This window comes from Thunnus maccoyii, chromosome 18 (assembly GCF_910596095.1).
Source record: "Thunnus maccoyii chromosome 18, fThuMac1.1, whole genome shotgun sequence".
Taxonomy (NCBI): domain Eukaryota; kingdom Metazoa; phylum Chordata; class Actinopteri; order Scombriformes; family Scombridae; genus Thunnus; species Thunnus maccoyii.
The window spans coordinates 17,849,328-17,993,506 of NC_056550.1; the positions used below are offsets into that span (position 1 = coordinate 17,849,328).

At 42.9% G+C, this 144,179-nt stretch overlaps 3 protein-coding genes across 6 annotated transcripts; 2 read left to right on the top strand and 1 right to left on the bottom strand.

Annotated features, from left to right (window-relative positions):
- Nucleotides 1–3,938: 3,938 nt before the first annotated feature.
- On the top strand, nucleotides 3,939–20,983 carry ppap2d (phosphatidic acid phosphatase type 2D). The gene is made up of 6 exons (XM_042391554.1): nucleotides 3,939–4,670; nucleotides 16,476–16,633; nucleotides 16,814–17,100; nucleotides 17,230–17,287; nucleotides 19,015–19,191; nucleotides 19,422–20,983. Exons 1-6 carry the CDS (start codon nucleotides 4,463–4,465, stop codon nucleotides 19,524–19,526), a joined length of 993 nt encoding a protein of 330 aa, XP_042247488.1. The 5' UTR covers nucleotides 3,939–4,462; the 3' UTR covers nucleotides 19,527–20,983.
- A 1,919-nt stretch (nucleotides 20,984–22,902) lies between these two features.
- Nucleotides 22,903–35,620, top strand: LOC121883430. 4 transcript variants are annotated; one of them, XM_042391686.1, is made up of 15 exons: nucleotides 22,903–24,316; nucleotides 26,507–26,676; nucleotides 27,237–27,286; nucleotides 31,885–32,000; nucleotides 32,183–32,311; nucleotides 32,733–32,775; nucleotides 32,882–32,929; nucleotides 33,050–33,116; nucleotides 33,226–33,336; nucleotides 33,951–34,037; nucleotides 34,163–34,219; nucleotides 34,324–34,380; nucleotides 34,949–35,014; nucleotides 35,314–35,407; nucleotides 35,513–35,620. In XM_042391686.1, exons 5-15 carry the CDS (start codon nucleotides 32,246–32,248, stop codon nucleotides 35,567–35,569), a joined length of 753 nt encoding a protein of 250 aa, XP_042247620.1. In that variant the 5' UTR covers nucleotides 22,903–24,316; nucleotides 26,507–26,676; nucleotides 27,237–27,286; nucleotides 31,885–32,000; nucleotides 32,183–32,245; the 3' UTR covers nucleotides 35,570–35,620. The 4 variants fall into 4 exon arrangements, with proteins under 4 accessions (XP_042247620.1, XP_042247619.1, XP_042247618.1 ...); XM_042391685.1 differs by lacking the exons at nucleotides 22,903–24,316; nucleotides 26,507–26,676; nucleotides 27,237–27,286 and adding an exon at nucleotides 31,518–31,688 and having other exon boundaries at nucleotides 33,265–33,336; XM_042391684.1 differs by lacking the exons at nucleotides 22,903–24,316; nucleotides 26,507–26,676; nucleotides 27,237–27,286 and adding an exon at nucleotides 31,519–31,688 and having other exon boundaries at nucleotides 32,885–32,929.
- A 7,120-nt stretch (nucleotides 35,621–42,740) lies between these two features.
- On the bottom strand, nucleotides 42,741–109,238 carry adgrl1a (adhesion G protein-coupled receptor L1a). The gene is made up of 25 exons (XM_042393497.1): nucleotides 109,109–109,238; nucleotides 93,888–94,072; nucleotides 81,925–82,138; nucleotides 80,696–80,805; nucleotides 65,881–66,088; nucleotides 65,394–65,658; nucleotides 63,892–64,219; nucleotides 62,083–62,376; nucleotides 60,556–60,659; nucleotides 59,336–59,521; nucleotides 59,094–59,132; nucleotides 57,152–57,332; nucleotides 56,919–57,041; nucleotides 55,808–56,019; nucleotides 55,532–55,705; nucleotides 54,717–54,926; nucleotides 53,882–54,102; nucleotides 53,517–53,583; nucleotides 53,245–53,336; nucleotides 52,935–53,103; nucleotides 52,519–52,674; nucleotides 51,263–51,359; nucleotides 46,836–46,958; nucleotides 45,416–45,433; nucleotides 42,741–45,250 (listed from the first exon to the last, which is right to left on the bottom strand). The coding sequence occupies exons 2-25, from the start codon at nucleotides 93,955–93,957 to the stop codon at nucleotides 44,334–44,336; spliced, it is 4,578 nt and encodes a 1,525-aa protein (XP_042249431.1). The 5' UTR covers nucleotides 93,958–94,072; nucleotides 109,109–109,238; the 3' UTR covers nucleotides 42,741–44,333.
- Nucleotides 109,239–144,179: the final 34,941 nt, after the last annotated feature.

A 144,179-nucleotide genomic window follows, 5' to 3' on the forward strand; every position in this document is an offset into this window, starting at 1 on the left:
AGGGTCTCTGTATCCTGCTGCAGACCACAAGTATGGGTATCATTCTCACCAGCTGTGTGACTACCAAAACCACAAAAAAGAACAGATGCACCGAGCAGGTGTTTCAACATACCGGTACTGACATTCACCTTCTATACTCCGTTAGTTCTTTCTGATGTGACAAAACTGTTGCACAATTTGACAATGTAAAGTTTGTATCTTATTACTATAAGATACTGTATCATTACACCCTGTAAACTCAATCTGATGATATCTTAAGATGTCTCACCGGCGCATGATGTCCACCTGTGAATAAGAGGACGATGAACACAATTTGGAAAATAGAAAGGATGGTGGTCCACAACAGCAGGACATGGATCAGGGTATGCTGGATAATCTGTGGCATCGTCAGTCCGACGGCAGAGCTCAGTGGAGCCTGAGCCTGGGGAACGCAGGAAGACAGATGACAAGTTTGTCTATGTTAAGAGCTGACGACAATACAGGTCCTGGGTTTCCTCTGCTGTTCACGAAATGCAGTGTGTGTCTATGTTCGCTTCCTGAGCTCAGCATGTGCATGTGATGAGGACGTTTTGATGTCTGACTGTACTCTGCCGTGCCCTGAGTATCTATAGAACAATGAGGAATCCAGATGGTACTTTCCCCTGCATATATGTTACAAAGCACACACAGAAGGCCGTGATCATATCTGTATCTTGGGGCTGGCCCTACTCTCCTACTCACCACAATGCACAGACAAAAAGGAGGAACAAGACTCACTGCCAGGGAGAGAAGGAAGAACTCTGACATAAATTCATTTCAAAATGAATTACTCGGTTCCGTATTTATAATAAGACTTTATGAAGGGTTGGGCGATGGTTATGGCGTATGTATCATCTTTTTTTTTTTTTTAGATTTAGTTCTTGTAAATTATGAAAGTCATTGCCTTGCTGTTTTTTTTGCCACTATTTCCTCTTTTTTCCCCCTGTATATGTATTTATATTCATCCCATATACGTCTTCATATTAAAACTGCTAGAAGCACTTCAGTAATGTACAGTGTGTGAGTGAAAGTTGATTAAAACAATTCAAGGAAAATCATTATTTCAGCAGTTATCAGGGGTTTCAAACTGGGATATAAGATTCCAACAGCATTTTTCTCAGCACAATTTCCTCTTTGAAAATCTTTGAACAAAGGCTAATAACTCCAGAAACTAAAGAGATAAAATGAAATTAATATATAATTGAAATATACAAAGCATGCACAAATACACATGGGTGATAGACGTGTTTTAATCCCAGGAGCAAATGCCCTTTCTTAAACCTAATCCCATCTAAATACTGTCCACATTGTTATCATTATCTTATCCTTCATCTGACATAGTAAAATAGTAGAGAAAAGCATCAGAGGAAATGTCACAAACACATAAATTGTGGAACTGTCAAAATGTCAAGATACGTTGTTTACCCGACTGTTTGCACTTCTTAAAAAAATACCACCCGCATCTAAATTTTGATTGAGGTCAGTGATTGTGGTTTCACTTTCTTTGGTACTTACTTTGCCTGGGGAAAGTTTCATGGCAGCAAAACAGGATGGGCTTTGGTACATGTATGTGTCATCAGATTGAGTCGGGTTGTAGTCTAAGACAAAATGATACCTATAGGCTACTTTTATGACTGTCAGAAAAAAGAAACGGCATGCACAGACTTTTCACTGACTTAAATCCACTGAGGAGTCAAAACAAGACAAAGTAATGGTGGAGATTTTCAAAGAAAATATTTCTACATTATACGTCAAAGTCCTTAACTTGACATCCTTTAATACACATTACAAAATCAATCATATCACATTGTATCAACAGAGAGGGAATCATTTTGACTCCAGCCATTTTAGATACACTCCTCATACTGTTGATGTACACTACAGTATGTTCACTTCCTCTGATATTCAAGTGACCAAATGATGATTTACAGCCATCTAGTGGATGTGAATCAATAATGCACAACACAGCGAGGCTTAAATAAGATAATATAAGTTATAAATCTAAATACAATATTATTTATGCTTTATCTACATACAGTAAATGTATAACTGTGACATTATATGTTCCTAATACACATGTGAAGCTGGTGCTTTGTTGTCTGACATTATATTAGGGACTGTCCAAAGACAAGCCACAGATAAAAGCACAGCATGTTTAAAAAGGTGATAATAAGTACAAGTAAATATAGAAATGATGCATTCTAATTAATATGTGGGCCACTGTGTCAACAGCACTGCCATAAAAGGCTTTGACTGTGAAGTAGCTGCAGGCGTGTAATGTATACAAAGCAAGTTTTGCCGGTAAGAGCTCACCAGCTTTTCTAAAAGTTTGTTTGAGTCTAGATTTTAACATTTTTGGTGATTTTTTTTTTTTACTGACAGATTACTTTAAGATATTACAGTATAAATTCTGCATGAAAAGAACAGACTTTTTGTAGTTTTAGAGAAAGAGAAAGTGAGGCTTCCGTTTAGAAACTCATTATCTAACAACATCAATGACTCTGTGGTTTCACGTTATGGGAGGCCCACACCCTCCTTCATTTGTACACAGATCATTAAATTCAAATGATTGGTGGAGATGGAAATTAGAAAATAGAAAACAGAATGAGAAAAAGAAAAAAGATATTTTATATTTAGGCTCTAAAGATATATGGTGTCATATGCTGTGTAGACTGTAAAGCTCCTTGAGGCAAATTTGTGATTTATGATATTAGGCTGCAGTATACAAATAAAATTGACTTGACTTGACCATATTTTCCAAGTTATTTGCAGTTTTCAATTTACTTAAATACAATTCTTTCTTTTCCATTTCCATTTTCAAACTATCCTTATACTTCCAGAGTATAAATGGTCTAATTACCCCCCCCCCCCCCCCCACCCTTCCTTTTTGGGTGAAATCAAGGACAACTTTATTATATAATAATATAATAATATAATAATAATAATAATTTATGCAAAAAGCATTATTGAATGTAACTCTGCAGTCGATTAATTGATTAATTGAAAGCAAATTAATGTGTAATACAATTATGATAATCGATGAATCATTCATCCTTTAAGCAACTTTTTAAGATAAAATTCACCTGTTCCAGCTTCTCAAATGTGAATTATTTGATGGTTTTTGTCATCTTTTATGGTTTGACTATCTTATATATCGCAACTAACAGACTAGAAAATTAATTAAGGAAATAATCTTCATTATAATAACTGAAATTGCAAATAATTGTTATTTGTATTCATGTGCTTTGACAAAAGCCAAAGTCTTGAAAGTCTCAAACGGGAGAGAAACGTTTGAGAAGAGATGAAGCAGCTGTGCCTCTGTCTTTACACCAGATGGCAGAAAACCTCCTACCCACAATTCACACACAGTGAGCAAAGCATAACTAACCAGGAGTTAATCACTGAGGGATCAAATGACCCGGCTAATTGATTGACTAGGGTAATGAGACTTGAGTATTTCATAAGCTGTTATAAACTTATAATAAGGCCTATTCCTCTGGAAGCTTGCATGATAAGTGTGTTCTGAATGTGTATTTATTGCCATCTATCTATCTATCTATCTATCTATCTATCTATCTATCTATCTATCTATCTATCTATCTATCTATCTATCTATCTATCTATCTATCTATCTGTAGGCCTCAGGAATAATTAAATGAAACGAAAACAGATTTCCTTTCAGAAAAAGATAAGTAAAAGTGATTATTGTAGTGCAGAGAAGAGCAGGATCTGTATACGGGACTGGGCAGGACACTTAATGGCACAGGAGACATGTGAGTGGAGAGGACCAGTCATTATCCAGCTGGTAGGTCAGGTGGATCCAACATGTTGTGAACTCCAGTCTTATCGTTTGACATTGATTTGGTTGCTTTTTTAACCGCGGAGGTTTTTTTTTTTTTTTAATAGTCAGAGCTGCGTCAATTTACACAGAAAACACCGGAAATAAGACGACTTTTCAACCAAAGTAAATGTCTCTCAGCTACCTGAGCAGCTGTGAAAAGTGGAACATTCCTCAAGGCCGACTTTACTTCGAAAGCTTCAACCAAAAGTTGTGTTTTCCATTCATGTGTGTTTTACACAGATGTGAAAGCTGCTCTGTTCAGAGATTACAACACGCTCCCGCTGAGAAGTTTAAGGATTAAGTGAGTGAAGTTTACTCGGATGTTTATGTTTTCTTCATTTTTCCCTCCAGATAGCTTCCACCCTTTTTTCCTCCGCACTCTCTCTTTTTGATGACAACGTGTGGCGTTAACTCGGGTCGGCTGACCAGGGTCTGCTGTCAAACTTTGGTTGACATGGATTTGTTGCACCGACGACGAACGGACTGAATACTTTGGGCATTTTCATCATTCACTTACAGCTGCGAAGAAAAATACTTATTGCACCTATTTTTTTTTTTTTTTTTTAAAAAAGCAAGTTGCCAGTAACTTATTAAACTGAAGCCATGCAAAAGTTCAATTCCAGCGGTAGCCACAGCAGCACGCTGCCCCGGGACGCGGAGCTCCAGCTGCGGTTAGCTGACAGTGGAGGAGCCGGGGAAGGGAAGGAGAACGGCGCCGGGAAGCATTTCCTCACCCAGCCTGAGGAGGAGAGCTCGGTTTGCACCAAGAGGAGGATGCTCGTCGGTTTGGATGTAATATGTCTTTGTGTCGGTAAGAATAAGTGTAGATTTTAAATGAATGGTTTTATGCAAATACTTTTCCCAATGTTATAATGCGAGAGAGAGTTCAGTTACACTCAAATGTCCTGTAATTCCTATTTAAATGCACTGAAGGCCTGTTTTTCATAACTTTTAAATTGTAATTATATTTTTTTAAAGGTCCCACTACCTCTATCAGATTTTGTCTTTGCACGCTTGTCAACAGCAGCTTTCGGGGGAGAGAGAGAGAGAAGGAGAGAGAGAGAGAGAGAGAGAGAGAGGGGAAAACACATTGGATGGGGATTTGTAAAAGTTAACGAAGCTGCAAAGCATTTTTCCAGAAGTCAAATGGAAACTGTTCAAAAGAAAACTTAAGCTCAGTCCCCTCTGTGCACGTGGGGGCAGGAGGGAGGGGAAGGTGGGAGGTTTGGTGGTGGTGGAGGGGGGGGGGGGCTCAGCTGGCAGGAGCAGCTGGAGTTGTCCCGGGAATTCATCTGTTCCTATGGTAACCCCCCCCTCAACCCCCCACAAAAAAGTTCTCGGGAGAAGGACGTGGGAATTGGGATAAAAACATTCCCGTGCTTGTGTTGTCGTGCCGAAAAATGAGCTCTGTTCATAGTCAGCCTCTGTCACTGCAGGATTACTGAGTGTCACTGTGCTCAGCTGGAGGACTGTGCATGGTTATAGTGCAATACAATGTACCAGCAGATTTCATAAGCAGAATTAGAAACACATGGACAACAACCTTCTGGCCACTAACAACCATAATAAAGGGGGTAAAAAGTTTCTGGATAAATAGATAGAAATTGCTGATTGATTCTGTTTGATAGGGGATTTAATAAGCTAATTGTGACAAATAATAATTGTTTTTGTTATTAATCTCATCAGTTATTATTATGTTTTTACATTCTAGTGTTTATGTTAAAATGTTGAAACTAAAGATTACTTTGTATCCCAAACCTAAAACCCAAACGTTTTTCACTTACAACGAAGAAAAGCAAGCAATTGTTTTGTATCTGTACAAGTCAAACAACGTATAGATAATAACATGTCATCGCTATTCACAATATTTGATCAGACACCTCCATGTGATAAGTTTCGATCAAATAGTGTTTTGGTGCTATATAAAACTGCATAACTGTGGTTATCCCAGGTTGGATAATCACAGTTGGATGAACTGATTCTTTCTTTAAGCCTCAAAAGTTCATGAATTATTAGCAAAACTGAATTTTTTTGTTGGCAAGTATTGTGTCAAAATCCTTAAATGTAGCAAGACAAAAATACACAATGTTAAAATCTTAAATAAAAACAGACTTTTAAAATAAAAATGAAGAATTATTGGCAGTACCATATTCTTAAGTGCCCAAAGTATTTAGGTACAGTGCTCTGACGACTTCCTGTTCGAGGGTTAGATTTTATTTATGCATCAACATTTATGAAGTATTTTCATGATGTAGTTTTGTCCACAAGGTGCTTGGAAGAACTTATACGTATACTTTTGGGTAGTTTAAACTACAGCATTGTTGGAGATTAGATTTTAGATTATTCTACATTGGCATTTGTTGTGTTAATCTGCCAAGAATTAAGTTTCTACAGCTGTCAAAGAAATGTAGGAAATGAAAATGTTTCTCTCTTAAATGGGAATACTCCAGCAAAGAACCAATACTTTAGAACTGTACTTGGACTAGAGTAAATACATACTTTCCACCTCTGGTCAGTCTTGTGAGTCTGCTGGAGGTACCCAGTTCCACTTTGGGACCTGCTGTACCAAGCTGATATATTTGCAGTTGAGTGACACAAAATGTAATTTCATGTTCAATTTCAAGTTTCGTGTCGTCATCTCGCATGATTGCCATAGGGAAGGGAACATCAGTGTTGTGTGATTGAGTGGTTATCTGGACCGGCTGCAAACACGAGAGAGGCGGAACCCGTCTAGGCAGATCGACAGGTCGGTTGGCGGTTAAAGCATAGGAAGAAGCCCCGCAGACAAAATGACATTGTCATTGCTGTGTTATTCTTCACCCCTGCAGGTATGCTATTAGCTGTTTACTCCGCACACTTGTCAGCAGCTTTGTTCTATGTTTATAAAGTGGCTAGTGGCCCAGCATTGTCAGCACGATGAAGGAAATGGTCTCATACACTGAGCACACCACTTGCTCTTTATCAAAACTAGGTTCCCTGACCCCTCTGACTTGATTACAAGACTTAGACTGAGTCACCTAGCCTCAAGCTGGACACAACTGATAGGATATAGTGATAGTAGTATAGTATAGTCATTCTCATGACTGAGGTCGATGTGAAATACAAGGTGCTGGGGATGGAGCAATTTGCAAAACTCATGTTTGATTTGATACAGTGACGTGTTTCTGATACCAGTAACGGAAAAAATGTCTAAGAACCTTTCACTGTTTATTCAATTCATTACAACCTTCAACATTATGAAAGTACAAGCTATGGTTTTAGAGTTTGTGATGAAGCAATGGAGTTTTTCCTGACTCATTTAGTCCAGTTTCTCCGCAGGAAAAAGTGATTTACAGTGTTATCAAACACAACCAGATGTGCTGACATCTGCAATCATGCAATCATCTCAGATCAACAACTCACCACTGCCTATTAAACAATACATGTTGTGGATTGCTTTTTATTGGATGACAGAGCACAATATAACATATTGTTATACCCATACTTGCCACCGGTAGAGCTTATTAACGTCTGCCTCTGTCCTGTTAATCGCCAGTCAGTTATCAGCCTAACCTTGACTCATCTGTGGGCAGTCAGTCATGAATACCCTGACTAATTAGAGATGAATTGGGTCCTTTATCTTGCAGAACCCTCTTATCTTGACTAACACAATTTTCCCTTAAAAATGCCATCGTCATACTCCCTCAGACGGTTGACCCGCCAGCGTAATTCATCCTGTGAAGGGGCTCATTGACTACTGTAACTGTGGAATTTTACCCTGAAGCATCCCATCCTCATTATGTTATCAGCTCAAGAGGGATTCCACAGTGTTCCTTGGTTTTCACGGCCTCTACACGTGTCTTAGTATTTACCTCACATTTAAAATTCTGACATATAGACATATAGTGTATGTTATGGCATTATGCAGGGGCTTCAATCTGTGGAATACTGTTATACTGATGACATTAAGTGAGGACTCACATTACCTGATCAGACTCTTTTCAGCACCAGGCTTGTCTAAAATCGTTGTACTTCGGTAATAAGGCAGTGTTGTTTGTGGGGCTGTTCTGACATGCACATGATAGATTCTTCACAGAGATGGATTGTTCTGGTTCAGCTCAGTGTCAGTAAGTTCCTTGTAAACAATAGAATGCAAATGCCTGAATCTGTTCAAGTGTTTGCTTGTGTGATAAAGTTTGTGCATGCATTCCTGGTGGGGCCGTAGGAGTTTGACTGGGAGAGAGCTGACAGAAACTTCGCCCTGTGGCTGCATCTAAGATCTAGTGTCCAGCCAGCCAGGGGTCAGGAGGTGTCGGGTGTTTGTCATATCTTCTGAGCATGCAGGGACAGGCCTCCCAGCCTGCACTGCTGCTCCCCTCCTGCACAGGTGGTCCTCACTCTGTCATCACCCCAATAAAAGCCAGTTATTGACTCTCTTAAGAGTAATTGGGAAATGACTGAAAGTGGCTCTTGAAAACCCACTATTAGCTTATACAGCCTAGAGGACCATTATCATTGCCACTAGGCTTGACCTTCTTCTAGATGTTAGTTGTGAAATAGCTTCATTTTCACACATACCTGATGTTAGCTTGAATCTAAATAATGTAAATTGTATAGGGATATCAATTTAACACAATAAAGTGAGTTCATTAAATAATAAATCTTAAAACAAAACTAGTTTTTGGATACTACAAAGAGAAAGCTGAAATCAGTTGATCACTGTTGTGTATAAGAGTGAGTTTTTGTTCTAGACGTGAAGCAGCATGCCAGGACAAGAGCCCTAGTATCTTCCTGAGTGATCACAGCACCCTCTTTCTAGTTTATTACTGCCTTTCCCCCTTCTCCTTTTCTCCTCTTTAGTGCAGACAAACTCTATTTTGGGAAGATGTCCCAGCAATGTAGTGAGGTGTGTGAGTGTGTGTGTTCTATGTCTGCATGTGATTTTTTTGGGCGGGTGACGGGTTTATGCTAGAGGATTCCTGTTTTGGCAGAGAAAGCTGCCTAGTGAGTGAGACAACAAGAAGCCAACACGTCACAGCATGTCAGTGTATGTAGGGCCAGGAATATTAAATTGTCTGCTATTTGTATGTATGTGTGCGTGTGTGCATGCTTCTACGTAAAAGTGTGGGTGTGAGTGTTTGTGTGTGTATGCGTCATTGTGGCTGCTAGCGCAGACACCCTACTACAGCTGCCATGTGCATGTTGTTTGTTGACAAATTAGCCGGTCCTGTTTTGCTTGCACGTCTTAGGCCCTGATCAAACACACTCTGAAGTTATGGAACACATTGGCGTCACTCTATAGCTGACAGATGGAGAGCCATTAAAAGTGGCTCAGACAAATCATTAGCTAGTGGAAGAAGTGATTTTGCTGACTCTCCCTCGTTAGTGTATTAATGCATCTACTTCCCATTTGACAGCACTGCAGAGGTTCAGGAATCCATTAGCTGCACCCTCCCTCAAACAGGCACCATAGACGCATTTGCTTTACTTTACTGTCAATACGTCTTCCCTCAACCATTAACACACCAGAGCCAGCTCAGGCCTTAGAAATGTCTCAGTTTCCTGTGGGCTGAGGGGCAAGTGATAGCCTGAATGAGGGAAGAGTCCCTGGGGGCGGCAGGAGTGGGGGAGTATAGTGGGCCGTGGAAAGAGAGGTGTCTGAAGAAGGGGTTGAGGATCTACAGTAGGGGTCAGAGGTCAGACCCAGGGGCGCCTGAGGGATCTTCTTCTCAGCTGTCTGTTTATGTCCTCCTGAGGAAGTAGTACTCAGAGAAGGATCGGAAAGGTTCAGACAGCAAATAGCTTCAAATGTACTTTTAATGAGGCAGCTGCAATCTTCTCCTCGATGAAGGTTCCATAAGTGCCAGGGTGGTCCATAGGTATTAACCGTAATGAGTGAATAAAGATGTGTGCAGCGCTCTAATCCCCAGTGCTCATTAGCTAGAATGGGTTTGGGAGGCTTACCATCAAAGTATCTACCTGAATCAGAATACAGCCTCTAGCTCCGCCTTTGCGTCTGTCAGAACTAATGACTCGTCCTCTTCTGTCTGTACCCACATATGGAGACTTAGACAGCCCCCCTATGGCGCCATGGTTTGGTTACCCATCATTGGGACCGTTTTATCATTGTGTCACATCTCACCTGCTGGAGCCTTTCCTTCCTTCACCCTCCCAAGCTCCACTCTGTAGTTGTTCCAACTGCACGTTCCCCTGCAAACCAAAACACACTGACTAAACAGCCCTGCAGCCCTCAAATCTTTCCATACATGCTCCCACAATCAAGCCGCTCTATGCCAAATACCTCCCCTGCAGTCTCAACCACAGCCTTGTTTCGATCTCACATTGCAGACTTTCAGACCTCACCTCACCGTACACACCCTTACCTTCACACCGCGAAACCCACCACAGGGCTCCTTTAAAGTTTCCAAGGTACTTACCACAGTGGCAGGTCCTTTATGTTCCTGCTGAATCAGACAGAAAGACAGACAGCCCACTTCAGGCCTCACCACTCATGCCCTGAACTCCAGAGCCGGGCTCCAGGAAGCAGGTCAGTGAAGTGTGGAGAGAACAGAAGCAGCTGTGGGAAGCATGTCTGCACTGGCCAGCGGTAACAGTAACAGTGGTAAGGGTAAGCAAGAGCTCTCCTGGTGTGCTGGTGAAAGGTGAAGCAACATAAAGAGAGTTGGAACTACCTTGCTCTCAAAAAACATTGTATTTGTGTTTACAGGCACTTAAATATTAGCATTTTTGCGAACAAGGTGCTTTCAGCTATTTCTCACTAGGCCTTTTTGGAAGCCACTGTATATGAGATACATGCACCATATGCCTTAAAAAATAGCATATTTTTTGTAGTGGGGTAGGAGGGGGTAATGATGAGCTTGTGGAAAGAGAAATGATGCAGTGGGTATCTACTTAAAGATATTGCATGGAGTCCAGCTGCAGCAAATGCTGATGATAGCAGATGGTTAGCACAGATCCAGGAGTGTTGTGGCTCCCCAGCCCCTCTTTGTTCTTTACTGATTAGTCTCTTTGTGCTACCATCAGGGCAGACAAAACAGATCAGTCTCTAGGAACAATCCAGCCAATTATAAGAAAAAGAACAGGCATCTGTCAGTGCAGGGGGTTGCCACTCACCCTTGTCCCACCTCTCCACTACCTGGCATGGCCCACCCAGGAAGAACAGGAGAAACCACCCTCTAGGACACTCACATACAGAACATGCCGCCCTTTAATTGAGTTTGTGACAGTTTGTGATTTACCAATCATAATCACAGCTTTGGTGCGAATGACCTCATCTCCTGTTACAGTGTTACCTGCCGTGCAGTACAACAGTCTGTGTGTATGTCTCTGTGCTCTTTTGTGTGCTTGAGCCAGTGTTGTGGTGCGTACAGTCTTTTCCCTGACTGCCTCTTTAAACAAAGACTTTTTTTATATCAGGTGAAACATAAAAGACTTGGCTTTGCCCCTAAAGTACCTGACTCGAACTGAATAGCGATTAGATGAAAGAACAGATCAAGGCTAGCTTACCGCACGGAGACAGCTTTGTGCAGTTAAAGTCGTTGTTGCACAAATAATTGTACAATCCCACCCAGCCCAACTGCATAACTGCTGTTTATGAGCATGTTAGACAGGCCATTACACTGCTTCTTGTAATGTCATTACCAGGGATTATCACGCTTGCAAAGATCCAAATTATGACACTTCACAAGTCAGTTCACCAGCTTATTATTTTTTTTGCAAGGTTGACTTGATGGTAAAAAAAAAGCAGCTTAAGATTTAGTTGGGAAACATTGGCACACTTAAGCTGGTGAGGGGCCCAGTGAGGGTGGACCACCCCTGAAGGGTGCTGCAGCAAGCTGGGCTACAGCCCACGCTCAGGCCAGTCCTAAACTGCAGGCCAGATGGACCTGTGTTGACAGGTCACTAATTGTCTGTCCTCCAGCTCTATCAAAGGGCAAATGTAGAGCAAAGCCTGTACAGTCGAATATTATTGGGTCTGATGAAACAGATGGCCATTGCTGTGGCTCTGACATAGCTTTAGGCTGAGTGTCATGCTAATCTATGAGGATGCTCGGCCTGTTGGTCCCATAGCAGTAGCATTCCTAGGAATTCATTTGGGTCTGTGATAGTGCATGTTTGCCTCAGTGCATGTCTTTAGGGTTGTTTGATTTTATGTGGTTTGCTGGGTCTAGCATGGTTTATTTGGTTATTATAGGTTGGTTTAGTGTTTTTTTCAGGCACTGGTGGGGTTTTTGTGGTTTGTTTGGTTGTCTGTTAGTCTATGCGGCTGTTGATTTGGTTTGTTTGCATCCAAGTGTGGTTCTTATGTGTATGTGAATGTGTTGAGTCTGTATGTGTGGTGGGGGTATTCTGCTGGTTGAGGCGGGGTCGTGTTTACAGAGCGGGTCCCAACAGAGCCCAGATCTCTGACCCTCGCATTCCAGAACCACCGCTAATCGCCTCCGTCTGCTGTTCTCCATGGAGAAACCCTTGCCGCATCTCTCTTGGCTTCATCTCTCCAGTTTTCTCTCACCCCAGTATTACTGCCCTTACCCCCATTTGTCAATTTCCTAGCCTCATGGCTATGCATTTTAGCCTAGTTTGTAGTTTGACGCTGTATTAATCAATAGATGTTTAGCAATATGACCTTAACTGCTACCACTACCATCTGCCCTCTTTTCTTTGCACTGTGCCTTTAATCACTTTCCCCATCGTTGTTTTTTTTATTTCTTGCTTTTGGTTGTTGTTGTTCTCCTCTCACAGTGAGCTCATTCTGGGCTGTGGTCATAGATGTGTAAATTAGAACCAGAACTGTTTCTCAGAGTGAGGCACATATCCCCTCTACTCTCATTCCTCCTCTTTCTCCTCTTCTCCTTCCTTCCTCCCTCCCTCTCTCTTTCTTTCTGTCCCTTTTGACTGTTTGAAAGCATTCCTGCTTTGAGTGTCAGGCCCAGCGAGCAGCACATTTTGCTCTCGCTGTGTAAGCCGACCCACTCCTCCGCCTCCTTTTGGGTCCCCTCACAGGCCTTCCTGGCATGGCTCTCTTTTGAACATGTCTTGGCCAGGTGCGGAGGTTTACTCACAGCTGCCTGACAGATGATGTGAGGGTCTCCGGAGTGTTTTTGTGTCTTGTTGTGAAAACTGTTTTAATGTAGTTGTAAAGCATAGAGGTTGACTGTGACACAGCAGCTTGTAGTTTGTATAGCACTGCGCAGATGCTGAATAACCTCACATGTGGTTTCTAGCACTGTCACTTTGCTTTTTATTTGTTGGTCAGCATTGAGACTTTGACAGAACTCAGGTTGAGGTCGATTTGGTGGATTTGTTTTATCTATTTAATTTAGAAGCTTTGCAGCTTCGCCACAGAGGAATGACCTTTGGTTCATGGCCATTAGTGCCGAGTCTGTTCATGGACTTCATGCAAAAAAGGGAAAACAACACAAACCATCAGTGTTGGCAGACCTGAGCTCATAAAATAAGCCGCTATCTGGCTCAGTACTTCATGGTTCCCATTAGACCTCCATATGTATTAAAATGATCCCTTAAGAAGTCAATGTTCCTACTGTTATCCTGAGTGTTTGTGCCTTAATGGAGAATCTGTCCATTACATCCCTGTCAGTGTAGCACAATATTGATTATTGAGAGAGCACTGACCATATTGTGAAATCTGATGAGAACAGATGAGGGGGTTGGTAATAGATGGGATGAAAAGCAAAAAGATCTTTACAGGATATGCCACAAAACTGACCTGATTTACATAAAAATCAGCTTATCTTATGGTAGAGTAAATGTTAAATGCTGTAGTTTATGTTGCAACAGTTGAGGACGCTATACATGTTTTCCTTGTCGTATAATGAGAACCTCCAGTGATTTTACAGCCAGTAAATTTAAACATCATCCTCCAATCATTGGTCAATATGTTACCATGAAGTATAACTTTGAATCTTAAAATTACTATGATGCTTTGATTACAATGCATACTACACACAAACTCTCTCTCTCACACATGCACACCAGGAGTTATGTCAAGTCAGCAGGCTGAGCCCGCTGGATGTCGGATGTTTTTTTTTCTTTCAGTTAAAATGTATTCAAAATGCAGCGTATTGCATTACAAGCCAGTGAAAAAAAATCACACCCACTGAATTTGAACCAGAGATGAACCAGACCATATCTCATCAGGATACTTTCCAGGTCTCCACCAAGGTATAATACACACAGATAAGGGGATTATGATTGGCAGATTAAGAGATGAGTGTTCATTTTATGCAGGTAGCAGGAAGGAACCATGCAGGAAACCCTTATACAGGATATTTCTTTTTAAAATAACAAGAAAAAAAATGTGTGACGAAGTTCTGAATCTGAACGAGTGAACTATTGAAGTATTGAGTCTAATATAGGGAGTTGTGAATGAGTGAATGAAGGACAGATTTTGGACCAAGTACAATTATCTGACTGTATAAACTGATGCAAACAAATCAGATTGATTTTAAGTCATCAGTTTTCTGTGGTATTTCTGTCCTTATAGACATTAAGACAATGTTTGAATGTAATGCAGGCCAACTCAACACCCACACCACTAACTATGGCTGCAACATAGTGTCCAGGAAATCATACAATATAAGATTCAGTAAAAGATTTAACTACACAATTAATATCAGAGCTATTTCATTGGATTACATTAGATGATACAGGTGTATCTAATAAACTGGTAACACATAGTAATAACTCAATAGTTTGAGTAGATTCAACTGCCAATTGTTGTAAAAGCAGTAATCCTAACCACGAGAACTCCAAACGAATGGGTCTCTTATCATAAATTCTTGCATGGTAGATAGCACCTGAATGTGTTTGGTACATCAGTGCGTGACAGTGTGTACACGCAGGCTGAAATTAGCATTATTTGCGTTGGTTGCACGTGAGACGAGGACCTGTATACGTGGCGACTGAATGACCTGAGTGAGAGATCAGGGTCAGATGAGAGGTGTTTCCTATCTCTCACTCTCTCTTTGTTGACGTCACACCCTCTGCTATCTGCCTGCAACGTGTTTCCCTTGTCTCTTTCCCCCTCCACTTCCTCACTCTGGCCTCTCTTGGAATATATGGAAGCGGGCCGACTTTTATCTGTATTTTGTCTTTCTGTTAGGGCAGCATGACTTTGACTACAGAGGTCACCAACACACAATTTTAACACACACTTCTAATCCAGTTTGGTTGACCACGCCTGGCTATATCTCAGCTATAGTCAGACACGAGTTATCTCGTCATGTGTTTTCTGTGCTGATAGCCTTAAACCTATAGATTATTACCCTGGTTTATCAGTTCAGTGATGCTGAATGAGCAGTATTTGTGTGTTAGAAGTAGACTGGATGTCTGTGATAGCTAACACACTGAATAATGGCTAAAAGTGAAACAATGCTAATGTGGAAAAATCTCATAGAGGTCATAGTTGCATACTTTTGGCCAGGTATTCACGTCCCACCCTTAGTCACTTATAAATTGATTTAGCATGCTTAAAGACTTGTTTGCGTGTCATTGTTTGTGGTTTTAAATGTGTATTTGGCCGGATTTTGAGAGTGTATCCTGTGTACTACTCAGTCACGTAGTCCAAGAGATTCCCTGGCAGGAACAGTGTTTTGGCCTGGGTGCGTGCCAGCTAACCAGCAAGCCTGGGATGACAGAGAGAGGCACAGAGGTTAATGATTAGTCCCATGTTCTTGCTGCATTCCATGGGGTGACAAGAGGACATGGGATAAGGGACAGAGAACTGAAGCAGGCCAGGCAGGCTTTTACCGGGCAATCGGCCATTAGTTTGAAGTACAACATAGAATAAAACTGTGCAGCTCAGCCTTCGTTTTGGGGGATAAAAACCCTCCATCTCCCTTTTTGGTATCGTTAAAATGTTGTGCAACTTTTCACCAATAAACTTTGACCGTCAGACTGTGAAGTTTGTTTGCTTAAGTGGGCTAGACCATGACCCCCTTTTCACCTGATACAGTAATCTTGCGATTAGTGACCAGCCAGGAAACGTAGTCAACACATAATATTAACAATTGTTAATGTAAGATTAGATGGATTCAATAAAAGTCCCTGCTATTCACCGGAACAAGCAGTCATTGTTAAACAATACCTTGTTCTTCTTACAGTGGGTTTATTGTCTTCTTTTGGCACATAAAAACTCTCTGTGTAACATGCTGTTTAATATCCTCTCCCTCCTTCCTCATCTTAATTCTTCACTATCATTCCCATCTCCCTGTCTGTCTATCATGCCTGTCTGTCTGTCTGTCTCTCTCTATCTCCTTGTCTCCCATCTCTCCTTCTCCCCACTCCTCCAGTGGAAGCAGCTATGAGTGGAATGCTTGATCCCCCGGGAATCTGGAATTCATGTCACCAAATAACTGAGACTCTTTAAAGCGGCCCCCCTCTTCATGTTGCATCCTATGCCATTCTCCTGTGTGACAGGAGAAGGCAATCTTTATATGAGCCGACTGTAACAATTATCTCTGTATGTTGCTCTCTCCGTCTCTCTCTCTCTCTGTCTGTGATCCTTGTTGCAGAGACCACATGCTCACAGACATTCATCAAGCCATCTTTTGTTTTTTGTCTGCCTCCCCTCCCTTTCTTTGCCCCATCTCATCAGCTTCCATCCCATTCTTTGCGTGTGAGTTGAAGGCAGTGACGCCGTACAGGCGAGGATTCTTCTGTGGAGACTCCAGTATTACCTATCCCTACGTGGAGAGAGAGGCCATCCCAGACAGCCTGCTCATTGCTGGTGGCATAGCCATCACTGGCCTTACAGTAAGACAATGATACCTGTTAAGAATTGGCCCAGGGCGTTGAAGTTGTCATCACTTTAATATGATGTAATAGAGCATGTGTTTGTTTTAAGAATAACACACACATACTGTCACCGTCCCTGTATTTGTGCAGCTGTTTTGAACGACTTAACCAGTTTCTCTTGTCTTATTTCCTTCTTAGATTGCACTGGGTGAATGTTACCGGGTGCGTTTCCGAGGTGTACACTCACGGGCATTTGTTCGCAACCGCTATGTGTCATGTCTGTACAAGGAGCTGGGAAGCTTCCTGTTTGGTTGCTGCGTAGGTCAATCTCTCACTAATATGGCAAAGCTAAGCGTGGGGCGCCTGCGACCCAACTTCCTGTCTGTCTGTAACATCACCTATGCGTCCATCAACTGCACTCCGGGCAGCTATGTGTCCCAGGTCACCTGCAGGCAGCACAACCAGAAGATGGTGGAGGAGGCGAGGTATGTAGTGTGTGTGCATGCAAGTTTGTGTTAAGACATGATTTGCCTTGTTTACTAAGGGCGGGTATACACTAACTTTACTCTACAGTTAATATCTAACCTTCGGCATCTTTTATTGATATCTTTCAGGAAGTCCTTTTTCTCTGGCCATGCTTCCTTTGCCATGTACACCATGCTCTATTTGGCAGTAAGTCACCTCTGCTTTATCAACACACACACACACACACACACACACACACACACACACACACACACACACACACACACACACACACACACAGAAACACACCATCACATCTGGAATGTGACCCTCACATTCACCTGAGCTTATGTTGTGTAATTACAGTATTTTGTACTGTGCAGCAATGTTGGGGGAATATTGCAGCTCTCACTTTAGTTTTAGTTATTAAAAACAACATGATCCTTCCTCCCTAGAGGCCAAGAACACCATGTGCAACTATTAACTAGATAAGCTAATTAAACATGCCAAACACACACCAAGACATGTGCTGGTAAATATATTCACACATTGTGATCGTGAGGGAGGAGAGCTTTGAGAGCAGCAAATTCTCCAAAGGCATCCTGCTTCAAATTGAAAGGGTTGGTGAGACAGAGAGAGAGGAGGAGGAGGGGAGGGGGAGGTAGAGGGGTGGTGGGGGGGGGGGGAGTAAGAGAAGGAGGGGGAATGTTTTCCACAGGGGAACATGAATAGATGAAGAGACAACACGGACAGAGGAGGCCTTGTTGTGGGTCTCATTTAGGGGAGGGGGTAGAGGGCTGAATATGCCTGCTGAGAGATCGACAGGCTTCTTTCAGCAAGAGACACCCCTCTCAACCCCCCCAGCACTCCCCCATCTCTTCATCTTTCTCTCACACTGCACTGCCCAGTAGTCATGGGCGCATTGTGAGAGAGAAACAACAGTTAGAGCGAGACAAAAGCACATTATTATCCTTAAAATGTGCACATTCCACGCGTATTCCTCCTCGTTAACCCTTAAATTATAGTTTTATGTGACTCATTTATTGTGTACAGCTAAAATGAATGAAATGTGAGAAATAAGAGAGAGGAGAAAAGAAAATCACTGCCTCTCCTATTTGCACTTTTGCACTATAGAAGTCCAAATGAAAAGCAGCTCCTCTCTGACCAGAAAGACAAGGATGAGTAGGGGGAAAAAAGTACTAACGAGAAGAAGTGGTCTGAGAAAAACAAGGACTTCAGTGTATGTTATCCCTGATTTCTCTCCTCACTCCTTTGTTTCTCCAAACACAGACTACAGGCACAAACACAGCCTTGCATGCAAGTTCGCTGCTTGCTAGTTTTTTCAGCAGACTGTAGACAACCTGGAGAGAATGTGTCAAACCTGTAGCTACATGCCACCCGAACCATAGCCAGCTGCTAGTGTTTAAGGCGGGAAGAGTGACACCTGCTCTCAGCTGGGATAGGGAGAGGGAGAGAGGGACCCGGTGAGAGGTCGGCCTCACCACAGGAATGTAGGCCACATGCTCCCCAGTGGTTGATGGGCCCAGACGGACGTCCAACCACCTCATAAAGCTAGCCCTGCATCTGCATCACACTCGCCCTGTGACCCATTTTTTACAGACTCAAACATCAATATTGTAATGTAGCGCTGAACCAGGAGACGAGGATGAACAAAGGGAGGAAATGGGGTTTAGATGGTGTTAATGGACTCATGCCAAGCTTCTCTTTCCCCTCTGGGTAGCAGAGTGTATGCCTATGTTTTGCATAATGGGCTCTGCCTGTGTTCATAGAATTTGTATTATAGGTAATAATTATCGGTTTATGTTTTTGGCACACACGTTAACACACAAGCAGCCATATGTATATATTCACCCCTCTGCATAGGTTATAAAGTGAGTAAAAATATGATATTAAAACTAGCTTCTTTTTCACAGTTCTACCTGCAGGCACGGTTGTCGTGGCGAGGAGCTCGACTGTTACGCCCACTCATACAGTTCCTATTAGTGATGATCGCCATCTACACCGGCCTGAGCCGCATCTCTGACTACCGTCACCACCCAACTGATGTCCTCACAGGCTTCATCCAAGGAGGGCTCACTGCATACTGGGTGGTATGTTGAAAATGACTAAACTTGTCTAAATAGTTCTTTAATGACAGTTATCTCTGTCTTTACAGGATTTGTTTCTCTCTCCTCTCTGTTGACTGAATTAGCTTAAACAATAGACTCTCTCACCACTTTCCTTACCCGGATCTCTTGTGGTGTGTATAAACAGTAAATGATTGGCAGCGTGCGTGATCTGTGTATATTTCCTGACATTGGTTTTGCATCTGTGCCTGCAGGCCTTCTACATCTCCTCAATGTTTAAGCCATGTGCCCGTCCAGACCTGTCTCCCACTAACATGTCCCTGGAGAGTCCACTGTCCAGCCAACAAACTGTCTGTTAGCAGGCACATGCAATCAGAAGACAAGTGAACATGGACTGCAGAAAGACAGGGCGAATGTCAGATAGCACAGGTGAGGAGCAGAGAGAAGAGAGAAAGAGAAAGGGAATCATATAAAAGAAGGATATGATTAAAAGTTGATGGAGTACAATCTAACACATGCTTGCTCTTTTGAGCATACTGATACACAAACATAGATTCACACAGTAATCTAACAACTTCACACTCTCACATATGTGAAATACAAGAAGCACATTTGACTGCAAGTCAAACCCGTCCAGTGAAAAGAACTGCATAGTATATTACAGATATTTTTTTATATATGAAAAAAAATAAAAATGTCTATTTTTCAAGAGGACTTTTAGAAGCTGCTAATGTTGATAGTTGCCAGTTGTTTCTTCTGTGATGGAGGCCTTTGGTCAGTGCATTCAGTTAGCTTTCAAAGCACAACTGGTCACTCTTTGGTCCTTTTGTGAGGGAGGAGAAAATGCCAGCCTCCTCTTTTTTTTTTTTTTTTGATCTCCTGCTCAGCTTGGAAACATCACACAGCAGCTGTGAACTGATGCCATCAGACCTCAGACATAAACACAGCTCTGTACCGAGTGACAGACCTGGTAGTGATAAGGAACAAGCACTGGCTTTAACTTCTAACCATCTTTACCTTCAGTGGCTTGATGTGCCGCTGCTCTAATCAGACTACCCTGCCTACGATCACTACGATTTAACAATCATCTGTACATAAGCAAAGAAAAAAAACAGTATTTGTGCTGTAAAACAATGTTGTCTTTCTTTATTTTTTTGAGTAACCAAGGCAGTGTCGGGGAGAAATCTGACCAGGTAACTATCTTTCCCCTTCACTGCCGCTTTTCTGTACTAACCACTTTGACTGTGTCTCAGAGGTGGAGGTTTGACTGAATTTTTGTAACCTTTGACTTTTGTCTCTGAGCTGCACCTTGATTTATGCCACTCTGACAGGAGAGCCCTCCTGTGCGTCTTTATTAATAGCACTTGAACGTACATAATGGAACCTTCTAATTATAATCAATATTATATATTTTATCACAAGTTTGAATAATCAGTGTTTATTTTTGTTAATGTCAGACTCATACACTATATTTGTTTTTGTTGTTTTCTTCTTGAAATGATAATTATTCAAATTGAATGTAAATAGCAATGTCATTTTATAAACCACACAGAATTTCAAAAGTATTAGTTCCAGTTTTGGACAGTTTTTACATGTTTATGTAATTGTTTATATTTACGTTTGTATTGATCAGGTACGGAAAGTTACTATTGTATCTGTTGTAACTACTAGACTGAGCCACAGATATTATCAGAAAGCTATATTTTTTGTGTTCCCAGTTATTGTTGTTTGTTTATTTTGTCTGTGAATGCCAGAAAAGGCAGAAATAACCACTGTACTCAAAAAAACCAAACCAATAAAATGAATGTTGAATGTTTTTAATTTCTTATGTCCTCTATTATTTCTACCTTGTATCAGAAAAACTGAAAAAGCCATCTACCGCAGTCCCTTTCATGCTTGCCAGGCACACACACATACTTAATCTCTATGTCACAATATTTATGTCAGCCATTTGTAAGTCAGTCAGCATACAGCCATTAATTTTTTACAAACAGGATGCCAGATGCTGCGAGGAGGTAAGGAAATCTGAGCTGAAACAAAATATAAACACTGAAATGATAAGTGATTTAACCTCCTGTTGTGTTTGGAAGCTTCCACTCCAGTGCTCTCCTAGTTTCTTTCATTACTACAGCTCTCTCTCTCTCTCTCCCCCCTTCACACCCTTCCTCGCTTTGCCCCTTCCCTGCTCTCAGTTCTTTTGGAGTGCAGTGGAGCATGATGGACTGTTTTAGGGGGTCATGCTACCATGGAGATGCTTAGCCAGATACAGATTGGGGCGTCTGAGGCATTTTCTTTCATTTCTTTTTTTTCTCTCTCCGATCCACTTCCAGGCCGAGGAAGGAGAATAAAAGGCAGCCCAGATCAGAGAGAGAGAGGGTTAAAGAGAGAGAGAGAGAGAGAGAGAGAAGGAGGGAAAGCGACAGTAATGGGTGTGTACATAATGCTGAGGTAAGGGGGACAGACGAGCAGGAAAAGTGGTCCAGTAATGAAGGGAAGGAGTAATGGAGCAGTTGGCAGAACAGATGGGGCGGTAGATCGGGGAGAGTGAGGGTGATGGGCGTGGGGCTTCGATGTGGGAAGGAATGTGATGGTGGTTTTCAGGCCTGTTTTGTTTCATAATACTGTAACTAAGGAGACACATTTCATTCCTGAGCAACGTATATGCCTGTGCTTGTGTGACAGGTTCTTGTCTATCTGTGTCGGCTTCACTATTTGTTATTGTCTTATGTTTAGGTGTGTGTGACTGAGCTGAGCGGGAGTTAGGCTGCTCCAGTGAGCTGAGCTTACACACCCTGTCAAACATGACATCTCGTTTACACTGTGACTGGCGTCCTCCTCGCTAACCCTTTTGCCCTAATGGAAGTGAATGGGGGTCGACAAGCAGAGGCAGATTCTGTATGTTCAGATTATTAAGGTCTAGGCAGAAGGGCCTCACTATTTACACTTCTGTGATTGTGCACACAGAAGGAACAGTAGCCCAGCACTACGGTCATTTAGAATGGGGGGTATTCAAACTCTTATCTTAACAGGTGAAAGCCATTACTGTCCACACGCTTGACTGTGAAAGAAAACTAAACCCACTTTCTCCCTCTTCCTCATACTTAGCTTTGGGGATTTCCTTGATAAGATTATGATTTTTGTGAAATTGGACAGGTGCAAAAATAGCACAGTGTACTCCAGGGAGCATTGATTCAAATCAACACACAGATAAGTGTGCTGCAGCAAGCACGTAGCTCACCTGTGTATCTTCACGTCTGAGGAGAGGACACCTGTATAATGCATGTTTTTTGTCAGACATTGATAACATCATCAAGGCATTTGCAGCCCAGCCGGATTCCATTTACTTAACTTTGCCCCCGTTGTGATGAAATAGTCTTTTTGATGGAGATGTAAAACATACCTCCTCCTACAGTCCTCACGTAATTCAACCTGTCTTTGTTTAAAAGCAACTGAAAGCTGCTTAAGGCTGTAAAGCGATTCAACTGTGAAGAGGAAAAAGAAATTTCCTTGCATATGAATTTTTAAGTAAGACTTTTTCGCTGTGGGTCTCCGAGGCATTACAGACATAGTCTCTGGAACTCTGCTGGCCTCTTATCCAGCTGTAGTCCAATTCTTAATAGAATTAAAAAGGATTAATGGGCTCTTTAGTATGCTCGAGTTCAGACCTGCTCCCCCGGCCTCACTGCTATGCATATTTCTAAATCTCCCATAGTAATGACAGTCAATGAAAGCAGTAGCTGCAGCCTTTAGCACTGCGAGTGGGCACATTGTGTCCCGATATGAGTCTGTGAAAGGCATTAGTGTGTGTGTTCCTGGTTAGATAAATCTCGCTCCCCCTGTCTTCTCTCTCTGCTCTTCAGGGATTAGGATGTGCCAAGCCACGTTGGCTCATGGTGTAAGTTAGAAACGTCCCTAAAATGGATCTACAAAGAACTACAGGTGGATAGCAGGACCACAGTCACTGCCAAATATGGGAACCTTGCGTAGGCGTGTGATGTTCGTGCATTTTCTCACATACACAACAGTAAATCACTTGCATACCGAATTTATCACTCTAAGACATACGTATGTACACATAGATAGTACACATACTATCTGATGAGGACAGTGTCATTATGCTATCTGATGGGGATAATATCGCTTGAATTGAGGCTTTGTTATGTGCTGCACCACATGCGATGTGCAGGTAGCTGAGGCTGGATATGAAGGGTTTTTGAAGCTTATATTAATTGTTAATGAAATGTGGAGAGAGATCAGTCAGTGAATGAACATGTATTTGAGGATGATAAAAACAACAAACTTCCCTGGAAGAGTAATTCTCAGCAATATCTCTGTTCTGAATCAATTGAAAGAAACAAAAGGCACACAATTTTCTAAGGATGTTGTTTTCTGCTCTTTAAGAGAGCAATTTTATCTGACTGCTCAGGAACATTTCATTGGCAGACAAACTATTTAAATTATATGTTTTAAAACAACAAGTTTTGCTGAAGATCTTTTCTCACTAGCTGGTCATGAAATGCAGCACATGGAGCAGAAAACCTAAGCCACTATTTACAATTTTGGAGGTCATATTATTGTCTTCACAAGGGTGATGAGGTGTTACGAAAGTACAATACAATGGAAAGGTTACCTGATAAGACCTGGCGCCATAATGTGTGGTGTGTTTATTCTAGTGTCAAGCTGAATGTTTTAGGGTAGGGTGACCTTAGCTACCTGCAGCTTCTCTTTGTCGGAGACGAGGTGCTCTCTCTCTGTCTCCTGTAAAAAAAAAAAAATCCAGAGGTAAACATGTTTAAATAGTGTTTCCAGACACAAGGGTAACACTAACAGGTAAGGATTTCACTCACAATCATAACAACTGAATTAAACTTTGACTTTCTTCAATAAAACAAGCTTATCTACGAGGACCTAGACAAGACATGTCGATAGAGATACCAAACCACTATGTTTATACTATGCGGTCTGAGAGATGTGGAGTGTGTATACGTGTGTGTGTGTGCGTGTTGGTGTTTGTTCCATAACCTGCAGGCTGCTGAAGGCAGACTGGAATGCAAAAACAAGAACCTTGGAATAAAACCAATAGCTAGGATCCATGAGGTGTCACAGATGACTGCGGTGGAGAGGTGGGAGGACAACGCTAGGTTCCAAGGTCAGCAAGCTAAGCCTCCCTCAGCACAAACATTCACATGTAGTGGTAATTTAAGTCTGACGTGACACTTGTGTTAATACAAGCAGGGGAATCATAAAAACAGCCCGTTCATCACTTAAGCAAATTACAGTGAACGTCATGCAGTTGGATATATGCAACTGACCTCAGTGCACTCTAAGGCTGCGAGAGGATGATCTAATAACAGATATGTCTTGAGAAAACAGTTCTGAGATTAGCAGTGTGTATGAAACAGTGATATAACATATGATATCTGTGTTTTTTTACCCAGTAGACTCGATATTTAGTCCTGTACATGTATGTGAGCAGAGCACATACAGAACCTGTATTGTGTTTACACCTCTGTGTGTGTATATGAGATGTCCTTAACGCCATTAATCACACTTATCCTTACACATACCATCATAATCTCACATATACAACACTAAACTCTCCCCCACATACTATCATACTCTCCTACATATACCATTTTAACCTGTATTAGAATATACTGTACAGAGAAAGAGTAGCGTATGAGAAATATTGATGTGGTTTATAAGAGAGGATTATTGTGTGTGTGAATGAGATTGCATATGCACATTACATGATGTCTAAGAGAGAGAATGATAGTTTTTGTGAGATATGTGAATTAGTATAATGGTGTGTGTGTGTGTGTGTGTGTGTGTGTGTGTGTGTGTGGGTAAGACAGAATGAGTGTGTGTGTTCTAAAAATGGTGTTATGTGAAATACAATATCAGTGTGTGTGTGTGTGTGTAAGTATGTGTGTGTGTCTATGAGGAAGTGGGATATTCTATGTGACAAAGAGAAATTGAGTGTGTGAAAGGTGACAACAGTGAGTGTAGGAAAGAATAGTAGCATGAGTGAGAGAGCTTTATTGTTTGTGTATGTGGGTGTGTGTGACATGCTGTGAGGGAGAGAGTGATTGTGTGTGTGTGTGTGTCAGTGTGTGTGAGAGAAACTGAATGCATGTGGTGCAAAACTGCTGCGAGTGTTTAATTAAAAAGGAAGGCAGTTTGATTGAATGAGTGGGTAAATTCTCAGCTCCTGAGAGGCTGAAGTCTCATAGGCAACAATGTGCATACAAATCAAGTTACAGGGTGTTTAAGGACAGCTTAAAATTCACCTTTTTTTTTTTTTTTTTTGCTAAAATGTTAGCAAGTTAGCTATTATTTTCCAGATTATTTAGCTTCATTAAGTTATATAATTTACATTCAGTCAATCAAACTCTCACATACACACCTACTCTCATTTACATATACTATTATCATCTCTTAAATGCAGGAATATAATGCAAAAGAATATACTGTAGTTGTATGTGAGCAGTATATGATTGTGCGTGCAAGAGTTTGCAGCCGTGCGTGTGGGACTGTACAGTGGTCTACTGTATGTGCGAGACCATGATGCAGTGCGTGTCTGTGATAGCGAGGATGGTGCTATCAGTGCAGAGCTGCTCCTAATTAAAGTCCTCCCTAGGAACCAGCTGGAATAACAGGGAGAATTGAAAAACCTGAGGTGCTGAGGTCACACTTACAACACCGCAGTACATCAGAGAGCCAATGAAACGTGCTTGTCGGAGCTTAGGATAGTGTTAAATGCAGTGCAGGCCTCTCTCCATGCTCCTGTGTGTGTGTATGTGTGTATGCATGCAAGCCTTTCATCTACCCCCTCTGAGCATGTAAGTGTGATGATAGCTTAGCGGCAATAGTTTAATGAGTATGCACACAGTAGACACCCGGCAATATTCCTGTAATTCCTAGTAATGATTGAGGTGAGCTTGTGAGTAATTCATGTGTGTAATGCTGATACACTAACATATTTTGCAAAGGAGAGTTTGTTAAATTGGCAAACAGAGGGCAGTAAGTACATCAGAGAAAGTAGCAGATATTATGTTTAATAACAGTAATAACTTTTTAAAGCAGTTGACCGCGCTTGTCTTTTCCTACTGTTTTATTTGCCTTTTAGTGTCTTTTAAAATAAATAGACTTTTTCCTGTTGCTTTTGGGCATTTTGTGGACTACAACAGCTTTTGCGATGGATTGTTTACAGTCATTTTGTGTAATTGTTGAACAATGTCGCGGCTGCTGGCTACTATTGTTATTAGTGTGAACCTTCGAGGGGGTGAGTTATGGTTGCCTCTGTCCTGTAATTATGTTTCTCCTTCCCCTCGGACAGATGATGACAACAGTGGAAAAGCCTGTGAAGGAAACCTCCTGTTGGAAGATGTAGAATGATGGCGGTGACAGGAAGACAATCCCAGGCCTGGAACCACAGAGGCACCTACCTGTCTAGACGCTGAACAGCTGGCTTCGGCTTGAGCTAGCACACTGCAAAAAGCTTCACGAGTCAGTAATCTTGTCTCAAAAAAATAAAAAAAAAATTTATGTGGTTGAACAACTTGTTTACAGTGCTAATCAGATTTTTTAAATCACTGTTACTGGTAATCAGTTGTGAGATCAGCCTTACATCAAACAAAATAAAACTGGAGACACAATAGGCCTTTTCAAAGCAGACATTTTGACTTGTTGTAGCTGGAAAAGCACAAGTGTTACTGAAAACATTAAAGACGGCTCCATCCTATTCAAGTGTCTAAGTGAGTCATGAAAGTGTGACAGTGAGCCAGCAATACCAGGACCTTGAAAGGGGTGAAATGGAGATCATCCATCATTCATTTTATCATTTACATCTCTGGTTTTCCTACTGTGTGATGTCAAAAAGTCTTCCATGAAAAAGGTGTGCGGGCCTTCCCCACTTTGATTTGTCATAGCAAGAAACTCATAGGTGGATATCCCTAAAGACAGCTTCAGTCGGTTTGAGTGTCCCAATACAACACATTTGTTCATTATTTTTAATGAAACCAAGTTTTTAAACGTGTTCAGACATACTTTTTTTCTTTTTTTTACAGTGTGCTGTGCTTCTTCTCTTTCCTCCGCTCACCTCTCTGAGATTTTTCAGGTGAGTGCCCGATCGCCCCACTGATCCGCAGCACAGCCAAACACAAGGCTTTGTTTGTATAACAATAGGGCTCAGCCAAGTGTGAACCGCTACAGAAGGGCTGTCTTAACAAGACATGACAGTGATAGACATACTGACTTAAACTGACATTTCATGAGCTGCAGCAACTCCCATTTACAAATCCATGTCCCCTACAACTCCTGTCATGTCAGTCATAGCTTCAGGAGTCTGGGATTCTGCTGTGATTGAAAGGAAACAACCTATAAACGAAATTAACCAAATGGGTAATTTGATGTGAATTTTTTGCATACTTTCTCATGAGCACACCAGGTGCACAGTACATGCTAGTGCTTGTACTTGTTTGTGTGACAGAGAAAATGGTTGCGTGTGTGAGTTGAGTTGAGTTGTATTGTATGTGTGTGTGTGTGTGTGTGCTTGCTGTGTGTATATTTATGTGTGAAGCAACAGAAATAACAGAGGGCACGGTATAAAAAAATCCTGATTGTTTCTGAGGGATTATCCTTCACAATGCAGGGCTTTATCAGTAGGCCTGGACTGCTGTAACAAGACACGCTCACCCTGGGTTCACCCAGCCAAATACTGAAACTTGCGCCAGCTACGAATCACAGAGGGGGGGAAAGAAATGAAGAGAGTAAAGAAAAGAAACACGGAGGAAAATGACGGTGGAGGAGAGCAAAGAGCAGAGAAAAGGAGTAAGAGATGACAGGGGGAAGAAAAGTGGAGTGAAAGGGGAAAGTGGGAGAGAAAACAGAATAAGGAGAGTGAAATATACAGAGAACAGTTGAACAAGTTTAACTGGAGGCCATGCTTCAAAGAGAGAAGTTTGTTTTCTGTCAGAGATCCCTCTCAGGAGATTGAGCTGGAAAACAGATTAATAGAGCCTGTCCAAGTTGCTCTCTGATATTGCGCAACATGTGCCTCAACACCATATGAACAAGAGCTGCTGTGCATCTTACTATGCAGTGCTTCAACGTTGATATTTGTCTTTTATAGCCTAATGTACATGATGCAGCCTCACCAAGCCTTCATATTCAAACACTGACAGGCCCTCAGGCAGGGGTTGGTCTGTTAGCTAACATCTTTCAGATCGTTCATGTTTGGCTCGGTGGTGGAGAGGTGCTCCTGATTGGATCATTTTATTTGCTTCTTTTTATTATACTTTCTCAGCAGGCTCAAGTTGCCGTGCCCAGGCTAACCAAGCTCTGTAAAGGGGAGATGTGGTTTTGGAAACGATAGGGAGAGTTGGCTGACTATGGAAGGGGCTTTAATATGTGTATAGGAGGTGTAGGTGGGGTGGGGGTGCTCATGATATTGTGTGAGGCCCTGTGACTTCATATATTTGTATATTCCCATTATACCTCCACTGCAAGCACTAATGAAAAATATTCTTTCAGGCTTGCTAATTTACTTTTATTAGCTGCTCATTTTTTGGTATGTCCGTTTCATAATGTAACCACATAGCATGACTGAATGTATTGCTGAATGTGGTTACGGCGTTCATATTTCTCTGTATGCATTTTTGTCAGCGTGAGTTGCTGTTGGTATGCTTCCTGTGCTGGCAGTGTGTAGATGTCCCTCTGTGATATCCAACCTGTGCCAGTGGGGGTTTCAGACTTCATACTGAGCGGACAGACCAAAGAGTCTGTAACAGTCCCAGCACGATTTGCCGTTCTCTCAACTCACCTCTTCTTTGGTGTTGCACTCAGAATGAGGGATTATGCTTATTACCATTTTACTTGAAAGCACCCCTGGTGACTCAATGCTTTTCCGAGCCACGGATTCAATCACTGCTACGGTTTGGGTTCAGGGAAATGCCATTTAAAGGCCTATGCTGTTGCTCTCTGTTTGCATAATATAACTTGGAAATGCATGTATTCTCTACAGAAACTACTCAGCGTCAAGGTGTGAACACGATACTGTTTTCTTAAAACGAGTCATTCATGGTCTGTATGTGAAGTTTTGGTTTGGTTGCGGTCGGCTTTATGTCGGGTGTATTTTGAAACCATTGTGGAGCAATGCAAACTCAAGCCAAGCAGGGTACTAAGCAGCCAGCACTATTGTTTCAGAGCTACTCAGGATTCTTGGGGTGTTGCTTTGCCTCAGCTTTGACTCCACAACTCACACACCCCGAATGGTGCACCCATTTTTTTTTTTAAAAACTTGGGTTCATAACAGTGATCTGCATAAACTTTATGGAGGTTCATAAAAAGATTCTTTTAAATACCAGACTGTGCAAAACTGTTTACCTTTCAAACCCTCCAAGTATCCCCATCCAGATGGACAGAGAATGAGGAAATGGACTTTAAGATGTGAAGAAAGCTATTTATCTCTCGTCGCCACCCTTATAAGCAGAACAAAAAGGAAACAGTTAGGACAGATGGGAGGGAGACCCAAAAGCAGCAGAATTGTAATTATTTACCCTAAAAGTCCTGTTTAGACTGTTTGTTTCTACATTCAGATTACATAACTAGACACAGTGTTTGTGGGAGTGTAGGCTGTGGGACATGTATGTTCTTAGCTTTGTGTGTGTTTTCAGCCTGTCCTGCGTCACTGCTGCTCTCCTCTGTTTATGTAGGGGCTCTGTGAATATGGAGAGGGATGGAAGAATATCCAAACCTCCCACTGTCACTTGATATCTATGGAAAATGGATCAGATGATTGGAGGAGTCCACTTCCACATTTCGTCCCCCACATGAGAGCTGAACCAAGTCCACTCACTCTCTCTCATTCATGCCTGTCGTCATGCTGTCATCAGTATTTACTAGCCAAGGAATGATGAAGTGTTATAAAATGATGCAATGTTAAACTGGTTAGTCACACCAAATTGGCCAATAAGTGAATCCGGTCGGCTGAAGTCTCACTTTATCTATTTTAATATCTAAGTCACTGTAATAATCATGTTTAAGGTGAAAACTTCAGTGTATGTTTTGGAAGCACATATTTGCTCGACTACGCTGGAGTATCGGCCATGTGAGAGAGACAGGGAAGGGCAAAGGAGAAGCAGAGAGATGGAGGAAGGGAAGTAGATGAAGTTGAAGAGATAGAGAGGGGCCCATATTAAGTGACACAGACTATAGTCTGTTTTTTCTCAGTGGACCAGAGAAGATGCAGTGTAAATGAAGCGTACTGCACCATGGCGGCTTCTGCTTTATCTTTGTAGTTTGTGTCTGTGAGAGAGAGAAAAGGAAATGACAGAGGCCTCTCTGTTCACACTCTTTTCTCTCATTTTAGAATATGTTTGGAGGACTGCCATCCTCTTCCTACAATCCATCTCAAAAGATAACAGGAAGATATATGCAACACAAATGTGTGCATGCATGCATCTGCCCGAGTGGTAAAAATATCCTGTCAAAGTATAGGCAGAGCTCTGTCAGAATCCATACTGCACGGCAAGACTATGCTTATCTAATGACACATCTGCATATTTTTCAGGTAGCTTTTTGGTACCGTGGCATTTGTAAGAAGATTGTTGTCATCTCACATTTTGCTTTTCTCCAGAATGAAATTTAAAGCCCTGTGGTGATTTTGTGTCTCCTCCCAATAGGGCTGTCTTTTCACTGTGTGTCTCTGACCTGTAGGACAAGGGCCTCCCCTTGTGTTAAGTGTACAAAACTACATTTGGCATGTGGACAACCAACGGGTTAAATACTTGAAAAATTAATTAATCTCTCGGGATAACTTGGCACAAAACCCGTGCACTGTCCCAGATAACTTACATTTAAGAAATGAGCGATGCAGGGGGGTTTGGGTGAGATTGCCTGTGACGTTATGGGCCAGCCAAAGACCTGGTGTTGTAGGGGAGGAAGAAAACAATGTGATGTAATTTTTTTTTTTTTTTTTTCTGAAAGGGAAGATGTTATAGTTTTGGGAGTGGCTTGAGGAAAACAGGGAAATGAACAGACTGCAACAGAGGCGTAGCAGAGACATAATCATAGAAACAGATGGAATTACATTGATTGAATAAAAGGTTACAAAGAGAAGGGGGAAGGGTGTTGAAGGGTTTGGTAATGCATAGCAGTATATCTGTATAGGTCTGTGTCTGGAGTTATTGTACTGCTATAAAATCAAGAAAATAGATAATTATAGCACACGTTTCCCACACTCTATATAAAGTATATTAGTTTAATATGAATGAGGAAAAAAAAAAAACTCTCCAAACTACTATAAACAACATTTTTGTAGCCCAAATGAAGGCAAACATCCTGGCACTTGGATTCGGAGATGACATATTTCCATTTCCTCTTTTTTTCTGTTCCTTGTTTTCTTTGACCTTAGCTCAGAAGCCGCAGTCTCTTTGTTCTCTGTCTGATGATTGACAAAATGATTAAAATATGTCTACTTGCTACCATGATTATGCAATCCTGTTACGGCAAAACAACAGGTAAGAGATAGAGAACAGTGAATATGTATTTCTGTCCAGTTTTTCCAGTTTTTCCATTATATTCTTTACTTCCGCTACTAGAGAGCTAACCAAGAGCTAATCAAAGTCTGCTCTGCATGTTTGTAATGTCGGTTATGTTGTTCCAGATGTTTGTAAAGAGCCTGATTTTTTTTTATACTTTACCATTGTCTCACAGAATGTCACCAGAAAAACATTTCCTGTCCTGACATCAAGATAACGGAGGGCTTCAAGTTCGCATTTGCGTTCCCTGGGGGAAGAGAGATTTCTGAGATTTCTGTGTATGACAACGAGGTATTTTGATTTGCTTTCGAGCTCTGAAGTATTCCACAGTTCTGTTGGCAAAGGTTTTATTGGTCCTTTAATACGTGTGTGTGAGAGAAAAAGGGAAGAGAAAGTGAAAGTAAGTTTCACATTAACAATAACTCACTCAGTGTTTTGTTTGGTTCCTCTTCTATTTTATTATTTTTGAACAGACTCTGATTGCTCATGCTGCGCCAAGAAAACAACAGTGTGACCATCTGCCTGATGTTGTGAGCATGGACAATGGTTCAGTTGTTACAAGACACTGCAGAGACCTAAGAGTACAGTGCATAGTTTTCGATGTGAGTTCTCTACTTTTATATGTACTTATGTGAATTTAATCCATAAAAGTCAAATGGGTTTATTTAGATTTTCACTAGCAAGGACCACACCTTCAATGAGATGCGTTTGGATGATTTATTGAGGAAAACAATTAATGCGCATAGTTCTTCCGGTTGCTGACTGCGTTGTGGTGAAGCTTACGGGGAATCACGAAGGAGAGGAAGAATCATGAAGAAACACGAAGAGAGAAATAGGGTGGGAGGGAAGGGCGCAGAATACGAGAGCGGAAGAAGCAGATAGGGTTAGGTGGTATTTATAGGAAAGCCGGAAGTGGCGTAATTGAGGTGTGGTCCTGCTCCTGAAAATTCGCTGAATAGCTTCAATATGTGAAATATGCACTCTAGGATATCACAATATAGACTTTTCTTTTTGCTTTCCAAGGGGCAACATGTAGCCGAATACTGTATGGAATATGACACTACTGGTAAGGCGGTGAGATGGTGTAGATAACTGATTTACTATTGACTCTCATCTTACACTGCTGATCATATATACAAAATATATACAATTATCTCACCTCTTTACTTCAGCAGAGAAAACGAAGACTTCTGATTTGCAAACACCATGGGGCCTCAACAGTGAGTGACATTATCTGTGTCAGTGTCTCACATTTTTGTTGGGAATAATATAAATTATATTTCTGGAAAGAAAATCAAATTAAACTTTGATAACATATAATCATTGTGTCTGTTGTTCAGTTGGTGTATCAGTTGCTGTGCTGTGTGCTGTACTGCTCATTGTGGTGCTTTGGTGGTGTTTCAAAAAGTGAGTTTTATTCAATTTTCACAGTTACTATTAATGTAATTTACACATTTACTTACACAGTGTCTTGCATGGATTCAGAAATATGTGTTTGTTGCTTGTTTCATGTTAGAAAGCAGAACTGTGTGGCCTCACTTCTTGGATTTTTTAGACACCTACTAAGCTGCTCTTGCCACGGAGGAGGAGTTTCCCAGGCAGAGAGGGGAGAAAGAGAAGAAAATGGGTCAGTTTTACTTTTAACATACAATATGTTTCATGTTTCATTTGAGCACACATACATGCACTAAGATACAATTAGTTAAATCCTCTTCATTGCATATTCCTATTATAAAGTCATTCAGTCTACCAATGACTTTTTACATAAAAATTTGACATTTTTAAAAACTCAAAATTCAACAAGTGGAACATTTCAACTGAATATTTTAACACATTTATGTTTAGATGTCCCTTTAAGACACAATGAAGGAAGTGAAAGCCAGAAGGGCACAGCTGATGCTTTGGAGATTCAACACAATGGCGAAATTGAGTCAGCGCATATTCAGAAGCTACTTTCAGATCCGTGAATTTCTATTAAACTTGCATATGATTATGTTGTCGTTATAGGCTGAGTGAAATACCCTCTGACACTGATCAACATGGAAATAGTGGAAACAATATTGATGCAGATAAACTTGAAAGTGTGCACGTTGTGCGCTTTATCCACACTGACCTCTTATTAGCCTTTATGTCAAAGTGTGTGTGCGTGTGTGTGTGTGTGTGTGTGTGTGTGTGTGTGTGTGTTTAAGAAGAATAGGAAGTCTAGACTGTAATCTGCTAAAGCTACATTTGTCTCCACAGAAATGATTCAACAGCCAATGGAAGGACTCCTCAAACCCTTAGTCTGGACCACAGCTTGAACGACGTGGGAATCGAGCTAACTAAAAAGTGAGAATGAGAATTGCTTACTTTTCTGTGGAGATTAAGGTGAAGTCTCCCTTTATTTAACTGGTAGTGACTGAAATGTCTCAGAGGAGATTCTGTACCATTCTTATCAAGTATTTGTTTTGCAGCGGAGACTTGAGTGCCCCTGATGTTAACAGAGCCTCTAATCATCGAACCATGAACAGGTTTGCCTTTGGGATTTGATGGGTTGTCAGTGTGTTATTGTCAATTCTTTTTGTCTTTTATTCCATCAACACTATTTAACAACTTCTTACTATGTCTGCCTCAGGAATGTGAGGGATGATCCAGGAGGAGTGAATGACACCAGAGGACAGTTCACTGTGCGGTAAGTCTTTAGTCGAACAATTAAGATAATTGTAGATATTATACTGTAACAGAGTTACAGAGAATTATTACCATCCTGCATTACATAAACAGCTCTTTTGAGAGTTGTTAGGGTGTATGATGAGAATGTGTTGAAGATGATTATAAGATTATGTTTTTGAGTTTCATCTGTCTGCCTCCTTGAGGTTAATCAATTCGTATGAGTAGTACAGTGTAAAAACAGGTATTATTAATTGTATCTTATGAAATACTGTCATTTCACTGCAACCCACAGGTTATGTTCGCTTTGTAGAATAGAATAGAATAGAATAGAATAGAAAACTAGAAAGTGGAGATATAGCCCACCATAAACAAAACAGAAATAAGTGCTACATTTTTATATACTCTAGCCAAGAAATAAAATTATTCCTGTCCTAAATATTTGAGTTAAAGGGTTAACAAAAACCCAGTTGTTATCCTGGTAAATCAATCAGATGACTAAAGCTTGATCACTTGCACTGAAATACTCATCTTAAGGCTCTTTTACGCCCACTGAGTAAACTGATAAAGGCTGTAATTTTTTTCTCCAGGAGCAGTGAAAGGCACGAATCACAGGATCATGTGAATGAAGGACAACCGCTGCTGCCAAATGAGCGGTGAGACTGTCATTTTGTACTTATGACTATGCCCAAAGAGAAATCTGTGTCACTCTCCAGTTTCCAGTCTTCTTCATTCCTGGTGTCATTTGGCCTGTTGCTGCTGTTTGGACAGCTGTTGGGAGTAACTTTCTGAACTGCCCCCACCGTCCCACCCCACTGTCCAACCCCCCCCCCCCATATCAGAAGTCAGAACTTCACAATACGTCTGACGCCTGCTTGGAAAGTGAGAATAAACCAAACTTTGCTGTTACTGTGCAGAGGCTCATGTCTCTATTCCTTGTTGTTTCTGTCTCCAGAGCTGCCGTCCAAGATTTTGACATGACAGCCGTAGCTTTGGTGAACAAACACGGCTTTCACCCAGACCAGGTCAGCAGGTGCTCTACCGTGCTAGTAAGTAGGAAGCTTTCTATAAATGCTATATTATTGGGGTTTTTCCTGATGAAATGCTCTTTTTCTTTTGGTTTTGTTTGAATTTGCACATTTTGTTTTCTGCAGGACACTGACGTGGAGTCAATGTCATCCAACATGAAGAACCATAATATACATAAATAAATAAATGTATAATAATAAATAATGATAATGATAATAATAACAACAATAATAATAATAATAATAATAATAATGACAATAATAATAAGAATATATTATTTATATATCTCTTTATATATATCTCACAATCAGGGTCTCTGGCTCTGACTCTGTACAGGAATGGGGTACTTTTACTGGCAATCCTTTGGCATTGAGTCCAGCAACTTTTGTTTGAAACATCATTTTCACACCACAATGCTTTTCTGCCTTGCGGTGCACGCTTTAAGAAAGATCAGACAATTCCCAGGGAAAGCAGTGCTGTGTGTTGCTTTCACCCTATTCATTGATATATGATTCATTGGTACATTACCTGACATTTAACACATTATAGGGTCGACAGGTGAAATGGAAATCACTGCTCTTATTATAAGAATAATTTGAGCTTCGTTCCCACGTATATAAAATGCTTGGATTGGCAAATCTGGCAGATTTTTGGGTGAATCAAAAAATCTGCCAGAAAAAGAACCTCATACCTCAAACATAGCTGTGAGATTAATATTATTGTACCTATATAACAGAATTGTCACCATTGTAATATCTATAGTATGAGTCTATTACAAACTAAATAGATGTTTATTATATGTTTATTATATACAATACACTATATTATACCTTATTAAATATATATATATGATCACTACATCATTACATTATACACTTGTCCTTTCCTTTTTGAATACATTATGTATGATTTCTTTTTTTTTTTTTTGATTTTTACACTGATCAGCTGTAAATAAACCTGCTTTTACCCTATTATCGCTGCATAGTCTAGCATCATGTTTATAGTTATCACCTGAATCATAGCACCTTTTTTTATTGGATGCTTAAGTGTTATTCTGTATTAGCCACAGTGTTTTATTTTCACTCTGCATTTGTGAATCTTAGCGTGATTCTGCATTAATCATTTATTTTTTAAGTGCTTTGTTGCATTGCTTTTCTTTTTAAGGGTTAATTGAATCAAATATAGTAATAACAATGATAGATATATTAGAAAATGATAAATTCATCTCATGTATTTTGAAATAAAATGTTTACTCCATCCAGGATTTCAATGTCTGATTATTTTTTCTTTGGTTTCTAAAAAATTGAACACTGCTCCTGGAGTATCAACCTTTTACCACAAGGGGGCAGTAAATAGTCATGAGTCTTACAGCAGTGAGTAACATAACCAACAGAATTACACCATTTATTAATCCTGCTGAAAACAGTTAACGTATATTTATTTCATATTGTAATAATTTGAAAATCCCTAATTGTACTAACACATAAAAGTATATATCATATTTTTGTATGATAAACCGCTGTGGGTGGGGCTAAAATTGCTTTTGTTTCAATAAATCAAACCCTGCTTATAATACTGCTGATTGACTATTGTGGATTTTTAACGCAATCAGTGTCTGTGTTTGGGTTGATCACTGTATTTTCTGGTATAGTGCTCTGATTTATTAATCAACCAATAAAGTATATTATGCATCACTAGGTCATTTAAGTGTTATGTATGTTACAGATTTCTTGGCCTGGTGGCTTGATGTATGGTAGTAATTAACACAACACACAAATACTCCAAGGTTCAGGCTGAATTCAATACATCTCTTTTCTCTGTCTCTTGAGATCTGCTTAAGAGTTGCTGTGGGTCTTGATTTGTCAGTGTCTTGAGTCTATTTTAAGCTTCCCTAAATGTGCACTGACCTTGAAAAAGCCCCCTTTTTACCTTTTAGATGGACTGAGGGCCAGGAAGTGCGTGTGTCAGGAGTTAGAGGCTTTGTTGCTCATGTTTGGTGAGCCAGTGTGTGAAAGTGTTACCGTAGCACCGGCATAAAAACGGGGGTGACTGAATGGTCAAAGCCCCAGAGCCTCCCCTCTCAGGGAGTTTCACTGAGGGGACATGAGCGAGACAAGAGCTGGGCAGATGGGTGGATGGGTAGGGGGTGGATCATCACATGTCATCGTACATGTACAACGTGCAGCATGACATGAAAACACAACAGGTGCACGGGTGAGGCAATGTCGCAGAAAGGCTGTAATTATGGATGAATCCTCTATGCTCTGATGCACATAATAACTAGATATCAGCTAATTAGTTACCAATCACACTCCACTGTGGCCAGGATTATGAGCAGTCAAGGAAACAACACTCAGTGGGAGCTAACACTGATCACACCGTATCGGGGATAAGAAGGCTTAAGGGGCGCTAGATGGGCTGCAATAACCCAACCACTTAGGTATGTGTTATCCCTAACTGATCTCTAGCTGATCACAATGTTTATGCTTATTCCTGAGTGTACTAAAGGTCGCCTTCTGTTGTGCGCTGCCGTAGCTTAACAGACAGCTGCAAGCAAACAGTGCTGCATTCAGAAGTCAGAAGCTGTATTCACACCACGGTTATTAAAAGATTACATCAGGGATCACACCACACTGTATGATTAATTACCTTGACTGATGCTCTGTAAAACTGAATCCAGCTGAGCAAGTATGCCCACAGGTCTGCATGTACATACAAATACGTATGAGATGGTTGAAAGCGTCACTGTGGCTGGTGTCGGAAATACTGACTCAGGGTTACTGTAGTGAAACAAAGCCTTGCTTTCCCCAGATTAGTATGAGACCAGTCCTCTCATCCTCCCCGGTGCATAAAGCTCTTACAGTAATAGTCCCTGTCCAAACACTGTGAGTGTTGCTGCTCTGGGTTTTGTCTCTTAAACTGACAGCTTGCTTTTTTACTGTATCTCTTTGATCACTTTGTGTAGTATGTTTTGGACAAAGACCAGCGTTTGACAGAATCATCATCCAAACCATCAGGTCAAATCTGCATATGCATACAGTGTGTGGTTCAAAGGGGAGCTGACTCAGGAAGGGGCTGGGCTGCTTGGCTTCAGTCCCCTGCTTCCCATGGTTCACAGATGAGCAGCACAATGCTGTCGTAACAGGCAGCTTAGCTCATGAATAAAACATAACCACAGTATTAGTGCTTAAAGATGTCTTTTCATTCCCAGTTTGAATCACGAGGTAGGTATATTGAAGTTTATATGTATATGATTAATAATAATTTCTGTGCGCTGTTATGCTTTTATCGCACTGGCACATGCACAAGCACACAAGCAATTATGCTGCTCATCAGCACATAACCATACACACATATACACACATACACACACCTCAATTGAGCCCGTTCAAGATGTTCCCAGAGAAACCCTGAAGCATGAACTGTGTATATTTTCAATAGTTTTTTATTAATATGTGCTGATACAAGGTCGCTCACACCTGCGATGATGCAAACACTCAAAGAAAATCATCCCCTTTGGCCCAGACAGCTGTCAAAGCAATGACTGTGAGAAAAAAGAAAAAGAAAATAAAACAAATTAACATCATTCCTCAATGAAAATAGAAACAGAATCAAGGTTTTAGATCACAAATGTCTCAGCAGTACATGATAAATTATCAGTTTTATATAAAAATCACAGAAAGCTCTGGAAATGGTGCTATATGTTGAACTCACAATGTCAGATTGTTTCTACCATTTCCTACAGCCTGCTACGTAAAACCCAAGCACCCGATAATTTATTCCCATAAATTTAAGCATTTAAGGGACTTCCAATACTGACCAGATTCTACTGTTCAGAGCTAATTAATACAGCCCTTAGCTGATACTCCGAGTATCCCATTCACACCTGCTATAGCCAGCTATTCCACTTCTGATAACGCACACAGACTGTGATTTTTCTGCCCCATGGACCATCATGGTATGGAGATCACTACACATGCAGGTACAGTACAGCTCCTCCACACTCTGGAGAATAAGGAAGAAATACAGTAGAAATAACCATGCCTACAGATTCAGCCTGCTCCTGCCTAATGTGGATGGATGTTAACATGTAAACAGCAAACCCACTTCAGTGTATACTGTTATTTAAGACTACCTACCCAACTGAATGTATATGATATACTATATGACTGTGTGAGAAAAGATATGTTTGTTTTGGTTTTGGACCTGAGGGTCTCTTTGTAGAATGGGCCTTTCCAGGTTTAACATTTGGAGAACCCCATCCTCTGTTAGTCCTACCCTGTTCATCAAAAATGGCAGCTGCCCTGACTTAGTGGCACAGCTCCACATATACATATTCAACACAAAAGAGAAACAGCACAATCCTCATCATTGGTGTTTATGCCATACCCCTACATATTCTTAAAACTACTCTATATACTCTCTAAAAGTACTGTATAGTAGTCATGTGGACACGTAACAAGAGACCAATAACAAAATAGTACTACTTTATCATTGTTTACATTTGCGTTTTAAAAATCTCTATAGGAAAATCCAGTTGCATTTGTTAGCACTCTAAAAATCTCGCTTTAATTGGCTGATGCGGCAGTGGATTCTTTTTCACATTTTTTTTTTTTTTTTAAGGAAGCATCCATTAGACCAAACAACAAGCACATCATCGTTCTCCCTCTACAAGCACATTTGTTTTATTCTGTGAACAAACTTGAGATCTGACATGCCAGCTTGATCAATTTTAACCGTAATGTGATAACCTCTGGACTACATACCACCAACAGAAAGCCATCTGAAATAAAGCAGCGCATTCATCTTCTTATCTCCAGATCCGACCCTGCACAGCCTCGTTGCAACCCCCTCCTCCTCCTCCTCCTCCTCCTCACTGCATCCTCTCGCTCTCACTGCCTATAGCTATGAATTTGTGACATCTCTGCTGTCTCCCTCTTGGGCCAGTCTTTGCAGACATAATGACCCTCTACTGCCCTGCTGCTGGTGAACTCACACACCAGTATCCCATCCGCCCTCCTGGTGTGATCTAGGCCACACAAATCACAAATCAAAAATAAAAAAAAAAGGTCTGTGTGTGAAAGGGTCAACTGCAAGTGAACAGACTGTCGGCCTGCTGGGACCTCTGCTGTCTAATGATAGACTGAACAATGCCACAGCTCACTCTCCACTGACACTAAGCTGCAGGGGTGAGACAGCACTGTGTCAAAGGTTGGGCATCCCACTTTTTAAACAACTTCCCACCAAACCGCTGGAGCACACGCGTCAGGCTTGCCACCAGCATGGAATGGGAATTGTGTCAACCATTTGCACACAAAGACGGAAAAAGAGAGCCGGAAAGAGAGTGAAGGCGAAAACACTGCAGTAAATTAGTACCCACGGTGTTATTATTGTAATCAGAGGTTTGGAGGGTTTTGAATGGTTGAGAAACTCCCGTTGTGTGAGCCTTCGTCCGACAGCGTGGGCCGCAGATGTTCTACTGTATAATCACTATCATTTACCACAGTACAGCACTCCTCTGTTTATTGAGATATTAATCTGGGATAAACAAAGCTTTTGACAAAACAAATTAACACTCTCAAAGAAGTGCTGCACTAATGGAGTCCATTGAGATTGATATTAAAATGCGGATGAGATGTGGGGTGTGAGGGGGTTGGGGGAGGGGAAAAAGAGGAGCTTGGAGGTGTTGGAAAAAGAGAAGCAGGCCCAAGGTGACGCACATTCCTCCTCTCGTGGGGAGTGTCAGGCTAAACAGTGTTTCTCCATGGGGCAGGTCCCAGCTGAGCACCGCAGATCAGCATCAGCACATTATGTCAAATACAATAAGGGAGGGATGGAGTTAATGGTGATGATGGTGAGAATGATGACCGTCTTATGTGAATTGTTTTATTTTCAGTCCTGCTTGTTAAAATACATTCAGTTGTCCTCGGTCGACTAGTGAGCACTGTCTCAGCACAGTGCTCCACCACTGAGCCATAAGATCCGTGCTTCACTTTGTCCAGCACTGCAGCAGAGCAGAATACATGTGCATATTGTCTTTTTTTCATTTGTAAACACAAACTCCCAGGTTCAGCTGCAAAATCCAAGTCATGTACCATCAAACCAGTATTGCACATGTTCCCCGTATGGCTCAAGTGATGATACCGGGGCCTTCTTTCTGAGCCTCACCGTGCTCTGCGGCCCATACAATGTTACTTACACAAGTTATTTGAATAACAGGAATAAATGGTGACAAATCCTTGTAATCCCTTCCCCTTGTCTGTCTTTAACCCTCTCTCTCTATCTCTCTCTCTTTCAGCCCCAGGAGCCACAGCTAAAAGCTGTCCTTTGGGTTCTTTTAGAAGTGGGACAGTCAGGCCCTTGCCAAATGTCACACTGCTGTGGATGCATCTATTTTCTGCTCACGTTCCATCCACACATCACACTCTTTTCGCTTGCCGCAGGTTTACGAGGGAGGCAGTCAGAACAAAAAAAAAACAAAAAAAAAAAAACGCCATGAATAAATCAATGTGAATAAACATTCAAAAAACATACATAAAACTGATAAATAAACCATAACAAATACCTATAAATAAATCGCAGAAGAAGGCAAACTCTCAGTTTTTTTTTAAAGGTCAGACAGATTGCAGCTGGATGAAAGGAGCCTCATGAGTGGCTCTCTCTTGACAGCTAATTTCTCAAATGTATCGCTTGCATAAGGTGGCATATTGGAAACATGTTCTTCCCGATCAGTCAACCCTGCTTGTCATTTTCATGGTATATGGTTATCTCATGTCTCCCGAGGCAGTCTGATTTCTCCTGTCCTCCTTGTACCTGAAGAGCAACTTCCATTTGACGTGGAAAACTAATGGCAGCTCTCTGAGATGAGTATCCCCCCTTGTATGACGTGCATTCAATTCACGTCACAAAAAATATAGCCTTTCAAATGCGTGTGCACTTACAAAAGTCTGGCGCATGGCAAGAACACACACACACACACACACACACTGGACACTTAACACACAAACAAGCACTCTGACACATTCATACAGTCACACACAAACATGCACACATGAAATGAATGAATTGTCACATTGGGCTCTGGAGTAATGCTGAAACTATCTTTAAGAAACAGCAAAATGCAATATTCTCTGATAGCAAAACAAATGTCATTATCATTCATGCTAAAAACCCATCTTAAAAGTAAGTAATCTGGTTATACCGGTATCTTCCAAATAATACAAGAACAAACCAAATCACTTTATGGATGCTGTCATTCACCCACAATGCTTTATCGTGCCTGTGAGGCACAGTATGACATTTGACAACATCTATCTCGCTTGCCCCACACCTCCCGCCCCTCGCTGCCGTAGGCAATTCCACCCCGGGAATGTCAAAGGTCAAATATTAACAACATGTAATGAATTATATTACATAAAAATTGTGCCAGGATTTTTTAGTTCCATTTTTAATTTGTATAAATAAAATCTACTACACATCATAAATTCTCTCACTCTCTCTCTCTCTCTCTGTCTCTCTCTCTCCATTGGATTTCACTGAATGGCACAGTGCTGGGGCACAGAAGAGCGAGAGAGCGAGAGATCAAGCAACAGGGGAGAGAGATAGAGTGTATCATTCAGGTCACAAACTCCAAAACATTTTATTTTTTTCTTTTGTTGGTTTGTTGCAGTACAAGAAGTCATTTCTCATAGTATTTGTTACTTTTTGTTGCTTTTGATCATCTGGTGTCTCTATTTACATAGTAGGAATAAAGTAGATTCATGTGTGGTTCCTATGTACACAGTTATACCAAATGGTCGACCAGTGCGTTTGCGACATTTACAGTCTTGCTTGTCACAACCACACACAGGAAACAAGTCCACTTCATCTGGCTAGGCTCTAACAGCAAAGTACAGGGGGGGAGGGAGCGACAGCGGTCCACACTCGCAGCCCCCAGAGGATGCAGATCCAAAGTCAACAAAATGAATACTCTCTCCAAAATAATAGCAAGGCAGTCATTTAACTTTTCAAATGCCTAAAGCAAACAACCAGAGAGAACAGTGGAGAGGATTGGCCAGTCATATGGGTGAAGGTTCTCCTGCTCTGGAGGGGTGATGCAGCGCCTCCGCCTCTACTCCACTTCTGTACATAGTCGTCGATTCACAGCAAGAGAAAATGAAGGCAACTACACTTAATCAGCTTCCACTGCCTGCTTGGAACAAAAGCTCTCGCTCCCTTTTACTTAGATGGAGTACTGTTTTCACTTTTGATGTTCAGTAATGAGCACTTCTGGATAAGTGAGTGTATGCATGTGTGTGTACGTGTGTGTGAGTGCGTGTTTGCCTTGTGAATGTTCTAGTTTCTGTTCTGGCTCAATAAAAGATATTTTTGGCAACAATGAAGAGCTTTCTTTGAGACATTTTTTAGGTTATAATAGTGTACTATATTCCCTGTCTCCACAGCTAAGTACTCCTATCAAATGATGACTCAAAAAAGACCTATGGATGGTACGAAAGAGAAATGAGATAAAATATAAAATGATATTCCCATCTCCGGAGGCAGGTCTGAAGAGAAATTACATAAAAAACTTTAACAAAGTTTAAAAGTTTTGAAATATCTGAAGGTAAAGGGGGTGGATCGGTACATTCAGAGTGCTGGACTTGGCCTTAAAGTACCAAAGGAACTGGGGAGGACTCAGGTTGGAGAAAGTGGATGAATGCTCTGCAGGAAAACCCCCATCACTCATCTCCATAACATGGGGGAAGGTCAAAGATAAAGGCTGCTTCTGCAGAGTCAGCCACAACTCCCCCTGAAGGTCACTCTGTTTGCTCATCTGTTAGTTAAATAAAAGTCAAGAGAAAGAAAGGCAACCAAACAAGCAGAAAGTGGAGAGACGTGAGAACGAGATGGGCTAGGAGGCGACAATGGCCATCACATTAGTCCCCAACTTCTTCCTTCAGGCTCCAGTCACAGGCTGGTGACCAGTTGCATTTGTCCGTCTCCCTCGTTGTGGGCAGGCTCCTGAGCCTGGTGTCCCTCCCCACTCGGTCTCCGGGGTGGGGCCTGGTAGAAGGTCTGCATGGGGGCCCCACGAGAGCCCAGGGCAGGCCTTCCGGAGCTGTAGTACAGCTCCTCAGGGGGCTGGGCCGAACGGGGCACCACCTCCAGGGGCTCAGGACTGCTGTCGGGGTAGGGTGAGTCTCGCAGGTTGGTGATGCTGGTGTACAGGGAGTCACGGGCCGGGGAGTCAGGCGCTCTGTTGCCTCCCTGCCCGCCAGCACTCTGGCCACTGTGGCCGCTGTGGCCCAGGCTCTCGGTGAGGTCAGCCGTATAGCTCTCTGACTCCTCTGGATCGCTCTGGTAGAGGACTGACTGGGCACGTTGCAATAGCAGGGGCTCCTCTAGAGCTTTATAAAGCAGCTCCACATCCTGCGGGGTGCGCTGCCGCCCGTCTCTCAGAAAGTCCTCTTCTTCATCCATGCTTATTGACGGCTCTGGCCCAGTCCCCGTTGTGCCCCCTCCAACTCCAACGTGAGGACGTCCCCTGGCCAGGCTGCCACACACCCTGTCCCCTACATCACCTCCTCCACTTCCTCCTCCAACACCACCTCTAAGGTTGTTGTGCACAAGCTCAGAGATGATCATCTTTTCAAAAGCTGCAGCATCAGAGAGGTTTCGTCGGATGCCACCGCCTACCAGGGCCTCTGAGCCACGGGGATTGAGGAGGGGCGGGGGACTGTCTTCACCCCCGCCACCTAGGAAATCACAGCTGCCCCCGCCTCCACCCCCTGGGCCACTGCGCAGGGAGTAGCTGTTGTTGAAGTTACCGTTCAGCGGCAGGGTTTCCATCCCACAGGGGTCGCGGACTTTAGATAACGTGCTCTCTGGACCCAAACACAAACATAAGAGAGACAGGGAGCAGAGAATTTCAGCGTTATTATCATACAGTAAGATTCAAATGTCAGTAAGAGAAGAAGAACAAATATCAGATGGTAAAATTTAAGCTGGAGTAGTTTACAGTGATGTGAACTGACGTGAAGTACGCTTACTTGGGTCACGGAAGGTTCCTGTGCATCCAAGAGAAAGTCATGTGGAGTGAATAAAATGAAAGACACAAGTCAGTAAGTGTCCTTTAATGATGCAACATTAACTTGATGTATTCGTTTTTAAGGAATTTTAAATAGGACCCATTAATGGAATAAAAATCCATCTGCCCCTTCAGCCTTTTCTCTGTCTCTTTCACACTCTCACGTCCAACCTCCAAACTCTTACCGCAAACACAAACATACGCACAGTCACATTAACTCTGATTTATGCAGACTTAGTGTTGCCACAGAAGATACATCGGATATTTATTTACTACTGTCAGTGACACCTGGATACATACATAATTCATACAAAACCCAGTAAAGTATAGCAGTAATGTTTATTTCACGACTTGCCTTCAACACACCAAAGATGTGCTTTTTCTCTTAAATTACCATCACAGAGCAGAGCAAACACCGCAGCCGCCCAAAAAGTGAGAGGCATGTTCAATATTAAAATTTAATGTGTAGTATGACTTTAATCAACGTTCTTCTTCGGTGGTGGTGTGGGTAATTAGACATTCTAATGAAGTGCCCTACTTCCTCTCCCACTTTCTTCTAAAAATGTCTTGGCTGCCAGGCCTGTGGCCATCAGGCTTGACGTATTGTGCGGAGAGGCTTTAAAATATTTAACAGAATCGCCGCCTCAAATTTCAGTCCTCAGACACAAGGCCTGATACTCTGCGGGTACGTACTCTGCCAGCGACCAGCCACACACGTACATGGTACTGTTGTTGAGCAATTACAAGAACATGTCTAATTTAGCAGTTATGGCATCAAATGAGTAGACTGGGAATGCAGCAATGCAGCATTGCAATAAAATATCAGGCTGTTTAAAGAGTCCCACTCTGAGATAGAAGCAAGCACACACACACAAACACACACACACACACACAGGCACTTACAGTGAGCACTCACACCTGACTGACCTACATCCAGATGGACTGTCCCTGGCCACTGAGCTGCCTGATACCTTTCTACGGCCGTCATGATTTAAGCTGACTATTTTTCTCTGCTTGGCAACAGGAAAGCTGTCCTCAAGATTTCTGGCAGACACAGCTGTACCTAAACTTCTAATCAATTTGTGGCTGTTCTCATGAAGATTCAAGATCTGACCAGATGGCTGGTTAGGCTGTAGGCACTGTTTGGCTCTGTTCTGCTCAGCCTAGTGAATCAGTCTGACAGCTACATAGTCTGAAAAAAACGACACACAAACAGGCACACACACGCACACATGTGAACACTCAAAACACAGCAGTGAGTGTGTGTATACCATGTCAAACTACTGACAGAGCAACAGACGATAAGACAGGAAGCTGAGCACATAATACACACACACTGACAAGACTGTACACACAGACTGGCGCGTTCATGAAAAGCTAACCAGTAGAGTTGAAGACACCAGGTGAGGGCGGGGTGAAGCTCTCAGCCAGCAGAGTGTTGTAAGGAGAGGTACCAGTGCGAGTCTGTAACACCGGGTTCGTCAGGAGATGGTTGCCCATGGTTGCTGTAACACACAAACATTCAAAAATTGTATATTACTATTATCATAAATATCAATCAATCAATCAATCAATTTTTATTTATATAGCGCCATATCACAACAGAAGTCATCTCAAGGCACTTTTCACATAGAGCAGGTCAAGACCGTACTCTTATACTCTTAAATAGGCTCCTATCTTTGCTTCAAATGTAAGCAGAGAAAACGCAAGCAAAAACACTGCGAACAATAGTTGTAAGACTCAGTAATGACATCTGGAATCATAAAAATATTTAGTGTTTATTGAAATAAAGATTAAGACCCTCTTTATTGTCATTTGGCAGCACTCACATATATAGAAACAAAATTTATCCTCTGCATTTGACCCATATTATACAGTAGGAGCAGTGGGCAGCCACGGTGCAGTGCCCGCGGTGCAACTCCAGTTCTTTTGCCAGTGGTCAACTCTAACATACATTTCTTGGATGGTGGAAGGAAACCAGAGCACCCAGCGGAAACCCACACAAACACATGGAGCACATGCAAACTTCACATAGAGAAGACCTGGGGCGGCCGGGGTTCGAACCCAGGACAATTCTTGCTGTGAGGCAACAGTGCTAACCACCACAGAGCCACCATGATTATTCAGATGGGGTTATTTTTGTTATGCCTGTGCTTTATGGAGTAATGCATTTCACAGTGCTGCTGGTTGTAACCTTTGAGTAAAAATACAATTGCAGGGGAAAGGTACTGTTTGGAGCATTCTTTTTTTTTTTTCTTTTGGCCACTGACAATGTAGTCGGAGGGGGAGAACAGTAATGCATGCCATTATGTAGTCTAGGGGTGCAACCATTGAAACAGTTAATTTCACAGTGAAATGTGAATGCCACTACAAGACAAATATAATTCAAAGAAATGGCACACTGAGAATGTTGTATAATGCCCATGTATGGCTCGAGCCTGAGGCAACTCGAACAGAAATGCCATGAAATTAAAAATAGGACAGCATGACGGAGAGTAGTCCAAGGCTAAGTGCAACCTTCAGGTCTCACGCCTACCGTTCATCACATAGCAAGGGAGCAGGGAATTGTAAAAAATAAAATAAAATATGCACTCACACACAGCTATTTATTTGTCATTTTCCCTCCTCTTACACTTCCCGTCTATCTTTCTGGCATGCCACACAAACCCCTCTCCCTCCATTCTCTGGCTTGTTCTGCTGTGTCGATTCAACCACATTTTCTCAGTTTCTCATGCCAGAATTTTTTTTTTTCGACAGGCAAACACCACCAAATTAGTTAGGATTAGTTGTTCGTGTGTACCTCATAGGAATATCCTGTAGAAAATTAAAGGAACTAGCTCTAAGTGGGGAGAGAAAGTAGGGCAAGGGGAGTCATGGGAGGCTGTGTGTGTGTGTGTGTGTGTGTGTACTGTGAGCCTCGTCTCCTGGACACATTACTATTGTCAGGAAGAGATTGCAGTTCATAAAGAAGTGAAGTGGAGAAATCAAAGAGATTCCAGATGCCAGTGATAACAACACAGCCTCTCTCCTTTAGATTTGGCCTCCTTAATTACTCCTCCATGATAGCACCTCTCTCCCTATCTCTCTTTTCCTCTCTCTCCCTCTCGCGCTCCCCTTTGTCTTTCACTTTCTGCCAACTGACAAACTTTTCTCAGAGGCACAGAAAATAAAGGCTTCACAGCACAGTTGTTTGTGTTTGACAGCGCACCATGGAATGATCCACAATGTGCGTCTCCTCCAGGCCTGGTGATTGCTCTATCGTGACGAGGCTCCGGAAACCGACCCGCCCGCCCGACCACACACACACGCACGCACGCACGCACACACCTCTCATCCATCTAGCTCACTCGTAGCACCCCTCTTCCTCACCCCCTGCCTTGCTCCTGTCACTCTCCTCAATTAGAATAATTACCCCCTGTTCGCTCACACGCTAATCAGTTCATTAAAAACAAAATGGATGAAATTAGCATAGAGAGTGACGGCTGATTTAGCAACTGCCTCTGTGTCATCATCAACACCCCCCCGCCCACCCCCCAATCTGCAACCTGAGCCAACCTTGATCATCACAGTGTCACTGACGCCACCAGTTGCTGAGGCTGAGACAATCAGTGACTCCACACACATTCTTCACTTCTTTTTTCTCTTAAATTACTGCTAGTGCCCTGCAAAGAGGACATGGGATTTGATTGATCTCACGCAACTATAAAAGGCTGAGAGGACAGAGTTCAAACTAGGGCTGGGAACCACAGGCTTTCTCATGATACAGTGCTATCACAAAATTTCGCTATAATGATGGTTTGAAAACACATGTGTCTCTGTGATACACAATATATTGCAATGTCATCTACATTTCTGTGTAACTTACGTGAAAACTAAACAAATAAATATCAAATAGATATATACATATATATATATATATATATATATATATATATATTGACAAAGCAGGAACCTTATAAAAGAAAGGAATTATGTCTGTTTTGGCAATATGTACATGAGCTGAATTATCAATAATTTATTGCAAAATGCCATGACACAATATATGATATTGTGTCATGGTGATACTGATTTTTTTGGTCTAGTCTTTGTTCAAATCATAGAAATCACAAAATAAAATGAACAAATAAAGCAAAGACAGATTATTGAGGTTTGTGGGATCCTCTCTGAGCCTTTTAACATCACCAGTGGAGTGCCTCATGGCAGTGTACTGGGCCCTATACTCTTTTTGCTTATTATTAATGACATGAAAGTAGCCAGCAACAGTTCTTTGTCATTTTACGCAGACAATTCAACTATCCTGGTATCTCATAGGGATAAAGAGAAGATACAGGAAATATTAGTTGATTATTCAATAAAATAGGAAATCAAATCGGAAAAAGGCTTCTTGTACGCTTAGGTAAGACTAGGTCTTTTTTGGAATGAGAGTTAGGCTAAGGAAGGACTCTGACCTGGACATTAAGATTGATGGAGTGTTAGTAATTTCAAAATGCTGCTATGGCCTAAAGGTAAATGTCAGATAAAGGCAAACATACTGAAAAGAGTCTGAAATTATTAGCCTCCTGTCTGATCCAATGTTATTTTGACACTGCTGTTAGTTCATGGCAGTGGGCCCTTATAGACAGTTTTCAAAGCTTTCAAACGGAAACTTCAAGAAACACAAAATAAACTGGTGAGATTCATCCTTGGCATGGAATAATCTACCTACTTTAATTGAGGAGCAGCCAAACCCTCCATACTTTAAAGCACAGGCTAAACAATGGCTGCCATTATAATAGAATGAGAACATCTTAATGTGGTTTCATAATCTAAACTTGAATTCACTCATATTTACATCTCTAACTATCTGTATTTTATGATGTGATTTCCTTTGTAAATGAAGTGTCTTTGATAATTTTTACTTTTGAAACAATTTTATCAATTGTTTCAGCCCTAACTTCTAAGATATTTTTATGTCAGACACTGAATGCCTATCTCTGTCTTGATAAAAGTTGGAGGACTGTGTAAACACCAGGAACGACGGAAAAATGTCCAGTATATTATTGTTCTATTGCTGACAAAGCCCACAATTTTTTTTTAATAAATATATTAGAATGTGGTCAATAAACCAAAACCAAAAAACTCTTTCTTCTTTTCACTGCAAATGGCTGCATATTATAACTGTTTCTGATGGTTATGGAGTCGATAAAGGATTATTCTTTAATAAAAGTGATCTAAGATGTGTTCAAGTGTATTATTTTTCTTAAATAAAATTATTATTATTGACTTTAAACCATTAAAAATTAGAAATACACTTAAACCTTCATAATTACAAAAATGGGAGTTTATTGCGTAGGTTTTTGGCAGGAACATTAACTCAGTAACGCCAACTACACACCTACACACACATTCACATAACAGATATGTTATGTGAGTGTGAGCGGTCAAGCCAGATACATTTTTGCTGTTGGTAAGTGCTTTCACTGACCAGTGGCCGTCACTGCACTATGAACTGAAACCCACCACCCACCAAGTTGCCCTCACTCCATGTTATTCAATTTAAGATATTGCTGCTACTAACTGCTGTCCACTGGATGCAAGACAAGCTGGATCATTGATTAACTTTAATACACAAGGCATGTGAACATACATTACCGTCATATGTGCACATTTAACACTTGTTATAGCACGGCTCTGTTCACTCTAGTCCCATACTTTGTGCATGTCAGTAGTTAATGTCTATATGTGTGTTAGAATCTATGTGTTTGTGTGCATTTAAGCGTGCATTAACTCAACAGAGGGGAAGCAGAGCAGCAACAGAGGGAGGGCTCACCACGGTTGAGTGTCGGGGTGCTGTTGATATCTCCCGCCATGAAAGAAGATTCCGTCTGCTTCCGAACCGTGTCGTTCCACATCCTGCGGATCCGACTCTGGAAGAAGGAGCAGAGCGCAGTGAGTGGCAGCAAACAGACAACACGTTAAATATAGAAACGCGGTGGGTAGACTTTGTAACTCAGTGGGGCTGCTGTAATCAAAACTGCAGGGCTCGTTCTAATCCACAAAGAACAATAGGCAAACACGGCAGACAAAGAGATTGAGGCGTCGAGTAAAGAGGCACACAGCTATGTCATGTTATCATGAGGGGCACTAATAAACTCGAGATGTGTAAGACATGATTGCAGTGGCTGATACAATTGTTCTTTGGAAGCGTCTTATTACATTGTGGGGAAGCTTGTTTGTTGACTGTGAGAAACAACTGTCAGTGTGTGTATGTCTCTGTGCCATTGCACATATGCCAGCACGTACAGTATTTCTGGATATCTCGTACGGTGTCTGTGTCTATATATAGCACGTGGAGTTCAAAGGATATCTTTATTAATTAGTTAATTAAGCACAGGGCTGCCAGTAATGGATAGACGTGTGGCAAAGTAAAATTTTCCCAACAGAGGACGTTGGCTGATTAGACCAGATTTGTAATAGAGGTGTTTAATCAGCAGATTATATATCACAATGTAAAATACTTTGATACTGCTTCTTAACTGAGAACAAAATGTAATGTAATGTACAGTGTTTATTATTGGAAAGTGAGAACAACGTGACTGTGGGATGAGAAGTTAGGTAAGTAAGTGAATTTGAGTTGTTCACAAAGTAATCGGTGAGTCATTGGTATTGATCAGCAATCAAACCTCCGCAGATACACTCATTTTGTACTTCAGAATCTTACATAACAGACCTTTTAAACAAGGTGAAAAAAAATGGGTGAGAAAATTTCCCTTGTTTCCAAAGCAATTTATTCTGTTTTGACACAATTTTTGGCAGAGTTGTAAAATAAATCAGATACTATCAAGAAAGTCATTTTATTCAAGAAAATTGATTTTTCGTTTCATTCTACTGAAACAAGCTGATTTCCACTGAAAACAAGTAAAATCATCTTTCTGCACAGGCAGATTTACTTTTCATTTGTTCTCAGAAAAAACATGATTTTAAAACCCAACAGTAGCCTTATTGATGTGTAGAGATGAACAAACAGGTGTGCATGCTGCTTTGTGTGTGCCTTCATTTATGTGTGTGGGTCTGTCTTGCCTGCACCTGTCTGTGGGCCGCTGCGTGGCGAGCTTGGCTGCCACTGTAGTAGCGGTTGTTGGCACGCAGACCCGAGTTCTTCAGGGAGCCGTGGGAGCTGGTGGTGGAGGTGCGGCTGCAGCAGTAGGAGTGACGCAGACACTTACTGTACTCCTTATGGACCTGTGAAAAAATAACACCACCGGCACAGCAGGCTGGTTTTAAAGCCACTCGTAAACACAAACACTTAGTTTCAATAACCTGGACCCAATGTGTAGCAACAGAGGCTTTTAACAGAATGCTATAGCAAAATGTACTTTTTTGCAATTACTCTATATGCTGAACACATATGCTGCCGTTTATTCATTGATCAATCTTAACAATATTTCATCTGCTTATTCACAATGATATCCATAACTCTGACATTATTCTTGCATTGTTACCTTCTTCTGTAGGGCACAGTGGAAGATGAAGATGAACATGCCCTGGAAGGCATTGAAGGTGGTGAAAAGGTAGGCCATAATTACTGTGTTTTCATTGATAAAGAGGAGACCAAAGGCCCACGTCAGCCCCAGCAGGAACAGCAGGGCAATGGCCCCCAGAGCCCATGACCTGGTGGAAGTGGAAAATAATAATTTAATTTTAATTGACATGATATACAGGAAACCCAAATCAAATTAGAAATTCATCTGCCATTGTAGTCTGTCATTATTTTATTTTTTCAATGTAAAAATAAATACTAAGTGAACTCACTTAATGTTATCCAGGCGGCTGGAGTCAGGTTTGAGTGCTGAAGAGTTGCGTATCATCTTGTGTAAAGTGATCATGAGGAAAATGAGGTTGAGCTAAGGAAAGAAGATAGGGAGAATCAAATAAATGTGCAGTGAACCATATAGTCTATTCTAAAATACTGACTTTGCATTGTTAATAACCTCACAAAGGAAGCATGGTAAAATACTTTTGGTTTGACTGCATGATATCAAAATATTGAGGGGAATAATACTGTCTGACACTAAAGCTAATACCATAATAACAAATGAAACGGGTCCAATGAAGCTCCAGATGAAGTAGTTATCCACTCGCAGCCAGCATCTGGAGTGGCAGAGAGGAGAAGAGAGAGTTACAAACAACTGAGCTCAAACACACTCAGACATGTGCACGCACACACACAAAAGAATACAGGCAAGCATGCACACACAATTTCCCTGTCTCAGCGGATTATCTTATGAAGGCTAATCATCAGGCTTTGGCTAAGTGTGTTCAGAAAAGCCAGTCCGCGGGGAGGTGCAAGAGCCGTTCACACAGCACTGCATATTACATTTCCAGCTGGGGGAATAGCATAATCCTACTTCGCAATCTGCAGGTGCAAAAGGCCTGTCTTCACACGTACGCTTTCTTGGTCCCATAGCTCCTGTAGTCTATGGCCGCGGAGATGCCCACCACCAGTGCGGGGAAGCAGTAGCCGCACAGATAGTAGTACTTTTTGCGGGAGTACTCGCTCTCAAAGACCTCCACCAGCATGAGATAGAGTTGCACACCCTCCAGACACATCCAGGAGAAGGCAGCCAAGAAGAAGAAATGCAGAAGGCCAGCAAAGATGGGACAGGCAATCTGAGGATAGCAGCCAGGGAGAGAGTAGAGAGAGGAGAACAAGAGGAGGAAGGGAAATATTAAGATGAAGGAGCAGAAACAGTTAAGATCAAGGCATATACCTGAGTGAAAAACAGGAGAGGACAGAACAGAATTACTATCAGGTAGTAGTTTCAGACATTAATAGAGGAAAAATGAAAAACTGCCCCCCTGAGTGACTGGCTCTGTGCATATAATTTAGTGGTAATTAAATACTAATTAAATTAAATACTAATTTTGTTATAGAGTAACGTATGTAATCACAAACACAATGCCTCAATTTCAGTAAAAAGTTCACAATCACCACTCAGTAAAAACATTGTGTATTGCTGTAACTCCCTATTTCATGTTCAAGCAAAAACTTAAGCTGATCCTATGAGTCATTAGACGTGTCAGCTGAGTTTTAAAGGAGGGATGTACTGAAAAATTTTGGGGATATAATGCTAAAGTAATGAATAATTACTACACTTTTTTAAGAGAGCAGTAAAAATCTGTTTCAATACCTTTTCAAGTAAACAAGCCTAAACCTATTCATGAGCAAGATCCTATACAACACCCTTCGAAGGTATCAGGCTGACGTGTTGCTACAAACTCACATGGTAATCTGTCTTGTCAATGCCGATGAGGAAGAGCAGCTCGGCAATGAAGAGGTTGATGCAGAGGTTCTTGTGGATGGTGTTGCGGTCGGTCTGCAGGCCCCGCAGGAAGCAGAAAGTGGAGATACAGATGGCTAGACACACTAGCGAGATGACTATCCCCACCCAGGTGATCACAAATAGGATCAGTTCGTGCATTCGCCCCTGGTACTGAGGTCCAGGTGGTGTGGTGGGTAAACAAAATAAGGGGGTCGAGAATGTGGGGGAAAAAAGAGGGGGCAAAGAGAGGGCAGAGGGACGTAGAAACACAGCAGAGTCAGACAAACAGAGGAAGTGAAAATGTAGAACAAAGTGTTTGGAAGACAGCGGGATGAGATATGAGGAGTAAGGAGACAGATATGAGAACAGTGGATGGAAGAAACAATAGGGGGATAGATAGACAGAACAAGGGGGAGGGGAGAAAAAGACCAAAATTGCTTTATTTAATATTTGTAAATATATGCAAGGAGCTAAAGTGTAGAGACAAGAGAAAAGATGTCCTGAAAAAAAATACATGACATTCAAATTCATGTGAATGTCAGCTAGAAGTAGCAGGACATGAATTTGTAAGCATGTGCCTCCCTGAATGTCGGAGTAAAATAAGGGAAAATTCAAAACAAAGAGCTTGTCAGCCTTGAGAGGGTACATTAATGTGCATGTGTGTGAGGGTGTGTGACTGAGAGTGAGCGAACGCTATTACTCGCACGAATTAATGTCTGCATAAATTACTCGCCTTCCATTTTAACCATGTGTCTGCCACGCCCTTGTTTACTCACATCGGGTTCGTGGTGAGCCATGAGCACGGCGAAGTTAGTGAGGTGGCTGCAGGAGCAGGTGGTGTGCGTATTGTTGGTGTCCAGCAGCCTGCAGCCCTGCGAGGACCACTGGCCTGTCATGGAGCGTTCGGAGTAATTCCAGAAGGAGCAATTTGGAGTGTAATAATTCTCCAACTGCAGAGAAAGAAAAAACAAAGAGAGAAATAATGGCAAATGTTGATGACGGTTTGTGTGTCAGAATTTAAATTAAGCATGATAAGGTTTAAATTAAGCCACCTGTAGATGTTTGAGTGTGAAGACCACCGGCTCGGTGAGAAACACTCTGCTGGACTCTTTATTGATGGAGGCAGCGATTACATGGGAATTAACCGCCAGGCGTTTCCGGTCATGGCTTGACCCAGCCTCCACTTCCATCTTCACTGTGGCATTCTCAGTGGACAGGAAGGATCCCAAGTTTTTATACAGAATGAACACCACCTTGACTTGTCCTGCATGAGAGCGAAGAGAAAACAGAATAAAAGAGAGACAATGGGAGAAGAAAAGTAAAAGAAAAAAAGCATGTTAAATGAAAAAGGAGATACAACTAAAAACAATAGAAGGAGGGAGGAGGAGGAGAAGGGAGAGGAAAGAGAAAAAAAAAAGACCAAATACAGAAATGGGGGCATAATATGGTAATAGCAGTGAGAGTGACAGAGATAGAGAGTGGGGAGTGACAGGGTGAGCGAGAGGGAGACAGAGAGAGAGAGTTAGTGAAGGTTAGAATGATGGTAAGGACCGTTTCATTTTGACTGGTGGAAGAGAGCGAGATTTAATGTGGAGGGCAATGGAACATTCATCCCTCAAGCATTCACAGATCTCTTATTATTCCATATGAATATTTCATGTGCGTTTGTTTCAATCATTCTAATCTCGTTCCCACTGCAGAGCCGAGCGGAGACAGAAAACAGAAAAGGGTTGGGGATGAGGGCCACGGAGGGAGGAGGGGAACGACGGAGAGGGGGATGACAGAGTGGGGGGGTTGGAAACCAGAGAGATGAGAGAAGGGGATAAGATGGAGGAGAGACGGAGCGAGGGAATGGAATGGGGAAGAGAGAAGAGAGGGAGTGCTGAGATTGCTCTGTCAGACTGGGGCCGATTGTAATCTACACGCCTCCCCAGCTATTCTATTAAGACTGCTGTTAAGAAACCATCAAGAAAAGAAATTGTCTCAGCGCTTTTGTTAATCTGATTAGCCTATTATTATGAACCAATAACGTAGTCAACTGCATGCAGACTGTTTTAAGCTCGCATGAAAATGCAAATGGAAACATAAGAGAGTGGGATGCACAGGACAGTACAATTTTTCAGTTGTAGGGCTGAAGGGTGGGGTGGGGTAAGGGTTGCTGACCGTTGCGACTGTACTGCTTGATAGTGGAGGCTGAAAGTTGAATGGTGCTGTCGCTGGCGTAGTTCTGTGGGAAGGACAAGTCCTGCAGGTCCATCTCTGTGTTTAGAACATGCACCTCGAGATCTGATGGTGGAAACAAACATTTTATTAACTCCTCTGCGCTGTCAGAGATGTAATAAACAGCCAAACTTCACTTTATTCATAAGTGCATCCACAATTAACACCTTTCTTACCAATGCTGGGCGCTCGGTCAGAAAAGCGATTCCCATACATGTTGTTGGCCAGAAGGAAAGCTCCTTTCTCCAGTACGTCCAGTAGCATGGTAGCAGTGTGAGCCTGCTCTGTGCTGTTCATGTCCTGCCACGACTCCAGAGCCTCAGGACGTAGCAAATTATCCACTGTCTGCACCACCGCCTGACACAAAGCATTTATTACTATTGCCGGGAACATTTTACAAAAAGATACACAAAGCAAGAAACGAGCAACAAACAAATCAGGAACTACCTAATAATTAATGAATAGCTCATAAGTAATTACAAACATAGTGTGAAAATGATGCTCCAAAAATTTTAAAAACATTAAAAAACATCTTTTTTTGAATTCTGTCTCAGCCTTGTGCCATTCATATTATGCTATTTGTCAGTTGGCTAGAAAGATATTCTAATTTACATGAGGAAACACAAAAGTGTTAAGTAAGATGCCTTGCTCGCAGCTATTCAGTATGATACTCTACTGTTTATAATGAGGCGGTAATGATTAGTTACTGGTTTTGTGCAATTTAGCACTTGATTCTGTGTAAATTGGGAAAAATTAATTAAGAAAGTGTTTGGCATGCAGATTCACAGACGTCCAGTAACTAATCATTAGACTGGTTTGTGAACAGTGCCAGCAATCTGTTTTGCTATTAGCTATTGATGAGCTATTGAGTAATTATCACTGAGTACCTGATTTGTTTCTTACTCTTTCCTTGGTAGTTACTCATTTTGTGCACTGCATCATAACATGTAACCATATCACTTGATCACTTCACTTACAAAGTCACTACTATTCCACTATAATATCCTAGAAACTCACCATTCCCCTGCACTACATTTATTACTGTGCTATGTCAGACATATTACCAATTCTATTTCACACTTACAATTCATTTAATGGCAATTTTGATGGTTGTATCAGCTATGCAATTTATTGGAGTAGCCTGCTTGATGATTCATGTAATTCTCTTGCTCAGGACTCTCAAAATGAAGGATTGGCTGCTGTGTGGAATACAGAGCATTGCTGTTAATAAAATGAATTTAGCATCAGAACGCACTCTATCTGCTACAGAGGGAGAAAAAAAAAAAACTGAGGGTGTTTCTGTTTTATCCTCTGATCAGTGTGGTTATACTGAGCTACCTTGCAGCGAGTGACAAAAATAATGGTCTAGTTACAAACTATAATGCAGCCTTTACATTCATCTTGCACCAGCGGAGATCAGAAGATGGGGTGTCATATTACAGTATGCTGCAGACAGGTCAAGACACACAAAAGACTCTGTACTGCAGAGTGCCGCATTTCATCATTACAGAGAAGCATACACAAGGCCTTTTCGTGATATTAGATTACAGCTTTCTCAGAACCACAGATATTGCACAAATATTGAAAAAGCACAGAAGGGTATAGTAACACAAACTATTGCCTTTCGTACTATTGTCAAATTACATTTTTCTCAGAGCCAGAGATATTGTACCTTATTGTGTAATACAATGAGGCCAAGGCCAATATTATACATTTAGGGTATATCACAGTGTAACAAAGCTAAGATTATGTCAGAGACAGATGCCTTCCAGATTAGCTAAAGCCATATTTAAAAGATATGTACACCATGAGCAATAGAAAAACGACAAATCAGCTTTCACTGCTCTAGGAAATACTACACCAACATTTAAATACTGTACCTGCTGTCTGCCAGGAGTTATACCAAAACTTACACACACTGCTCTTCAGCACAAACCAGAAATTCTATAAGTGATGATACCAAAGGCAATATAAATCATAATACAGAGCACTGAGCCAAAGGAATCTCATCCACAAACCTAGACTACCCAAGGATTTATCTTCCCTCAGTTATTCTAAGTCACAGAGCATTCCTACTCCACAGGCATGTAAAGCAGGCAGATAAAAGAGAAAAAGTACCTGGATGTAGGCCCGACAGGTCCGCTCTCGCTTCTGGAGCTGGAAGGGAAAAAAAACAAAGCCTGGAATTAAAAAGCCGAACAAAAAAAAAAAAAAAACAGAAAAAACTGTAAATTAAAAACTCACTGGTCCTTGCATGTGCACTAGGGGGGTAAATTCGCATTAACCGCAGCATTCTTTTCTAATCCTTCAAAAAATAATAGCATGTGTTTACTTATTTGTGTGTTTATACTTGCTTCTACCTTGTTGTAGTTCCGTGCAGCTGACTCCTTGTTTCCGGGCCTCAGGGCCTGAAGCTGGGCATCCAGTATGTCCAGCAGTTGCTCTATCAGTCGCACGGAGGAGCTGACATCTCCAGCCTGGATCCGACCTCGTGTGTGGTTCACCAGCTCACCAGCTATGTTGGCAGCATTCTCACCACTCTTTATCTATGCATAAACACACAAACGCACACATGTTTACACACAGTGATAGTATAATGATGATAAAACAGATCAGCTTTGATTAGTCTAATAAGTCTAATAAATATTTGCATGCACACTAAGAGTAAGGACACAGAAACCACATGTTTTGTGTTAGTCCTAGTATTAAAATGAATTTCACTTTCCATGCTCTTTGTTCAGTAATCGGATTTCCCCAGACCCCCTTCAAAGAAGGAGCTTTATTATCAGACTCTCTCGCATCATAGTAAACAAATATGGACCTTGTAGAACACATTGTGAAGTTTTTATTCTCCCTAGTGTGGTTTCACTTGGAAATCACACCCTTAGCAACCACTTTCCAATTACAATTGATTTTTGCCAAAAGGAGATGGTATAATGGATTCTTCCAACGATGTAACTTTTCAGTGTGACACTACTTACCCTTACAGGCACACACACACACTTAAAAAACCTTTAAGAAAGCCGGTCAAGGGTATGCACGGCTGAATAGTCGGGTTTTCTCCAGCAGAAATATAGCTGCCTGAACCAGTTTACAGTACTCTAAGAGTACGCATCTTTTCTGAAATCTGACAGCCAAATTTGGGGAATTTCAGATTACTACAGTGTTAATATTAATACAATTTGGTAATTTAAATAGCAGTGAGCTGAATTAAAATTATTCTGCATCATCTAGTGACCATGATGTTTAGCTACTGCACAGGTATGATGCATTATATGAGACTATGATGGAGAAATTGAAGTGGCAGAGTACTTTACAGGCTGCTAGGCCCTAAGCCTGATTTTAAAAAATAATTGAACCTAGCTGTAATTAAAGTATATTAGTGAAAAAAGAGAGTTAATTAAGTATTAAGAGCAGATGCCTTATAACGAAGGGCCAGTTGAAATGAGTCTGTATTTTAATCAGGCCTGTCTTGGAGATATGTTAATGTGTGTGAGGAGGTGGACAGGGAGGATGGTTGGGCACTGGGGCAAAGGAATGGGACAGACCCATGGCCAGGAGGCACGGCTCCAGGTCTCACCTTCTGGGCCACCTGGTTGACCCACGGGGAGGTGCAGTTACTCAGGTCAGGACCCCGCGGGTTCCACATGACCTGCTCAGCCAAACACTGGAACGAAGCGATGCCTGGAGACCAGCACAGGGAGAAGAAACAGGGGAGGGGGGAGTAATGAAAAGATAATAAGCGTTAGGTGTCTGCAATTAAAAAGGGGAAAGTGTGGAGGAGAGGGATAAGCACAAAAAAGTGCGATAGATTTTTAAATTTTTTTTTTTTTTTTTTTTACACAAGAAAAATGGAATGAAATGAATTTTAAAAATGCCATACTCAAAGTGTTTGAAGATGAGATGGAAGAAGGAGGTAGAGTAAAAAGTCTGAGAGAAAATGGGTCAGAAGTGGAAAAGGTTAAATAATGGAGTGTAGGGCAGTGAATAAGTGAAGGAAGAGAAAGGGAGGAAATAGACGGCAGGGGTGGAACAGGCTTTCATGCTGTAAAAGGAATGGTTTAAAAGGAACATATGCACATGTACCACAAAAATATCACTCTGTGCACACAGACACACACCAAAGACATCAGGTATGATCCCTCACCGTCAAATAAAAACACCTAAAGGGAAACACCTTCCACCAACCCTCATTTCCACCTAGGTTTTTCTGTTTAGTTGTGAGGGTTCAGAGAAAGGACACCACACAGGGATAAACCCAGAGAAGGGTCTATCCGCTGCTGCTGACACAAATAACCAACGTCAAGTCACAAAGACAAGGCGGGAAAAAGAGAAGAGAGACCACGGAGAGAAAGAGAGAGAGAGCGATAGAAGCAGAACAGAAGAGTAGAGACACGACAGAGACAATGCAGCAACGCTTCACAGTTGTTGAGGGATCAGAGCAGATGTGGTGTTGCATTTCATTCCCCCTTTTTCTCTCTCTCCCACTGATTTTTTTTCCCCAGCTCTCCCGCTTTTCTCTATACTCTCCTCCATCGAACACAGATTGGGTTTGAGAACTCTGCCAAGACACGGCAATTAAGCCAGCTGCTAATTTAATGTTACTGCCATTTTCACAGAGAGAACATACAGAAACAGCGAAAGCCGTTGGAGAGGAAGATGGAGGGAGATGCCTTTTTTTCTGAGAGAGCTTTTTGATGGCTGCATGTTTAGAGGTATAGAAACTAGCAAAAAGGGAGGTGAAGCCTCTGTTGTCTAGCCTTTCATTTCATTATTCACCACTTTCAATCAGCTCTGTTTCTGTGGGAGATGAGCCTTTCATTTGTGGAGGACGGGCTTTCATCTGTGAGTCCTAGGGGATTGTGCCTGCTGGTGGGACCAACGCAGGGACAGAAGAAGACAACAGTGGAAAAAAACAAGTGTGAGAGCACAAACATGCTGATCACTTGGGCACACGCACAGAGATATATTGCCCACACAAATACCCACGTGAATGGAGGACATACAGAGGGGGTACATTTCAACATGAAACATATGTTGTTTTTTTTCATGGAGTGGAAAAAAAATGCACACATGTTTAAAAATACACACATGCAGATGTCCTCACCGAGAGATCCTTTGGGACACGGACGGTCTACTGTTTCTCCTCTCTGTGTGGTAGGCCACTGGACACCTCGAACCAGCTTGGCCTCACAGACATGCGGCTCTGGGCCTTGAGGAGGGCGGGGTGGCCGGCGGGTGACAGGCACAGTGGCTGTAATTGGCCGAAGATCAGGGTGCTTGTTGATGGAGCCGATTGGGCGTGATGTAGGGGCCAGAGGGCGGGCGGTAGAGGGGCTGGTACTGGAGGTGAACGGCCTGGCTGGAAGAGTGGTGGTCACTTGAGTAGTGGTCAGAGGACCTGAGGAAAACAAGAGTAGCATGGAGAGAAAGGAAGAAAGAGTTAGAGGCAACAAATGAGACACAGTGAGAGACAGACATCTAGAGAGTTATAAGAGGATGCAAATAGAGTTTTGTTGGAGAGCACCAAAACCTTGAGAAAAAAAGCAAAAAAAAATAAAAGAGAGATCAAGAGAGTGAAGGACAGACATATGTGAATGTAAGATGTAGCTCTGAAGTTGAGTTCAAAAGTTAGCCTCACAATAATTGGGGTGACAAATACTTTTTTGGGCCTCTCAAAGCCTGTTCTCCAGAGAGAGGAGGAGAAGCAGAGGAGGAGATGGAGAGAAGGCATCATCACAAGTCAGGAAGAACTTAATAATTGATCAAATGTATCAGAGAAGTCACCATCACTAACAACCATCCCTAATGTGAAGATAAAAGCAACACATCACAACTAAAAAATCCTAAATGATCAAACGCAGAGTCAATGCACAACTCTGTGAGTGCCGCTGCCCGTCTGTCTCTGCCTCGTCACTCTCTGGGCCTAATCCGAGCTTTATACAGGCCTTTATGCGGCTCAGATATACAGTACATCCAAACCTCCCTCTCATATTGATGGACTGCCAAAATGCAGTGTGATTTTCTCATTTCATCCTCTCCCTTATCATTTCAGAATGACTTTTTCATTATCCATGACACAGAGAAGTTGATATGAAGTGCTACAGCAGTTATACCTGAGAGGCTGCTCTTTACTGTAACTATGGCTGTGGATGGAAATATAATGATTTGGTGGTATCTGAGGCGCCCAAATGTCAGATAAGATGACAAACACATACAGCATGGGCTATTTGAAGTGATCCCTGATGAAGCAAAACACATCGTACTGTATGTATTACTGCATAGTAAATTATATACTGGATCAGTCTGACTTAAAACAAACCAAAACTCTAATTCATAAATCACAAGGTGTTTCTTCATGTTAATAAATATGAAATAATGATAAGAGAGACAGTTATTGCAAGTACAGATATTATGTATCGGAAATGCACAGAACTGTAAATTTGTAACCTAAGTGATATCTTCAGAAAGAAAACACTGTGGGGTCTGTTCTATTCATAATATTTGCTGTCCGAGTCAAGAGAAGACAATGTTATTTTATTTGGAGTGTCAAGTGTTAATACTCAACATCAGCTGGGCTTTACAACTTAGTTGGGTGTTAATTCTTTTCTTTGTATCATCTGGTCATGGTAATTCTCTCTCCACAGATCAACTGCCTTGATCAATGGCTCAATGTTACAAATAATACCTTATTACCAACTTGTCCACTGTTAACCCTCATAGGTTATTATAGCATGAGCTCAGCAAAAACTAAATGGTCTATTCAGTGGGACTACTTTTTGTGACAATGTCTCACAATTATAGAATTAAAAAAGCAATTTCCCCAGAAGAAATGTGCAAATCTACATGCCAAAAGCTTCTTTCCCAATGTTCACCCTCTATGTTCCTGTGTGCTTTTTGTGGAACATCTCCTTACCTGTGGTTGGATCTGGTGGTCCAAACTCCAGAGGGTAGCGCAGCACGTTATAGTTGTTCCAGACATAGAGCTGGTTGTCTCGAGGGTTGTAGTCCACAGAGGAAATATACTGGTAGGGATTTGGGAAAGGGATGTTGACAGGCTCCTCACGGGCATGGTTGGTATTGTAGGCATACATCACCAGGTCGCCACCTGCTTCGCTGTCATCATCCTGGTAGACGGACCGCACTGCGTAAAGCACACCACATGCCATAAAGGCATTGGATGCCATCCTCTTGTCAAAGCTGGTCTCCCAGGTGCCTTCAAAGCGCAGGGTGTAAGGGTTCACCTGTGCGCACAAAAGAAATGGTGAATTCAACAAAGGCTTAATTTATACAGCACCAATCATACTGTAGGTTACATAATATATAAACGTATAAATTCAAAAGTCTTCAAGACTAAAAGCAGAGCAAGTCTCCTTTCCTTTAATTTCTCAATATCCTCTTTAATTTGTGTGTGTGCAGTTTGAAGGAATATTGAATAGTGAGTTTAGGGTTTTGCACAGAAGCTCAGTTGGTGAAAGTCTATGGTAAGGTAGCGACTCTACCTTCATTAAATGATTAAAATAATTTCATTCCTTTCAGTTCAAACATTCATAGTCACTGACTAAGCAGTTTGTTCCACCTTTTTTCCGAAGCTAAATGGTGCTTACTGAACACCTCTATCACTGTACAAAAGTCCACAGAAGCATAAATGGTACCTCTCAACAATAATGTAAACAATTGATGATGAAAGTGGTCACTTTCCTGTTTATTACTTTGTTGCTGTATTATTACACACTCTCATAGCTAATGCAGGGTTTGATATTTTAGATAGATAGTTCAGCTTATGCAGCTTGAAATACAATTTCCTGGTAAGGTCAAAGATAGTGATAATAAATGGGACCCGTCTATCTGAACAACACATTCATTCAAACTCTGCTTATGTGGGGACTTGTTACCTGATTTCAGCATTGTTTGTTAAGAAACAAACAACCAACTGATATTAAAATATGAATGTTCCAACATCCACGGTGATGGATCATGTTTTGATTATGATATGTTTAACACAAAGTGTACAATAAAAACAAATACTGATACAGAAATGAGTCAACAACCTAACAAGGCCACATTTTGATGATTTTAAGTCATGAAGTAAATACACTGTTTTACGCTAGAAACAAACTGGTTGTGGTGCTCCTACAAAACTAAACAAATTTCATCTCCTTTTGAAGATTAGTTTTTGGATATGATGGGATTTGAAATTATGCCTAACCTTTTGCAAAGGATGTTTACGTGACTCTTTTTCCTGGCCAACAATATCTCTGTATCTCATTTGGCAGTACACTTGTGTAATCTCAACGGTAAATCATTCATTGTGACATATGACCTTTTGCCTGACTAGTTAAATGAGATTTCGACATAATCCACTCTTTCATTTATAATCCCCATCTCATCCCCTTCTGTGCGGCGCTGCTCTCCCACCTGGCTGACCACGAGTCGTCCGTTGTTGGCCTCAGTGGCATAGATCACCCAGAGGCCGTTCTCATCCACAGCCAGGTCAATGTCCGATTTCCCTCCCCAACGGTAGGGTGAGGTGTCGTGGTAGTTGGCATTTGTGATAATGGCCTCACCGCTTTTGATGCGCGTCCTTAGGTCGTATTTGACTATGTTTCGTGTACGTTCTTTGTTGTAAAATACTGCACCATCATACACCACAAAGCCCGTGCCATCAACTCTGTTGGGCAACCTGTTAGGAGAGAGAATCACATGAGTGGTGCAGAAATCCAGGAGAACAAGCCAATCCATCTACTCTGCATGACACAGTCCTACAAGACGGCCTCACGGTGAGCAAGCTGACACCACAGTGGGACCATTCTGCTATCACCATCTATATCCACATCAAAAGCCAATAAATCAATACAGCAGCAGATGCTATTTGATCATCCAGGACAGTGGGAGGCGCCCTCACTTGTAGGTGGTGGTGGCGCGGTTCTGTTTGAAGTCTTCCCAGGAGGCATACTCGTACAGCATGTCGGTGCGATAGGGGGTCCAGGGCATAACGTACAGACGGTCCCCAGACTGCAGCGGGTCCTTACACCATGCCCCCGCCTGGTGCTCCGCCTCCTGCAGAGAGCTGGCCGCCTGCACCCGCAGTAGCGTCCCCGGACACACAAAGACTGGAGCAGAGGAGGGGCGTTGGAGCAGAAAGGAGGAGAAGAGGGAAAAAGGGAGAGATACAAAATCAAAACAAAGCATTATAAAAATGAAAGATATCATGGAGATGGCAGGGGAGGGAGAGAGGAAATGGGAAAAGGCCAAAGACCATGGAATATAGAACAGGAGAGAGAGACACAGAGCGGATGGAAGAAAGATGTGAGTTGATAAAAGTAAGTTGAGAATTGAAAAGGAGACAAAGAATAGGAGGAGAATGGACGAGAGGGGGAGAGGGGGGAGTGAGGTGAGGTACATTATCAGATTTAAAATGAAGGAACATATAAAAGCTCATTTGTAGAACATCAGCATTGTGGTTGGAAAGTGTCTGGATATGATAAATGGGAGATTTCTGGCTGCTGCCGCGGCTTAGATGTGGTCTCTAATCTAATTTATCTTGGCCTACTTTTTATTTGATTGTGCATTTTCTATTTCAAAGGCTTTTGCTTCTCTGCTCTGCTACTGGGTGGTAAAACTGTAATTGTGGAGCTTGTTTTATTAGGACTCAAATTTGGCTCTCAGTCAAGAGTAATGCGTCAAGGAAAAAAAGCATCCTGGGGTAAAGATGTGAGGTTGGCCAGGCCACCCTTTCCTTCGCAGCTGCAACTCACCCACACACACATACACACACACACACACAAATACAGACACAAACAATTGTCCCTATTCCAAACAGACATAGATAAACACAGACAGACAATACATGGGCACACTCACACACAATCCATACACCAAACAAGCACACACACACACACATACAGAGGATGTCTACTTTAAGCAGGTGGAGGACATCCACTACGGATTGGTGTAAATTGGCTAGCTGACGCACTGTGTCCCTGCCTGACAAAGCCAGTGCCCTGGGACCACCAAGCATGTCAGGTGATCTATGAGGAAAGCTGCTGGCATCCTCGGCACTCTGACATCACAGTGGTACCAGCAACAGAGAGAGAGAGAGAGAGAGGGCAAGAGAGAGTTGGAGGCACTACAGAATGAAACAGCTGAGGAGTCCCCACGTCTCCTCTGCCAGCTTATTTATGTGGCTTTCTGGCTTGGGGTTACAACAGAACTAGACACCTGCTGGTCACCTCATGATTGAACGCATCTCTGAACTAATTGGACGCTGCAGGGGCATTTGGACACAGATGACATACAGCACACACGAATGCATAGACACACACACACACATGCATGCCATCCCAACACACACAAGGATAGTACAAGACATGCATGCACACACCTACACGCATTCATACACTGTCACTGTCACGCTGTTAAGAGTGATGGATCAGTCTAGGCTCAAACTGTCTTGAATATTGCATGGAGTCTGGTGCAGGAGGAGAATCACAATAGAGAAATGGAGGAAATGGTGTTACTTCAGGCTTCAGGCTTTTGAAAATCCAGCTTTCTCTTTTTGCTGTCTGTCGTGCTGTTGTTGATAGTGGCTGGTGATCTGTAGTGCTGGGCCACTTAGGAATTAGCCTGTTCTGTTTGAGGGGGTCCAACAGGGATTGAGACTAGCAGCCAAACAGGAATCTAATCAAGCTCAGGCATAAACAAACACTCTGAATACAGACTCTTCACAGGGAGGAGGCTTGTCATGCTCCATTGTCGAACCAAAATGCTCACTCGAAAGCAGAGACGCCTGAGGTGTTTGCTTTGCAAATATGAACGTGGGTGACTGAAATATGCAAAATAATGTTCAGAGCAATGGTTATATCCGGCACTTTCAGACAGCTGAACAATGAGTTTTTTGTTTAACATCTATGCTAACTCTTCCTCACACCACAATCAAATGACATCTTTATCAATCCAGGCACACCATGAGTGTACTGCAAATAAGTTCCAAAATATTTCAAACACCTCACTCTGTAAAGGGTGAGGTATTATCAGAGAAGAAAGCTATCAAGTGAAAAAAAAAACAACTAATAAAAGTAGGACACTGCCTCAAAACTACAATGCTACTGTAAATAGAGAAACAAACAGCATGCAGAAAGCAATGCAGCGGCTCTGCATGTAGGTGACCCATAAACAAAGCCAGGAACACTCAGCCTCAAGGTAGAATAAAGGACAAAGAAACACAAACATGCAAGTATGTTCTCCACAGTCACAAAAAGGATGACCTACTATAAAAGAAAGTATTAATATGCATGCAATGCATCCAACTCATCTGTAGTCAGTGAAACTGATATGTATTAAAAGTAAAGTAGAAGGTAGAGCAATTCCATAATGTCACTGTACAACAATTTGGTTCATGGTCAGTAATCCAGTAAAACACCCATTTTACACAGCAGCACATGCAAAACTTAACAAACTTGTACAGCAACAGTATGATCTAATGATGGCAAATCAGATGTAGTTTGGGAAATACATGCCACCAAAGTGTGATATTATGCTATTAAGTTCAGTGTGTTAAGATTTAATATGGTAGCGATTCACCTTTGCTGGTGTTGTCTTTACTGGGATTGGCAATTTGTACAGGTGTTACCAAACAAGCTGATTAACATTGCTAAATAGCAGAGAGAGTATTTAACCTTCATATATGAAAAATACATACAATATATTGTTTGTGTTTTATGATAAAATACTGTATATATTAACATCATATTAATAACCATTCATATCTATCGTGTCCAGATTGAAGCACCTAATAGACCAATAATAAAAGTATAGAACTGAATCCAGAGCTTTGGAGGAAAGAAGGACTGATGTACTCTGTCATGACTGGCTATATTATACAGGCTAGCGACAGAGAAGACTGGACTACAATCTAGTACATCTCCACAATAGCCACTGTTGCATGCAATACAATTTACTCACAAAACATCATGCCCGCCACAGTGTCCCTCCCAAAATTCTATGTGATTCTGTTCATTATTGCACCTAACCTTCCAGCCCTTTCCTAAATTGGTAGCAGTCTGTGCTCTATTGGGCCCATAACCACAATAACACTGTGGTGCAGAATAGACTAACAGTCCCTCATACTCTGCCTACCTCCCCCATATTCCTTCTTTCTTCCCTCCTCTCCAGTGTGAACCCTGCCGGCTGCTGATCAACAAGCCCTGGTTTATTCTAATGAACTGGTCGTTGGGTGGGCCCAGTGTCAAAGGGGCTCATCAACGGCCTCCAGGCTTTACACGCAGGCCATGAGGACACACATATATACACACACATTCACACACTCACAGGCCAAACAGAAACAGTGGCCACGCTTCACACCCTGCAAACCCTGCCTAGGGGGCTTCATTAAGTCTGACCTGCACTCCCCAGCCTTCCCGGCTGCCTTCTTGTTTACCAGCTCTTTTTGCCTCTCTGTCGCTCTGCCTCCCTCTCTCTTCCTCTAACCGTGAAGGGTGATTGTAGCAGTGGGAGGCTGGAGCAGCCAAACCCTAGCAGTAGAGTCTTATAGTACAAAGGGCTATTATGACCACAGTATGAATGAAGTATTAGGCATTAGGCATTAAGCATTAGGCGTAAATCTTGAGATTAGGCATTATCCTAGTCTGGCTTGCGCTGGTTAACTAGAGTAAGAGCCATCTGGGATTATGTGAGATAGTTAGATTAATAGATTATTTCCTGTTTGGGTGCAGATGGAAATCTTGTAGTCATGATCAGCCCTGTGAAGTCACCAGGCAGTGCCGACACAACACTTCTTTACCCTCCCAACTAGCCAGATGGCTAATGAAACTTACCTTATCAGGGATTAAAACCCAGGCTGTAGCTATCATACTCTAGCATGCCAATTACTGCCACACATAGAGGGAAATACTGCTGTAATAATTGACTATTTATCTCCATAATCCCTTTCCCAGGCACAGGTCAGCTGTTACTTGTCAATATGAGGCTGCAGTATAAAATGATGAAAGCGCCAGAACTCTCCTGGAAATGACAGTAAATATCTCCCATTAGTATCTAACAGCAATTTGTGATTGACTGGTAACACAATTAAAAGTGGGTGCTGACAGCTTTGGGCTAAATTTAGACTTCTCATTTTAGTTGTCTTCCGCAATTCGTGTGGTTTTCATGTTTGATGTGACAGCATCATGGTGATGGTTAATGCACAACTTTGATGATCTAAACACCCCCTGCCAATGGTTGGCAGCTGTTTCTAAAGTGGCATCCTCATGGTGTTTGTGGGGTTTTTTTTGTATCTACAGGGATCTGAGGGCTCTGCTGGCCTACGCTTTTGCCCAGTCCATAGTCATGGCCTGCTCACAGGACTGACTGCTGAGAGCATGCTGCTCTAATTGAATCCCACACCTGTTACTGGCAGGTGCAGCACACAGGCAGCAGGGGGCAGAATGGAGCATAGCATGGTACCCCGCATTCCATGCTGGACAGCTAATGGGCTTTAAGGGTTAGTGTTTGTGCATGAGTGCGCAGTGAGTCTCTTGATGCTATGCTGATGTGCATTCATCAGCCCATTAGTGTGTTTAGGTGTGTCTTACTGTGTTTGTACATATGTATATGCATATGTGTGTGTGTGTGTGTGTGTGTGTGTGTGTGTGTGTGTGTGTGTGTGTGTGTGTATGTGTGTATGTGTGTGTGTGTGTGTGTGTGTGTGTGTGTGTGTGTGTGTGTGTGAGGGCATGCATGTGTGCAGTTTGGAGTGACAAATAGGCAGAAAGAGAGAAGAAAGGGTGAAGAAGGATGTGAGCGTGTTCTGTGTATGCAAACAAGAAGAGAGCGAGAGAGAAGTGGAGTAAGAGAGAATAAATAGGTTACTTCCTGTGAAATGAGAATTAGGAGTGAGTTAATTTGCTGAGGAGTGACATATAGTGACAGTGAGAAGAGGAGAGAAGTAAGGAAGGAGAAGGGAGGGGCTCCCATTGTGTTTCCGCTTCCTTTTAGACTACAAGGGGGTCAAGTCATTGGAGTAAAAACACAATACAGTACAAACAGCCGTGTACAGACATAACACACAGACATACACTCTTAGGACACACACACACACAGACTCTCAAACAATGCACACAAGCACACACTGTCCAGACAGTGGAATAGGCAGGTGTCAAGCTGGCACCTTTATCAACCCAAACATTCACCCCAGAGAATACCCTTCACTGAGACCAAAAGCTGGCAACAGCTAGAGATATCGTCCATTGAGAGCAAAGTCTTATCTGCCTTAGAGTGAAGCTGACACTGAGTGACAGGAAAGTTGGTCGGGACACGGCTGCAGATACAGTAGACGACAGAGGGGCATACTCTACACTGACTGACACTTAAGCGGTGGGGGAACAATAAGCCTGCATGGCTGTAATATTAGCCTAGCTTAGCCTGCCACTGCCCTGCATGTCCCTCCCTCCCACTTTCTGCTCTGAATCAGACTCGCCAGAAGTGCTGTCTCTCCATAAAGGTCCTGAAACCAGCTTCTGTCATTTATATTCATGACCACCTGCCTCATCCACTCACCTCTCTGTTCCTTGGCTCTAACAATGCAATGATTTCTGCATGTACAGTCAATCCCCATCCCTATCTCCGTGTGCCACTGAATAGGCTGTCTGCACTGCCTTGGTCACATGACTGTGCTTGTGTGTGGTGGGTCATTCCTAATGAGGCGATGCTGCCTTACTCATCGTCTCTATAGAGACTGCTCTTTCTCATTCTCTCCATTCGCAGCCATTCTTTGTGTTTTCCTGTCACACGATGCAGTGGTTTGTCACTCATTCCCCCTCACTTTTCCAAAATCACAGGTAGAGAAAGCTGTTTTTGTGAGCAATGGTTCTGTCCCCATATGCTCCCCCACCCCCATCCTCCATGGAAATACAAGTATTGTGCACAGTAGTCTAATACTGCTTCCTTTTCTTGCCCCTTTTCCTTTAGAAGCAAACAAACTGGAGGTGAGAAAAATATGGTGGACACTTGTTTGGTCCTGTCAGCAGTGATAAAGGGAATACTGTAATGATGTGGGTAGTGTATTCTGCAAGACTGTCAGCAAAAAAGGTGAGAAAAGGGACAGAGGGAGTGATGAGAAGAAGTAGAGGCGGCTGACGCTGGTGTGGTCTTAAAATAGCCTGACAGTAGGTAGGGTGACAAGTATTGGACATTCATTGAACAGCATCTCCAGCATGTGACATCACCACACGACGCACCTCATCCCAATCCCAATCTGTCAATCAGCGGATCAATCAGTAAGGATTAATTTGACAGACACGGGCAAGACACACGTCTGGAATGTTAATTCAGCCATAAACAGAGAAAGGAAGTGTGTTTAGCAGCAGTGGTGGGATGGATTAAGGTGGGTAAGGGCAGGAGTGCAGACGAAGGAAAGGGGTTTTCATCTTAATGTTAGTGGGAGGAAGAGTAGTAAATAAAAATAACCAGTTGAGTGAGGCGGAAGCAGGAGGGCGAGGAGTAGGAGGGTTTGCAGCTTTCTATTCCACTGCAAGCAGGGAGAGAGAGCTAAAATGGCCGCTTGCAGTGGGAGAAAAATGTGGGACAATGATCCATGTTAATGAAAAGCCATGGACACAATGACAGACAAAGGGGTCCATAAACCAGTTAATGGCAACCTCTATAAGAGTTAATTCCTCCAACATATGGATCTAGCCATGGGGCCAGACAGGGGAATGGCTGAGGCTGAGACAGATGTGAATGGTGGGGGTTCAGAGAGTTGAGGAGGGTGGGGACCTGAGAGGGAGAGTTAAGGCTCACTGGGAAGCTTGCACTGATGGCCACTACTCTCACCATGACCTTGGATATGGGTCAGATCTATCTCTGTTCAAGGAGCTAGTGATTGAGGTGCCTGGCCACGCTGATTGGGTCTCTTTAGGAGTGCTTGTGCCGAGGCTCTGATGCATCAGAGGGGCCATTACAAGGAGCTGGAGCACTCCCTACAGGGGATACACCTCCCTCCCCCATCCCCTCTCCTCCCCCTCCGGAGCCTCATTGAACACATAAGGAACCAGGAGGGATTGACTCGTGGACGGGTAAAGAGGGGGCACAAGTTCACAGTGCATGTGCAATAAAGAAAACAGAGAGGTGGCAGTGACAAACTGTAGAAAGAGAGGGAGAGACAGAGAAAAGAAAGGAAGAGGAAGAAGAGTGTGAGAGATGCTCAAAAGAGCCTGCGGCTGCTTGTGATGGCCAGATGTGATCTGAGAGATAAACCAATCAGAGGAAGGCGAGAGAGAGAGAGAACAAAAGAAAGGGAGGATGAGAAACATAACAGAGAAAATAAGCAGAGACAGTGAGTAAGTAAGGGGACAGTGAAAGTAAAATAGTTAAATGAAAGTGTGATTAATAGAGAAAGAAAGAGAGACAGAATGAGAGAAGGACACTGAAGCACCTGGAAATGGGATACTGTAAAAATGATGTGGGTGAAACTTTGGCCAGTTACTGTGTTATTCTTAACACCATGTTTCTGCTTTGGGTTTACAACAGCAACAAACTGATTTGTTCCTGAGAAAATAAAAAAAGAGGGGAAGAGATACAGTATGGAGAAAAGGACCAGCTGAGTAATGTAAAGAAAGAGAGGAGAGGATTTTTTTTTCATAGGTCTGGAGGGACAAATACATCGCAGTAGCGAAATGAGTGAAACTTCATGAGAAATGTGAATCATCGGGTGTGTGTGAGGTAACAGTGTGAAGCAGAAGATGGTTTTTGATAGGGATGGTCAAAAGAGGAAAGATTTGCCATCCATGAGATGATATGAATGTATGTTGTCTGTAAGTTTAAGCTGAGATGTGCTACGTCTTACAGGAAAGGAATGAAGTGTATCTCTAGTTTATCTCTCATAGATACTGGACTGACCTCCCATGAGGCTTTTTTGCAGAGTTGATGTGCATATGCATGTTTGTATATGCGTGTCTGTGTGAGTGTGAGTGTGTTTGTGTGTGTGTGCATGCGTGCAGGTCAGGCTGGTGTCATCAGAACCAAGGAGGAAATCTAGAAGGATTTTAGAGTTTTGGTTATAAGTCAAAGAGAGATAGAAAGAGAAGGGCATAGGAGGCGATTAGAGATCGAGAAAGAAAAGGGAGGGATATCAACATCAAACATGACCACTACACAAGGTGCTGGGTTAGGAGGGAGATATGGGGGGAGGGAGGGAGACAAGGGCGGAGGAGGAGGAGGAGGAGGAGGAGGAGGAGGAGGAGGAGGAGGGAGGAGGAAGGGGCGAGCTGTGGTTGTTATGTTCATTGTGGTCTTTACCTTTTTGATCCACTTCTATTCAAGCATCGGAAAAAGGAGAAAGAAGAAGATAGAAAGATAAAAATAGAAAGACAGTAAGGAAGAGAGGGAGAGAGAGAAAGAGAGAAAGAGAGATAGGGAAAGTAAAGAGAATGAAAGAAAAACAGGTGCAGGAAAAAAGAGAAAATTGAGATTAAATAAAACGCTGTCCTTTCTCTCTCTCTTTTTTAAAGCAAGTTATCTGTCTGTGTTATGGTTGGCTACTCAGAGAAAGGATAGCTCAAATGGAAAACGAGGAGGGGAAAATGGCCTGACCTGGGTTTAAATCCATTTCCATTTCATTTCAGCTTTATCAATAATCCCCCAACAACACAATCCACCCTCAACCACACACTCTCGACCCCACCTCCACCCCTCTTATTGCCACATCCCTCCCTCACTCCCTCCCAGTTACCCTTATGCCCCAAAACTCCAGCTCCAGGAACCTGTTGGAGAGAGAAACAGTGTTGTGGTCCTCTTCAGCTGTGAAAGTAAACAAAGAATGGGAAAGGTAAAGAAAGAGATGAAGGGATGGTAGATGGAAAAGTGGCAGTGAGGATGTCTCTATCTGTGGCTAGTTGCCGTCGGAGGGATCCTTTCTCCTCATCTCTCCCCAAGTACAGTCTGTGTTGACATTAGAGCGGTCCCTTGATCTAAAGAAAGCGGTGCTTTTGGCTTTGCTCAATTTACAGAGTCAGGAAGCTCACTATAGAAGCCAGCAAAAACACTCAACCCATCGACCGTCCAATCAATGGGGAGCTGCTGGCTTGCCTGGCCAAGGCTGGCTCATCAAAGAAAAAGAGAACAAACAACAGGGGAAAGGGAGGGCTTGACAGAGTGGAACGCCTCAGAAACATAGAGAGAAACCAAGAGACACGGTTGGGGGAGGGGAAAAAATAAAGAGGGTAGAGACAAAAGAGAGATGAGACAAATGTCTACAGCGGGCTCATCACACAGGAATCAATAGGTTGATATGTTGAGTCACACCGTGGCCTCCACTGACACAAGCAGGTAAGGGCGTGGCTCCCCATGACCGTGATTCTATTTGGTACCTGCTCATGTCGTCTTATCTGGGGAAGTCCGCGAGCAGCTGAAGACTCGAGAGGGAGCGAGCAAGGATCTCAGGTCAGCCTTTCACAGTACAGCGCTGGCACACGCCTGTCTTATGCGCACAAGTGGTGTGCGAGTGGATCGTCATGTCTCTCGGGGAAAAGACGTGTCAAAAGGCACATGGCTGGTGGATTCCTGCTGCGAGTGTGACTGTCATGTGTGTGTCACGGGAAGTCTGATGTCCCCAAAGAACCCTGTGAAATTGTCACGACACCTCGCAGGGTTGCCGGTAAAAAAAAAAAAAAGAGAGCGAGAGAGAGCAAAAGAGAGAAAGAGAGATGTAAAAAAAAAAAAAAAAAAAAATCGAGCGTGCAAAATAAAAAGGAAAAAGGGAGCGTTAGCAGCAGTAGCCTGATCTTTGTGGGGGATGGCCTTGCATCTTGGCAGCAGTACAGCAGAGGCAGCATCAGTATCAGCAGCAACACTGATCATTTATCATCATATGCCAAGATCAAACTGGACAAACAACCTCCATGAAGACCTGGGGAATGGTAGCCATTTCCAGCCTAGAGGGGTAAACATTGCAAAACTATGAATACGAGTCCTGTGAAGCTGGGGCAGGGGGCAAGAAAGCATTACATCCCTGCCACCAACTGTGAGTGCAATCATTAGCTCCAAGGTTAGGAGAGGGGGAGAACACCCAGAGCTTTCATCCTCTCTGTGGCAACTGCAGGGGGCATATATGAGGAGACCAGAAGAGCAGAGCTTCTCTGCTTTGTGGAAGTGTAAGGTTATAGTCCTCAAAAGATGGTATACTAAATGCAATGCTGTAAATGAACCTCTGAGTATGTTTTCCTAAACAGGAGGAAAATGATGTGAGTGATTTGCACTAATGTCATGTAGAGGAAGAGAGAGAGAGAGAAAGACAGAAAGAGAAAGAAAACGTCTTCAATGCTGCAGAGAGGGAGAAGAAGAAGAATAGGGGAAATGGAAGACTTCTGTTGACTCCATTTTCTTCTGCTCTTGGCGGTCCTGAAAAATAGACACTAAGCACAGACACACACAAGATCATCACACATGCCTGAGGACACACACACACAAACACAGAGAAAAGAGACAGAAACTCATCAAACTGTCCTCACAGTGAGCAGGAGGTTAGTTTAAGGCCACCTTGGTTGTTTGTCAGATTCATTCAGCATTTCTCTTTCAGGGCCCTTTTGAGAAATAAGCCACTGCCCTCTCTCCCCTTAATCACTCTGCTCAGCGCTCTCTACAACCCTATCAATTACTCCCACACTAATGAGTACAGCTAGAAACGCACACTCTCAAATACACACATACACACACACACACACACACGTATTGTTGGAGTACTGCAGGACAACTTAGCCTCCTCTGTCTCTTTTACAGTGCTGAGAGATAGTGTGTCCTCTCCAGCTCCTTCCGTCCTCTCCCCTCTCTGTTTTCTCCTTCTCTCACTTTACATTTTTCACAGTAAAGAGTCATCCCTTTCCACGGCCTGAGCAAAACCGCCTGCTTCTCATTCACCAAACATTTATGAGCCCCACGTCTAATGGTGCCCCTATACATATTAATAGAATTTCATTTTCAGCTACATCAAAGTGTTTCCTCTCCTCCCCTGAAAACTTGTCATATTACAATGCCATTATTCCTTCTACTGACAAACTCTTCCCGACAAGTCAACTATCATTTCCAGCGGCTTTGTGTCCAAAGAGCGATGTCTCATAATGAATAGGCAGTGCTGACTACATTTGTGGGGAAGAATCAATTTTATAAAGTTAAACAAGGCAGAGCCACAAAATGAATGAATGAATGTAAAAGTGGAGGATAAGAAGTTGCCTAAGACGCTCTGTAGAATCTCTACTGTATAACCTGACCAGGCCCTTTAAAAGCTGGTTCTTCAGCCACCTGCTCTGTGCATATTAACGAGATAAATCACAGCTGATGAAATAGCAGAGGCACAACACTAGGTCTAATGACTCTGGCATGGCTAGCATGGATAGCCCCAATGGAGAGCATTAGGAATCAATAATGATGTAGCACTCTGTCTGGGTGGAGGAGGGGGGACAGGTAGAGTTCTCTCACAGGATGGATTTACCGTGACTTTGTGTACATCTGTGTTAAGACTGCAGTGTGGGGTTTCCACGGCAATAAAAACACGCTGCAGCTGTGTGCATAGATCTGTGATGTCTTAATGGAATCCAGCAGCCAACAGCAGGCTGTGACAGTGTGAAATGAGAGTTCAGTTGAGCCGTTTTGTCTTGCTCTGTCCCGTTGGCAAAAACAATGCTATGTGGCGGGATGGCCTCGCAGGGCCTTTTGGCTCGATGAGATATGATTTGACATTTTGGAGGATGTTGTATTTTGCCAAGGAGATGCCACATGCAGCAACAGACACACATTCCGAACTGAGCTAAGCCATCAGAGGTGTATGTGTGTGAACTCGGCTCTGGCTGTCACCTCACCATTTCAGGTGACTGGTAACATGGCGCCTGTGTGACACGCACATAGCAGGACCCCGTCAGACACAAACATCACCTACAACCATCAGCATGGCTGCACACATCATCTCAGCTGCTATGACACGCAACCTTTTACATATCATCTCTCTATCGTTCACCTCTTTGTCGACACAACCGACAAAAAAACATGCATCAGCCTTGGATGATGCCAGAGTGCCCAGCGTTCCCAGCCAGACGTGAACGATGGGGCATTACCAGAGCGATTAGCAGCAGCAAATTCAATTAATCTTGACAAATCTCTGCTGAGGCAGAACTGAAGAGAGCGACGCGCCCCCTCTCCTGGTAATTAAAAGTGGCCGAGTTGAGTGGCGTGCGGTGCGACGGTGACTAGGTTTTGGGATGAACAGTTCCAGCTCTGAATCTGAATGTGTCAGTTTGTATTTAGTTTGTCAGATGGGCACAAACACGTAGAGCAGCCTGCAGTGCGAGTTTTGTGCATACATGTGCGTGCATACTTGTTTCTATTTCTGTGTGGGTGTGTGACTGGGTGTAGTGTGGCCGTGTTTCTCCAGAGGAGGAGAGTGGCAGAGGACAGGGGTAATTGGCTCTTCTTTGTCACCTCAGACAGGCAGGATTTTCATCATAGAGGGATCAGCTTCCAATTTTCTAAGCCGCACCATACTTCAGATGCAATCAACAAAGTTTTTTTCCCAAATGGGGAGGAAAAATGCAAGTTAGCAGCTATTTAATCATCCCTTTGATTGCCTTGCGGAGAGAGAACAAGCTCCCTTGTGCAGTAAGAGGGGAAACAGACAAGGTTAAAATGCATGAGGAGGAGAAGGCAGGTACAACTAGGCAATGCTACCATGACCCTCTCTGGACAATATAATACAGAACACCATCCTTGAGCACAGGACTACGAGAGGACTAACAAACAAAGTCACGTCATTGGAGAGGGTCAATCTGACCACAGCGAATATCGACTAAAACGCAGGTGAACAGAGGGCAGAGGAGACTCAAGAGGAACACTTGTTGCCACTTGGAAGGCTGTGAAGAAAAGATTCACACTAGAGAATAATCCCCAATGGCAAGAAACCCAGCTAACTTCTTATCTGCAACTGTGGCTACAACCTGACTGCAAAAAGTCTCTCACAAGGTAAACTGAGGGCACAAAATCACTGAGCAGAGGAAGGGTAAAGACTGAAAGAATTGCTTTGGAAGTCCCTGAGCTTCACTGAGCCTCCCCATCTGAGCTGGATGGTTGGATATTTTCATAATTTGTCCCACCTGTAAAAGAAAGAAACAATAGAGACAGCGGAAGAGACAGAATAGAATGATAAGATACTGTGGCAGATTGATGGACAGAGAGCAAAAATAGGAGAAGAATGAAAGAAATAGGATGATGGATTAAGATTAAAGACCTTGTAGTGTAGACTGGAAGTAAAAGAAATGCAGAATACAAAAAGAGAAGATTTTTTTTTTAAAAAAGAGGTGATATTGACTGTGAAAGATAATAAGCAAAGGCGGGATGAGTGAGAGACCTCAGAGAGAGGAGATGAGAAGGAAGAGGCAGAAGAAGAGAGCAAAGGAGGTTAGCGGCTTGGCATTGACTTTATCCTGTGGCTTGCCACAACATCTGCGCCTGAGGAAAAAGCAGAGAGAATCACCCATATCCCCAGCCTGATCAATCAAACAGTCCTTGCACCCCAGTTTCCCTCTGACCCCAACACCCTCAAATGTCCCTCCACCCCTTCTTGCACACCAATTCTGCTTCTACCCAGTGGAGGGGAGTACCAGTGCTCCTCCCCTCCAGCCAGGTGCTCCTGCACAGTGAGGGGATCAATGCTGAGAGTAATAATACATGAGAGGGAGGAGGGGAGACTGAGCGGAGATTTTCACATGAGCGAGGATCAACACAACACCATATAATCCTCGCTGTGCCTGCTCCTTTGGCTGTGTGAGTGTGCTCGTTTTTGTGTGTCTGTGTGCATGCTTGCTCAGAGGAGGAAGAGTCAGAGGGAGAGAGAAAGACAGGAACTGTGTGTGTGTGTGTGTGTGTGTCCCTTTTGCGAGCTAGACTTGTCTGTGTGGATGTGCAGGTGTGTGTGTATGTCACACCTGCCACGGAGCTCTGAGCAGTGCCGTGAGGAAGTCAGCCGTTACCATGGGGACATTAAAATGTGTGGCGCTCCAGGTCATGTGGTCTAAAATAAGCCTTTTGCTGTTTGTGTTAACATTCCTATTGTGAGGTGCAGCATACACACAACGCCCCCTGCCTCCCAGTCTCACTGCGCCCAATTTTAATTTTTATTGGAAATCAGAGGGACAGCAAAGGTGTTTGGCACCAGATAAAGGCAGTGGCATGCCCCTGGGTCAATCAGTGTGTGAGTGTGGGGCGGTGTGTGTCACACTGCTGTGAACGCCAATAAGGGCTGACCCCATGTTTGCAGTGGGTGTGCATGAAGTGCTTATCAGTCCCTGTGTTTGTGGAGCACCTTCCCTCATGTGAAAATCCCTCTCAGATACTGGTGCATCACTCTGTTGATGAAGAAAAAAGGTTTAGCGCTCTGTGTGAGTGTGTGCATGTGTATGTCTGTGCAGTGTGTGTGTATGAGAGAGAAAGAAGAGAGAGAGAGATAGATAGAGAGAGCAGGAGAGGATGACTGTCTGTCTTGTATTGTTTGTGTTGAAAAAACAGCCAGAGAGCAAGTGTGCACGTCTGAGTGTGAGAATTTCATTTGTCGAGAGTTGTCGGGGGGTTGAAGAGCGGGTAGGAGGTTCGGGTGGGGGGGTAGAGGGAGGGATGGGAGGGGCGGTGAATGGGGTGCGGGGGGTGGGGAGGTGAGAGGAGGTGACAGGGGTCTCAGTACTCACTGTAGGGAACACACTCGTACTGGATCTCCAGGTACTTATAAGTCCCTGGGCAGGGGTCTGGGAACACATCCGACCCCGCCACCACCACACACTGGGTGCGGTTATTACACCTGCGAGAGGAGACAGACAGAGGAAGGAAGGAAGGAAGAAAGAAAAGAGAGAGAACGGAGGAAGTAAGTGATTGCAGTGTCATTGTAAGAAAGACAAAGAAGAGTGGGTACAAAAAAAACATCTTCAGGGTCTAAAAGACGGAAAGAACGGTAGGGAAGGGAGTAATTTCACACTAGACTAGATCATGTGACAGCTGCACCCGAGGGGAGGTAGGAAACATAGAGGGAGGGAGGGGGGAAAAGGAGTGGGATGAAGGATAGAGAGAATGAAGGAGGGAGGGAAGAGGCAGAGAGAGGGCGAGTGACGTAAGAGGCTCCCCTCCTGGGGGATTGTGAGTGGGAGCAATTAGAGGTGAGAGAACAGGGAAGGACGAGGGGGGCTAAGGCAAATACTCTACACTACACACACAGGGAAAATGTTCATATGCACATAATACCTACATCTAAACCGCATCCCTGCATGCCTTCTCACGCTTGCACACCCCGAGAAAAACACAGACACACACACACACAGGAGAGAAGATACACATCGCCACACACATGTACTCACTCATTCTCATCACATAATCCTTCTCTATCCAGCTTTTAGCATTCTCTCCTTTTATATCTCAAATCTCTGCTGCACTCACTCTATCATCCCATCATTTATAGTGGTCTCTCTCCTTCCTTTACCCCCTCAGTTCTCTCCTCCACCCCTTGCCACTTGCCTCTCTCTCTTGCACTATCCCCAAGCTAGCACCCTGCGCCTCCATTACATGCGTGATGGATAGCTGGGAGAGGGCTTCCATTGATCTGAGCTCAGAGGAAGCAGATGCTGAGCACAAACGCAGAGGGCAGCTGTAGGAAGCACTACAAATACTCAACAATCCAAAAAATACCCATTCACATACACACATTCATGCATACACATACACACACTCCACCGTATACATGCACGTCAGGATGCAGAAGTGGTTTTTTTTGCACAAGGATGCTGACTTCAGTATTCCACACAAGATATCAACACCTCAGGAGGAAAAGCAGGGAATTCTGGATAAATTATGTTGTGAAATAGTATCTTGTTTCCCTGGCCAATAACAGGCTCTGACTCTGACTGAATCCAAACAGATCAATAGTTACCTCTGTGACATTATCTTGAAGGCGTCAGGCAGGTAGCACTGCACATTCTCCATCTGGAAGGGGTCCGCATCGCAGATCTTGTCATCAGTGCGGCCGTAGTTGGCCGTCTCAATCATGATGACATCACTTCCAGGGCAGCGCAGCTCGATCGGGTAGCCTTCGCACGCCAGCTCTCGACGCATCAAGCCGAAGGGCATCATTGACCGACTAAGAGCTGCAGTGGAAAGAGGGAGAGAGGCAAAGTTATTGATAATTCAATGAACCTTAATACTTTTAGGAGGCACTTTATTATTAGACCACATTGTAAATATGATGTGTAGTATTTGACACAAGCAGGCGGAATGAAAGTGGCTCCTATTGTCCTCATGTAAAACACAAATGAGCTATTATCGACTCCACTCCACTGAGCAGTAATATTTCAGTACAGTTGATGCACGGCCTGGCAATCCAGTTTTCACACTGGAACACCACAGATCACATATTGGCATGAAAGATTTGCAGCCATACCAGCTTCTCCAATGAGATATTGCACCACTTGTGAAACAAACTGAGAGTTTTGAGTGTTAACAAACTCCTAAACATGCAGGCAACAGCTTATAATACCCATCCCTACAGTTCCTCTGGGAAGTACTGTATCCTTCCTAGCATCCTTTAGTCTATTCCACTTCAACCAGGTGTATCACCTTAGAGAGGAAGTAATGGTAAAATAAGCAACAATAAAAAAAAAAAAGATAATTAGTGTCTGTGTACACCTTCACCTCTGGTGTGTAAAGCAGTTGGACATTCACTGCTGTTAATCAGCTGTTTGAGAGGCATGACAATGTACTGTGGCCAACAGCGGGGCTCTGTGTGGAGAAGGGTCAGTAGAGACAGTGGGGTACTCAGGGTTAATCGCTAAGCCAGGCTGAGAGGCATGAAAGAGGGCTGCAAAGAGACGCTGAGAGAGACACACTCTACAACTGCATACCTTTCCAACTGCCTCTACATTCAGCCTCACACTCAAAAAAATAAAAAATGGCTGCTGGCTTCCTTTACAGCCCAGGTGGAAACAGGGATACATAAAAAGAATAGAAACAGAGACAGTGCGAGTGATCTGGCAGTGAAGTTCTTTGTGGCGTTGAAGGACAGCCAGTGTTTCTCTGTGCTGAAAGCCCTGCCAGTGACTGTGAGCTGCTGTCCATGGTCCTGAATTGACAACTTTTCTTTTGGGAAAATAATATCCAAAGTGTTGGAGCTGCATCAGACACTGCTCAGCTGGTAGGTGTGGAGCTGTCCGCTGTCCTGAAGGAGCAAAGGGGTTTAACTGAGCTCTCCTCTGCATTGTCAGTAAGGAGGACATAGCATATATTAAGCTGATGGTGGGCATACTGTCAAATCTAAACAGGGCAGTGCTAGCTCTACTTAAGCAGGCTAGAATTTAGTAGCTCTTAAAAAACAGATGCTCTCACTGCACAGCATTTTCCTCTTCCAGACAGGCTCAGCAGCAGGTGAGGGCACTGAGTCAGCCTCTCTCCCCCACTACTGTTAGTGGTGAAACCCACAGAGCGGGGCTGTTTTCCCTGCCTGATACTGAGCTAGCACTGCTTAGGTTTCAGTCGCTGTCCATTCAGGAGGAGTGCCCATTTGGGTCAATGTCAATGTCAGTCATCCCAGACATGCTCTGCAGTGGTGTGCTACATGATTCACTGCCATTGGACTTGCTCATATTTCTAAATGCCACCCATTGATGCAGTGGGGACTTGAGTTCAGTTGTGTAACTAACGCCATTAAGGCTGAATGACTAGCACAGACAGACTTCAAATCTTTTATGCCTCGCCAGCATGCAGCGCCAGTGCCAAATCACAAAGGCCTAGATGCAAAAGCGCATACTAATTAAAGCACACAGAGATGCAAACAGCAGGCGCGGCCAGACAAACAAGTCCACACACACAAATGCAAAAAAACCCACACAAGTAAATCAGCACACACACGGACGTACTGGGCAGATGAGTGTGCACATTCACAGTCAAGCACACACATGGTTGCCTGCATGTATACACACACAGAGTCCTGGTGTCACAGTGGGATTACAATGCCTAGTGTCAGTGTGTGGCCTTGTTCGCTTAACTACCCTGTGGTGTAAGTACACAGCAGCGTACATCTGGCCAGTGATTAGAACCACACAGTGAGCCAAGAGGAGAGTAAAAACTGAAGGGGGCCAACAGGAGTGATAACACTCACTCCACCACACTGTGGACCAACACAACAGGAACATTAGCCCCCACTGGAGGGGGCAGATCACACGTTAAACCCACTATACATACCAAACACACTTTACATGGTAAATATTACTGCACTGCCACTGATCGCTAATACGAATAGCTACAGTGGAAAGGCTCAGCTCAGCTATCGGACAAAGCAGCCCAAGAAGGAGCTGGTTTAATTATTTGACTGTTGGTTGAATTAGTACTAGGATGTTTTGACAGTATTGAATAGACAATTCCTGCACTGTTTCTGACTGATAATGGGCTATTTCATGGCCAGTACTTATGCTGATCAGCTTGTGTTTGTGTAGATAATTTCAGTTTATTACCATCACTGTTATGTCTGCTACAGTATATCACCTGTAGCTCACTGACTAAGTGGTGACATTAAGTGTTTATTTTGTCAAACAGAGCAATCAGTCCAATTTTATGCAGAATTAAATGTATGAGCCTAAACTTATGACCTTTTTCAGATATTTCTTTTTCTGGCCTGGCTGTTAGAGTATATATTTAACCATTGATCCAGTACGCTTCAGTGATGGCAGCAACCATGATAACTAGCCCATTTCTGGCACCACTGCAAATCTCTACCTCTACCATACTGTATCATATTTCACACCTATACATTTCCCAGTTTAAGATTTCACCGTGTAAAGATTTTTGAATGGCATATTCACAAATAAGTGTGGGACTTAACTTCAGGGACTCTGTGTATGCGTGTGTGTCTGGTAGAGAGTGTGTGTATGTGGTTGTGTGTCAGCCAGATGGCCTGAGGCCTAGCTGGAGCCGTGGCTGGCTCTGAGCTGAGCTGAGATGAGATGAGCAGAGGATAAGCTTGGACTGGCCATGGGCTACGATTGTCCTTCACTCTGCAGGAATCCATTAAGGTTTCAGGGTCTCTTCAGCCAACACACACACAGACGCACACACATTTGCACGTGGCCATTTAGTCGTGCCTGTCAGACTTATAATAGCTGGATGACAAAGTGTCTTTCTCATCAGCAGCCATATGCATAGGTGGATCTAATCCCTCATAGTGAGATTATGACTCATCTCCTGTGGTATATAAAACTGTGTTAATATCTGTTGTCTGCAAGAAATGGTTACCAATTGTCACACATACCGATAATGATAGGAGCGAATTCAATAATTATATGAGTTGATTTGCATGGACGTGGTGGTGAGCAAGAGTCAGACACACACGCGTGCACTCATACACGCACACAGGGGCCTGGTGTCACTCCAGGGCAGCTGGTGTGAGGGGCTGAAGCGGTTGGCTTCATAATAGAAGCTCCATACAAATTAAGAGCAAGAGAGAGAACTGATTGGATTTGACTCATTATCCTCACACAGTAATTAAAGCCTGAGGGTGGATAGATGCTTGGACCCTCAGACAAGAACATAATTTTGCACAAGTCAAGCTAGTCCTTGCATACAATCATTCTTTCTCTATCATTACAGCTATCCACATCTATTGTCAGTCTCATGCACACACACATTTGCAAAGATTCACCTTAATTTGGAGACGTGCAGACATGACCCCCAACCTAGAGTAATGATCAACACTTGAGAAAAGTTGAAAGAAAATCTGGTTTGTTATATCGAGACTGACTCAGAGAGACTACATTAAGAATTCTGAAAAGTACACAGTCAGACAGACAAAGATTTCTCTTCATTGAAACATTACCAACAACTTTCTATCATCTGTGGTATGCTTTCAAACATAAAAGCACTTTAATTTCGTCTCCAACAATTTGACCCTGGACTGTGTTATCACAGACGTTCTATAGGTTTTTTTTTTTTCAGAAATAACTGAGTGAGATGGTTTGGCCTTGCAGGTAGCCTGAGAATGTGATAGCAGCTCTGCAATTGAGTCACAATAGGAGATTATACTTATGGAGTTCTGTGGCCCAAAGTCTGACTTGTTAGCTGGCTGGGTGACTGTCTTTCAGGGGCCGAAATGTGATCAGCCCCTTTTAGCCCCTCTGTCTGTTCCAGCAGGCATCTCCTAATGCTACTCATTAGCATAGCACTGAAGCATAGTGCCAGAGAACATTCATGCCAAGCAGGATTGGTAGTTGAGAAACTGGGCATGCTGCTGATGAGGTGGGATTCTTTTTATAACACCATCCTTAAAATGAACTTTCAGTGGCATTAAGGTTAACAGGTGAGTATCACCTTTTCACCCAGAGATAGCAGTGGAATATTAAAAGTATATTGCATACATCTACATATGCCCTCAACCTCAGCACTGGTGCAAAGAGCTAACTCCCTCATGAGTTTCAGGTTAGTTCCTTAGTAAAGCTGGTGAAGAAGAACAAGTAATTTTACAGTCATTGGACAGAACTGAGAGGTCTCAGTGATGGGAGTTCCTCTCTAGCAGATAATCATCCCTACCAATTTCTCCAGTACTTTATCAGCTTAGCACTGTATCTTAGCAACTCACTTAGCACTGCAAGTTAGCGTAATGACTCGCTGGAGCATGGCCTGTCACCACAGACAAGCTGAGGCGATGCGGCCAGAACTGTCACATCCAGGCAGCCTTCAAGCTGAGGAGTTGTGACAAAGTGACATCCTGAGACAAACCTAAAGGCCTAACATGAGGGTGCAAGGGATGGGGGCTATGTGAGCTTGTGGGACTGTGTGTGTGTGAATGTGTATGTGGATGGGAGGGGGGTAATGCTGGCCTCAAAGCTAGGATGCTATCTCATCTCCTGTGACTCCTCCGCCTGTCTCCTACAGGCGAGGGAGACAGCGGAGACGAGATGAGGAGCGAGTGTATGGGGAGTCACCAGTCGCACTATAAGGTCAGAACACAAAGCAGCTCCAAAATGACACAGATCCACTGTGATGGAACTGAGCTAAGCCAACACAGAAATGGAACGGAAGAGCAAATGAGACAGGGTAACAATAGTAAAAAAGAGACCATCGACCAAGATGCTGGCAGAAGATGAACATGAGGACCATTCTTTGTGCAGGCACAAGGTCACCGACATAAAAGGAGTGAGGCAGAGAGATTCGTGGGAGAGAGGTCCTAAGCACAGACAGTCTCTCGCCTCAGCAGCCCAGTCCTCTAACTGAACTGAATTACAGCACAGCCCATAACATTACATCATTCATAGGAGAGTTTAACAGTTCCCCCACTGGAAATGGGATACACACACCCTCATGCAACACATACTCATGCATTTGCAATGATGCACACACACACACCAAAATTCTTGCAGGCAGACAAACAGACACACACAAGCCCTAACCCTCATCCATCCTCAACCTCGAGAACTCTCAGTGTGTGTTGACAAACTTTGCTGTGGGGGGAACTAGCAGGCATAGCAGAGAGATTAAGACAGGCGGTTAAAAAGCCACTGAGACACAGAGCAATAGACACACACACAAACTTGAGGAGGGAGGCGAGACGGGACGTGCTCATACTGTCAAACCACTTCATTGCTGGCCCTGGCGCCTAATTATGCAATAAAAGCGCCTCAGCGGGAGGGAAACGGCATAGCCCAAAATAAAAATCAGCCTGCCTAAAAAATATGAGATTCACCCGGTGTAAAATATCCTCCTTCTCCCCAGGGAGGGAAGCAATGCTACAGGCTCAATACAACTCTGTTCTGTTCTGTTTCCAGCACATATAACAAGAGGCAGGCCAGTAGACAGTGAGTCAGACCTAGATTCATATAAACACTGTGGTGGAGTAAACTGCAGGTGCTGCAGGGAAGCAGCCACAGGGAAGAGGAGAGAATGGAGCAGAAACAGAGAAGCAGAGAGAGTTAAATGAGGAAGATGAAGAGAAACTGAAGAGAAGAAAGTGATAAGAACAAGGACGGAGAGTGAGAGATAATGTGTAGAGGAGGAAGGGGAGACTGAGTGAGTACCATGCATGGCCTGCTGTCAGAAAGATGTGTGTGTGTGCATTTGGAAGAGTTGCAAGTCGCATCCAGAGACCTGTTAGGAAAGATGAGTGTCAAAGCCCAGCCCTGCCGCTGCATTAGACACTTAATTAACCTCCTTATACTCTAAGCCAAAGGCTTGGACATGTGGCTAGTGTGTGTGTCTGAGTGTGTGTGTCTGTTTAGTATGTGTGCTTATTTTTACTGTGCATGTTTATAAGTCGATCGATCTGTGCAAGTATATGTATGTAGCTACAGTATACAGCATTTCCAGAGCTCCTATATCTTCATCTTTCATTCATGTCTATGACTTAAAAATAGAACCAGCTATAAAACACTACTCAATCCCTCTCATATTCGAATGCCATCTTGTTCACCTGTAATGCAGTAAACATACACTGTATGTTCCCCCTCCCTTTGTGTTTTTTTCTTTTTAACCCCAGCACCATCCCTCGATCCCTCGACCAATTTCATCCATCCGGAAACTCTCTCATTTACCCTACCCACCCGTCCTCTTCACCCTCCTCTCCTTCTTTTCATGTCTCCCTCTCGTCCTGACCTTTCACCTCTAGTTTTCCCTCTTCCCTTCCCATCCTTTTTCTGCTTTCTCACTCCCTCTCACCGTTTTACCAGCCTCTCCACTCATCATCTCTCTCCCTCTGTTTCTCTCCTCTCCCCCCCCCTTCCTACTCTCTCTGCCCTTGGCTGCCAGCCGTAAGCTGCTGCTGGTAATTATCAATCTGCAGTCCACAAAACACACAAGAAGCAAATGCACGCATTCTCAAACACATGACATGCTTGGCACATACACACCAGCATTTCTGCACACGCACACACTAGCACTCTCATACACACACACACACACACACACACACACACACACAGTCCTTCACGGCTACAAAGCCTCAAAGTTACGCAGCTAGGCCCTGAGAGAAAAGAGGCAGCTATCACACGACTGCACAAACAGGAACACAGTCCCCAATCCTTTATGTAGGAGCTTGTTTGCAGTACACAAATCAATGTACACAAACTAACATACCCCAACACACACAACTACAAGCAAACACAAACACACAAACAAAATGGGCACAAACACACGTACACCAACACTGTGAACGAATGAATAAACAAAAAGGCACAGCTCCTGTATACAGGCGCAGACACATGAGAGAGGTGTGCGTCATCTTCAAAGGGAGGTTTGAAAGAACACACCGTCACTCTGCGCCGGCCTCTCCCTCCTTCTCCTGCCCGCCCCCGACTCCCAATATATGTTCAAAGGCCATCCATTAACCTTTCACTCACACAGGCCTCTCTGTGATCTACTGCTCTCAGCCAAGGGCTTTGAAGAGCACAGCAACCCCCAGCACCGGGGAAGGAGCGAGGGAGGTAGCAAACGAGAAAGAAAGAGAGAAAGACAGAAAGAGGCAAAATAGAGAACAGAAAGGGAAAGGAAGACATGACAATGAGAAGAGATGTGCATTGTTTACAGATAGCAGCCAAAGGGTAAGGAAAGGAAAACAGTGCTAGGGGAGTGATACTGAAGGAGGGAAGCTGGAAAGAGAGTGGAGTAAGGCGAGAGGTTGAAGAAGAAGAAGGTGGAAGAGAAAACATGGTGGGGACAGAGGAGGAGAGATAAATGAAACTGTTAGTGGGAATAGGAAGAGGGGCCAAGAGAGAAGGAAGGCCAGTCAAACAGAGGGACACCGAGGGGGGGGGGGGGACATCACGACATGCAGAAAGGAAGAAGGTCTAATAGCTGAGGTGTTAGGGGAGAGAAAGCAAAGAGATTGGATGAAAATGAGGGGCGAATGTTAGGAGTGAGAGGAGTGAGAAGCACCGACTGTTGCTAATAAGATGGGGAGGCAACGAAAGCTTGAAAACGCACACAAGAGGCAAAGAGGGAGAAACAGGGGAAAATAGGCTTTACAGCAGTTCTTTATTGCAAAATCCAGATGATACGCAGCAATATTCACAAGCCGCTAGATTAGCAATTAGTGTCAGTGAAGACTGTGGATTTCAGCTTTATGGCAGAGAGAAACATGGTAAAACACTCAAAGGTCATTTTCAGACAAAATGAGAGTGTTTACTTGTCTCTATAAGCACATAAACAAGCATCCAGCTCTGACTGGCCTTAGTCTATAAAACAAAAAGCTATTTAATGTAGAATCCTGAAAATACAACTTGTCTGTATAGTTCTGAATTTATATGTCTATGTCTATAATTCTGCATACTGCATAATACTTATGTCAAAGGAAATTGGGCCATTTGTAGCAGCACATGGTTGTACTGTTGTATTTGCTGAGAAAAAACATCTCTACTCTGGAGAATACTTCCCATATGAATTCAAACGGCATGTTACTGGCTTCTGTTAGCATAAACAGAAGCTAGCAGACTGAGATGTGAAATATACATAACTGATTCTGATCATAAAGCTCCAGGCACCATGTATGATTAACAAGAAATGTCACAGCAGGTAGCAGCAATGAGAGGAGTTAGTTTGAGCCTGCCAGGTTATAAAGTTCACCTCATTGACTTGTGTGAATGTAATTGGTTATTGTAGTGTCACCTGATTCTAATAGCATGCACAGCTTCATCGCAATTTTTTCCAAACCCATCTCGTAGCAAAAGAAGAGTAGAACTAAGAATTTGCCAAACACATATTAAGGCAATACAATGCGCTGTTCAGAAAATTATACAACAACAAGAAGTCAACTGCACATAGCAAGGTTAGCGGCACCACTGCTTTATTGCCTCCTCTCAAAATATTATTGCTACAAGCCTGTCTGAGAATCAATTCTTATGAATTAGTGATTAGGTTGCTGTTCTGAAATTAGCATTTTAATATTATAGTATTGCGGGACTGAAAGTCTACTCTCTCAATTCAATATTGGATGTGGTTTCAGGTCAAGTATTTTTTGGATCTTCACTCAGAATTTTAAATCTAGGGTTGTGCAACACTCAGACCCGATATGGCTGTTTGGCTGAGTCATAAAAAAGCATCTGGCTTGCAAAGGCATAGGGAATTCTTCATGTGGCCCTACATGAAAAATAACTATTCACCCCTACATTACAGAAAGAAAAATACTGCCTTGAGATCAGTCCCCATTCAGACATTCTGTCATCATCCAAGGACAGTCGAGAGACACTTTGTTGAGAAGATGTGTAAAAACAGGTAGTCCCCTATCCTTAAATAATCGCTACTGTTCAGGGGAAAAGGCACAGAAGAAAAAAGCAAGGGAGAGAAGGGGAAGACAGATAAAAATGTCTGCGTGTGCACTAAAGGACCAGGGGCCTTTCCACGCGACTGATTTGAGAGCAAAGGCTTAAATACAGGGGAGATGAGAACAGATTCCACCAGTCAGCTGGCACTGGAATCCTGATATGAGTGGCACACACACACACACTCACGAATGTTCTCACACACACACCCCCATCTGGACATGTGAACACACTCATGTAAACACAAAAACCCACACAGACTCTGGCACATACACATCACTCATGGACATACTGTACACACATGCATATACAGTACTGTATGTGCGTGTTTGCAAATACACACACGACACATGCATTATAAGCTGAAAGGACCTACAAATAACCTTATTATGGTCTTGCTGCCACCACTGGTGCACATAAATACACACACACAGACACACACACACACACACACCGATGCTTGCACTGTGCTAAATGAAAGCTCTGTGTCAGGGTTTCATCACGTACAGCGCAGCTGCCTGCAATGCCTGCCACATTAAGCAAGCCTAATGGGCTTTCAGAGCAACAGCACTGCATATGAAGGGTTGTACATTCTCGAGCATTCTGTGGAATCAGCGGGACATTCTGTTTGTCAGGGTACGCATGTCAGTCTGTCTGGGAGCCTGCCAGGATGGACGGGTGTGGGGGTCCTTTGCCTCGGTTAGTATGAGTTTGTATTCACTGATGAAAATATAGACTGTGTTTCTTACAGCCACTGAATCTCATAGAGAAATAGAAAGCTGCAGAGTGATTTAACAGGATAAATATTCACCGTGTGAGATGAGTGAGGTTTGTGGGGCAGAGCAGGGAAGTAGTATGTGTACTTAGCTCATGCTGGTGAGGAACATTTGAGTTAAAAAGCTGGTTCCAGAGGAGAATAAATGTGTGAGTGTTAGGGGTAAATATTAGGATGTGCAGCCAGGAGTAGAGTGAGGTTAAAGCATGGCAGATTAGTCTGGACACCGAGGAGGAGCAGGGGTACACATTAGACTGTGAAGCCATGTGTGATGATCCTGCAGGTTTCCAAATGAGCTCTGATTAGCCTGAGAGTGATTTCAGCAGCTCTCATCACATCAAAACTGCCCTCTTCCTTTGTACTCTATCTCCCTTGTTCTTTTCTTTTTCTCTCCTGCTCCTCTGGTCATACAATAATAGAGAGAAAAACATTTAAGCCAACACTTGGTTGCCAAAATTATGAGCACTAAAATGATGCCGGTGTGCATGAGCATGTATCTAGGTGCGTGACTGTGTGCCTGATTCCATTAGAAAAAAAAAGGTTTTCTTAATTTCATCATGTGCTTTGGGGCTGAATACAGATAACAGTCAATTGATTATTAATGCATTATTAATACTCCCCAAGTGCCAGGTCACACAGATAGTTGGAGGCTCATTCTCACCCAAATACACACACCCACACCCACACACCCACACCCACACACACACAGAGACACAAAGCAACACAACGCCAGAGGCCAAATGTGTCCGATGGAACAGAACGTACGCTACACAAATCCAATGTTACAAAAGCATCCAAATTAAGATGGAAAAAAAAACAGCACCTACTCAAATTAGAACCGCACCTGGCCAATCAGAGCTTACACAGAGGGAATGCTAAAACCAGTGCTGACACAGGCAAACACGAACACATTTTAATTTTACCCTCCCTCCCTCCTTCCCTCCCTCAGTTTTTCAACTTCTCCTGCTTCATCACCAGCACCTCCCTGTGGCGACCGTGCCTCTCCTCTGTGCTCCTCCTCCACCTCGTCCTAGCTGTCCATCACCCAGCGGCTCGTTGGCACAGAGCTGACTGAGAGCATACAGCAGATGGTGTGCTGCTGTCTGTGTGGCAGGCCACTAGCAGGACACCCAACAGCCCCTCCTTTCCCTCCTCGGCCCTCGGCCTCCCCTTCGCAATCCCTGCACCCTCCCTCCTACACATCTTCCAACACACACACACACACACACACACACACACACACATACAACCCCTCCAGCATCACTTCAGCCCAACCAGGTCACCTGCTGCTAGGCGAACAACAGCTAGCACACACACACACACACACACAAATACACACAAACAAAAAAATGAAATATCTTATGGTACATGGCATATTCAAGAAGGTCACACATATGGCAACATTACATGCACGGATTCCCCCTTATACTGTTGCCACGCTCCAACTAACATCGAGATGACAAGAAATTTTATTGACATTCACACATACACTCTCCACCTCACTCACACATTCCCTCTCTCTCTCTCTCTGTCTCCTGTGGAGACAGTCTGGTTAATCAAGTGCAGCGTTTCTCGCCTGGTCAGTAAGTCAATATACTTACAAACTTCATCACGTAGTTGAGGTATAAATATTACATCCTCATTTGCAATAACCTGATCAGGGCAGTTACAGGGCACAGCAAAACCGACAAGAGCTTACGAGCAACATTACAGGCAGAATCAGTGATGCAATGTAAAATTATACATATTGTATGTGCTGTGTATAGACAGTGGATTTTTACAGTATTTTATTATTTAAAATACCATACAATATTAATATTTATTACATACCTTGCGAGGATGGAGTAATGTTACTGAAAGCCACTGCACAGGTGAAGACGATCCAGACTGCAACAGCCATGTTGGAGGCTGACCGGGGGCCAGGGCGAGGGGCGGGGCTAAAGTGTAGAGGCGGTCAGCAGGCACAGGTGAGTGGGACGGCACTTCCTCAACTTACACCCTCCCTGAGGGTGATCCTGCAGGCAAAGAGGTAGAGAAATAACAGACAGGTAAGTAAGTGCTTCATAAATATTTGTAAGTAACTGTATGTCCATAAACAGGAATTATTTTAATGTTTTGTTTTTTATTCCTACCCCCTCTCAGTGTGGCGTTTGAATTAGACAGTGTTGACTAATTTATTCTGCATTTATCACTGGAATATGTGATAATAACTCAAAACTCAGTGGCTCACAACTGGTATAGCATACTAAACAGTGTAAGAGAGGAGACGGAGATAGAGAGTAGAGGAGAGGAGAGGAAAGGAGAGGAGAGGAGAGGAGAGAGGCTCCCCCTGTGGTGGTCAGGTAGAATGATCAGACAGGGAGATCTGAGGCCATTTTGTGCAGCATGGCATGGCAACAGCTGTTGCCACCACCAGCTCATCACTCTACAGTGTTTGAACGCTTGATTGAATCAGACATGCTACATATGTTTTGGGGCTGTTAACCGAGCTATATTCAACATGTGAAAAATACATGTACTTTTTGTGTGTGTGTGTGTGTGTGTGTGTGTGTGTGTGTGTGTGTGTGTGTGTGTGTGTGTGTATGCGCATGTGTGTGTGCGTGCGTGTGTGTGTGTGTGTGTGTGTGTGTGTGTGTGTGTGTGTGTGTGTGACAGTGAATAGCGGTGACTCAGTAAGCAGTGCCGTAGGGCTTGCACATCTCATTTGCCTAATGAAATAAATCACAATCTGGAACTTTAGCTCTGATTTTTTGACAGTAAAGCCTGCTCTACCTCTCCAGGGACTGAGAGCACTTGCTGAGACTGTCTGTATCCGTGTGTGTGATTGTGTCTGCAAGTTGTTCTTTTTGGTTGGTGATGGAGGGGGGGGGGGGGCGGTTGAGTGGAATTTTTTTGATCTCTCTACCCTCTACCCCCTTTATTTGATTGCAGCCAAGTCGCCTAGTTAAGATTAGACATCTATATGAGCCGACTTTCATGTTAGGAGAAGGCGGGTTGGGTGATTGGCTAGTAAGTTAAGTGCATGGCACAAAGTTGCAAAAGCATCAAAGCAGCAGAAACAATTGTTAAGGACAATAAAATTCAAAAACAAAACTGGGTATTTTTAATGAGACATCAGGACATTTGCAGCCGTTTTTCTGGTGACAGAACCGGGTATTTTAACCCAAACCATGATCTTTTCCTAACCCTAACCAAATGGTTCATGTGCCTAAACCTAACTAGACCTTAACCACAGCGGTGTCACATCATAAAACATAATTATTCAACTGATAACAGCCATTTAATGCGGCGTTAAATGACACGCAAAAAAGCTTAAAATGCAATCAACATTGAAATGTAGAGATTGAAACGTAGAGATGCAACGTATCCGTGGTTTGAAGAAATGTACCATGCCAAAACTTATTCTGGTGATAGGGTTGTTGATTGATCATAGCAACTTATGCAGGGAGGCACATATGCACTAGTTTGGGGGTTTGGGGGGTTCGGGGCATTTATTTACCTCAACTGCAGAGGGTACTTGGCCTTCATTGGAAGAGGGCTTATATTAGAGAGAGGCCTTTATTTCTAATACCCTATATTTGATAAGTATATTTGCTCATATTTTAGTATGAAGCGTCCTTGTTTTCTGATCTGCTTCTGTTTGCTCTGTTAAATTTTGGTTACTGCATTACCGGTAATCCACCTACTCCAAACAATAATTCAAGTGCTTGAGTTCTACATTTTGGTAGTGCAACACTTAGCTGTAGCATGTAGGTAGCATGCTCATGGATGTATGCTCGCTGGTTTAGCCACATTACTGTGGTTACCCTGGTTACCCATGCTCATGTAGTGTTGCTCCATCATCATTATTAAAATATACATTGTAATCCCCAAATTTAAAATATATCACGTCTCCTCCGTCCCCCTCCCCTCTCTGTGATGGTCGGCTAGAGGGCTACGCATGTACTCATAGAACTGAAGTTACATCCAGGTAACTACTATTTATGCTTAACTGAACTAAAACAGGCACTAGGATTTTATCCACCCTTGTTTTTTCTTTGGCCTGTTTTTGGGGCTAGTCTTTATTTGTTCGTGTTGACCACGCCCCCAGCCATTATCGGAGATCCGGCTTTTAATTCTACCATCTTTTATTTGAGGAAATACGGTATTTGAATTCCATTTTTTGTAATCTTTTCATCTTAGTATGTAGGGCCATGCAGGCATGGCAAAGCTTTCTTTTCCTGGCAGCCAAGACGGCAGGTCATGAGTGACTGGTTGGCTTCACCCCCTCTCTTCATCATCACTAATTTGGCTTCCACCCCACCTCTCCAGCCCCTCCTCTCCCTGACCTTCTCTGATATTTACCCGCCTCCCCAGTGGCAACGCCCAGCCCACAGCAACCGACCTGCCTGGGTGTCGCTGTGTGGATTAGTGAGTTGGATGCTGTAGAGTACAAGCAAGACAGAGAGAGAGAGAGAGCTAGAAGGGGAGAAAAAACAGTGAGGAGGAAGAGAGAATGAAAGCAGAAGTATGAAGCACATCCGCAGCAGAAGTTTTTTATTCCAGCATTTATTTCTATTATACGCACAACACACACACACATACACACACACAACCTCTGCACTAGTGCAGCCTGGGCCTTAATTTGAGTTTGTTTGTGACCACCCTCTATGACCAGCAGCTGAGAGAAAAGGACACGCTCAGAGGGAGAGCAGGAGAGATAAAGAAAGAGCAGAAAAGCTGTAAACAAATAGCAACAGACATGTGATGTGGTACTGTATAAGCCTTGGTCTCTCTCTCTCTCTCTCTCTCTTTCTCTCTCTCTCTCACGGCCTTTTCTCTCCCGCTCCCTCTTTTCTCCCCCCCCTCGATCTCACTGTATTATTAATGGTCAAAAAGTGATCCCCTCCTGTGCAGTGACAGGCATTGGTTTTTTTCTCCAACTTTTGTAGTTTTAATAAGAAAAATCTGTCTTTCCTCTTGTTTCCTTTGACTGTTCTGTCTGTACTTTTCAACAATAGCTCTCCTGTGGTCTCAGAAGATGAGGAGGGCCAGAGAAAGAAAACAGGGAAGGAGGGCAAGTTGTGGATTGAGGGAGGGAGGGAGGAGAGAAAAGTGCAGGGTGGATAAATTGATTTTTTTGTGTGACAAAAAAGAAGCAGAAACATTAGACAACACTCAATTCTAATATGGTAGGAAGGGAGGATAGAAGGAATGAAGGATGGGAGGTCGAAATGAAGGAAGGAAGAAACAAAATGAAGGAAGGAAGAAACAAAGAAATAACAGAACAAAGGAGGGAACGAAGGAACAGAAAAAGAGAGGAAGCAACTGACAAAGAAAGCATCCTGAGTTACTAACAAACAAGGAACAGAAGGAGCAAAGGAAGTAAGGAACAAACAGAGTAAGGAAGGGTGACTTTCTGTATAACGAGAATAAATAAGAGAGTGGGAGGGGAAACTGCTGAAAATAGCCAAGTGAGAACAGCAAAGGAATAGTAAGAAAGCAGGATGTAATGGCAAAGGAGAAAGTATTTCTTCTGCCTGTGTCTATGAGTCAGTCTTCCTCTGGGTGAAAGAAGGTTAGGAGTCTTTGGAGGGTGTGAGATGGGTGTCTTCGCCCTCCGTGCTCTCCCTACTTGGAGGATGTTACGCGCCCCAGGCCAGAGGCTGACCTTTTGCACTGATCACATCCACCATTATTATCATCACTGTTTCTCTTCTAATAGAGCGGAAAACATCATATCCCTATGAGACCAGAGCCCACAAAATGGGAGAATGGACAGCAATTTCACTGCACTGGTGGAAAGGTTAGGAGGGTGAGGAGTACGGGAGAAAGTGGGAGGCAGTGCAAATGACAGTCAGTTGTATCAACACAAAGAAAGACGGCTGTCTAAACGGAGCGGCGGCGGAGTTACACAGCTCTGTCATTTGGTTTCAAATGCTACCCTCTGTTTTTTCAGCTATTAATTTACAGGCTGCTTTGATCTAAAGCAAATAACCTCATTATCCACTTCTATTGGATCATTACGATAATCACCATGATCATTAGGGTCTGTTTGCTTTAGCAGACATGCTCATCAAGAACAGGGTGTCACAAGTCCTTTTTATTCGGGGTAGGGGGTACAGTTAAAGGCTGTGTGTTTCTGTCATGAGAACCATTCACGTTTACCCCTTTCTGTACAGAAGAAAGAGGCATTTAGGAACATTACCGGGCCAGAATCACAAAGAAGGGGAACAAAGAGTTTACGTAGACAGTTTTTACTGCATAATTAGAAAAGCTGGTGCAACTCTCAGGGCTGATACAGCTTCAGGTTTTCTCTCTCCTGTTCTCCCCCCACTGAGGGAAATCTGATATCAAGGTGAGAGTATGATAAGTGAGTCATTGCAGTGTATGTGTGTGTGTGTGTGTGTGTTTGACTGGACAGCCTGTGGTCAAAAGGCTATAGATCAACATTGCAGATTGGAGTAACACTACAGTTTTTAAAAGTAAATTTCCAACTGAGAGCTCGCCAAATATGCTTTGTGCAGATAAAGCGCTACGGTAACTGCTAACATCTTAATTAGCATTTCAATACATTCAAAGATGAGGTATGTTGCATGAACAAATGCAAATCATGCAGGACATCTGGGGGGGGGGGGCGGGGGGGGGGGGGGGGGGAGCAGGGAGCAGGAAAACACAAACACACAGATGTATTCAGTTGGGAAAACACTTGTGATTGATTTAAGGATTTGACAGTCATAAATTATGACGGTCAGTTGCTTCATGCAAAAAGAAGTCTTTGCATCTTCAGATGAAGCACCAGCAATTCCCATGCTATTAGGATTGATGTTTATGCCTCAGATGCTTCAACAACAAATAGTTGGTTCAGTAGCAACGCTCTTGCTATGAAGGAAATGATTGCCTCCTAGCAACCAACACAGTCTAGCGTGCAAATGAATGGCAATCACATCTCACTTATAAATCAGAGAATGATGCAAACTGTGGCATTAAATATTTGCAATCAAGTAAAAATTTTGTTTAAACAAACTTCCATTTAAATTGGAATAAATTGAAAACAACTCCATTGTTTTACTCAGCGGTCAGGCTATTTAGTTCAGAGAAAAGGATCATTAGACTCAGTGAAGGCTAGCCATGTAGCATTATCCGAGTTTGATGAGACTGCAGAGAATGACAAAAACGTATGCTTTGCCTGGGGGCCTTTAAGTAATTCTCCCTCTGACTCATCGGTGCTAAAGCTTTGTCACACTCGATACTGCTTTGTACACTCTTGAGTTAGGCAACAGGGAGCAATACAAGGAAGTGTAACAATAAATGAGGATGAGATAGAATTCATTAATTACTTCTTCGCCACCATAAAACTAATCACTCACCAAAGTGAATATAATTATCCTACCTTTCCTTCTGAAACGTAACAGACATACCATGAAATATCATTGCCATCACCATCTGTGATCGAGCTTTGCCGAGTGGGAGGCTGTGTTTTTACTGTCAAACCTGCCCTGCAGGATGCTGAGGTATGACAGTCGACTTTAATTCAATAATTATTCAAATTAGCCAAAGTGATGATTTGGACACACTTCCACTTGCACTGTGTGTTTCAAAATCCCCCATTAGCAGAGCGCACTGAATCAGATCACTCTGATAATGAGAAAGAGTCTGCTTCAATCACTGTGCTAAAGTGACATCAAGGGCTAGGCCTGCACAATCCGACACCATTATCTATAAAATTCAAAATAACAGGAAACTATGCATGTCAGTGTTTAGTATCCTACAACCCTAGACTTTAAAATAACTCCAGAAACTTAACTTAAACACAATTCTGTACAAACCATCCCATCTCTACTCTTGGCAGCTGCCAAAACAAGATTGAATCCATGTCACTGCATAAGAAATATGATACAGCTTGTATAAACCGCTGCCCTCCCACCCCCTTCATTGTTATCTTCCAGTTGGGCCTATCACTAATCTCCATAATCCTTTTTGGTGAGGCTATCGCTAGCAAAGACAACATAATAGCATTAGATATCATTCCTTCAAAACAACCTGATTCTATTACATTTGCATTGATGCTCAACAGCCCACACTATCTCCATCATAGTGAGAACTGATAGCCTGCTGTAATGTTAACACTACAGCATTCATGGACGATGGATAATGTTGTTAAGCTAGCAGTGATACAAGCACATTCAGGTCAGATCATCCCAACACTTCTCTATTTACTAGGGTAGGTCAGTTAAGGCTGGAGCTCTGGTGTGGTAATATCTCGCTGGCTGCAACAGCAGGGCTGTTTATATAATGACACCATTGTGCCGACTGTGTGCAGATGGAACATCAGAGCTCTTGTAATGGCCTGTGTATTAGGGCCAATGTGTTTGATTACTGACTCAGGGAGAGCGGGGATAGGCTGTGTAGTCAACAGGGAATAAGGCTCCTTCCAAAACAGCAACCCAGGGAAAAAAAGACCTATTTGAAGAAACAGAAGGAAAGAGGGAAGAGACAAAAAAACAGGGAGAGACTTTAATGGAAGTGTGCTTTAAGGGAATGTAAATGAGACAAGGGAATCTGTAGCGCTGCAGAACACAGCGGAGGGATATCAAACAGTGCTAGTGTGGCTGTCAAAGAGGTAAAGGCAAAGGGAAGGAGGAGAGAGAGAGAGCCCTTCTCACTTTATTCAATAGACACTCCTGTACCACTTTCTCCTGCTTCAGCAACCGCCCTCGGCTGCAGCTCTCCACAAACCCCAACCCACACACCTCCTCATCTCTAGAGTCTACACTTTAACTATTATATATTTCCGAAACACTAGTAGTTCTCATAAGAATAAAAAAAAATCCTCACTGTCTATAAAGCAGCCAATAAGAGCCCGATATTCCTGAGTGACAGTATTACATGCTAATCAGAGTGCACGAGTATCTGAGTGTGCTAACAGCGCTGCTGCATCCATGAATGAGTGAGATGAGTGAGTCTGCCCCTAGCCAGACAGCCAACCAGTCAGTCTGTTCGTCAGAGCTGACACCACACAGCAGAGAGAGCATGCTCCCCGGCCTGGTCTTCAGTGTCTCCAGTGTGCCCTGTGATCTATTGTGGCGGCGCAGAGCTTGTCACTGTTCATTATTACTGATGCAACAGGAGGCAATGCCACCACCCATCAATGCTTGCCCTGTGATGCCCGCTACAGCTGCCAGAGGAAGTGACCTCAGCACCTACCTGTCTTCTCAAACAAACACTGGCTGCAGCCTCGCTCTAATGGGCTCTAATATCTTACAGGGATGGAACCTCTGACCCAATTTGGCAGTCACTTCTTAACCAATCGCTAACCAGCAGAAAAATGATACATGAATTCATTCTGAAAAGTGTAATTTTGCAACGATGACAGGCCTCAATTTTATTATATAAATGCAAAGAAATCTGCTAATTAAAACACCTAGAAGACTAACAAAGTTGATTAGCACAGTTTGTTCCACATCTGTGTCTGCACTGTGGGATATAACTTTAGCTTGTTCCTGGATTTTGACTTTTCCTCTTGTGCTTTCTACTTTATTTCTGTCACCCTGCTTCCCAACCTAACAGTCAAATTAGATATACTCCATATCAGTCAACCTGCGCTGTCAACTTTGTCGGCATGAGTTGCGTTGCAAATCAATAGGAGGAAATGAATAATTCACTGTGACCATTAAGTCTAAACAACAAGAGTGATAACTGCCGGCCCTGACATTAATCTTGTGAGCCACCAACAATGGATTATGATATAACATGATAATGTTATGAAATTGTACTCTCTAGTGAATCTTGCTCCCTCCCGCCCTTTGCATTGAGCTGTTCCCAGATGTCACTTGGCTGTGACTGGCAGATTGCCACCCTGAGTGCCTGTGCACTGCCTGGCCCGGCTAGATCCATCTTCATTAAGGACAGAAGCGCTGTGAGTTGTGTGTTATTATCAGTGTCTATTAATCTGAAAGCTCCAGCGGGGCAACCCCCGCCTCACTGTTGCAACGCAGTACACCATAGTCAAGCATACGCTTTGTACAAACACACTACTGATACACAACAAAGATGCATCACAGGCAAATTTTCTATGCACTTACACAAACGCACAATCCTGTTACACACCAGCCTATCCACAGCTCCCTGTCTAATAATGAGCACCACAACAGACTTAAACAATTTGCAGATAATGCACGCTCATTCCTAATTGGGGAAGATAGACAATAATTACTTGTGGAAAAAACTAATTCATAATTGTTTAGCAAACCTTCGGGATTCACTCAAGGCAAACTGTAGACACCCACTCCCAAGTGTTGGTGTAAGTGTATGGTAAGACGTACATGATCATGACTTGAAGCATTCACACGCATGTTCACGCACACACATATGCACACAGAAGAGCCCACCGGGGCGCCACATGTGATGTTGACCCAGTTTAGATCTGTGGCACAAAGTGGAGCAGGGATTCAGAACAAAAAGAGACAGTGACATTTAAAAATAGGTTGACTTTCTTTTCATCTCATTGCTGAGACCCATACAATGGAAGTATCCATCTTTTGTGTCAGTGGCACCATCAACTAATTATTCTGTCACATCTTCGACTTTGCCATTTTAGAGATCCACTCTTTAAACTGGCATGGATTTAGCTAAAGTGAAGCTTGTTGGAGTCAGGAAGATCCAACAGACTACAGAACTAAGACGTATATTTTACTTTTGAACAGTTCAAACAAATCCATCATTCTTTGCCTCATCTTTGTTGGCAATGACTATTTTTTTCTCTAGTTCATGGTGAAATGTATGAAGTGGTGCGACCATGAAGCGAGTTGGGTGGCTGGCTGTGCTGTGCGAGTTGGAGTGCTGAGTTGTTGTGTTTTGTATTTAAACTCTCCAATGCTGCTAAAAACGTGGCTAAAGAAAGGTACATTATGTGCTTCATCCTCTTTACATCTACATACTGGGATTTGACATCCCTTTCACTGCATTTGGGTTATTGCTCATTGATCAATTTTTTTAGGATGCTCTGGATCCAAGTCTTAGCAGCCTTTTTTATTTGGCAAAAGCTACCAAATCCCTAATATCCCTTTGAAAACATCAATGTTTGATGAATTTTCAGGTTAACTTTTGTTTTCAGGGTGTGGTTTTCTTTCACGAAAGCTTGATAGTGCTGTTTATTGGCAACACTCCACATTTAAGAGTGTTACACTAGCATGTAAATGACCCACACACGAGCACGGAGCAATTTGCATTCGTAAGCGCTTCCTGAGCGTATGCTGCTAGCCTTTAATGTGAGTGAACATGAATCAAACCTTGGATGAGTGTATCGGGACTTTTATCAACACAGTGCATTCTGGGCAGTAGAGTGGGCAATTTAGAGTGATTTTAGCAATTCAACCAAACTCCATCTTTAGAAAGTGTAATTTCCTACGTTCTACCCTATATTCCTGTCTGGAGTTATCCACATGATTTTGTTGTGCATCACAAGAGCACAGCGAGTGGGTCTCTGCCTGTTTATGTGGATGCAAACATGTCTACCTTTTCCAAATGCACATGTCCAAGTGATTTGTGTTGTGCAACTGTGTGTGTCTCTGTGTGTGTGAGTGATGTATCTAATTTGATAGTAGTGACCCCAATCTGCCTGCCAAGGTTATCCAGCTTTAGGATGGGCAGAGTGGGCATCAGGAGATACTGACACAGCAGGCCTGGCTGACATGCCCCAATTCTAAAACATGGCTGTCACTCACTTCCTCTCTCGCTTCCTCTCTATGTCTACCTTTGTCAAACACACATATGCAGCCCACACACACACCCGCATACATGAAAGCACACTGACACTGTCCCACATACAGCACAGTAGTAGCCTTCATAGCTGCTCAGGAATAATTGAGGAGAAATAAAAGTCTCCGCACATGCAAACACACACACCCAGCCATCTTGTCCTGCAAAATCTCAATTTAATGCTAAAACCCTGATGTACTCATTTGTATCTACATTTTAAACAATTCAATCCTGTTGAATTCCTGTTGTTTATAAATAAGTATGAATAAGCAGAAATAGACACGTTGACAGTAGGAGGGTAAAATCGAGTCTCCAGCACTATAATGGTTAAATCATCACATGGCAGCCTGTGCATTTGTTCATTGAGCAGCTGTCTAGAAACAGGCACAGGTAAATGTTTGCCACTAGAACGCATATTTACTGCAAATAATGCTCAGAACAAGACAGACAGCCTCAAGCTATGTGCAGAACCAACATTATTACTGTAATTATTGTGGAATCTCTCCTTCTTTTGTCCTCGCCTCTTTTTAATCTGCCTCCATTTCCTTGTTTTGAATGACACAGTTAATCACACAAACTCACAAGTGCATACATTCATGCTGTGAGGTCCCAGAGGAGGGACAGGCATTGGTGGTGGTCTGATTATTAGAGAGGAGCAGTGGAAGACACAGCCCAGAGCCCAGAGCTCAGGGCCTCAGTCAGTCAGGCTGTAACAGGTGCTGCTTTCCACTGCTTGCTTCTGTTAATTACCAACAGTGCAATGCTGGAAACGCTTTGCCGGAATCCACACCAGGTGAACACCCATTAGTGCATGGAGAGGATCCAGAGGGTCTGTGCCGACCGCCTCCCCCACTACCATTCATAGACTGAAGCAAGGAGTCAGTATACGCGCATATGTGCACAGACATTCGCCGCACGCATTTGTATATTTTTGTTTTGTCGTGTAATGATTACGCCTTGAGACATTTACACCCACACGCACACCTTCAAATATGCACGTACACACAAACGCACACACACACACACACACACCTCTGCCTCTACCCACTCTCTCTTTTTCTTTCTTTTCAAATACTCATTTTTCCCTCCATCTCCTCCTACCCCTGGAGGCCTGAGTACATCAGTTCATCGACACATTTCGTTCTGGTCGGTGGTCTCCACGGAGCCTCCTGTTTCATGTGACCTTTCTCCCCCTCCGTTCCGGGAGTCTCGGGCGTCTGGTCACTCTGAATCACTCCCTCCGTCTGCCTTTGTTCGGTTAAAAAGGTTCGGCGGAGAAAGGGAACCAAGCGCATAAAAGGAGATGAATCAACAGACATCTCATGGCTCCTGCTGCTATCCAAGTGAAGGATAGTACTGTTTGTACTCATCCACCTTATCACCCCTCCCCCTCTACATATCTCGCTTCAACCTCACGTCTCTGCCCCTCCACACTCCCCCACCGCCCCTGTTTTGTACTCACATGCTCCCTCCATCCCTCTGCAGTTCTCATCCTATTTTCACATCTCATCATCAGATCCCAGTTTGCTTCATTCCCATCAATAATTAAAGAGTTTTTGACTGGATGAAAATAAATAACTCTCAGCCAATCAAGGGGGGACTTACAGGCATTCCACGAGCCGCTTGCAGCCAATGGGAAAGGAGCTTCGGTGGCTCAAATGAGATCAGAAGTGAGTATGTGCTCTGATACCATTAAAAGGAAAAGTAAATTATTCAGGTGACATTCTTTTTCTGCGAATTCCCCCTAAACCAGCACAAATGTCTTTCCTCTTAGGGGGGAGACCGGTGCAGCAGAAGAAACTGTTTTTTCAACACACAGTGAAAGATTTAAAATGCAAATAGGTTTTCACTGACAGTAACACTCCGTCATAAATTGAAACACCCTTAAAGATAACTAGACACATGCAAATGAGCTGATTAGCTAGAAATGCAAATTAATTCATTATTTATAGAAGGCATTTATATGTTAATTGACATAGTGGTTCGCTGTAGATTAATTATATATATCATACATTAAGTATACAATAATCTATAGCAATAGATACAGATCAAAAGATAAGGATAACAATTAGTTGCCGTTAGTATGTTTCTTTCTCTCTCATTGATCTGACATATGGCACTGACCCAAGTTACAAATTGAAGAAATCTCATCTCTAGTGTTTATGAGGCCGAGCAGAGCTTCTCTGAATATCCACATCAAAGCAGAATGCTGGCTCTGCATTCAGATAGGATGGGTGTGTGGGGGGGTGGGGGAGGTTGCTGCTAGCTGTAAGCTCTGTAGGTCTCTCTCTCTCTCTCTCGTTTTACTCTCTCTCATCCATTCTGTCTCCTGGCCCTCTGACCTGTGCAGGTCTCACGTTCCTGACTCCTCTCTCAGCAAGCAACCGATCGATAGATGGATCTGACTTTTCCCTGACTCAATAACCCCTCATGCACATCTTCTTCCTCTGAGGAGCGTGTGTGTGTGTGTGTGTGTGCGTGCGTGTTTCAGTGTGTGCACCAGTGGAGAGAGCGTATGGGTCTGCATGTGCGTGTTTGTGCTTGCAAGGCATGGTTTTGGGGTTTTTTTCTGGCAGAGCTGTGGATGTGTGTGTACGTGTAGGTCTGTGTCTGCCAGCTCCAGTCTCTCACCCCAGGGCCTAGAAGTCACGGCAGTGAGAAAACAGATTGATTTCTCCCCTCCCACGCACAAACAATTAACTACACAGCGCTCAATTAGACACACGCTGGAGACGCCTTCAGACAAGACTTTGCCTTGACCTGGGATCTGTTTCCTGCAAACCAACCTACTGTACTTCTTCATCCCTCCAACCAAGCGTCAGAGGTGTGGAGACTGGTGGGAGACGGTGAGATGATAGTAGGGGGGGTGTTTATGTGCCCTGCTCTAGAAAAATTAGCACTTCTGTTGTTTGCGGCATCTTCCTAGGATTATGTGTCCCAGCACAAAATGAGCCAAGATTATCTTTAATGATGTCGGCGGTGTGCAGTTTCATTATCGCCGGCGTTCACACACTGCTCCACAGCTTGTGCCGCTAGCTGAGTAAGCAGAGTTAGGATGCTAATTTAAAGGCAGGGGAATTCCAGTGGAGCGTGGAACCCTCTGTATCAGCCGTCCGATGTCCACCTTGGAGACCCATATCTGCGTAACACATGTTGATCATCCAGTAAAGGACAAACAAGGTTGTCATCCCTCTGTCAGCTCTCTGTCACTTTTCATTTTTCCATGTGAAACACTCCAGTAAGCATGTCTTTCTCTGTATCTCTCCCTTTCTTTGAGCCAAGACATTTGTCAGAATTTCTACACTGTCCTCCTACTGCTTCAGTAAACCGAGGGCTGTTTGTTGGCTGCCTCAAAAATAGATGTCTATTGTCTCTGTCTATTCAAGCAAAGAAATGCAACTTACCATCCTTGATTCTGATCTTAGTAGGATTAATCCAACTGTGAATGTAATTAATTTCACATCTATCATTCCATTTTCACCTTTTTTCTTTTTGGAAAATACTGTAATTAACAAACGATCCTTGCAATTCTAATAAATTATCAAATTTGCAACAAATGCAGTGAACAAATGGATAATCCTATATACAAAAAAATGATCAGTCAAAATAAATATATCTTAATATATCTAAAAGTAGAAAAAAACAGGTCATCAACACATTAAAATTGAGTCGTGACAATTATTTTCACAGATGCTGGTGTTGACATTAATTGTGATCCACTGCCGCATGGCCAAGTCATTCCAGGCTTTAAGTGTGTCATTCATAACACGGGCTAAGGGAGATAATAGAATTTGAGTGTGTATGTGCACGTGTGTGTGTGTGTGTGTGTTTATGAAAGAGAGACAGGAGAAAGAGCAAATGGGAATGAGCAAGAAAGAAACTGAGAATTCATAGAAGTGTAGAAGTACAAGCTCCAGTGAGTGTTAACATTTCTAATTATCTCAGTGTCACGTCTGGAGGCTAAGAAGATAACACCTGAAGTCACCAGGGCGGCAGAGCAGGCATACACACATACAAATATACACACATACAGACGCACAAACAGCCCCATAAGCTAACACACCTTGCACCTCCTGCACCTTCATGCTAGGCCCTCAGATTCCTCTCTGCATGATTGCCTCCCCTTCTCACTCCTCTTTTTCTATCTTTTCATATATTTTTTTTCTTCCTCTTTGTTGCGCTCGCACTCTCTGTGTGAAGTATATGTGAGGTCCAGCTCGTGGACTCTCTCGCCCGTTTATTTACGTATGTGCTGATGTCAAGACGCTGCGCTCGTCTCACCCCTGCTGCCCTTATATTCAGGCTAGGCCAGCAATACGTTGCGTGTTCCCACTGATGTTTATCCTTGTCATGCCTATTGAACACGGCTTATGGCCTGTGTTTGATATTAAATCCCATGCTGAGGAGCTAGCTGGTTGCTTGACTGATCAGATAAGCACCAGAGGGAAGGAGGGTGGATTTAACTGCTTTTAGTAATCACAACAGTCCATCCCCCCTCCTCTATCCATGCTACTGTACATCCCAACTGAGGGATTTGCATTAATACTGTAGGCTAGTTTGGACTCTGCAACCATATAAATGTAAACCCCCTTTTTCCTATATAGCCGGAGACAGAATATAAGACTTCGCAGTATGTACCACTATCGCCAGCTATATTCTACAACTCGCTTAAGGGCTGATGAAATATTCACAGGCCTGAGTGTTACAGCAATATCTGGTGCTGTGAAGCTTTTTAAGGTCAACTTTCACTCAGACTCTTTCTTGCCAGCCTGTCCTGTTTCCCCTCTGATGCCCTTGCAGAGGGCCTTTTGGTAGTGACAGTAGCCATTCTCCTGTGACTTCCTTCTCTCTGTCACACAGCCATCCCCCACACCTCTGTCTGGCCTGCTAACCGCAAGTGGTGTGAAAGCTGGGAACATTTCCACTGTAGGCCTCGGTCAGGGTGACCCACTGGGTGCTAGAGACCTGGTTAAAGCTCTTTGAGACTGTTTTACATTATAGACGCATTCACACGGAGGACAGCCTTGAAATATTAATCACATTAGAATTAACAGCGCTGTCAATCACAACAGATACAGTGTGTCCTCGTGCCCTGACTGCGTGGGCTCCAGTGTCACCTCTATCCTCTGTGAAGTTAAACAAGAGACAGAAATGCCAATTTTCTCCACAAGACATCTACAGTACATAAAAGTGAAATTAAGCATGTGGACTAGACTGCTGGAGCATGAATAAAGAAGGAGCTTGTATAAAAGTCAACAGTAGCTGCTTGTCAGTGAAAGAAACACAACCACATAAACAGGCACACAACTCACAACAGCCTGGTTTCAGTGACCCAGCATCCCGGTCAGCAGCACAGTTCACCTCCTCATGCCCCATCATCCAGTCCATTGACACTCACGTAGTTATGGCCAGATAGTGTGCTCTGTGGTCCAACTAGCCAGCGTTACCAGCACAGAGATCCAATGTGATTCATGGCATTTATCCCTCTCTGCTCCCATGGAACTCAGAACTCTGTTGCTGTGACATCACAGCCAGGGCCCTGATTGGTCACCAGATGGCTGCCCTGATTGGATTCTGGCCCAAACTGTGCGGGCTGAATCACTGGCTCAGTGCTGCTCTGGATACTGATCCAGCCCACCTGCGCTGCCCAGCAAACACACACACACAGCCCACACTTACAGACACATGCACATAAGCAAAGACGCAGGCACAGGACAAGTATCAATGACGTACAATTAAACATGCTCATTCATAAAAATGAGTAACTTAACTGCCAACAACTACACCTTCCTGCTTTCAATCTGTCTTTACCTTTTATATGTCTTGTCAATTGATTTTAAAGCGCCCCTTTTTGAAGATTATGGCCCTTTAAAATCTAAGTGCCCTTGTTTAACTTAGCTTAAACGACTCTCCCTCTTTGCTTCGTGGGTTAGGCCCCAATTCAACATTTCTGAGCACTGTCCTGGGAGACATAAAGCGAATGAGAAAGCAAGGGCATGCAAAGAGAGAGAGGTTTGCTGTACTATGTGTCAGTCTCTGAGTGTACCGAGGCTTTTACGCATGTATCTACTTTCGCTCACCGTCTCTGTTAGGCTATGTGAGGCAGTAAGTAGCCCTTAAGTGCAAGCGTTCTCTTTTAAATACACTACAAATGGACGTTAGCCTCTACTTGAGCCTTGAGAGGCACTCCTGAAGCTTTCCTGATTGAGACATGAAACCAGAGCACTCCTCTATACCCTCCCCTCCCTACATTCCCAAAGGGATGCCTGCAGCGCGACTCTCTAAAGATACCCCTGGCACACACATCCGCACCAAATACTGTTCCCTGAGGACAGCTGCAGGCATACTGCAGTGTCCGTCCCTACAACCAGACCTCCACTCCATTCTCGGTGAGTCCCAGAGCTGTACAACACTTTTGAAAAGGTAGCATCACCGTTGTCACTTATTCCATTCCTGCAAATTGCTCAACAGAATTTTTCTTCCTGGATTGTTTCATTTCCTGTTTTCTTTATGTACTTAAGTCTCAGTCTCTCTCCTGTTTCTAGTTGTATCGGCAGGCTGATCAAACACTTGCATCTGCAGCTTTTCAAATCCCTCCAGAAGCAAAAGAGAGAGCTGCACAACCCTCCCATAAGCCCAAAGGAAACAGAAGCACAACATTTGGCAGTGGGACAGACCCCCCGCTGCACCTGTGCTCGTTCAGGCAGATCAGTATTTAGCTGGGGCCTCCTGCTGCCCCGGGGACAATGAGAGGGGATGGACGGATGGACTGAGGATTTGAGAGGAGGACTTGGACACCATTCCCCTCCCTGCGTGCCAGCGTTATGGGTCGAGTGGACCAAATGTCTACTCGCTGGCACTAACACACAGCTGTTTGGTGATCTGCCTTTGGGCCAGCCCCACACAGACACACACACATGTGAAGAGGAACATATTCAATGTCTTGTACAACATTGGTTTGTACTTACTTTCTCTCCACAATATAAAAGAAGACAGGGGAAAAGGGAAGGTTTACAAGGACTGAAATGATGGCCACAGTTAAACACAGTAAACTGTAACTTTGCAGCTGTCCCGCCTATCACACCTCCTTGCTTTGCATTTTGCTTGGCGAGGCTTCAGAACTGTCTCATGCTCTTTCCCCAAGGTCATCAAACAGGCTTTGCTCTAAATTCAGAGAGAAACCATCCCTCCTGTGCCAAATGCTCCCTCACCCCTCCTCTCTAATATTTAAGAAAGCTGTTGATCACACCTGTTCCCGCTCCATCCTTGGATGTGGGAATCACGATGAAGGGAACGGCACTGAATGTGTTATCTGCTCAGGAGCTGTGATGCTGCGTTTCTATGGCAACACTCCACCCGGTGTTACAGTCACTTTGCTGTCTTTTCTTTCACTGCCAGCTATTCTCCGAGACAGTCTGGGTCCTGTAAAAAGGGCCAACAAGATTTGACTCAGGAAAGTGAGATAGGAAAAGAGGGCAGGCTGAAGTCTCTCATGTAGGCACTGATATGGTTTTATATGGGTATATTTTCCCCTGTTTCCTTTCTCTCGCTCTCAGCTTAGCTATTAAGAACACAAAGACTTTGGGGATGCTCCCACACTGTTCGATAGCCATATTTAGAAGTTATTATTCACAAAGGAAGATTCATGAATCCGTTCTCGTACTGACTAAGAGCTATGTTTACCTAATTATGCACAAAACAGACATTCATCGAAGTGGCATTTGTTTATGCCTATGTCTCCTCTTGAATAAATGAACATAGGAGCCTGTGGTGAGGCAGTAACACCATCCCCTGGGAGCTGGGTGTCTTCCAGAGACGTCGATCTGCATGGTGACAAATTGTTGTTCCGATCGATACGGCCCATTATTGATCGTTTGCTGATGATCAATGTCTCCTCCGTGTCTGTATCATTACTGCAACTAGTGACATTAATGAGCCCTGGTGCTCCCATTATCCCTGCCTATATATACCCTCACTCTCTCACACCTTGTATTTTGCACTCACACATACTGTATGCACTCAAGCACACAGAGGGAGCTACAATACCTAATGTGTCATTTACTTAATTAGATCATGGCATGTGCAAGAAAGCACACACACGTATGTACACACACACACACATATAATTACACAAAAGCCAGAAATCTTGCCGTGGAGCCTGTGGTGGAATGATAAACTGGACCTCAGTCCACACGGGAGAAATGGAGACTGAGAGCAGCAGAAAAAGAGGCAAGATGAGAGGGCCGACTTGAGAATAAAAGACCAGTGGTGATGTACACTAGCCATATCACTCTCTCCCTCTTTCCCTCTGGCTCTGGAGCTTTGCCGGAGAGAGAGGAAGGAGAAAGAGTGTGAGTGAGAGTCAGAGGCTGACCAGTCTCTGAGGCTACAAAGAAGGACTAAAGGGGAGTGGGGGTGCTGTAAAAAGGAAAAGCTGTGCACAAACGACTACCTCACCAACTCCTTTCCCCTTATAACTCCACCACTGCATAAAATCACAGATATACAGACATACTGAGGGCAGAAAACAGACAGTAATGGAGATATGAAGAGAAAAGACAAGAGAGACAGCAGCGCAGAGGGAAGCCTGATGGGAAAAGACAAAGAGGAGGGGAGGAAGGGAGGGATGAGGAGGGAGATCGAGCACATAAAAGAGTTGTCATTTGCCTAACGAAAGAGGAGAGTGACAGATAGTAGAAAATGAGTATGTTGAGGGGAGGAGAAAATGATGGGCTAGGGAGCGTGTTGGTGGGTTAGAAAAGGTTGAGGCAGAAACAGAGCACGGATGAAAATGGGAGAAGGTCAGTGATGCAAACGTGAGAGGAGACGAGGAAAGTGAGAATACAGTAGTGAATGAATGAGAGAGCCGCTGGGCCTGGGAGGACATAACTAGGGGGATAGAAAGATGGCGGTGCAAAGTGAAAGGGGAGCTGATGAAGACAAAGGAGGGTCGGGTGGGGAGAGTGGTCTTTAATCAAAATGTTTTTCAATTAATTTTACAATTAGGGCGCTGCTCGTTAGCTTTGGCACACACAAGAGATGACATTGCTAGCAGAGCAATGCGTGTCATTAATATAATGATGACAGATTGGTGCTCCTGTGGGACTGCCTCTGCTCTGTGACAGCTGGGCCCTCCAAACAACGTCACCTGACTGGCATGACATGACCTAACCTCATTCAACATGGCTGCTAGTGGTACAAGGGACAGGGCCGGTCCACAACAGCTAATGCACACCCACTTGGTTCTGCCAGGAAGGGCAATGACACAGACCGAGAAGCTGCTCTTTTCCTTTTCCCTCCCTACATTCCTCTGTTTGTCATTCACACAAGGACATACGACCAAACAAACAGAGAAAGGAAATAAACTCCCGCCCACCTTTTTATAAAAAATGCCCAAGGTGTGCTTGTGTTACGGCATTGTGGTGTATATTGTCTCACAGACAATCAATCACTTGAGGAGCAGAGCACGCGTACACAAATTCACACACACGTACACATACCACACACTCTGCTAGAGCCTGACTCTCTTATACACTGTTGTCATGGCAACCCCATTAAGGGAGGACACTCAGGCTGCAACTCTGGTGAAATCAGCCTGTCTCTTCTGCCCCTCTCTCTCTCTTTCTTTCACACACACACACACACACACACACACACACACACACACACACTTCTTTCACTGCCAGCTATTTCTATTTGTCTCCCTCCATTACTTTCTGTTCCTCGCCCATTGTACTTCTGCTCTCCTTGCATCACCCTTGGCGCACCTCTCTGCCCATCTCTCTCCATTACTGTGCTACCTTTTCATCATCTCACCTCCAACTTCCCAGGCGAATGTAAATATGTCATCTCACTTCACAAACCCTCATCGTGTTTATATCTCTGACTTTTGTTTGGTCTCCACCCACAGGTTCTAAGGACCTCGGTCGCTCTCCCTGTCTGTCTCTCTGCCTCTATCTTTCTCTCCCCCATCCATCCTCAGACACACAGAATACATTTGACTGAGACTGCACCTCTCTTCTTGTGCCCTCTCCAATTAAAGGAGAGATTTACAGGGGGAATCAGTCAGAGGGCAGCCTTGGAGGACAGCTTTAATAAGGGCTCCATGCTGCACCGCTCTCTTTTTCATGCTCTCTCTCCCTCTCTCTTAGGAAGATGACTTGCCATTTAGCTATTGCGAGGACAGGAGACAGGAGAAACAGGCTACACGATAACCCCTCCATGACAGGAACATTAAACAGTGGCCCAGCCGTTTAAAGCCAGCCAACCAGCAATGATCAATGCCAATTTGCAGGTGCCCAAATGCAGTTAAAATAATCACATAAAAGCAAGCTCTAGAACTTAACTGCTAAGCCAGATATTATTCAGGCTCATGCCTCAAGACTCAGCTGCCACATTAGTTCCAGCAGCCATCTCATCCATCTTGCAGCTCACTAGCGGTTGGTGGGCCCACTGTGTAGCTTCACAACTTCATGATATTGATGGCACACCTTAAATAATGGCTTGTTGTTTAGAAACCATGCCAGTTCCAAACAGATTGCTATAGAAACACTACCATCCTCCCATGCCTTCGTACTTATCACTGTTAGTGCTCGTCCCTATGGGCCACCTGTTTGCCACAAGCCAGAGCATCAAGCCTCAACCCCCACTCATCCTGATCCACTCCAACCCACTTGATGAGCTAGATAACACAGTATGGTGGAGAGCACACACAGGATGCCCCCCAGAGAAATAATCTGGAGATACAACGAGTGAATACGGAGGATAAGCAGCAGGGCCCAGAGCTAGCAGGCGGCCTGCATGATGAGAAGAGATGGAGAATAAAAGAAAGGACAGAAATGGAGAGAAATGGAGACAACATAGGGAGTGGGTAAAGAAGGGGAGGTGGCCGAATGAAAGGGAGATTGAGAGGGAAGGGTAGAACAAGTGGGGGGTAGTCTTCATTAAAAGAGAAAGGAGAGAGCAAGAGAGAGGGATGTGAGGTGTTAGGAGTGAGGAGGTGGTACGATGTGAGCGGAGAGGAAGGGAGGAGCGGGCATTAGAGGGAGACGGAGGCATCTGCTGCTGCTCCAAATGGATGTTTATCCAGCCTGTGGCTTCCTGAGAGACACATAGTAGAACTTCTCTCCCCGGAAGCCGCCTCTCACATCACTCTGCGGGGCTACATGTTCGTGTGTGCAGAGAAGTCCAGATAAATTTCTTTGCCTAACAGTTTTTGCATGTATTACGCACTGGCCCAGCATGTGTGCCTGTGGTATGCCTGCTCCTGTCTATGTATAGCATCGGTGTCTCTTTTGCATGTGTGCTAGTTTGCTCTTCCCCGACTGCGGTTGGGTTTCAATGTGGCGTAAAACAGCACGACCCCTTTAGCATGCTGGTGGTTTTGCCCAGCCATGGGTGAGGGGGAGGGTTGAGGAGAGGATGGAGGGATGGCAGCAAAGAGAAAAGGATGAGTGTTTATATTTAGCTCCATGCACAATCAGTTGGGAGGCCGGACTGAAGAGTCAAAGCACTGCTTAATACTTACAGTATAGTTAATACACACACTGACCACAGAGTAGTTGACTCAGAGCAGTGAAACCATGTTCACACTAACAGCAGCTACAGCATGAAAATTGCCTCTCAAAATGGAGGGGAGGAGAGAGCTGTGTTGCAGCGTGGCTGTTATGAATATTTGAAGCAGCCATATCACTAGGCTCCTGGTTGTTGCTCGAGGGGGGAAACATGGGCGCGGGCACAGAGTGGTTGGCAATGCAGAGAGGCCAGGATGGAGGGGGGTGGCGGGCAGTGGCGGAGGCAGCGGCCCATCCTGAGGCTGGCAGCAGGCGTTCAGTGAATGAAAGCAGGGCAGGTCATGTGTGGGTGGGGAGGCGGGACTCTCCTGCTGCTGAGACAGATGCCACGGTTGTTAGGCTTAATTTCTTCTGCCAAGCACCACCCAGCACTGGCCAAAAACAAACTCAAATGCTTGTGGCCAGTGTGTGTGTGTTTGTGTGTGTGTGTGTGTGTGTCTATTTGTGTCAATAGAGAGAAACAGCACTGTTTGATTCGGTATCAGGCTCTACCAGGAGCACACACAGAGCAGTAATCGTTTGCTGTTCAATCCCGTCCACCTTCTATCTCCTCCTCTGTTCTCAGAGTCTCTTTCTCTTAGTTCTATCTCCATTTCTCACCATCCATCTTCCTGTCTCTTTCTAGTCTGTCTTTCGCTCTCTCTCTCTCTCTCTCTTTCTCTCTACATCTTTCCTCAATCTTTCCCTCTGCAGCAAAGCTGGCACCCACTGCAGTGAAAAGAAAAAAGGCAGAGAGAGGGTGAGGGGCACACAGAGACAGAGAGAGAGAGAGAGAAAGAGAAATGAAGAAAGAGCAGTGTAGTATTCGACTCAGTGTTGCATTATTGGCTCTAGTTGATCTGATCTGAGCAGATTACAGGAATACAATACTCACAAATCACCGTTCTGCCCCTTGAGCCTCACACCCTGTCACTCGCACGCAAACACAACACACAAACTCTCTCTCTCTTTCTCTCTCTCTCTCTCACATACACTCACACCCTCCCCTGAACCAACACCCACACCTGTGGCCTGTCTAGCCATTCTGTAGTCACTGCTCTTTATACCTAACGTACACCCCCCACACTTGAGCGCACATGTCATTCACCACACCGCTGCTTTTCTTGACAAGAGGCATCACCCATGCAGCAAGGCATAATTACCTCTCAACTAATGATTAGTAAAATTAATACAGCAGCAAAAAAGACAGATTCTAAAAGCTGAATGCATTCCAGTTTACCCCCATAATGTGTTCATTATAAATGAACACTTATTTCTTCTCCTCCCCACGCTCTGTTGCTCTTTCTTTCTCTTCACTCTTCTCTTGACTTCCCTAAGCCCAGCTGCATTGGAGGCTGTGTTGTGGGAGGGGGGTTGGGGTAGAAGCCTGTTCCAAGGCCAGTGCAACATGTTTTGCTTCTTTACTCACACATTAATTCAAATATTGATCATGTTTATGTTAAGCTCATGGAAAAAGAGAGAAGGGAAGTCAGAAAAACACCAAACAGAATTCATCAGAAACAGCATCCCCCGCTGGCATTCAGAAAACAAATACGCTGATTGCACACTAGCGGACGAACACATTCACATACACACACTTACACCCACACCTATACATTTAAAGGCAGATTCAAAGCATCATGGCAGCCTCCAAACCCAGCTCCCATCCCACCTTACTGACAAACACACATACTGACACATACACACACACACACAACCACCACCTCATTCATTTCATCTGCAGCACAGCAGGTCTTTGGATGCCGATCTATAAACATTGATTCACACTTCGACAGTACTTATTCATTTATCTATTTACTCATTCATTCGCTTATACATTTCATGTCAAAGAAGTACCCGCCGCTGTGGCTGAAGTCTGGTAATTGATTGATGTTTTTTTTTTCTTACTCACTGGACACAAAAATGAGAGTTAAAGATATTAGAGAAAGTTCCTTTTGTTTGTTATGTGCTGCTTCTTTTTTCCATCACTCAGAAGAAACCCCCCAAAAAAAACGTCTCCATCTCCTGCTGTATTATAGACTGAGGCACTGACATCTTACTGTCTTAACTTGTCAATGCAAGACTTTCTTGAATAAAACTGAGTGATACTGCTGCACAGTTAAATGACAGTGCTTTATAAAAATAACATACAGTTGCACATGTGTATCACATTACAAATGCTACAATTGCTATTGTAAAGCACAGGAGTAGGCCTAATCTCTCTGTCACAAACACACACACACACAAAACACACACACACACACAACACACACTAGTGAAAGCACTACCGAAGCGCGTCATGGTGTCTGGGTGGTAGACAAGCTTCGGAGACAACGACGGTGAAAATTAAATTCCATTTAAGGCTAATCCCATTTCCAACCTCTGCTGAGTCTCGGTGCTATTGTGACAGTCAGGGAAATCTGTCTCAATTGTTCCATTGCGGGAATTGATGGCGAAACACGATACAGCATGAATAATGGAGCTTGATCACCAAGACACAAGCCCTGAAGGAGACTACGACAGGGTCAGACAAGCATGCTGCAGCCAAGGGTGGTGGAGGGAGCATGAGACACGGCCACGGCAGACAAGAAGGTGAGAGAGACAGGTGAGCAGGAAAAAGTGAAAGGCCGGGAGAGAAGGGGAGCCAGTAAACAATGTGTGTGCATTTATGCCATGCTAATTCTCTTGACATTTCACGGGTCGTATTGTTTTGCAACCGCTGTTACTGACAGAGACGAGGTGAGAGGGGGAAGGATTTGAGTGTAGCACAGGCTGCAGGACAGACAATAGCCTCGTCCCACACATCCCACTACATCAGCCTGCCACTAGTGTCACACACATACTGTAAACAAATATATACACACGTATCTTGGTGTTGAAAGTGAATCGGCCATTGGCATCCCAAGGGAAAGAGAGCGAGAATAAATTACCTTGCTGCTCTCTAGTAACAGCTCCTCTCTAATCGAGCACTGGCATCGCTTAGTGTTCCTCTCCCTACGAGAGTAAATATACTCATCTATAACATGAAACAAAATGGTTCCCAGTTACAGCATGCCAAGAAGATTGGGACTATAATTTAATGGAGCTTAATCTATGAATTAAAAATACAAGCATACATTTCGGTACCCTGATGATGATGACAAGAGGCAAGGAGAGGACTTTCCTTGAAAAAAAAATCACAGATCAATCCCACCGGCTATAATTACACAGGAGATGAAACGAGGTGTTCAAATGTAGCTACATCTATGTGCCCAAGATGCTGGCAAGATGCTCATCTCCTGGGTTCATCTAAAATGATACAGAAACGACAGGAGACTGACACATAGAGATAGATGCGCAAACACCATCCACCTACTTTTCCTATTTGCATTCATTTCACATCCAACTCGAAATTCAGATCCAATTTTACAGTCAGTTCACGTCCAAGCTGGCACTCAAATTCAGCCACTTGTGCATGCAGCCTGTATTCGCGGGTCAGCGTGGTTAAAGCTGACACTTTCTGTCAACACACCCATCACTAACCCCCATTACTCGCTCACTTAGTCTCTTCCATCATGCCTCACTCATTCATTTGCCCGCATGTGCACATCCTGCACAAACGCACACAAATGCACAGTCATCAGCCACTTGTTTGTTTAGCAATTTGTCCATTTGCTCAGGCCTTCACTTGTTCACAATATTCACACCCACTCATTCCACATTCGTTCATTGTCCCGGCCACTTGTGCTCTCATCTGGTCCCCCGATCTCTGCCACCACTCCTCAGTCACATGCTCTCTCTTGCTCTCATCCACTCGCTCCTTCTACTTCTCACCCATTGTTCCCAGTCACACACTTTCTCTCTGTCTCACTATCTCTGTCACACACTTCTCATCCAGTCTGTCCCTCCCCTTCATTAACCCCATGGATGACACAGTCCCTCACCTCCCCTCTCTGTTCATCCTCCATAACTCTCTCTGACTAAGACTGCTGTCTCCCTCTCTATATAGATTTCCTCCACCCATTGCAATAAAAGATTTAAGAGCTCCTTTAAGTACTAATCAGGTTGTCATCCGTGCAGCCAAAATCAGAGGCTTGATAAATAAAGACTCGTCTCAGTTGGCTAGCGGCTCACTGTGTTTAAATAGGTGACACCGGAGTGCATTCTGAGCACACCGGATCGATGCCAGAACCCCTGGGGTCCCCTGAAACGGTGAACAGAGACAAAGCTTAGCGCTCGATAATAACGCAGGGATAGGCAGCTTGCTCCCTATTTTCAGAGGAACTCTCTCCGGGCTTGTCCTCCACTCCCCTCGCTCTTTTTTTCTCTTCCTCTCATCACGACAGGCCTTTTCAACTCGCCAGTTGGCAGAATTGCATAAACATAGAGACCCAAAACCTTTATTTTCGTACACTGCACAGAGGGTTAAGCTGTTGCACCGGGGGAAGTGCATTAAAAATACCAACAAACACAACAATCATTCCTATCTTCAATCCCCGACCAGCACACTCGCTGCTGTCCAATCATCACATCCCACTATGGCCAATTTGCTGCTATGCCCAATCTCTCCTCCACAGTCAAACTGTTCGCCATCACTCGAAACAGCGCATCACCAGCCCTCGCTGTCACCTGCAATGCCATATCACCAAAACTCCCGCCCTCGTCCAACATATCCAGCACTAAGCCTGGCTCGAAAAGACATGTGCTTTCACTGACCCATGCCTACACACCACTACAACATAAACTCTCAGAAGCCCCCTACCTCATCTCACCTTGCATCCACTTACGTTCCCTCCCATTAAAGCTCAACACCCAGCGATGGTGATATAAAGGTCCACCTCTCCCTCTGTGGCTCTTTTCCCTCACTTTGATTTTCTGTCCATCAAGGGGGCGTGGATTAGCGCTCTCTTGTTTATCTGCTCGTCAGTTTTATCTATCTATCACTAAGCCATCCGCTGTGCTGCAGCGGCCTCAGCACTGCATTAATCCCCTATCAGCCAGCCAGCCATCCATCACCCCGCTGTCTATCACGTCAGATCCATCATCCGCCCATCTGTCTCACACTGCCCATGCTCGGAGATGATCTCCTCGGAGAGCCCCACTGGCGAGTCACAGAGGGTGGAAGGGACAGCCGGGCAGGAGGAAATTAGAGGGAAATGCAGAAACAGAAGACAAGGGAGAGGAAGAGAAGATTATACCCTGCCCTTCTTTCCTTCCCTCTCCCTCTCTCAGCCTGCATCCTGCTGAAAGCGCTCTCTTCATGTCACTACATGCTTATTAGCTGTTGTGTTTGTTTCCTTGTAATTTGTTTGTTTTCCTCGCTTGCTAATTCTAGCCAGTGGGAGAAGTGCCAGTGGAGGGAAAGATAGCTGCCGAGGATGGGGGTCATAAATCCCATAAAACCCCGATGTAGCAAGAAACTCTGGCCCCTCCTTCACCAGCACGTTGAAGCAAGGAAGGGATATTATCTAAAGCCTCCAGCTTTAAAACAGCTCAATATCTGGGTTCATCAGGGGTCATTTGTATTTCCATCCATATCTGCTAGCATCGGAAGGTGAGTGAGAGGGGCACATGAGCAGGAGAGAAGGTGAGTGTAGGGCAAACGTTAGTACACTCGCAGAGGAAGGATAGTCCATACAAGTGCATGCAGGTGCAGAGTGCAGGGGCAAGAGAGTGTAAACGGGCACATATTAGAGAACCAGTGAGCACATAGACATTTAGGTTTGTGAACTGCAAATGGTAGGTGAGCAAACAGGTATGAATGTGGGCTGAAGCACCATAATTATTTAGACTAGTCGACAAATAGAGTCTGCGAGGGCAGAACAAATTGTTAAGAGGGTAACAGAAAAAGCACAGAAAAGAGGTTAATGCGGATACATTCAGACTGTGAGTACAGAGGGGGGAAAATTCAGGTTTAGAGGAGATGAAGTTAAATATGCAGTCTAGCAGCTTCGCAGGGACCTGAAGTAGTAGATCCATGGGAAATAGTTTGTTTAAACACACACCTTTAACCTGTTTTCACTGAATAACTCATTCACATCATTTGTCATTTACATCATTTGTTTGATGCAAAGTAGCCAATCAAAACATCTTTTCAGCACGAGGCAAACGGAGGGACTTTGTGCCTATGTTTTGTTGTGATAATGAATTTATCAAACCCCCCCATAACACAAGCTCTGTCACTTGTTAATTGCAACATGACAGTCATTTTGCTGTCGTCCCAAAAAAACGTGTGTTTAGCTTTGTTTTAGCTACGATAGCCTTGTCGCTGTTTATGCAGAAACGCCGCTTCGTACAGAATCAAAACGCCAAAAGAAATCAGGATGGAGGTGTGTGCCAGAGTACAGAAAACGATTGATTTCGGGGGTCAGTCAATTGAGTTATCCTTTCTTCAATTCTGGCTTTAATTCAACTAAGAAAATCCAGTTAACATGTTTACATGGCAGCTGCAATAATCTGAGTACTGCCTTGATCTGGTTATAATTAAGTTACTGGCATTCACGTAAAGCGTGAAGTAGTGCTGCAGTAGAAAAAACATTCTGTGAAAATGTTGCATAGTATTGAAGGTTATTGTTTCCTTGTGGGTAAGGAATCTCAGGCGTCCACACATGGCTCCTCTTGAAAACCTCACACACAATACAACGCAGGGCATAATAAATTACATTCAATTCTATTTTTTTACAAAATGGAACTAACCCACGCCCTATTTGTCTGTAAGCCTAAGGATCATTCCTACGGTATCTTAAGTCATTCATCTTATTAACTATACACAGTGTAACATAATGCACACAGCAGAAATGCCAGCAGAATATAGAGTGCTGCCCTTTGCATTTCTTTGAACTTATATGATAATTATGACCTGAGCTGTGGTTCATATCATATGATTAAGTAAACATGTGGAGTAGGGGTTTTCATTTTTGCTGTTTTTCATTACATGGCAGAGTTTAGCCTCAGTATAGCTCACAATTGCTCTCACTGGACTTTTCTCCTAAAGTCCGCAATAGCTTACAGGATGTGCGATAACATCTACAACGGCATACAGTCATAGAACTTATATGTCAAACTTAAAAAAAAAACATTTTCTTTGCTGATGATCTCTCTAATACAGTCAGATGTCTTTAACCCAGTGTGCTCAAATAACCGTGTAAGGTTACAACTGGAACTGCGCAGTATCTTGTGAACAGAACTAGCTCTATAAATGTGGGCAACCAACTGACGGCTGAGATTCTCTCCTGTGTAATTTCAACACCGGTGGTCCTCCATTACACATGGAATAGGAGGAAAGAGATGTGTGAAGCCTCTGCTTTTATCCATAATGAGCCTAAACAAACATCTCCAAACAAATGTTCTTCTTCCACAGGCAGCCGAATCAGATGAGACAGCTGTCAGAAAGCATCCATATCCATCCTGAGTTAGCTCTAATTAGAGAACTACTCTCCCTCCTCTGGCCCTCTTTGACAGATATTGCTCAATCACCACACCGGTGCTGAACACGGCTCCAGTTCTACCTTCCATACATTATATTACATACTGCTATTACATAATCACACCTCACACACTGCACTCATCCAGGCACGGTTCTCATACATGTATATACTGTACTTTTGTGTGCATGTGTGCGCATGCATGTTCATGTGTGCATTAATGCTGAGCCTGCATGTGATGTGTCATTTTATGACATACAGCAAGCGTGCTTTTGCATGTAGGGAAAGGGATAGGTATAAATTGTAAATGCTGCTATTCCAATAAAAGGTTGGAACCTGCAGTCCATAACAGACGAAATTACCAGAGAGAGAGAGAGAGGGAGAGACACACAAACATAAACACTCGCACAGCCTCATAAACACATACCTACATTATTTCGTACACACTGAATTAATCAGCCCTTAGACAAATAGCTGAATAAATACTGTGGATAACCAGATCAATATTGTACACTCAATTCATTTGAGTTCACAGAGATGCCAAATTCTGCATAGTTCCATAGCACACTGATTAAACTGGCACCATATTAATTCAGTAAATCAATAAAACCAATCTTTCAAATAAATCAAGTCGCATGGACGACTAGAGCCAATTGGAGGGCACATTAAAATTCCCTTGCTCCAACTGCATATCTATGTCAAGCAGGCAGCGCACTGATTTGCTATGTGGATTCCACAATTTGTGGAATGAAAATGATTAATCCATGAAACAATAACCAGGGTGCCAAGAAGGCACATGGTAATTCTATAATGATCAAAGACTCAATTAAATCCTTTTCCATTCTGTTCTCTAAATGCCTAATGTCTGTGGCTGCAGAGCAAGTGTGTGTGTGTGTGTGTGTGTGTGTGTGTGTGTGTGTGTGTGTGTGTGTGTGTGTGTGTGTGTGTGTGCGTTTATTGGTCAGTTCATGTTGTGTGTGTTGTGTTGGAGCCGTGAGGTGGCCATAGGTTAAGTTGTGGTCTGGCAAGTGTACTTTGTGGTCAGATGATTTATCACGTGTGGTTCATTTTCATACTCTAATAGCACTACAGGATGGGAGCACAAGTGGTGTGATAGTAATCGTTACTGGATTATAAGCACATTAATATCCTGACAGACGAGCCAGATTATTTTATCAGAAATATGTCCTTCACCATGCAATATGTAGTCATGATACCCATCATTTTGTTGTTTGTTTATTTTTCTTTTTATTAAACATTCCCCAATTTATGTCCCTATTTCAAATGAAAGTAGCAAAGCACTCAGTTACTAAAAAATGCTGCACTGCACTGTTTTTTTGTTTGTTTGTTTTTTTTGTTTGTTTCTAAAAACTAGACTTCACATAACCAGGGAAGATTTGCTGAGCATGCACTCATTTTTAGCAACACATTATTTCACATTGATACTGTTAAATCCACACCTGGGTGCTAGTTGATGACCACTGTGCAGCCACACTGGGCTCTATTTCATAAATGATACAAAAGGGACATTACAACCACAATACTATCTTTGTAATGTAGGGAGGAAATGTGGAAAAAATTCCCTCCCCTGTCTGTGTCTCCAGAGCATGTCACAACCGCTGAGTACAGCTGTGGTATGGCTTGAATCACAATCTTTATTTTCTTATATTTAGTAGCCCAAGGAAGATCCAAGATGTCTCCAAAATCAGACAACCAAGAAACCATTCACCAATCTTGTTTTCTCACTAGTAGTGGAAGGTAGATGATAGACAGTGTGCCTGATAGTGATATTCTGTAGTATATGGACAAAAATAAGACAACAATAAGACATTCAGAGTTGCACCACAACAACGAGTGCCGTCACTGATTCCATAATGCAATGTTTGCAATGAATATGTAGTATTGTAGGAACAAGTAGTAGTCTTGAAAATAGGCAGTAAAATTTGCAAGTTTGGGATTTTAACTGTTTTTCAACAGCTTTACAGCTCTGAGCAACCCCATTTCCAGCTTCAGCAGGTGTTTTCAGTGAAAAAGCTCTGACAATGACCCATGCTACCTGCTGAGCACCAGACTGCAGACAGACAAAGTCAGCAACTAGCTGGTGAACACAGTGAAGCATTTAGCAGATAAACAGCCAGAGATTTCTACAGGAGTTGACGGAAACCAAAACATAGAAGGCGAATGAATATCGCCAGGTGGCCAGATACACAACTCTAAATGAATGTTAATGCTGCTTATGTATACTGGATGTGTAAATAGGCAACTACTTACGTTTACTTATGTTTATGTTTTATGCAACTATTTACAGTGATAATATGTCGGTGGTGTGTTTACAGCTTGTTCCATTGCCCATAAGTGGGAAAAAAAGTATTAATACAGGTTTAAATAGAAAATTGCTCTTTAGTGCCAGTTCTTGTGGATACCATAATTAACTTGGTTTCCACAACCAAATATTGAAAATTTTTGTGCATTGAAAAAAAAAAAAGCAACAAAGAGGTTAATATGGTGTTCATTCCCTTTTTGTGCACAGTGTCAGAGGGGTGAATCTATGATACCACAAGCATGAATAGTATTTTCCTGTGGTTTGTGTCCATATGTGCAGAGGAGCAGTGGGCTTGAGGATTGGAGAAGAGTGGCACAGGGCAGTCTCAGGTGAGACATGCATAGTCCCAACATAATTATAATCCTTAATTAATCCACTCCGGATGCACTCTCTCACTCTCTCTCTCTCTCTCTCTCCTGAAGTTCATTGCTCTAGGTGTTTATGGACTTTTTCCATCAAGGTGCACTTTCCCCCTTTGTCTCATCTGGCATCTGCTTACTGTATGCATTATGCTCTAGGTGTTTTTGCAGCTGTTTATGAATATACGTGCCCTTTCGCACCTCCTTCTAGGAGCTCCATCTCCTTCCCCCACCCCCTCCTTCCCTTCCTCCTCTCTCTTTTCTCTACCTGCTTCACTTCCAACTCCCATCTTGGCAGTCAGGCAAACAAACAGCTTCTTTTGGTCCCGTGTTGTTTCTTGGTGTTGCTTCTTCTCACAGCTCACAGCATGGACACACACACACACACACAGACGCACAAACACAAACATGCTCACACTGGTCCAACACCATATACTCCAAGGGGAGCGCTGCTGACACAAATACAAATCCACCAGAGCCTTCCTCTGTGGAATGACTCAGGTGAGTCTCAGGTGAACATCACTGCTTGTAAGGGCCAGACTGGTAGATACACACACACACACACACACACAGATGGAGTTCCTGTTTATATACACGTCTCTCCAAATTCTGCTGCCTGACTGAATGCGTTGATTGCTTAGACAATGTTGAGTAACTCCTATATTAGTCATTGAGCGAGAGGGGTCAGTGGCAGAAAGTGAGAAGTGGGTCGTGTAAACGGAGGTGTAATGAAGGAACATCGGAGTCCTTCAGTGGCAGATGAAGGGTCTGTACATGGCACTAAGCTGAAGGTAATGAGGACAAAGGTGTCAGTGTATTGACGCTGTGAGAGTGCCAGGTGGGAGGAGTGACGACTACTCCTGCCATTACCACTCAGCCTCCCGCTCTGCTTGCTCTGGCCGAGCCAATTAGAGGGGCTCATCCGCCACTCTGGTCTGCACACCCTCCGTCAAGCTATCAGAAAAACATAAGGATTGATTGGACAAGCTATTAGGTCAATTGATCCCTGTTTCCTTTCATCTGTGTGCTCCTCCTTTTTCAGATAGACAGATTGGATGTGGAAAGCTGCTCCAATTACCTGAGGACAAGGCTTTAACTAAGATGGACCCTCTCTCCATCTTTCTCATTGTGTGCAAAGCCTTTTTACTCCTTTCAACCCTATAGTGATTTCAGGTTTTTGTAAATTTAGCACTCAAATTGTGCCAAAAAATATCATAATTTGCCATAAACAAAGCTGTTCTTGTGTGTTGTGTCTCCTTCCTGTATGTCCCTTGGCATATATAGTATGCATTGTATTTCTCCTTGACTGCGGGGTTTGCTATAGGTGCAAAGGGATCAGAATCGATCTCACAGTGTTAAGAGCACCATTGCCATTATACACCTTTGGTAGGAGATGCCATAACTGATTTCCTCAAATGTCAGACAACCAGTAGGGCAAGATTATATTGATTTGTGATCATTATTCTCAAGTGCCTTCAAAATTGGATCATGGCACAGGGCCTTGAAAACCCATTAAATACTTGTTAAGATATGAAAACTGACAAACACAGACTGAGCTGATAACTGGTATTTGAAGTTGCTTTTAACAACATTAATAGGAAAAGGCAGGCTCAAAAGGGCAATCAAAGGCGGCCATTACAAGCGGCAGTTTGAATTTTGTCGTCGAAACTGCAGTGATGCACTTTTTAAACACCAATTCAGAGTCCCCTTCCTCTTGACAAATCTGTGTAAAACTGAATGAATTTCTGGAGAGGCTGATTGGTCACATTGATTGAGCATCACTGAGTCTTTTCACTGCTGTACACCAAGTCGTCTCTCAGTCGATAGATACAACCCAAATACACCAGGCACTCAATCCAATGTGTTGCTACATGGTCCCATCCAGCTAATTTAACACCCACTCCATTTATGAAAAAGAGTCCTCATCGATTTTTTCTGTTCATGTGCTCTTGTTCATTTTCGCCATGCTGGCGCCTACACGTGCTCAAAGCTGGCAGCAATTGAATTGAATTAGTGTGTGGTAGGGTTGCTATAAGATTGGCTTCTCAAAGCCCACACCTCAAGCTTTTCTCCAGATGTAGCAGAGCCGCTCTGCAGTTACCAGCTGCTATGTGCATGGCTACATTCACAGAGAACTCCACAGCACAAAGGCCATAAGCTTCAAAATGGACGCGCACTGCCCATTGCTTTTGCACCTCTGCACCACAGCAAAGACACTTTCTGCTTGTTGCCCATTATGTTCCTCTCCCCATCTGCTATTGCACTCTCTACTCTGCAACCTCTCTTCTATTTTCTTTCCTTCTCTTGTCCTCTCCTTATCCCTCTCTTTCCAGTCCATTAATGCATGTCCAAGTTCCTAAAATGTAATCTAGCATTTAAGGGGAAAACAGCCAACACATTACAAATTGCCTTAGAAAACATAATAGGGTATTTTTGATTGCAATAATTAGTCCAACAACAGCTGTTTAAAACCATTTCCAGTGAGTTTTGTCGGCGGTGGTAAAACATTGGACCACAATAACTGTCATTATAATCATAATGGCTTTCCTGTCATGACAAGTCTTATCAGGATGGTGACAACCACAGAGCTGCCACTGCCAGGTAAAAAACACTGCCTACGAAGGGAAGCAGTGAGGAAAAGCTACCTGGCACTACACAATAAACAGTTTCTAGGTCAGTCCAGTGAAAAACGGGCCTACAGAGACATAGCTTTTTGACATCAACTGAAAAGGGCATAAAAGCTTACCCTTTACCTATGCACAAGAGGTACATCAGTACATGGTAGCACCTCATGAGACACCATAAAAAACTGCATGCATCCCAGCACAGCCATCCATCACTGCATACCTCCACCCTAATGAGATAGAATTGGTTGAAGAGCGCTCACTGATCACCAAAAGTATACCACCAAAGCGTATCCGTTTTGTTTCAAAGGTCAGCAAATACGTGATGATGGTGCGGGCAAAATTGTTGTGGTAGAGGTTGCAACTAGTCGCCCAGTTATCAGAATGACCTTGTGTGCTATGTCAAAATGTCATTTTGGAAATGAAGGCCATCCAGATTCAATCTTGCAAAGGGTTGTTTTAAACAGATTACAATTGCAAACAATCTTTAGAATTACGATAAATCAATACAGAGCATGAACATGATTACTAAAAATAAATTCCTCAATTCAATGCGAGGTCTGGCGGACTGGCCTGCAATGCTTGTAGTTCTAATCAGATATCATATCTGGGGGCCTTTCATCATCAAAAGACAATAATGAGATTAAGTTTATCATCAGAATATACTGCAGTGCCATTGTAGAGCTCGTCTGTTCCGGACTGGCATTAAAGGTTCTTCAACCATTTCCTGCTGGAAGTTGAGAAAGCTTCCAGCGTGTGTATGGTATGGTGTGTTAAGACTACATCAGGACAAATCTGGATATGGTCATAATAAAGAGGTGCAATAATTTCAACTTCATATTAAAAACAGAAAAAATGTTTAATTTTTACTTTTAAAATTAGACACAGGATCATTTTGTTTGGCACAGATGAAAAACGGCTACAATCCTTCAAATTCTCATTCAAGTTTTCTCGCAAGACGAACAAAAAGGAAACATGTAATCGCTACATTTTTTGTGCTGTGTTATGGTAGCTGCAGGTTTATATTTATTGTCCCTTTTAAATTTAACTGGAGCATGTTTTGCTATGAATGGAAATGTATTGTTGGGCATAGGAAATCCTTGTTCTGTTCATCCATGATAGTTTGTGTATGGGCATATATAAAATTGTCTTACATTTTTTGACAAATCAAAACTGATATGTTAACAATAGTTACAATAGTTTTATCATCTGTTGAAATGGGGGACACAATAGAAAATCGAAGATAATTTTAATCTCAAAATAGAAAATATAATTGAATCGTTGATTCAGTGAATTCTTATATAACCGCCGCAGCATACTAGTTTTATCTCTATTTTCAAAAATGTTATTTGTTACCCCAAAGCCCATTGCAACAGCACAATAATGTGTGCTGCTAGTAAAAGCCGCACTCATTTTCATTTCACACCATCCTATGCGTGAAAAGGATGTCAGTGTCCTTCACAGGTTACGGACAAATCTCGATGCAGTGTCAAAATTAAGAATCCCTTATTGACATGTAGCGTTCAATATGTGTCCCACGCTGTAATTAATAACGATGCTGGGAAACATTTATACATTGTGAAATGTTAAAAAATCTGAATATCTGGTGAATGTTATTCTCACATTATTCTTTAGCCTATATGTAATACATTTAGTTGTCCCGAGGATATGAAACATCATAGGTCATTTTCTGAAATTCATATTAGTGCTCTGTCTTTCTGCTTATTTTCTATTAACATATTCATTTAGTTAACCTTGTCAAAGAGCTGTAGGGGGTACATGCATATTTCACATAGGAAAGAGAAATAAAAATACAAAGGAAACATAGGAGTACTCACTACGGGGACATGTTCCTATTTTTCTTATTCATAAAAACAGTATGTATGTGGATGTGTGCGTGCGTGCATATACACACATGCTGTTTAAGGGAGCATGTGAGTCTGTGCATTTGTCGTCTGCATGCGTGCTTGAGCACACATACAGAATACAGAGAATGCACGTTTGTTAAAACTAAATACATTTAATAAATCCAAATAATTCAGTCCTCCTGTGCAAAGACCATCAGGCAGGTTCCATATAAAGTATTTCACTCACAGCTGGTACTTTCAACAGAATAATATGGTCGTCCAATCCTGACCACGGTATCGCAGAGCCTCCCAAAATGCTGAAACTCACACTGAAATAAATCTAATTATGATTAGTGACTTATTAAAAGTCTGACGATCATTAATGCCATGCTAATGTATGATTATTATTCACCCATTGAAAGCCGAGAATAATTTTTCTGATGGTGATGTGACACACAGACAAGGGGGAAATAAATCCTTCTGTCTTCCCGGGGAGAGTGTTTGGCAGTAAACCAATTCCAAGTCTGGCTTCTTGAATGCCCAGATAATGCAATCAGACAGTTGCAATATTGCTGTTTTACCACCTGAAGAATTTGAATTTCATTCAGCCCCTTCAGAATAGTAGACATGCCAATTTTTCCCCAAGAATTGGACAAACACAATGCACCCCGGTGAAATGAGGAAAAGGCTTACCAGCAGAAAATAACTGTTTTCAGGGTCTTTCTCGTCTGCCTCCTCGGGATCAATTTTATCATAATAACACACAAAGACAAAAGGTTTAATTTCTTCCATCATAACTACAATGCAGGCTGTTGGTGCCTTTTTATTAGATGCTTTATTATATTGGGAATTATTTCAGCATAGTACAATATAAAGGCTTCTCAATTTTCATAATATGAGCCCCTAAACATTACGGGGTCACATTGGAAATCTGGCTATATGCGAGGATCTTTTCCTGCTGTGGTTTTATGCTGTAATGAGGTGATACATTTATTATTTAAGACATTAACCTATCAGGGGGAACATGTACACCTTTTAATTGGGATTTCAGACAAGTTCAATTCAAAGGAAATTAAAGTACACATCATTTTGTTGGGGGCACCCTGAAACATTCTTCAAGGACTCCTGAGGCTCCACAGAACCCTCTGAGAACAACTGGCTTATGTATAGGTAATGATTTGACAAGGTGGAGGATTAATGGTTTACTCTGGGACATGGGAGGATGGAGAGAGCAGTTCACTTTGAGGCTCTCTGGACTTTACTGTGATGCATTTATTCCTCTAATAGTCAATAGATTACTTAATTTCTTTCTTTCACAAGGAACTTGTGCTTTAAAAAGAAAAAGACATGGTGAGAGGGATGTTTGCTTGAAACACATATGTACCAAACATATGTATAACCCAGGACATCTCTTTTCCTCATCGACTTTTTTTCTGGAAGAGATGACACTAGGAATAAAAATTAGTTCATCACTCACAATATTGTTATAGTGGCTATTTCACAGTCTCATAATCCACCTCAGTCACCATTCAGCCAAAATGAAAATTTCCTCCACCACTTTGCTTTTAATAGGACAAGCAAGCAGTCATTTCCCTGCTCCCAGACTGTATGTATTAATTAAAATTGCCGAAATCTATTAGTGTGCAGGCCACGGTGCAATGCATAGGCCCACGAACGGGAGTACTCTCAAATCCGACTAATTCAGAGCATCCAGCACGCATTTCAAATATGAAGCGACTGCTGTTAACGCAGCGTAAAAACTCCGTATTTGTCAAAGCAGAAAATATCAATAAATAAATCGGCTTACACGCCTGAACACCTCACGCAGCCTTTACGGGAAGCCTGGGTGGTGCACATTACATGCTATAACTGTCGCACTGGTATCACATGTATTGTAAGAACATATAACATGAAAAACAGCTTCGTTCCTACCTTGATTCCTCCAATCTCCTTTTCCTTGATTGCTCAATGTGTCTCATTCATTCTCGCTTCTCTCCTCACTTGCCTCCTTCTCCTTCTCTCCCCCTCTGGTTATCACTCGTTTTCTCCTCTCTGGTCCCGTCTTCGTGCGGATGCATAAGAATTAAAAATTAATAGCCTGCTATCTTAAAGACAAACCAACGAAACACGGGAGAGAGAACAAAAATCCACCCGACTAAGAATATGATAAAGGCAGTAAGGGAGAAAATCCTCACGGACAGAGAAGATTCTCACGAAAATGCGCCGGTGTGGGCATCAAAATAAATAACGACGACACCATCGTCCTGCTTAAAAACAACAATGACTTGCGAGTTACTACAACGTCAAGCGGTGACGGCAATGTGACACCGTGGTGGAATATTGACAAAATTGAAGTTGCAATCGTTTTGTCCGTCCGTCGCTGGTTAGATGGTGAGCATGTGAGCAAATGTGCCACCGTAGAAAAACGTCTGCGCAAGGCAAATCAGACTCTTGGATGTCTGATGCGTATCTGTTCACGGGACGCTTCTGTTTTTTCCCACCCTAAAGTGTTGACTCTTCACCTGCATGCAGTTATCAAAAGAAATATACGAGTTGAAATCATCCGTTTGAACTGGGATAGTCTGCCATCTGCGGTTATCTTGTGCGTCCTGACGCACCGAGCGGATCACTCGTCTAGCCTAGTTTCCCTCTTCATCGGCAGGCAGCGCACACTCTCATCAGGACCATTCACAAGGTATTTTCAACCACTGCAGTTCTGCATCAGGCCTATTACAACCTAGCGCATTCATCATTGGCTTTCACATTTAGTTTGGTAGCCTAAAGACAGTTTAAACAGTTTTTAAAACCCACCCTGACTCAGGGCAGGAAAAATGTGACACTTCTGCCCGCCCACTAGTTAAATTGTTTCCCCTGTATATCGAGCACTGTTTTTTTTTTCCAGTTGCCTATCCCACGTCCTTGAAATGGTGATTAGTTGCACTGCAAAATTGGCATAGGCTAGTTTAATTTCACTGGTGTAATTCCCCATAAGTACATATATGCACGAGAAAAAAGACTGAATACTTGATTTACAGATTTACTGGTCTCATTGTCTCCCCATTGGCTGTAAGACATGTCATTTTTACAGTAATTTCTGACAACTTAACTCATCTCAGAAGTGATATATTTAGATCAAAGTTTATGAGATGATGTCAGTGTTCTAATGCAGAATTGTTTACTACATCTGTTGTTGTTTCACTGCATTAATTTTAAAGGTATACTATGCAAGATTTGTCAGTTGGTGACAGCATCCAAAGTTGGCCTCTCCTCCCCGGTCCAACCAGCGATAGAGCAGTGGTGGTCGGGCGAGTTAGAGAGTGAATGAACAGAGTGAGCGGCACTGTTAAGAACAAAGCTGTTGAATCAGATAAAAGATAAAACGGATAAAATGTTATTTTCTGATTGTTTCACAGTGGTTAAATTCTAAAGCACAAATAAACACACTCACATCTCCACACACCTCCGCACAACCCTGCGGGAAGGTGCCGCATTGCTGGATTTTGTATGAATGCAGAGCTTCATCCTGTGCGCTGTGGCCTCTGTGCTCTGTATGTGTGTATCTCAGCCCCGCCCTCGGTCAAACAGACACACAGACCTGCAGCTCTTTATATATCCATGACACAGACAGAGAGCAGAGCGGAGCAGAGGAGAGAGACAGAGACAGCGATGTAACCTGGTCGCTACGCTACGAGTCCCGACCTCACACCCTGCACGCTGTTATTGGCTGGGGGTTACACACCAACTGCCCAAAGCGTGACACCCAGAGGCGTCCCAAACACAGCAAAATAATAAGAAAATACTTGCAGAGGGCAGAGTCTCTGCAGATAAATACACCGCCACACACTTCTAGTGGGTCATAAGTGATGGATTACTTTTATATGAGTCTATACATTGTTTTTTTTTAGGAAAATCCTGCATAGTATGCCTTTAAAGAAGTGTTTTGCAGAAAAAAAAAGTCTTCAAGCTGCTAAAAAACTTCCCTGTTTCATGAGAGATGAGTTTGTTTTTCCTGTGACAGCATGCAATCAGCATATGATTTAACGTTGTTGTGTAAGAGCTCAAACTCATCAGTTTGATATGAAGCTAGAGCTGAAGGCTCAGCATATTTCAGGTAATATTTTCTAAATGAGCAATAAAGATTTATTTTAAAAGATCCAACATTTTTCTTACTGTAGCAAATTAATAAAACAAAGCTGTAATAACCTTGTGAGGAAATCACTTACCTAACAACAACTCATCAGTATTATGAGACTGGATTCTTCTTAAGTGCACCATCTTGGATTCAAATGCATCTCAAAGGCATTTTATGCTGTATTTTGTAATATTAGTTTAAATGCGTAGAAGAAAACATATTTATTGTCAAACACTGATTTTCAGAGGGAACAAAATCCTTGTAAGATAGCAGTTTGCTGCTTCTGTGCACAGACACTGATGGATTTTTAGTCATGCTAGCAACATGGTTCTAGGAATGGCAATGACAGTCTGTACGTCGGTCCACTACTTTCGTCCAGGCTGAAATACAACTTTTATTGTCAGCTTACAGTGAAATTAATTTTGTATCCTTAGGCAGAGATTACACACAAATTAAACATACAGTTACACATACAACACTTTTCATAGACATACAAAACACATCAAGCAGTCATGACAATCACACATATCACATTATATCCTCTGGATTCAGATCTCAGTTAGCAGCGCACTGATTTTGGTTTAGCAACAGGATAGACTGACATATAAAAGAATTCTTCGGCCTGTTGCGTTTAAATTAATGGACCCTTAATCACCTATTCAGGGGTAGAAGTTGCTATTCTCCGTTTAAAACATGCGAGGAATCAGAGGAGATACTGTTTGAGCATGCTCTTGTTGTGAATCACTTAAAAAGGAGTGTGCCACAGGTTGGCCAGTAATCTTCGCACAAATTTGGATTTGATTATATAGTTTAGTTTTAAATTTCACACATTGGCTGCTGAGCCAGGCCGCACTGCAGTACACCATGACACTCTGAATAACTGATTTAAAAAACAGAAACATAATCTGACTACTGGCTCCAAAAAAAGTGAGTCTATAAAGAAAGTAAATGTGCTGCTGTATCTTCTTACAAATAAATTCTATATAAGGAGTCCATGATAGGGAGGCATCTATCATAACACCCTGGTATTTGTATGAAGAGATTTAATTGTGAATTGTCACTGGAGACAGCTGACAATCAGGGGGAAGGCCAAAAACAATTTCCTCTGTCTTCTTAGTATTGATGATAAGAGCATTTTGTCACACCATTCAATTAAGCCAGTCAAAATTACACTGGTATAGTCTCGGGTCATCACTGTCAGTCAGCAGGGAGAGTAAGGTGGAATCATCAGAGTATTTTAAAAGAAACTGGCTGGGCACACTGGTGGTGCAATCTGCAGTGTACAATGTAAACACAAGTGAGCTAATGGAGCCTTGAGGTGCTCTAACATTAGTCCTGATCGGAGAGGAAAGTGTATCATTTACCTTTACTAGCTGTTTTCTGTTTGTGAGAAAAGAGTTGTACCAGTAAATGAGGTTAGGATTGAACTGGAACTGAATCATTTTAGACAGGGGTAAATTAGGCTGAATTGTATTAAATGCAGATGAAAAGAGCTCTGGCATATGTTTTAGGTTTGCCGAGGTGTTTGGAGATGAGATGCACAAGCTTGACAAATGAATCTTCTGTGCTGCGACCTTGCTTGTAGGCAAATTGAAAAGGATCCTGTGGTTACCTATTGCTTTGTTGGAGTTATTGGACCATAATCTTTTCCAGTGATTTCATAATAACAGATGTAAGTGTTATTGGCTAAAAATCATCGTACTCTTCACAACATTGTTTTTTTGGGAGAGGTTTAATATAAGATGTCTTCCAAGCTAGTGGAATGGTATGAGTGTTGGCACACAGTTGAGAAATAGGTTGCCAGAGAGGGGCCAATTCCCTGGCAAAGGATTTTAAAACAAGAGCACTGCTGGAGTCAGGGCCAAGGGCTTTCCTTGAGTTGGTACACTGGAAGATGCACTTGACTTCATCCGCAGTAATTACAATCCTATCTGCAATAGTGGGTGTAATGGTCTTAAGTAGATCGTCACATTTCTCAGTGCTGCCAGGTAGTCAAAACAAGAGAAGAAGCGATTTAGATCATTTGCAAACACCAGTTCATTGTCTGTCATAATAGGTGTTTTTAAAGATGACATTCCTGTCATCCTCTTAGTGTCAAAGAGTTTTTTGGGGTTGTTTGCTTTAAAGGTCTCCAGACACCGTCTGTGTGCCTGTTCGGCCTCCCTGAGTTTCTTCTTTAAGTCCTTTTCCAACTGATTGAGTTTTTTTAATGCCATTCTCCTGATTCCTTTTGATATCTGAAGTGACATACAATTTATTATTCGGATAGATCTTTATCTCTTTAGTAGGAATAACCAATTGTACACAAAAAATAATATAGTCACCAGTTACAGTGGGGGTTTCATCTAGGGAACTATTATGAAACGTTTCCCAATCAGTCCAATCAAAACAATGTTTCAAGCTCTCCCCTACTCTCAGGGGACCGTATTCTAATTTCTCTCTCCTCTGGCTTTCTACTCTTTAGTTTTATTTTGTAAGATGGAATTAAATACACAACATTATGATCAGAGTTTGTGACAAGAGGTCTGATTCTGGATTCATGAGCTATTTTAACATTTACATAATATTTATCCAAGATCTTAACCTTCCTTGTCTGTTTTTTGACATACTGATAGAAGCCAGGCAATATCCTGTCCAGATTACAATGATTTAAGTCTCCCAGAATTATGGCTGGTGCATCAGGGTGTTTCTGCTGCAGTTTATTTGCACATTCTGCTATAGTGGTGGCTGCTTATGCAGCTTGGCCGCTGGGCGGCATACACCACACACAGCAGGACACTTTCAAATTCCTGTGGTTAATAAAAAGGTCTCAATGTCATGCAAAGACATTGAGACAAACATTGGGATCGCAGATTGAGTCTCTTACAGTAAACTGACAGTACCTGGGATTGTTTATATACACACAGATCCCACCAACCTTTGCATTTCCCTGAGTTGGCTCTCTGTTGGCACGCACCAGAGTGAATCCACTTATCTCAAAGAGGGAGTCGGGCATGTCTGGTTGGAGCCAGCTCTCTGTTGAACATAGTAAGGATTCTTCACGGAATTCAAAACAGTACCTTGCATAGGCTCAGATCTCATCCACCTTGTTGTTCAAAGAGCGTAGGTGGCTAAGGATGATAGATTGGAGTGGCAGTCTGGTGTACCTTCGCCACAGGCGGTTAAGTATCCCACCTCTCCTCCCCCGTTTCATTCGCCCGACTGGCCTTCTCAGTTCAGCGAGGATGTTATACAAAATTATTGGGGATATTCGGTGCTTTTTGTCCTCTGGGGTCAGCGTAGGATGTAACTCCAGCAGAGTGTCCCAGCTGTAGGAGAGACTCGGTCAGGACTCACAGTTGCACCTGTCCATATTGGCTCTCAGGTGTGTTGTTTGTATGTAGGCCGGAGGCCACAGTCTCAAAAGGGTGACGATCCCCGCCAGCATCAGTGTAATCAACGGATAATTCATCACGCCACATGTGGTCATTTTGGACAGACAGTGACAAAATTCACAAAAATTAAAACAATTACAGCATTTAGTAGGACTTAAATGGAGCTAGCCCAGGATGCAGTTCGCAGCCAAGCAGCAGAACCTTTTGCTTTTCATTTTGGCGCCCGTGTTAACAGGTCAGAACAGCCACACAGCCCACATGAGCCAAGCATCTCACATGCAGCTGCAGCGGTGCATCATCTAGAGATTCGACACCTCACCTATTTTTTTACGTTTGACACATGTGGTTCTCACCAGAAAGTGAAAATGATCTGTTGATAGTCATATTGACATCATACCAGCAACATTACACCTTTCACTATAGCTTCAGTGTATATATCTGACAGTCATGAAAAAAATATAAAGTGTCATCACTGCGGGTCAGCCTGTGTGGAGCACACCAGGGCAGGGAGCCTCACTGGTGGGGAACTCCAGAAAGTCCTGCTCATTTTTTTTTTTTGATATTAGTTCAAACCAGCACTCCTTGTTGTTTTACCTGCTTCCAGACAGAGATTTGGTGTTGTTATTTTCTTGTCAGTTTCCTTCCTGACAGTTAGTTTGGAGGTTTGTTTGTCGGAGTGTGTTTGGCTCGTTTGGGGAACTTGCTGTCCTCTGAAGGGATTTTCTTCACTTGAAGTGGTGATAGCGGGGCTTTAATTGGCGGAAAAATCAATTGAATAATCAATTACAAAAACCCATCCTGTGTGAGGAGTGTATGTCGCTGACACAGAAGTAGCCCCAACCAGACCCCACCATGCCCATCAGAAAGAAAGCAACTTTCACCTCACATATTATTTATTTATTTATTTATCAACTGAGCACACTCTTCTTAGCCTTTTTCTGTCTAAACTAAATATAAATTAAATTTATAATGAAATGATATGAAACATAATAGTATTGATGGCCAGGGCTGGCAGCAGCAGCGCCACAGCAGCAACGCTGTCTGTGTGGACACAGCACGCAAGCTGCAAGCCGCAGCAGTTCAGAGACACACAGGCTACTCAGGTAGAGGTAGGCAGTGTGTCCCGCGCCTTAGTCTCGTTTTAAAGGATCAACATGTAAGATTTAGTGGCATCTAGCGGAGAGGTTGAAGATTGCAACCAATTGAATACCCCTGACCTTACGTTCTGGGCTACTGTAGAAGCATGGCGGTGCAATATAGCGGCCTCTGTGGAAGAGGACTCACTCTTTATGTAGATATAAAAGGCTCATGATAAGGTAACAAAAACACAACAATTCTTATTTTCATGGGATTATACGCTAATTTAAACATACTTATTAATATCATATTCCATTTCTGCCAAGTCCATTTCACTAGATATCACTAAATCTTACACTATGGTCCTTTAAATATGATTTTTTCGGTACCTCCACTGACAGACAAGTTGCTGAAAAACCAGGATAGAGTGCTGCACTGGGCTGAAGGAATGTCATAAATTGGCAGTTCAGGGGCTGTTCAGGATGTTCACAGTGAGAGCAAAAACAGAAAATCATCTGAGGAATACAAAACTAAGAACAAGTTCAAATTCTTTAGTGGAACATGGTTCAGCTACTGTAGAGCACATACAAGATGCTCTACAGGGTGGAAGTGAGTCAGACGGTGACGCACAGCAAAGTGTGAGCTAAGTTGAACGCACATGTTACTCCTCAGCCTGCTGAACTGCAGCATGCCCTACAGATACCAGTCAGTTCCTTACTTGTAGTTTTATCCTGGAGGCATGAATAGAACATTTGCCAGAAGCCACTACAGTCTATCTCTAAAGCACAGTGGCAGTGAAAGTCCAACTATATCAACTATATTGATACAGTTATTCACCCACTATAGCCAGTTGACACTTCAAAAAGGTTTACATAATATATGGTATATTGTGGGTTTACATGTTAAATACCATAATATATGATGCTACACATACAAGCTACATACAGTATATATTTTATATGTTCACTTCCATTGACATGTTATATACTCCATATTATATACAGTTTATGTCATGTACTGTATGTGATCATGTTTATAATATACAGTACCATACATCATCTCACAGCAGTATTTGGTCAATTTAGAGTCGAATTTCACTGCATGTCAGAACTGTGAGATTAAAGGGCAGCACCAGGACTGAATTCATGGTTCATCATACATACACATACAGTACCAGTCAAAAGTTTAATTTAGGCTTAATATATTGAGTCAATACATACAACATACAGCACACACACACACACACACACACACACACACACACACACACAGAAATATCCAAGCATATACACACATACACATATACACATACATAACAGATATATTTTCCCCTGAAAGCAGATTCATTGATTAAAAAAATGGAAAACATCTTCTTTTCTGTTCATTTTGGACATTTTTTTCAGTGGAAATAAACTGTTTTGCTACATTTTTAGCACTAAGAATAGAACATGTAATATATGATATAATTTTGTTTAATTTTTTTCAGCTAATCCTTGCCGAGAGTGCTAATAATTCAGGATTAATCCCAGCCAGTCTTTGGTCTCCAGATGAACACAGGATAGGTTACACTTCCAGCTGATGTTATTTAACTTCATCACATGTAGTAATTGCACCAGTGCACAGTGCATGTTGCAATTTTTTCTTGCCCCTCTGAAAATGCCTTTGTCAGTTTCTATTATGATTGCTAATATTGGGCTCTATTGTATGGGCTCTACACGCCTTTCCCACTTAGCCTTCTGTCACACAGTACCTACTCAGTTATACTGCTCTCAAATCCAGTCAATTGACCTTCATGGGCCGCCTGACTCATTGCGCCAATAAACAGCTAGCATAATGTAGTTTGTGCTCCATGGCAGTCACACACTCTATCAGTTTTTTCCAGTTTTCTTTTTAAGATCAAATGTTATTCATGCAAAGTCACAGTGCTCTGTGTAATCAGAAGAGACTGTAGGCAAACCTCATCACCTACTGTGCAGAATGGACTTGTAACCCACTAAGAACCAATTGTGGACAGATTTACAGTGTCAACTCATGCCTTGCACAGTCTGAGCAGTTGTTCATCGCACCCCGGTCTCTTAGCAACAACAATAGTGACTACACATGATTAAGTGCTGATTGGCCTACTAAACACAAGCAGTGGTCCCTTGTTACAAATACTGCAGTCCTCACTGCTTTATCACTTTACTCATAATATAATCTTATAGAGTCAAGCATTCTAAATAAGGAAGAAATAGAGATTTCTACATATAGATTTCTAGATCCTCTATACTTGGTTAATAAAAGGTGGATATCTTTACATCACGGGCTAGTCGTGACATTGAAATATATTCTGTTATATATGGATTGTACATGTGCATCTTAAGCTTTTATCCAATGCAAAGTTCACTGTCCTCAAATATCATCCTCATCTTCCTTCCATCTTTCTTTTGTCAGTTATTATTATTATTATTTTGCACTGTGGTCAAAATAAATATTGTACTGTACATTCAACTCTAAGATGACATGAACAATGCATTTCAGTATTCATTGTCTGAAGAGACTGTCACATAAATAGATATCTTCTTCAATTTTAAGACATCACATAAATAGAAATATCTTCTTCAATTTTAAGACATCATAATTAGTTTCCTGCTTTTGCCCACATAAAATGATCCAGACATGTGTTGATAAATGCAGTGGTTAGAATACACAGGGGGTGGGAAAAAAATGAAAGAAAACCCAAGATAAGAACCTGCCACCGTCTCGCATTGTAGTGGTTTTATTCTGGTGTGTGGGGACGTTCTAGCGCTGAATAAATTCATTCAGACTCGATCATGACTGTGAAAATTTCAGTCATTGTTAATAATAATTCTTTTGTTCACTTGTGTTCCATGTTGCATTTATATTCTCAATACAGCGATGTTGTCCGTGATAAGACAGACTTTATCAGCAAGGCATCAGTAGTCCTGTTTGCCTGCCTATTTCTTGTTTTCTTCTAAAAAAGAAGGAGAAAATGGACTCATACAGCTGGCATATTTTAATTTGTTCTGGCTCATGTTTGATTAATGCCAATTTTTCCTAGTTAGGGCTCATGTTTATGCGGCACCATTATTTATATAACACCTTGCCCTATTTGCAAATAGCTCCTATTTTTACAGTGATACAGCTTCTCCTTTTGCAGTGATTGACAAATTATCTCCTTCACCACAACACAGAATCACATTTTTCTTGTTACAAGACTTGTTATGAAAGTATATTCCATTTTCCAACGTGCTGTATAAAATACTCAGCAGGATAGTTTAAAACTTGTATTGGTTTAGATCAAATTATGACTCGTGATGAATTAGCTAAGAATATGAAAGTTAAATTGATACTGACACATGAATATTGATTAGTTACACATTGAAAGCTGTGATGCATTATTTTAAAATGGATCTGTTTCATAGAAAATCACCATTTTGCCTTGCGTGTATGTGTGTTATATTGTGGAACATTTATCAACAAAATACCTGCATTGTATTCAGCATGTTGCTACGTTGTTAAAACATGATTAAAGATAGATTTTCAATATCCTATTTTTGATATGTGGTTGAAAATATATAAATAAAAGCATTTTACTACAGATATACTGTCACTGGAGGACGTCTTTGTGGTCTTTCATGCATGCCCTGTATATACAACGTAGTGGAGGAGAAGACCTGTAGGCGTAGATATGAACACAGTAACTCTATGTTATTTCCAGTAGTGAAAGGGGAGGAAACCAATGAAAAGGGTTTAAGAGTCCAACAAAGCCAAACAGACATCAGTATTTGCAGCCGGCAAAGCGTTGGTGTAACACCACAGCTTTTATATAGCAACCCTGTGACCGCCGGAGCGCTCTCTTCCCATCATGCTCTTTCCATTGGATGGATGTTCACAGCAAACGCAGCATTTCAACATTTTCAGAGACCACATCCATAAAGACACCCCCACCACCCCTCCGTCTCTCTCTCTCTCTCTCTCTCTGTCTCTCTGTCTTTCTCACTCTCCCTCTCAATCTTGTTCTCTTTTTCACTCGCTGGGTGTCTGTGTCTCTCTTTCCCTTTTGCAATATGACATAGTCCATTATCTGCTCTTAGTACTAATTGGTGTATTAACGCCATGCTGTGGGTGACACAGTGAGAGAGCGGAAGAGAGAGAGAGAGAGACAGAGAGAGAGAGAGAAAGAGAGATATAGAGAGAGAGAGACGCAGGATGAATATGGATGAGGCAGAGGCAGGGCGGGAGCGAGACTCTGGGGGAGGCAAGTACAGAGTGATTCTGCAGGAGTAAGAGAGAATGGGAGGCCAAGGTAAATCTTTTCAGTTACACAAGTGGTTAAGAGCAGCATGGCAAAATGATGAGTGAAGGGGAAAAAAAGAAAACCATCCTGTAATGGCTTGTTTTTTTTGTTTTTTTTTTTCAGTTGGCCTTCTCTGTATCCCTTTCTATCCTGCTCTCACCGTCACCACTTTCAACCCAATTATCCACTCTCCCTGGCGCCACTGGCAGCATATGGAAATGTAAATTGCAGGCGAGATGGCTTTTTTTTTTCAAAGCTGTGGAAGGTAAGCAGCTCTTGAGGATGGGGAGAGTAGGAGGAAGAAAAGGAAGAGATGACAAACAACTGAAACTGTGGGGCCGCCTTTGGTCCCAATAGCTTGTCAGTATTGCTACTCTATCAGATACACAAATCCACCCACGGAGGAATATTTAGTAGACTTAAGTTGATTTATGCTGCTACACACATGCACACTGTAAGTTTGTATATAAAGTGCATACATTAGTCATGATATTATACATTTACAAATGTGACATGATGTTGGACACTGTCAGAGTCATTACATCAAATTGACTTGTAAAAATGTTCCACATATGGACACACACACTCTCACTCTCACTCTCATTCTCAGGCTCACACATGCCCAGTGCTGAATTCACACATTTAATTATATGCAGAGACTCCAACACAGTTGCACCACAGAGGTACACTTCCTCTGTGCTTGAGGGGCTCTTTCAGACCGGGGCCAGGATGTAAGCCCTCAGGCTGGTGAATAGCTGCTGAAGCTCAGGATGCAGAGATCAAAGGTGCTCATCTTCTCCCATGCATGTGACATTGAGACATGTACGGGCTGATTATTCGGATAAGCAGATCTATCCTCGAGGGTGGAGGCAAAATGGAGGCGAGTGTTTTGTTCATTATCATTAAGAACTGGCTTCTCCTCTGTTCACCTCTCCTCTCTCCACATGCTCATATTCCACCCCCGCAGTGCTGATGAAGCCAAGTTCTCAAATCTGCAATTTCCTCAATTATTTTCAATTATCCTGCCATCAATGCTTCTATCATTCCCCTTAGTTCAATTGTGAACAGAAATCACTTGCTGATTGACAGCAAAGGCCAATTAGAGGTGGGATGAAAACTCAAACCCCTACGGTAATTACTGCTGATTGGTGTCACACAGACATTTCACAGGCTTTACCCACAGAACTGAAATCCTTGCATTGATAAATGTCCTTTTTTACTGTGCAGGAACCCTTGCTTTATCACTAACATACTGTACATATAAAATGGGTTCCTTTTCGGGTAGTTTAAAGTTTGCAGAATTATAAAATGATATGCCTTAAGATTTCTTTACATGCCTAAGGAAAATGGTGTACTGTGGGAGCTTTCAAAGGGAGTGTTGAGATAGTATGA

Excerpts from the sequence above, each read along its gene's own strand:
- ppap2d (XM_042391554.1), top strand. The coding sequence starts at position 4,463 with ATGCAAAAGTTCAATTCCAGCGGTAGCCACAGCAGCACGCTGCCCCGG. Across the intron at positions 17,288-19,014 it reads ACACCATGCTCTATTTGGCA|TTCTACCTGCAGGCACGGTT; the intron begins GTAAGTCACCTC and ends TCTTTTTCACAG. Across the intron at positions 19,192-19,421 it reads GGCTCACTGCATACTGGGTG|GCCTTCTACATCTCCTCAAT; the intron begins GTATGTTGAAAA and ends CTGTGCCTGCAG.
- LOC121883430 (XM_042391683.1), top strand. The coding sequence starts at position 31,616 with ATGATTGACAAAATGATTAAAATATGTCTACTTGCTACCATGATTATG. Across the intron at positions 32,930-33,049 it reads AACACCATGGGGCCTCAACA|TTGGTGTATCAGTTGCTGTG; the intron begins GTGAGTGACATT and ends TCTGTTGTTCAG. Across the intron at positions 33,117-33,225 it reads CTTTGGTGGTGTTTCAAAAA|AAAGCAGAACTGTGTGGCCT; the intron begins GTGAGTTTTATT and ends GTTTCATGTTAG.
- adgrl1a (XM_042393497.1), bottom strand. The coding sequence starts at position 93,957 with ATGGCTGTTGCAGTCTGGATCGTCTTCACCTGTGCAGTGGCTTTCAGT. Across the intron at positions 65,659-65,880 it reads CGCGCCACCACCACCTACAA|GTTGCCCAACAGAGTTGATG; the intron begins GTGAGGGCGCCT and ends CTCTCCTAACAG. Across the intron at positions 57,042-57,151 it reads TGACCGAGCGCCCAGCATTG|ATCTCGAGGTGCATGTTCTA; the intron begins GTAAGAAAGGTG and ends TTCCACCATCAG.